Source organism: Macaca mulatta, chromosome 11, assembly GCF_049350105.2.
Source record: "Macaca mulatta isolate MMU2019108-1 chromosome 11, T2T-MMU8v2.0, whole genome shotgun sequence".
NCBI lineage: Eukaryota > Metazoa > Chordata > Mammalia > Primates > Cercopithecidae > Macaca > Macaca mulatta.
The window spans coordinates 8,472,618-8,604,146 of NC_133416.1; the positions used below are offsets into that span (position 1 = coordinate 8,472,618).

The 131,529-nt window shown below is 38.2% G+C and overlaps 1 protein-coding gene and 1 long non-coding RNA gene across 11 annotated transcripts; one reads left to right on the forward strand and one right to left on the reverse strand.

Moving 5' to 3' along the window:
- Positions 1-2,441: 2,441 nt before the first annotated feature.
- CD163 (CD163 molecule) lies at positions 2,442-37,125 on the reverse strand. Of its 10 annotated transcripts, none has more exons than XR_013400845.1 (17): positions 36,952-37,125; positions 35,778-35,864; positions 34,417-34,740; positions 32,172-32,492; positions 30,114-30,434; positions 28,394-28,714; positions 18,968-19,282; positions 18,554-18,868; positions 18,090-18,182; positions 17,695-18,009; positions 16,292-16,612; positions 14,871-15,179; positions 14,467-14,505; positions 14,149-14,265; positions 12,661-12,756; positions 11,016-11,096; positions 2,442-2,746 (listed from the first exon to the last, which is right to left on the reverse strand). XR_013400845.1 is itself a non-coding variant. In XM_077953515.1 (17 exons), the coding sequence occupies exons 1-16, from the start codon at positions 36,995-36,997 to the stop codon at positions 11,074-11,076; spliced, it is 3,360 nt and encodes a 1,119-aa protein (XP_077809641.1). In that variant the 5' UTR covers positions 36,998-37,125; the 3' UTR covers positions 2,442-2,662; positions 11,043-11,073. The 10 variants fall into 10 exon arrangements, 7 of the variants coding, with proteins under 7 accessions (XP_077809641.1, XP_077809640.1, XP_015006461.3 ...); XR_013400846.1 differs by having other exon boundaries at positions 2,442-2,662; positions 11,043-11,096; positions 14,871-15,217; positions 16,272-16,612; XM_077953515.1 differs by having other exon boundaries at positions 2,442-2,662; positions 11,043-11,093.
- Positions 34,729-77,013, forward strand: LOC144332767 (uncharacterized). Its single transcript, XR_013400848.1, has 4 exons — positions 34,729-34,788; positions 59,802-59,880; positions 74,941-75,324; positions 75,696-77,013. It is a non-coding gene; the product is annotated as an uncharacterized LOC144332767 (long non-coding RNA).
- Positions 77,014-131,529: the final 54,516 nt, after the last annotated feature.

The window sequence follows — 131,529 nt, forward strand, 5'->3', positions numbered from 1 at the left end:
GTGGCAGTTCCTCAAGGATCTAGAACTAGAAATACCATTTGACCCAGCAATCTCATTGCTGGGTATATACCCAAAAGATTATAAATCATTCCACTATAAAGACACATGCACACGTATCTTTATTGTGGCATTATTCACAATAGCAAAGACTTGGAACCAACCCAAATGTCCATCAATGATAGAATGGATAAAGACAATGTGGCACATATACACCATGGAACACTATGCAGCCATTAAAAAGAATGAGATCATGTTCTTTGCAGTGACATGGATGAAGCTGGAAACCAACATTATTAGCAAACTAACACAGGAACAGAAAACCAAACACCGCATGTTCTCACTCCTAAGTGGGAGTTGAACAATGAGACCACATGGACACAGGAGAGCAATGTCACACGCAGGGGCCTGTCAGGGAGTTGGGTGCAAGGAGACGGAGAGCATTTGGACAAATACCTTAGAACCTGCAGGGCTTAAAACCTGGATGACAGGTTGATAGGTGCAGCAAACCACCATGGCACATGTATACCTATGTAACAAAACGGCATGTTCTGCACATGTGTCCCAGAACTTAAAGTATAATAATAATAATAATAATAATAATAATAATAAAGGGCGGGGCACGGGGGAAATTTCATGACAATGATTTTTTGGAAATAAAACACAGACAACAAAGATGAACATAAACAAATGAGTTTACATCATACTGATAATGGGTTAATATCCAAAATACAGAGAGAACTCAACTCAATATTGAGAAAACAACCTGATTAAAAATGGGCAAAACAACAGATATTTCTCAAAAGAAAACATACAAATGACCAACAGGTATATGAAAAAAAAAATGCTCAACATCACTAATCATCAGGAAAAGGTAAATTAAAACCACAATGAGATATCACCTCACCTTATACCTATTAGATAGCTATAATAAAAAAGATGAAAGATGAGGATTGATGAGGTTGTGGGGAAAAGGGATCCCTTGTAAACTAGTGGTGAGAATGTAAATTAGGACAACCTTAAAAATTAAAAATAGAATTACCATGTGATTCAGCAATTCCACTTCTGTGTACATTTCCAAAGTAAAGGCAATCAGTATGTTGAAGAGACATCTGCATGCTCATGTTTATTGCAGCACTATTCACAATAACCCACATATGGAATCAACCTAAGTGTCCACTGATGGATGAATGAAGAAAACGTGGTATATATACACAATGGAATACTATTTAGCCTTTAAAAAGAGGGAAATCCTGTGCTCTGCAACAACACAAACGATCCTAGAGGACATTATGTTAAGTGAAATAAGCCAGGCACAGAAAGACAAATGCTATATTATTTCATTTATATGTGGAATGTGAAAAAGTTGAACTTATAGAAACAGAGAGTAGAGTGGTGGTTACCAGTAGCTGGGGGAAGGTGTCGGGAGGTCAAAGGGTACAAAATTTCAGTTGGGTAGGAGGAGAAAGTTCAAGAGATCTACCGCACAACTGTAGTCACAACTGGTGACTACAGTTCATATCCCGGTATTGTATTCTCGAAAATCACTCAGAGGAGTAGGTTTTAAGTGTTCTCCACCAGAAAAAAATAAGTATGTTAAGTAATGCATATGTCAATTAGCTTGATCTAGTCATTCCACAATGTATACATATTTCAAAATATCATATTGAACATGATAAATATGTAAAATTTTGTCACTTAAAAAATAACACGAAGGATATATGCTTGAGGTGATGAATACCTCATTTACCCTGATGTGACAATTACACATTGTGTGCCTTTATCAAAATATCTTATATATCCCATAAATATACACACTTATGGTGGACCCACTGAAATTTTAAAAAAATTAATTGCATAGAAAACTACGATAGTTAGCAAGTTAGTGGACCCTAAGTTTAATGTTGTACTACTTTAAATGCCAACTTTTCTTTATGTGAATATGTATCATAAGTAACTTTTAGTAATATACAAACTTACTTTATGACCATTATATTTATATAGAAAAGACATAGCTTATGTATTTATTTCAGCTTTAGTTATAATGTCCTGAGGAATGAGAAACTACACCACTGAGTCTTTGTGCCCTTACCAGGTGTGGCTATGCATTTCATTCCAGTGAACAGAATTACAGTAACAAAAAGCAGTTAAAGAACTGTTGTGAGTCATGCCTTATAAAATTAACCATATATTATTTACAGACCCTTCAATACCATTAACTTTCCGTTTCTTAGAAAAACTAAAGTAAAAATAAACTTATTTTTATTTGGTAATAGAAAAATTATTCAAACCAAATAAGAAAAAGTATATATAGTACTCTACATGAAAATTGAAACACTGTCAAATAAAACACATTATAATACGCCTAGGAAACTCTACAAAAAATTAGGAAGCTCATTTAGAAATTAATAGAATGAAGGACAAGTAATTAAAGCAAACTCAAATCAGTAATATTCTTATTTATTTACCTATTTAATTCCTTTGAAAGTCTCATATACACTATTAAGTAGTCACATTCACAAACTTAATTTTTATAAAGTCAGCAGCAGTCTTAGGAATACTAGGAGAAGAAGAACTCCATAAAAATGCAACTGTAATAGTCAGTGAGGGAGGTGAATTTCTGCTCCATTCAATAGTCCAGGTCTTCATCAAGGTATCTTCAAGGCTGAACCAAAACCATAAATAGAAAATTGTCATTTTCCTCTTCATATGCATATAAGAATTCATTACATTATAACACAGAGACAAACTGACTTGTGTTAAAAATTATACTACTTTCCCGAGCAGAAATTTTAAATGCTATTTTTTTTTAACTTCAGTGTGTGTAAGAATTACTTTTATTCCATGGAAATACAGTAAAATTAAGAAATGCCATTTTTAGAAGCTGGCAAGATGGCTGAATAGGAACAGCTCCAGTCTGCAGCTCCCAGTGAGACCAACGCAGAAGTTGGGTGGTTTCTGCCTTTCCAACTGAGTGGCACCTGGAACCCCAGGGAGACAGAACCGTTCGCTCCCCTGGAAAGGGGGCTGAAGCAAGAGAACCAAGTGGTCTCACTCAGCGGGTCCCACTCCCACAGAGCGCAGCAAGCCATGAACCACTGGCTTGAAATTCTCAATGCTAGCACTGCAGTCTGAAGTAGACCTCGGACAATCAAGCTTGGTCAGGGGAGGGACATCTGTCATTACTGAGACTTGAGTAGGCGGTTTTCCCCTGACAGTGCTAAGGAGGCCAAAGAGGCCGTGGCCAGAAGGCCTCTCTAGATTCCTCCTCTCTGGGCAGGGCATCTCTGAAAGAAAGGCAGCAAAACTCCCATCTCCCTGGAACAGAGCACCTGGGGGAAGGGGCGACTGTGGGTGCAGCTTCAGCGGACTTAAACGTTCCTGTCTTCTGGCTCTAAAGAGAGCAGCAAATCCTGACATGGAGAATTCTCCCAGCACAGCACACGAGCTCTGCTAAGGGACAGACTGCCTCCTCAAGTGGGTCGCTGACCCCCATGCCTCCTGACTGGGAGAGACCTCTGAGCAGGGGTCAACAGACACCTCATACAGGAGAGCTCTGGCTGGCATGAGGCCAGTACCCCTCTGGGACAAAACTTCCAAAGGAAGGAGAAAGCAGCAATCTTTGCTGTTCTGCAGCTTTCACTGGTAATATCCAGGCAAACAGGGTCTGGAGTGGACCTCCAGCAAACTGCAGTAGAACTACAGAAGGGGGCCTGACTCTGTTATAAGAAAGATTAACAAACAGAAATCAGTAACATCAACATCAACCAAAAGGACCCCCACACAAAAACCCCAACAAAGGTCATCAGCCTCAAGTATCAAAGGTAGATAAATCAATGAAGAAGGAAAAACCAGTGCATAAATGCTGAAAGTTCCAAAAACCAGAATGGCTCTTCTCCTTTAAATGATCACAACTCCTCTCCAGCAAGGGCACAAAACTGGACAGATAATGAGTTTGATGAACTGACAGAAGTAGGCTTCAGAAGGTGGATACTAACAGACTTGTCTGAGCTAAAGGAGCATGTTCTAACCCAATGCAAGGAAGCTAAGAACCTTGATAAAAGGTTACAGGAACTGCTAACTAGAATAACCAGTTTAGAGAACATAAATGACCTGATGGAGGTGAAAAACACAGCATGAGAACTTCATGAAGCATACAGAAGTATCAATAACCAGATCAATCAAGCAGAAGAAAGGATAACAGTAATTGAAGATCAACTTACTGAAAAAAGGAATGAAGACAAGATTGGAGGAAAAAAGAATGAAAAGGAACAACAAGGCCTCCAAGAAATATGGGACTATGCGAAAAGACCAAACCTATGATTGATTGGTGCACCTGAAAGTGATGGGGAGAATGGAACCAAGTTGGAAAACACTCTTCAGGATATTATCCAGGAGAACTTCCCCAACCTAGCAAGACAGGCCAAGATCAGGAAATACAGGGAACACCACTAAAATACTCCTTGAGAGGAGCAACCCCAAGACACATAATCTTCAGTTTCTCCAAGGTTGAAATGAATGAAAAAATGTTAAGGACACCAGAGAGAAAGGTCAGGTTACCTACAAAGGGCAGCCCATCAGACTAAGAGTGGATCTTTCTCCAGACACCATACAAGCCAGAAGAGAGTGGGGGCCAATATTTAACATTCATAAAGGAAATAATTTTACCCAGAATTTCATATTCAGCCAAGCTAAGCTTCATGAGTGAAGGATAAATAAGATCCTTTACAGAAAAGCAAATGCTGAGGGATTTTGTCACCACCAGGCCTGCCTTACAAGAGCTCCTGAAGGAAGCACTAAATATGGAAAGGAAAAACCAGTACTAGCCATTGTAAAAACACACCAAAATATAAAGACCAATGACACTATGAAGAAACCGCATCAATTAATGTGCAAAATAACCAGTTAGCATCATGATGACAGGATCAAATTCACACATAACAATATTAACCTTAAATGTAAGTGGGTGAAATGCCCCCAATTAAAACACACAGACTGACAAATTGGATAAAGAGTCAAGATCCATTGGTTTGCTGTATTCAGGAGACCCATCTCATGTGCAAGACACACATAGGCTCAAAATAAAGGGATGGAGGAAAACATAACAAGCAAATGGAAAGCAAAAAAAAAGGAAAAAAAGAAAAAAGGGTTGCAATTCTAGTCTGTGATAAAACTGATTTTAAGCCAATAAAGATTAAAAAAGACACAGATGGGCATTACATAATAGTAAAGAAATCAATGCAACAAGAAGAGCTAATTATATTAAATATATATGCACCCAATACAGGAGCACCCAGGTTCATAAAACAAGTTCTTAGAGACCTATAAATAGACTTAGACTCCCACACAATAGTAGTGGGAGACTTTAACACCCCATTGTCTAATATTAGACAGATCAATGAGACAGAAAATTAACATGGATATTCAGAACTTGAACACAGCTCTGGACCAAATGGACCTAATAGACATTGACAGAACTCTCCACTCCAAATCAACAGAATATACATTCTTCTCAGCACTGCATAGCACTTGTTCTAAAATTGACCTCATAATTGGAAATAAAACACTCCTCAGCAAGTACAAAAGAATGTAAATCATAACAAACAGTCTCACAAACCACAGTGCAATCAAATTAGAACTCAAGATTAAGAAACTCACTCAAAACTTTACAACTACATGGAAACTGAACAACCTGCTCCTGAATGACTACTGAATAAGTAACGAAATTACAGTAGAAATAATGAAGTTCTTTGAAACCAATGAGAATAAAGACACAACATACAAAAATCTCTGGGACACAGCTAAAGCAGTGTTAAGAGGGAAATATATAGCACTAAATGCCCACATCCGAAAGTGGGAAATATCTAGAATCAACACCCTAACATCACAACTAAAAGAACTAGAGAAGAGCAAACAAATTCAAAAGCTAGCAGAAGACAAGAAATAACTAAGATCAGAACAAAACTGAAGGATAGAGATATGAAAAACCCTTCAAAAATCAATCAATCCAGGAACTGGTTTTTTGAAAAGATCAACAGAATAGACAGATCACTAGCCAGACTAATAAAGAAGAAAAGAGAGAAGAATCAAGTAAATATAATAAAAAATTATAGAGGAGATATCACCGCTGATCCCACAGAAATGCAAACTACCATCAGAGAATGCTATAAACACCTCTAAACAAATAAACTAGAAAATCTAAAAGAAATGGATACATTCCTGGACACATACATCCTCCCAAGACTAAACGAGGAAGAAGTCAAATCTGAATAGACCAATAACAAGTCATGAAATTGAGGCAGTAATTAATAGCTTACCAACCAAAAAAAAAAAAAAAAAAACCATGACCAGATAGAATTCAAAGCCGAATTCTACCAGAGGTACAAAGATGAGCTAAGAACTAACACCATTCCTCCTTCTGAAACTATCCCAAACAATAGAAAAAGAGAAACTCCTCCCTAACTCATTTTATGAGGCCAACATCATCCTAATACCAAAACCTGGCAGAGACACAACATAGAAAAGAAAATACCAGGCCAATATCCCTGATGAACATTGATGCGAAAATCCTCAATCAAATGCTGGCAAACCAAATCCAGTAGTACATTAAAAAGCTTATCCACCACAATCAAGTTGGCTTCATCCCTGGATGTAAGGCTGGTTCAACATATGCAAATCAGTAAATGTAATCCATCATATAAACAGAACCAATCACAAAAACTCAATGATTATCTCAATAGATGTAGAAAAGGCCTTCGATAAAATTCAACATGCTTCATGCTAAAAACTCTCAATACACTGGGTATTGATGAAACGTATCTCAAAATAATAAGCTATTTATGACAAACCCACAGCCAATATCATACTGAATGGGCAAAACCTAGAAGCTTTCCTTTTGAAAACCAGCACAAGACAAGGATGTCTTCTCTCACCACTCCTATTCAACAGAGTATTGGAAGTTCTGGCCAGGGCAATCAGGCAAGAGAAAGAAATAAAGCATATTCAAACAGGAAAAAGAACTCAAATGATCTCTTGTTGCAGACGACACAAGGGTATATTTAGAAAACCGCATCATCTCAGCCGAAAAACTCCTTAAGCAGATAAGCAACTTCAGCAAAGTCTCAGGATACAAAATCAATGTGCAAAAATCACAAGCATTCCTATACACCAATAATAGACCAGCAGAGAGCCAAATCATTAGTGAACTCCCATTTACAATTCCTACAAAGAGAATCAAATACCTAGGAATACAACTTACAAGGGATGTGAAGCACCTCTTCAAGGAGAACTACAAACCAGAGCTCAAGGAAAGAAAAGAGGACACAAACAAATGGAAAAACATTCCATGCTCATAGATAGGAAGAATCAATATTGTGAAAATGGCCATACTGCCCAAAGTTATTTATAGATTCAATGCTATTCCCATCAAGCTACCATCGACTTTCTTTACAGAATTGGAAAAAAACTACTTTAAATTTGATATGGAACCAAAATAGAGCCTGTATAGCCAAGACAATCCTAAGCAAAAAGAACAAAGTTGGAAGCATCAAGCTATCTGACTTCAAACTATACTACAAGGCTACAGTTATCAGAACAGCATAGTACTGGTACCAAAACAGATATATAGACCAATGGAAAAGAGCAGAGGCCTCAGAAGTAACACCACACCTCTACAACCATCTGATCTTCAATAAACCTGCCAAAAACAAGCAATGGGGAAAGGATTCCCTATTTAATAAATGGTGCTGAGAAAATTGGCTAACCATATGCAGAAAACAGAAATTGGACCACTTCCTTACACTTTATACAAAAATTAACTCAAGATGGATTAAAGACTTAAACATAAGACCTAAAAGCATAAAAACCCTAGAAGAAAACCTAGGCAGTAACATTCAGTACATAGGCATGGGCAAAGACTTCATAACTAAAACACCAAAAGCAATTGCAACAAAAGCCAAGAATTGACAAATGGGATCTAATTAAACTAAAGAGCTTCTACACAGCAAAATAAACTATCATTTAGGGTGAACAGGCAACCTACAGAATGGGAGAAAACTTTTGCAATCTATGCATCTGACAAAGAGCTAATATCCAGAATCTACAAGGAACTTTAACAAATCTACAAGAAAAACACAAACAACCCCATCAAAAAGTGGGCAAAGGATATGAACAGACACTTCTCAAAAGAAGACATTTATGTGGCCAATAAACATGACGAAAAGCTCATCATCACTGGTCATTAGAGAAATGCAAACCAAAACCACAATGAGATACCATCTCATGCCAGTTAGAATGGTGATCATTAAAAAGTCAGGAAACAACAGATGCTGGAGAGGATGTGGAGAAATAGAAATGCTTTTACAGTGTTGGTGGGAGTGTAAATTAGTTCAACTATTGTGGAAGACAATGTAGCAATTCCTCAAGGATCTAGAACCAGAAATACCATTTGACCCAGCAATCCCATTACTGGGTATACACCCAAAGGATTATAAATAATTCTACTCTAAAGACACAAGTATACGTATGTTTATTGCAGCACTATTTGCAACAGCAAAGACATGGAACCAACTTAAATGCCCATCAATGATAGACTGGATAAAGAAAACGTGGTACATATACACCATGGAATACTATGCAGCCATAAAAAAAGAATGAGTTCATGTCCTTTGCAGGGATATGGATGAAGCTGGAAACCATCATTCTCAGCAAACTAACACAGGAACAGAAAACCAAAATAGCATGTTCTCACTCATAAGTTGGAGTTGAACAATGAGAACACGTGGACACAGGGAGGGGAACATCACACACCAGGGCCTGCCGGGGGGTAGGGGGCAAAGGGAGGGAGAGCATTAAGACAAATTTAAGCCCCTAATGCATGCAGGGCTTAAAACCTAGATGGCAGGTTGATAGGTGCAACAAACCACCATGACCCATGTATACCTATGTAACAAACCTGCATGTTCAACACATGTATCCCAGAACTTAAAGATTAAAAAAAAAAAAAAAAAAAGAATCGCCATTTTTTAAAAGCACCCTCATGTGATTCTGAAGCAGTTATTCAGCGGTGATTACTCTTTAAGGGAAAAGTAGTTCAATTATTATTTATCATATCAGAAAACATTCATATGCTTCAGATTATAAATCAAATATTATTCATGGTTCTCAGTTTACAACACTAGAATTTTTAGCTTCTTTATGCACATACAAATGCATAATTTTATAGATGTAAACATTATATTTGATTATAGCCCATACATAAATGGAATCATATTATTATATTTTATAGATGATTTTTTTCTTTTTTAGTTGCCTAAACCATAATATTTCCAGCCACTACTCTGTCAACTGGCATTCACTTTGTTTCTAGTTTGTTGCCACTTTCAACAACCTTGCAAAAAGGAATCTTTGTGTATTTCTCATTACACACTGGTGACTTTATTGGTATGGAAGAAATTCTCAGGGAGAGAATTGCTGGGTCAAAGGCTCTATGAATCTTTGAAAATAATTTTTAATAGAAGTTGCCAGATTGCTTTCTCCAAAGGCTACCTACCATATCTCACACTTCCAAGAGCAGTGTTTGAAATGGCCTTTTTCTCTGTATTCCAGCCAGTAATAAATATTGATGGTATTTCAAATTTTTGTTAGTCTGATTTGTATAAAGTGATACCTCATTGTTAATTATAATTTCAATCCTCCAGACATTTAAAAATGTCCGTCATTTGAAATTCATTTTGTCTGAATTGTCTTTTCATAGCTTTGCCCAATTATCTATTGGACGTTACACATACACATACATACACACAATTTACATTCACATATATTAACCCTTTTGTGCTCTGTACAGTTTATAAGAACTCCATGTATCTGTGTGTGTATATATATAGTATGTAAAATCAGCTGTGCATTTTATAGATATTCACAATTTACATTTCGTTTGCTTTAAGAATTCCAACTCTTATCCTTTGTCTCAATCTATATTTCGTATATACAATATATAGTATTTCTATAAAAAAACTTTTTCTACATTTCATTTCTAGATGTAGTCTTCCCCAAATTATTTTAGAAACAGAAAATGTATCTAGTAACTCATTTCACAAACTTTTTCTCTTGATGTGTAGCTTAACTATACATCTTGTTCACATTTGAAATTTTTTTTATGTTTTTCTCATGAAAGCAAATTGTGAAAATGCAATTCTAATCATCTTGTCTCATCTGAAACTTTCAAAGCTCATCATCACCTCTTCAACAGACCCCCAAATGAAAGATGAACATAAAGTATAGCAGGTAAGACCATTCATTACAGGGCTCTCTGCAGCCTTTTCAGCTTAGATTCTAACCACCTCGCTTCTCTCTATATGGCCTCTTCATATTACCACCTATAGACTATGATATCTTTTATTAAACAATCATGTCTTTGCCAATAGTCTCTTTTATCTCTGTATCTTCAGTGCTCGAGGTACTACTTGTTACCATAAATATGTTCAATATATGTTTTTGAATAAAAAATTTCTAATAGTTCCGTAAAGGCATAGTTCTTTTTTCTGCCTCTAGTTTGCACATATTGTGAACTTTCTTTGGAACTGTCTATTTTTCAGTCATTTTTAAAGTTTACCTTCAATATCACATCACCTTACAACAACCCCAAAGTTTCTCAGGCAAACTTTCTGTATTCTTGTAGTGTCTTGTACAGTCTTTACCATAGCATGTATTATACAATGCAGATGTATAATATGTCTTATCTTTTTCCTGAAATGATACCTGTAATGTCTTCAAAAGATTAATTTATATTTGCTTACTCAGTTTCTCCTTAGCTCCATGGATGTGTTATTATTTCTTACTATATATGTATGTGTATAATTAAGAGATGAATCATATTTATAAGCTTTTATATATTCTCAATATAGATATATACATATACAAATATATGCACATAAGCATATAAAATATGTATATTACATTCTTTCTTTCTAATGCCAGAAGAGCTCTCAATCCTCAAAAGGAATGTAGCTGTTTTGAACAATGACTAATAAATTCTCATCACTCACCTCACTGGGTTATAAATTCCCATTTTCCTTTTCAGTGTGTCTCAGAATGGCCTCCTTTTCCATTCCAGAAATAGGAAGAAATTTAGACACAGAAATTAGTTCAGCAGCATTGAAATCAGCTGACTCATTGGAATTTTCTGAAAGGAAGAAAATAATTACTGGGAAATAAACCAGACCTCTCCTCACATAACTGTGAGGCTCTTTGAGCAACTGAAAACACTACCCATAACTAGGAAGGCAAGCATGGGTGAGTCACAGGGCAGAGAAAGTCTTTCCTATTCCTTAAATATGTTTCCTGACACAGTACATGTTTCTTATACCTTAAATATATTCCCTGACACAGTGGCAGATGCATAATTCTTTGGATTGAAGAAGTGAGGCAGGCCCCTCTCAGAAGGTCAGGGACCCTTCATGGATAAAGACAATGGTTTTTGGGATATTTCTTCCAACCCAGTAAAGTTATCCTGCCCCAGAGGCACAATTAGTGCATTGGTGCTAAACAGAAGTTCAAGGACACAACAGCATGATGTGATGAGAAATAAGGCTAGTCCTGTGGATTTTGATGGCTTCTCATGCAATAAAGATATGGAAAGTTTAAGGTTTTCGACTTTTAGGGAAAAATATAATAAATATCAAGCTAGAGAAAAAAAGTGACAGGAAATGGGAATGGAAGAAACTGAGAAAGACATACATAGGTCAGAAGATACAAAGTAGCAGCTATGTAGGATGAACGAGTCTAGAGGTCTAATTTACAACAGTAGGATTACAGGCAATAAAATTGTACCGTATATAGGACTCATGTTAAGTGAGTAGGTTTTAGCTGCTCTTGCCACAAGAACACCACAAAAAAGGGTTACTATGTCAGATGATGTTAATTTGCTTTGCTTTAGTAAGATTTTTACTATCTATTTACATCCCATAAAATCATGTTGTTGGCCGGGCGCAGTGGCTCACGCCTGTAATCCCTGCACTTTGGGAGGCCGAGGCGGGCGGATCACGAGGTCAGTAGATCGAGACCATCCTGGCTAACACGGTAAAACCCCGTCTCTACTAAAATACAAAAAATTAGCCGGGCGCGGTGGCGGGCGCCTGTAGTCCCAGCTACTCCGGAGGCTGAGGCAGGAGAATGGCGCGAACCCGGGAGGCGGAGCTTGCAGTGAGCCGAGATGGTGCCACTGCACTCCAGCCTGGGCGACAGAGTGAAGACTCCGCCTCAAAAAAAAAAAAAAAAAAAAAAAAAATCATGTTGTATGCCTTAAATATACACAACAAAATTTATTTAAAGAAAAAAGTTAAACTGTCACTTATGACAGTCTTTCATAAGATTAATTTCTGTTTTAATAAAACGAGGTCCAAGTCATAATATTCTGCTGCATGGTTCTTTTCCTACCTCTATCAGGAATAATCACAGACCTCTTAAGCTAAAGGCCTCCTTATGATTGCAATTTTGATGTTCTCCAGGAATAATTTTCAGTCATTCTTGTCCATTATATGCATCTAAGCTTCCTATTACATTTTCAGAATTTTTTAGCTGTTTATCAAAGTAAAATGTCTATGCCTCAATTGCAGCCCCTGATCTGAACCCCTGGGCAATAGACCCTCCAAGAACCCCACAGACCTGAGGAATTCATTAGGTCCAGATCATCTGCATTCAGGCAAGAATTCATCTCCCGGTATTGAATTTGGTGGACTAAGTTCTCTCCTCTTGAGGAAACTGAAAACAGAGATCCTAGGTTAGGGATCAGCTATCATAATAAAATTTCCCTTCCTGTATGTGTGCTTTTTCCCAGCGCTGCAAACATACCTCGTCCTTATCCATGCTATTGTTTCTATCCCATTCTACTTCCAAGCTCTTCCTTTATAACGCCCCACACTCAAAGGAAATAGGCATGAGGCTAAATCTTCCCCACTGCCATTGTATTAATGTAAAAACCCACTATTTTTACCCAAGGACCATAATTTGGGTAAGCAGTCTTCCATAACTCACTGGAGCTTTTCTTAAGTATCTTTAAAAGTCTTTCTTCTCCCCTCCATTCTCACTATAGTTATAGTACTTTTCATTTTTTACCTCAACTGTTACAAAATGCCATTCCTGTCAGTCATGTGGTCCTCCTTTAATCTTCATAGATCCTGTTGCCAAAAGATCTTCCTAAAAGATATCTTGACCATTTCACTCCCCTACATAATACTCTAATGACTATGAATCTCATGTGAAACACAAGAACTTCATAATTTGTGCCTTTTCTCTTCTTCAGACTTAGCAGCCTCCCTCCTTGCACTCAACTTTTTCTCCCCCTACCCCTCAGAAAAAAAACAAGAAATGCTTCATCCTTTAGGCTTCTCTACACTTGTATATACTCTTCTCTAGAATGTTCCTCACCCAATTCTCTGAGCCTCTATGTTTGAAATATGTCCCCCAAGCCTCTTTGAAGCCTCCAGTAATCCCCCTCCCCTTTCAGTTAATTACGCCTTTCTCTATGCCACTTTTGTTCCTTTTTTCTATTAATGTACAATGGCTACATTGTAGTATATTTGTTTACATATATATCTCTTCCACTGGACTTGAAGTTCCACCAAGATTTATTGTCCATGTCTGTATCTTCAGAGCCTAATACATTGCCCAACAGAACAGTAAAATTTGTGATAAGGAGATTGATTATAGTAAGAGAAAATAAATGTTTAAGTAAAAAAGTCATCCTAAATAATGTCTAACATATTCATTCTGAACTTTCAATTCTATAATGTTCCAATTAAGCATGTAGATAGAACACAGGAATCATCAATGCAACCTAAAGTCCCTTTTCTCCTCTGAAATCTTATTCTCTCTATTTAAAAAAAGAAAAAATATGTAGAAATTGGAGCTCCCTCTGTTGCCCAGGCTGGTCTTGAAGTCCTGGACTCAAGCGATCCTCCTGCCTCAGCCTCCCAAAGTGCAGGGATTACAGGTGTGAGCCACCATCCTGGCCCTTCCCTCTATTTTGAGAAACTGCTCAAATCTCTTTTAGATTCCGTCTTTCTGGCCATTAGACTTGAGTCTAATTTTTTTTCTTCCCAAGAACCCCCTTATTCTGCAGACATACTAGATAAACCCTAATTTGGCTCAAACCTGTAAGCTGCTGTCTCTGTCTTCGCTTTTGAGTCAAGAATAATGCGACGAAAATGGCCAAGAGAACAACTCCAAGGATTCCGACTGCAATAAGGGATGACTGACGGGATGTGTGACCTAAGTAAAGTAAATATCAAGAGATATGATCATGTCTTATCAAAAAGACCAAGGTCGCTAGTTACTGACTCTCTCTTAGGTCAAATACAGGATCCCTGAGGTAAATATCAAATCCTCAGAACTTCTACCTAAAATTTCTAAACAAGAAAAATTCTATGTATGCAGATAATTGGTCTTATCATCACAAACTCCATGATATACCTGTTGGGGCTTTTTGTGGGGTTTTGTGCGCTGAAATATCTGTAGGAGAAAAGAGAGAGAGAGGCTTAATTCTTTGCGTGATATATAGAACAAACATTTTGATTTCCTTGTCTGATCCCTTAGTACCTCTCAACCAAGTAAATGACTCTTTCCCACCTAAAACTAGAGTCGTCTAGTCTTTCTTCCTCTGCACAGGGGATATAGGTTGTATGTGTCTCCTTGGTGAAGGCCAACATATAACAACTGTTTTCATCATTCGTTTAGTAGAGACATTATGATTCTCTAATGACAATCCCCACCAGATCCCTGTGTTGATAAGTCCGGGTTTTACACAACACACATCACTGCCCAACCCCTCTTTGCTGCCAGAGATTCCAAGCTCAATCCAGGCTTCTGGCACTTACCTGTGCAATTCACTGCAGCGTCTTCCTTGTGTCCACACTCATTGTGGCCCCAGCGTCTGGCAGGACAATCCCACAAGGAAGACTCATTCCCTTTGCACTTCACTTCATTGAGCCATATGGGTCCAGTCCCCTGACCAAACTCTGCTTCTTTGAATGCTTTCAAAGCTGGACCACAGCCAAGTTGTTGACACACCACCTGAGCATCATTCAAGTCCCAGGAGTCATCACACACTGTCCCCCAGGAACCTCCATGCCAGATCTCCACACGTCCAGAACAGGAAGTGGGTCCTTCTTGTAGTCTTATCTTGTCTGAAAAATCAGAGACATGTAGGCTATTTCTAAGACTTCTAAAAGTTTCCAGGAGTTCATAGGTGAAAAAAAAGATTTGAAACTTAAAAAAAAAAACAAAAACCTATTTAAAATTTTACTGAATGTGCATTTTAAAATTTAATTTTTACAAAATTTATCTTTTATAAGAGGACTTGTCATTACAGCCAACTAGGTATATTTCATCCTGCACATAATATACATAATGTGACCCAGTAAATGTTAAATGATTAAAGTTAACGTTATAAATATGTGATGTCAAGTTCTTTCAAATAGGCAAGATCTTGGGAGATGGCAGGTTGACAGAAATCTCACAGTTTAAGAAGATGTAGAGGCCAGGCACAGTGGCTCACGCCTGTAATCCCAGCACTTTGGGAGGCCAAGACAGGCAGATCACCTGAGGTCAAAAGTTTGCGACCAGCCTGACCAACATGGGGAAACCCCGGCTCAACTAAAAATACAAAATTAGCTGGGCGTGGTGGCTCATGCCTGTAATCCCAGCCAGCTACTCGGGAGGCTGAGGCAGGAGAATCGCGTGAACCTGGAAGGCAGAGGTTACAGTGAGCCAAGATCACACCATTGCACTCCAGCCTGGGAAACAAGAGCAAAACTCAGTCTCAAAAAAAAAAAAAAACAAAAAAAAACAAAAAACAAAAAACCTGTAGAATGTGGAAATACCTGAGAATTGATCTTTCTGATTTCTGACTGCTTTTCTCCTTATATTAGTGTAACAAGATAATATTTGAAAGAAAAATGGGAAGGTAAGGTAAACCACTCAACAGTCAAATATTAAATCACATATTCTCTTCTCCTCAGAGAAAGCAACTGAATAAATCTTTCAAGCCAATCATGGGGAGTATGATATTCTTTAGAATAATAAAAGCTGATCCTGAATATCTACAGGCCAAATTAAATAAAACCAATTACACCATCCAGGTAGAACAGATATTACCCACAAGCTACCCATTCTTGCTTAATTCGATCTAACAACTTAAGCCAGTGTGAGAATAGGAAAATAAAATCCAATGTCCCTTATCAGAAGATGACAGTGGGACTGCGGAATGGAATTTTCACATAGGTCAATGGATACTCACTGTCACATGTGATCCAGGTCTCCTCCGAGGGCCTGGCCAGTCTCTTCTCCCATGGAGATGATGGGCACTGCCACAGCGTGTCAGGTCCTTTTGGACACTGAACATTGTCCACCCACATGGGAATGGACATGGCCTTGTCTAAAGATGCAGGGTTGATTTTCCCTTTGTCTGCACAGCCCAGCTGCCTGCACACCACACCCACAGTGGTTTCAGACATGCTACTCCTGCCAACGCTGCCCCAAGCTCCGTTGTAAAAAACTTCTAGACGCCCTGCACAGGCCTCTCTGCTGGCTTCACTGGTCAATCTGAGAGACATGAACTCTGCAGTGAAACACAGAATTAGTAGTTTTGCATCTTTTCTGAAGATTCAGAGACTCCTTCCCTTTACCTTGATGTAAGAATGGCTTTAAAAATAGGTACAATGGTACAATATGTCAGTTACTAATAATTCGTTAGTAGCTTCTAGATGATTTCATAGATATTATTAAAATATTTTATTTATTCTATAAATGCATTATAGGTGTTTTAGTCTTAGGTTTTGGACTCAGAGACCTCTTCAGATTGCCCTCAATGATTCTAACAGACTTTCCAGAACTCAAAGGCTCAGAGCCTTTTTCAATTACATAGTTTGGATTTTTTCCCAAAAATATTCTTTTTTTTTTTTTGCAGCTGTCTTTGATAGTTAAAATTGTTAGACACTCAGGCACTAAAATCAATGTTCTGTGTACATCTCTCACTTCACAGTTTTGCTATGCATGTCTTCTACCAGATTTATGTCATTAAAATAGGAATAAATCACTTCTGGGATACAGAGTTTTTCACTTCCTTGTTACTGAATCATAGTTCTGTTTCCCCCAATATATTATGAAATAGTACATTTTAAAATTTCAGAATGTTTTCTAAAACTCACCGTGTATACAAAGCAAGGGCAGTAACCTCACACTAATTTTTGTTTCTATGACAAGTAAGTCTCATTTATCTGCCATGAAAAATTGCTTGGGCATGATAATTATCTTTTTTTCTGTAGAATGATGCAACATACGTATTTCTTCTTATCCCTTTAAATCTACTTGTTTATTAACACTGTAATTATCAAGGGTTGCCATTGGATCACTATCTAATATCCAGCCCAAAATATATTTATTAAAAACCTTCATTATGAACTTTGTTGTCATTTTCATGATATACAAGACCATTTCTGGTCTTTTCTCTTTACAGTGTTACACTACCTTGCTCATGAAGTACCACCAGCACATCAAACCCAGACTTCTGTTGTCCTGACTCCCACAATAGTTCCTTTTGGACCTACTTTTCAGGAAAATCTTTAAGATTAATACCCCTTACTACCCTCTCTCAGTCCTTTCTCTATGTAATTGTGACCAGAGGTAATATGCATAATTTACCTGAGCAGATAACTCCTGCATCCTCCTTGTGCCTGCAGTTTTGCTGCCCCCAGCCATGTGAATGGCACTGCCAAATGCGGGATTCTTTTCCATTGCATTTCATCTCATCCAGCCAGATGGGCCCTGTTCCTTCTCCAAAATGAGCAGAACCAGTGGCATTAATGGCCTCTCCACAGCCCAGCTGTCTGCACACCACATGGGCATCGCTCAGGTCCCAGCTGTCATCACAGATGGTGCCCCAGGAGCCCTCATGATAAATCTCTACTCTCCCAGCACAGCGACCTCCTCCATTTACCAAGCGAAGTTGACCACTCTCTGCAAAGAGAAATGAAAATATTAATAACGAGCATTCTGCTCGTTATTAATATTTTCATAGATTTGTCACAGAGTCTCACCTATGCAGGCCACAGCACTTTCTTCTGGAATGGTAGGCCTTGTTGGGCCCAGAGATGATGAATTGCATGAGGACAGTGTTTGCGACTGGTTTCCTGCGAACACCAAAGTACTTAGTCATACAAGATACAAAAGGTTAGGGGAGTCAGACGAAATGTTATATGGATGAGTTGAGGACAAACATAGCTTAGAGAGAGAGGGGAAGGTGGATGGTCAACACGTTTGGAATAAATCAGGTGCTTTGAGATGGGCTTGGCACATAGTAAGCACTGGATAACTATAAAGTCCATCAAAATTAGGTTTGCTCACCCTCTGAAAGACAAATGAGGTTAATACTCTGAAGCATGAATTAGTATTCATTCTTTTCATGACCCTTCAAAATGGATCACTGCATTTCACTTTTGTTCTTCAACCCTATGTACACCTTCTCTTAAGACTCATCACTGGCTGCCCCTCATCCTCTTACCTGAGCAAATTACAGAGGCCACTTGCCCTGAAGGACATAGTGAAGCACCCAGAGCAGTTACAGGACAATCTCCCATGTGCTGCTCAGTCCCAGTGCAGTGAAACATATGCCTCCAGACCTGACCATTTCCTTTTCCAAAATGTGCTCCTCCTGGGGTAGAAAGGGCAACTCCACATTTAAGCTGCTGGCAAAGAACGTGGGCATCTTCTATGTCCCAGTGAGAGTTGCAGAGGGATCCCCAGGCATCAAGCGTTTTGAGCTCCACTCTGCCCTCACATGGGGTCTTGCCATTCACCAAGCGAATTTCTGTGTATCCTGGAAGGAGACAAGGCTTTAGAAAAAGACAGCTATGATTCCCTAACCCCGTCCCTTTCACAGTATGAGAACCAATTAAAGATGTTTTCTGGGTCTTACTTGAGCAGACTACTCCAACATCCCTGCTGTGGCTACAAGTTCCTTCTGGGCGGGGTGCTACTGGGCAGAGTGAAAGATGGGACTCATGTCCCTCACACTGGAATTCTTCAGCCCAGATCTGTCCATTTCCCTCTCCAAAGTGAGCTCCCCCCAGGATAGAGACGACTGTGCCACACTGTAATTCCCTACAGAGAACACTGGCAGCTTCCAGAGAGAAGTCCGAATCACAGACGGAGCCCCATGTGTCACCATGCTTCACTTCAACGCGTCCAGAACAGGGAATGTCTCCTCCAACCAGTCTGGGTTCCCTGTGGGCTGAAAAATAAATATTATTTCAGTGAGAGATAATATGATTTCCAGATTTCCATTCATGATGAGGGTGAGGAAGGTGGTGTGGAATGGGAAATGGAGACCAGGGTGCTCAGTGATTTCCTACACTTGTTTGTCTTGGCTTTTCTGCCTTAAGTTGGGTATGGATAATTCTAGTCCTCCCTATTCCTAGCTGAACTCATCCATCTGAGAGAATTCTGGGACTTCACCTTGCACAGCCAACCATCCCCAGAAGCAATGATAACTCTGTTCTTCCAACATTTTGCTTACTTTATTCATAATAACATCAGAGACCACAAACAATGTGTATCTACTATCGCTGTCTCTTAGTCTTGCACTCATTCCTGCATGCACTGCAATCTGGGGTCTGCTCAACCTTTTTGAATTGTTCTATGCAAAGCTTTTCAATATACTTCTCATTTTCAAAATGAACATCAGACTTCTTCCTTTTGATGTCTGTTACATTTGGTATACGTGACCCTTCTTTGCACCATTTTCTCCTCCATTCTTTCTGACACTGCTTTATCAAAACATTTCATGTATTCCTTGAGTCAAGGTTCTGTCCGTAACCTTCTCATCTGCTCAATGGACATGTCTCAACTGCCAATAAATATATTTTCATCCATACTTTTTTCTTTAATTTTAGATCCACAAACATATCTGCTTAGACATGTGGAACTTAAAATATTCAAAGTTGAATGAATTATTGTATGACAAGCCCACTATATGCTTTATTTAATTAATGATATGCAGACCAAATTAGAATCACCTAAAATTGAACCACCACTTTATCTCACCACAAATAATGGTAATAATGATAGCAGTGAATATTACGTGAGCATCTATTATATTATATATATGGCATTCCAATAAGCATTTAACAAACATTATTTCATTTAATCCTTAAGATTGCCTTAGGAGACAATTGTTAATATAATTCTGATTTTACAGACAAGGAATCTGAAACATAGAGAGGTGAGATGTAGTAATTTGCTAAGGTAACACAACAAATTACTACAGAATTAGTAAGAGGACAGAATTTGAAGCCAGACAGCATATTCCAGAGCCTAAAGTGCTGACCCTCATGAAACATTATACATGTAGAAAACCACCATATCTCTTGGTCCTCCAGCATATTTCTTCTTCTGCATATTTATTGCTATTGCCGTAAAGTGATTTGTCATCATCTGTCATGCAGACCTCTACAATAGCTTCCTAAATTGTTTCCTTGCTTCTAAGTCTTTTTTCCAAGAAATTTATGCCATGATTATAAATATATTAATAAATTTCAAATATTTTCATGTGATGTTTTTTCTTTAGCTAACTTAATGTTTCCTTAAAATTTATGCAATGATCCCTTACATACTTTCTTATGATTTCTGTAATAATCATGCACGCAGCAATTAATCCAAAAGTATCAGTGTAACGACCTATGACATAACAACCTATAACGTTGTCTATTTTAGGCATCAGATGATGGGTGGGTTAAAAAGGCTGCCACAGAGTTTAGTCTGTCAGTGAAGATAGATAATACTAAAAATAATAATCATCATCATATTAGCTAACATGTACTTATAGCTCACTGTGTAATTCCTGTGAGGTAGGCCCTATTACCACTCCCATTTTTCTTCTGAGCAAACTGCAGCACAAACAGCTTTTACAGATTCCCTAATTTCATCCAGCTATTAAAATTAAGGAGAGGTGATAAACACTATTTCTTTAGTACACTTTAAAATAGTATGCTGTTACCTTAAAAGCTTTAATATCTATTATTTTATCAACCAAATTTGATGCTCCAGCCTAAAGATGCTTGGGCATGCCATAATTTTCATACTTCTGTGCCTCTGTAGAAACTTTTCTTTCTACTTAAAATGTATTTCCCTACCTTATGTACCTAGGAAAAAGCTACTTCTTTTCAAAGCTATTCAATTTCTCACTAACAGACTTCTCCTCCACAAACACAGTTCACTACAAGATATACATATTTTAATAGTGACGAATCCAAAAATAGAAATATATATAAGACATAAAACTAACAAATAAAGGAGCCATCTACTCTGTTTTAGACTTTGTAGGAGAGAATACCATAGATCTAAACTGGATCTTGAAAAAAGATGAGGAGTTTGCCAAATACACAGTGGGTGAAAAAACCTTTAAGGAATATACTCATTAAATAGCATGGTGTCACTGAAGAATTATAAGTAACTTACTGTAGCTGAAATTTAAAATGTAAAGAAAAGATACACCAGAAATAATAAATGGAATTTATATTATGAAGATGCTCTTTGTCAAGTTAAGGAACACAACCATCAACATAAGTGAGTTTCTTTGAAAATACTCAGACACAATATAAAGTACTTAAGAAATACAAACGATTTCTTTTAACTCATTCTTTAAAAGAAATAAAGGAACTGGAAGCATTCCCCTTGAAAACTGGCACAAGACAGGGATGCCCTCTCTCACCACTCTTATTCAACATAGTTTTGGAAGTTCTGGCCACGGCAATCAAGCAAGAGAAAGAAATAAAGGGTATTCAATTAGGAAAAGAGGAAGTCAAATTGTCCCTGTTTGCAGATGACATCATTGTATATTTAGAAAACCCCATCGTCTCAGCCCAAAATCTCCTTAAGCTCATAAGCAACTTCAGCAAAGTCTCAGGATACAAAATGAATGTGCAAAAATCACAAGCATTCCTATACACCAATAACAGACAAACAGAGAGACAAATCATGAGTGAACTCCCATTCACAATTGCTTCAAAGAGAATAAAATACCTAGGAATCCAACTTACAAGGGATGTGAACGACCTCTTCAAGGAGAACTACAAACCACTGCTCAATGAAATAAAAGAGGACACAAACAAATGGAGGATCATTCCATGCTCATGGATAGGAAGAATCAATATTGTGCAAATGGCCATACTGCCCAAGGTAATTTATAGATTCAATACCATCCCCATCAAGCTACCAAAGACTTTCCTTCACAGAATTGGAAAAAACTACTTTAAACTTCATATGGAACCAAAAAAGAGTCTGCATTGCCAAGACAATCCTAAGCCAAAAGACCAAAGCTGGAGGCAGCACACTACTGACTTCAAACTATACTAGAGGGCTACAGTAACCAAAACAGCATGGTACTGGGACCAAAACAGAGATATACACCAATGGAACAGTGCAGAGCCCTCAGAAACAATACCACACATCTACAAGCATCTAATCTTTGACAAACCTGACAAAAACAAGAAATGGAGAAAGGATTCCCTATTTAATAAATGGTGCTAGGAAAACTGGCTAGCCATAAGTAGAAAGCTGAAACTGGATCCTTTCCTTACACCTTATACAAAAATTAATTCTAGATGGATTAGAGACTTAAATGTTAGACCTAAAACCATAAAAACTCTAAAAGAAAACCTAGGCAATACCATTCAGGACATAGGCATGGGCAAGGACTTGATGTCTAAAACACCAAAAGCAATGGCAATAAAAGCCAAAATTGACAAATGGTATCTAATTAAACTAAAGAGCTTCTGCACAGCAAAAGAAACTATCATCAGATTGAACAGTCAACCTACAGAATGGGAGAAAATTTTTGCAATCTACTCATCTAACAAAGGGCTAATATGCAGAACATACAAAGAACTCAAACAAATTTACAAGAAATAAGCCCATCAAAAAGTGGGCAAATGATATGAACAGACACTTCTCAAAAGAAGATATTTATGCAGCCAACAGACACATGAAAAAATGCTCATCATCACTAGCCATCAGAGAAATGCAAATCAAAACCACAATGAGATACCATCTCACACCAGTTAAAATGGCGATCATTAAAAAGTCAGGAAACAACAGGTGCTGGAGAGGATGTGGAGAAACAGGAACACTTTTACACTCTTGGTGGGACTGTAAACAGTTCAACCATTGTGGAAGACAGTGTGGTGATTCCTCAAGGATCTAGAACTAGAAATACCATTTGACCCAGCCATCCCTTTACTGGGTGTATACCCAAAGGATTATAAATCATGCTGCTATAAAGACACATGCACACGTATGTTTATTGCGGTACTATTCACAATAGCAAAGACTTGGAACCAACCCAAATGTCCATCAATGACAGACTGGATTAAGAAAATGTGACATATACACCATGGAGTACCATGCAGCCATAAAAAAAGGATGAGTTCATGTCCTTTGTAGGGACATGGATTCAGCTGGAAACCATCATTCTCAGCAAACTATTGCAAGAACAGAAAACCAAACACCGCATGTTCTCACTCATAGGTGGGAATTGAACAATGAGAACACTTGGACACAGGGTGGGGAACATCACACACTGGGGCCTATCGTGGGGTCGGGGGAGGGGTGAGGGATAGCATTAGGAGATATACCTAATGTAAATGATGAGTTAATGGGTGTAGCACACCAACATGGCACATGTATACATATGTAACAAACCTGCACATTGTACACATGTACCCTAGAACTTAAAGTATTAAAAAAAAAAAGAAAATTCAGTTGAAAATGAGGCCTTCTAAAGGTCTTAAGTCCTTTATAGATATCTGCTATCGAATATCAACAATTTTTGTAATCTCTTGATGTTACTATCACCATTATATAGATACACCGTCAGCCCATGCCAATCTACATACTCTGATTTACTTTCATCTCTCAAAAACCTTTCACCTGATACTAAAATGTCTTAGAAAATGTTTTGAATATGACCATATTCTGTACTACAGCAATATAGAATACCTCAGCATGTCAAAATTTCACCAATTATCCATTAAATCTGCACAAAGCAAATTCCTATCCAAATTTGAGATGAAAAACATGTTACTTTCTAAACATAGGTCAGAGTTTAAAGCAAACAACACCTCTACAACACAAATAATTTATGACCCTTGAGTGGGATGGTCTTTCATTTCTTCTTTTTGAATCTTTATTCAAGCATGAAATTTCTCTAAGATATCATTAACTAGTATTCATATGATCCCAACCCCTTTTGGACAGCCCTAAATCTTTAAGTAAAAGCAATTTCCTAGATCAAGTCAAATTCTGGTTTGTTGTAACCTCTTACTCTTTTGTTTGGATCCATCTTGAACAAACTAAATCAAAAGAAAACCAGTTAAAAAGAAACAAACAAAAAAACAAATATTTTGTTTTCCATTGTGAAAACTCATTAAGCAATTGAAAAAAAGTCTCTTCTATAAATATCCTCTTGTTTTCTTTGTCCTAACATATTTGAGTCAGGGCAGAGGACAAATTCTCCTACTCAGAAAGTGACTTGGAGACTCCATCCTCAGCCTTTATTTCGTGAATCTGCTAGTAACATGTTAATCTATCCTATGGGTCGCTTTGCTTGTATCATTACTCTTTAGACATGGTTAGAATATTGGAAATGTATCCCTTTAATTGATTTTTTTCTGCTAAATCTCTGACTGTGTTTTTACATAAAAGCCATTAAGTAAATTTTTGCACCTGGATTTAGTGCCATTATCAACAACTTTTCCCCTGGCATAGGTAACTGAATCTGTTTTCCTTTCTTTCTCTAGAAAGATGAAGAGATCTACAAAGAGCTTTAACATAATTAGAGATATAATTAACTAGAATTACTTCCTTTTGTTTAGTGATAAATAAAATATGCAATTATGATTTAAAGAAGCATTAACGTATTTTCAACATCTAATGCTTTTCAGACTCTGAAGAAGTATAGATCATCATAATCTCAGAATTATTTCTCAATCCTAAGTTGAAATACAGCATAGCTCAGATGAACTGTTTCTTAAGGTCAGATGTCCTCTCTAGTACATACACAGACATCACAAACAAAATGTCTGAGATTCAAAGTAATTTTATGACCAAAATTTCCTAGACCTTTTTCTGTCAACAATTTATCTTAAATTGTTTCCAATTCTCCTGCTTAGTTGAATTCTTCTGGTTCTTTTCAGCTATATAGCCCTGTGTTATATAAAAGTTAAAGAATTTAAACAGATTATCAAATTCGTAGCTTGAATTTGGCAGGCACAGAGAAAGCATGTCCATTATTGAAAGAGACAGCATGTCATCATTGACAGAGACAGTATCAGTATGTCATCATTGAAAGTATCAAGTAAATCAAGAAACAAAAGTATAAACTATATTACTAACAAAACATGTAAAAAGCTAAAAACCAAGGCCCCCAACATAAGTAGAAGAACTTCCAAAACCTAAAGAAATATAACAAAGGAGTTTGCAAAAGGAAATGAAAAGTGCACATGGCAAATAGCAAACAAAAATACAGCTCTGTAAAGTATGGAGCCCATCTTAAGTTGCAAATTTATATTATTTATGATTTCTATTATACACATCTGAATAGAATCCTGAATAATTTAGAACATGTTACCGTAAGTAAGGGATTCTAGTAATGCAACCTAAAATATGGGTGTGGTTGAATGGAGTCGATGGGCAGAATGGATTAATGACTCAGGTATGAGAGGCTAAAAAGCTAACGAGTCTTACACATGGTAAAATGTTTGGGCAAACCTCACTTTGAAAAGAAAACCATGTGCTCACTGATACTTAAAAAATGCAGAATTTATTGGGCAAAGTACAAGAAACAAAACTACAAAAAAATCAGAATATTTGCATGACGTGGATTCTTCTTGCCACTTTTAGCATTTACAAGAAAGATGAATTCAGACTACAGTAGTCTGAATGCAAGCAGAAATGGGAGGAGAAATATCAATTTTATAAGGTGGTATGGTCTGCCTGCAGGTGTTGTACATAGTTAATCAAGAGTCCCATAATTTGGAATTGAAAAATTGAAGATAAAACTCTAAGTATCCTGTCCCCCAAATTGAGATGGTGGTAAAACTATAGCCTTATCAGAAGATAAAACTGATGCTCCAGATACAAAGGCAATGAGTCCACTGGCAAAGACAGAATTTAGGTCTTGTCCTTCCTCCCAAACCCACAGTTTCAAATGGCCTTAAGACAGTAGTCAATAATTAAAGAGAAGGGCTGGTCATAGCATAGATCAAAGTATATTTATATGGCCTTGGACTATAGTTCCTTTCAGATGGTATTGGGTTATAAAGCAAGTAGACTGGAAGCTTAGTAACCTTGTAAAGAACTTTTTTGTTGAATTTGAGAGTAGCTGACATCAGCCCTTGATTAGTCAGTCTTGAAAGTAATCCAAAGGTCCCTAAACCAATATTAGCAGAAGGTGGATTGTGAAAGGTGTGCTGTCCTTAGATAGAGATATTCTCCAAACCAAACTTGGAGGTAACTGTGAAGAATAATGTGCCAGGAAGAACTACCCTGAGAGCAACACTGGGGCCCATGAAGGAGAGTGGACAGAAGACACCTTCTCAGAGGCCTGCACGTCGTCTACTAGATTGGCTTTCCAAGGAACTCTCTGAGCTGTGGGGTGGCTCATCCTTCCTGTCCAGTAGCGTTTGATAATCACTTCAGCAAATCTATTCTGAATGTTTCTTGGTGACAACAGAGACACCAAAACAGCCTTAAACTGCTTACCTATTTAACTAATTTTAAATGAGAAAAAGTAAACACTGTCTTTCTTTAGGCACTATTATTTGTTTCTCTTTTACATACAGCAGAACTTAATGCTAATCAATGTAAAATACAATTAATAAGAAAATATACAAACCATTATAAATTTAGAAGAAAAACCTATAAACTAAAATATTTATATTAATAAAACAGAAGAAATAAAACTTAAGACTCAACTCAAGAAGTTAGGGGCCAAAAAGAAATCAAACTTTAGGAAATCTGAAGAGAATTATTAGAAAGAAAAGTAAATTTTAATGAATTCGAAAGCAAATAAAGGTAATATTAATTTTTTTTAATCCAAATAATGATTTTCTAAAAAAATTTAGCTGAGAAAATGGCTAATCTTGTCAGGTAAAATAAATTAAAAGAATAAATGAATACACACGGTAATAAATACTAAGAAATGTCATAGACATGGAAGTAATTTCAGACAGCTCTTTAAATACTGATGTGAAATTTGATCAAGAAATTTTACTAAGTGAATACTTAAGGTACAAAACAATTTATACAACATGTCACCCTTTGGCTAATGAAAGCAAATGATAGCTATATATAGATTTGTTTGTATTTTCTTGTATTTACCTGAAATATCTCAAATAATATATAAATATTCCAACCACATAAGTTGACTGTGAGGAAAAGAATTGGATAGTAGTGGGGGAAGAGTTTACACTTTTTTCTTTTGAAGTTTAAACCATGTGATTATATTGCCAGGTCAAGAATATTTTCTAAAAAGTAATATAGCAATTCAAATTTACATCTTAAATGATTGCCTTTTTTTCAATCGGAGGATAATTTCCACTTAACTAGAGGTAAGCACCATTTGTAACATCAGGGAAATGCCCCTCGCTGCATGCCTAGGTTGGGAGGTATCTGGAGCCATACTGTTGGTTAGAGGACATGCAACACGTACAAGTTTCCATTCTGTGAGGTCTCTACATGTTTAATGGTTTTCTTGTACACTGTGTTTTCTAAAGTCTTTCCGTTGCAGAGTAAAAGTTACATTTACTTTAGAATTATTTTAAAAGCATCACTTTTCAACAAAGTTAGCATTTGTATAAATATAATTAGCATAAAATACTAAAGATTATCCACAAACCCAACCAGTTTACAACTCATTTTTGAGCTTTTTAAAGAGGTTGCAGTGAAATATCCACAGGTTTTCAAAAAAAAGACAATTCTTTCACAGTACAATAGAGGGAGCTGAAGGTTATGTCAGTTTATCCAACATGGTTATTTTTAAATCTTTTGGCGACATCCTGTGAAAGAAATATTGAATTCTCTTTTTTAAATTTTAATCCTCCTTAATCTCTTATACTTCTATTGATTTAAAAATTACTCAAAAACCAAAGTGAGCAAAACCCAAACACTTCTATCTAAAGTGAAATGTGAATTGTAAACTTATCTGTCTCTCCAAGTGGAATTTGTGTAGATATTTTCTGGTTTCTTGAGAATGATCTAGTCATAAGGACCAATGTTTCTTTTCAATGTCAAAGGCAGTACTGGAAATTTACACCCTTCTTCTTAACAAGTTGATTGAAAGTCATACCTGAGCAAGTAATTTTGGCTTCTTCATAGTGATCACAGGTAAGTCCACCCCACTGCCAGTTCTTGCAGTCCCAAAGAGAAGTTTCATTTCCGTTACAGCTACTTAGAAACAGCCACGTGTTTGTTGCCTGGATTTTGGAGTATACTTGATAGGATGTTTTGAGTGCAGATCCACATCCCAGCTGCCTGCAAACCACATCAGCTTCTTTCAGTCCCCAGCCTCTGTCACACACCTTCCCTAACAGTCTCTGAATCTCCACCTCAACTGTCCCAGCACACCGGCTGCCTCCACCTCTAAGTCTTAGCTCCAGATCTGATCCATCTGCAAAAGAAACATAAACTTAAACCATCGATACATATGGAGGTTAGCTTCCAGAGCATTTTTTTGTGTCTTTTTTCTTCTCTGATACTGATACACTGGAAATTATAGCTTACTTATTTCCTGACTTTTTAAGAAACAATAAGATAGACCACAAATTTTTGTTAGAAATGGGATTGTAGTTTCAAGGGTTGATAAAAATTGTCAATGGCAGAAAGATATGAGCAATTCTGCTTTAAAAGAGATTTCTCAAAAAGTGGGTGAAGGATATGAACAGATACTTCTGAAAAGAAGGCATTTATGTGGACAACAAACATATGAAAAATAGCTCATCATCACTGGTCATTAGAGAAATGCAAATCAAAACCACAATGAGATACCATCTCATCACAGTTAGAATTGCGATCATTAAAAAGTCTGGAAACAGATGTTGGCAAGGATGTGGAGAAATAGGAATGCTTTTACACTGTTTGGTGGGAGTGTAAATTAGTTCAACCATTATGGAAGACAGTGTGGTGATTCCTTAAGGATCTAGAACTAGAAATACCATTTGACCCAGCGATCCCATTACTGGGTATACACCCAAAGGATTACAAATCTTTCTACTATAAAAACACATGCACATGTATGTTTATTGCAGCACTATTCACAATAGCAAAGACTTGGAACCAACCCAAATGCCCATCAATAATAGACTGGATAAAGAACATGTGGTACACATACACCATGGAATACTATGCAGCCATAAAAAAGAATGAGTTTATGTCCCTTGAAGGGACACGGATGAAGCTACAAACCATCATCCTCAGCAAACTAACACAAGAACAGAAAACCAAACACCTCATGTTCTCACTCATAACTGGGAATTGAACAATGAGAACACATGGACACAGGAAAAGGAACATCACACACTGGGGCCTATCAGGGGGTGGGGGGAAAGGGGAGGGAGAGCATTAGGACAAGTACCTAATGCATGGGGGGTTAAAACCTAGATGACAGGTTGATACGTGAAGCAGACCACCATGGCACATGTATACCCATGTAACAAACCTGCACATTAAACACATGTATCCCAGAACTTAAAGTTAAAAAAATAAGTAAATTTAAAATTTTACAAAGAGATTCCTATGAAATTTTGTCTCTCTGAGCTCCAGGTAGATTCTGAGTTTGAAGTGTGCTCCATAACAGTAGTCTGAGTAATTATTACAGAGAATGACGTCAGACAACTCTCCAAACTAGTTGAATAAAGAACATGTCAAAGATTACAAGTATAAAGGAATTCCCAGCAAGGAATCTACTAGGCATTTCTACTTCTTACATCTATTCCTACTCCTAAGGAGCACAGGACTTTCTCTTTCTGCTTTTCTTTTTGTTTAGTGCTTTGGTTTTGGTTTTAACGTACCAGAACATGTTACGCCAGCATCTTCATTGTGATTGCAATAATGCTTTCCCCATTCATGGTGTTTACATTGCCAGACCGCAGGTTCATGTCCCTGGCAAGAAACACTGTCAAGCCAGATGTGTCCGAATCCCTCACTGGCGTTAACTCGACCAATGGCGGTGATAGCAGTTGGACATCCCAGTTGCTTGCATGCCACAGCAGCATCATGACTGTCCCAGCCATCATCACATATTGTCCCCCATTCTCCTTGGAATCTCACTTCTAATCTTCCTGAACATTCAGTGACTCCATCTACCAGTCTCAGGCTCAGATCTGCTCCCTCTGTAACAGATACACAACAGGTCTGCGATAAGGAAGTAAGAACATGAGACTATAAATAGCTGTACCTAAGATGAGTTAAGGAAAACGGGAGAGATGTAAGTGGAGACAGAGAAAACTGTGATGTACTGTACTAGCACTGGAAATCATTCAAGATGGAAGGAGGAGTGGATCAGGCAAGAAGATGGACATCTCAGTATAGACAGCATATATTACAGGAAGTGTTTCTAACAGGAGATCCAGGGACTGAATTTCATCTAGAGACCTGCTATTTGACCACCACAGAGTTCTTGTTAGAACTGTTTACTTTTTCTGGTTAATATATATTCGCACGTGTTTAACTGGCACCTGCATCCTTCAGTTTGCCTCCATACTTAGCAATCCCTTTTGCCTCTGACTGCATTCTCCATTGATACTACCTAGCCTGTGTGGTATACCTGAACCTGTTGTGTCCACTTCCTTAGTTTAAAAGCAGAGCAAAGAGAAAGGAGGCTTCAGTACTACAATTTTCACCTTCCCCAAATCAATATTCTTCAAAGAATAGACGTTGATTCTGAAGAATATTCTGTAATAAACTAAACTGGTTTTTTCCTCTGGCAGTTTCCATTTTCATTCTCACAATATTATTTATTGTGATTCCTCAGCATGTGCTAACTGGGGGCCTAGAGAAATTTTGATGGGTAAAAGAGAATGGAAGGTATAGTCTGTGGTTTTTCTACTCCAAATTCTTCACATTCTTCAGCTAACAAAACCTATCTTTCTTATAGGAGTTCCATTCACTGTGGTTCAGGCTATAGCTGATCACATTGTTCAACAAGAAAAAGCCTGTTCAAGACATGCAGAAAGAGATAGAACCCAGATGACATTGTTCAAGAACCTGAATCCAACCATGCATGAGGCTAACTATACCCTCTGAATTTCCCAGTTTTGTGAGCCAGTATTCTCTTTGTTTTAAATGAGTTTGAATGGAAGTTCATTTATTTGCATAGAGAGAGAGAGAAAGAGAAAGAGAGAGAGAGAGAGAGAGAGAGAAAGAGAAAGAAACCTGGTGAAGATAGGGATTTTTTTACTCTTATTTTCCTAAGTGTTCTCTGGGGTTCAAGACACACTCAATCTCCTTTTATACTAAGAATTCAACAGAAAAACGAAGAGTGGTTCTCTGCACACACAAACCATTGTACCTGCCCCCAGTCTGAGTATCAACGTGAAAGTCTCTAGACAGATACAATGCATATCCAGTATAAATAAAATTTTAATGGGAAACCAATATTGATTTTTAAAAAGTGATTTGCTTCTGTGAATTTGAAAAATGATTTGGGAAAGAGTGGGTTAATGAGGCTAATGAGGAGGCTTTTGTAGATTAGATGATAACTGGAGTGGTTTCGTCTTAAAACTTCATAGTGCAAAATTTCCTAGTAAAGCCCTTCCTTCCTTCCTTTTTCCCCTCTTTTTCTTTTCGGTCTCTCCCTTTCTTTATGGGCTTTTCCTAAACACTGTCTTCTTTTCTTATGACCTGGATCTCAGTTTCACTATACACCCTTCTTCCCTAACCTATTTCTCCTAATTTCAGGTAAGGTAAAAAGTCCACAGGTATCAGAACTGAAACCTGAAGTTAGGTTAAAATGTGGTGACAAAAGAAGCAGATTTCATTATGTTCTTAAGAGTTCAGGCTTTTAAGATTTATTACCCCTTTCTTTTGTCCTCTCCTGGAGAATAGAATGAGCCAAGATCAGTCCTTACTTGAGCAAATCACTCCAGCATCCTCAGCATGATCACAGTTATGCTTTCCCCATCCTTGATGTTTGCAGTTCCAGAGAGCTGACTCATTTCCGCTGCATATAAGATCATCAAACCAGATTGGTCCAGAGCCTTCTCCAAAATTAGCTGAACCAGAGAAACTGACAGCACTTCCACATTCAAGTTGTTTACAAACCACAGATGCATGATCGATGTTGAAGTTATCATCACACACTGTTCCCCACTGTCCTTGGAATTTGATCTCTATTCTTCCAGAACACTTATTCCCTCCATTCGTCAGCCTCATTTCCAAATCGGATCCATCTGGAGCAGAGAAAAGACCAGAGTTCAGAAGTTACATTCATTTAGAAGTGATTTTAGAAAATAAGTTTCCTCTGGACACTTAGGATTTGATGTTGTCCTTAAAATGGTGCCTGATTTTGGATGTTGCCCAGCTCCACACAGTGGAGAATTTTAGTATGTTAAAATCTAGGAAGCAATTAGGATTTTTATCTGTATCTACTTACAAAGGAAAATATTTACAGATTAAAGTTTTTAAACTTTCTGTTTTGTTTTGTTTCCTTCCATTACTAGGATAGATGTAAATACTTTTTATATAGAAATAGATAAATTCGACTCAACTTATTTAAATTTGACTCCAGCTAAAGCTTTAGGTGTATAAATTTCAAAAAGCAAATTGATTAACTCCACTGGTAGTTATAAAACAACAGAAAATAAGAGCTAAACGTACTACACTGATGTTTTAGCTAAACAGCCCGTTCTATAGACAGCAATAATTATGATAAGAGCCTGCTAAAATTTATGATAATTTTAAACTTTGCAGTAGATGTTACTTTTGTTATTCTCCATTTCACACCTCCCATAGTGGTTAAAAATAAGAGGAAAGAAGGAGGAGATGAAAGAGGAAGAGGAGAAAGAAGAAAGAGAACTGAGTCACCAAGAGAACCATGAGAATCTTCAGCAACTGTTACTTACCAAACAGTATGCCAGTAGTTTTACATGTATTATATCATTGAGTCCTCAGAGACTGAAGTTTAAAGAGATTTGACAACTTGCACAAAATCATAGGATATTAGCTATGGAAAATTTATTTCAGCATTTTTCTAGATGCTACTGTGTGTTTCTCTTATCACATCACAATACCTGGACAGAGATAAGTCCTTTCTATAGTCGGTCCTCTGGGAGAGAGAGAGGCTGGGAGGTGAGAGGGTTGCATAAAAAATTAATGAAACAGGCCAATCATGGTGGCTCACGCCTGTAATTCCAGCATTTTGGAAGGCCAAGTCAGGCAGATCACCTGAGGTCAGGAGTTGGAGACCAGCCGGGCCAACATGGTGAAACACCGTCTCTACTAAAAATATAAAAATTAGCCAGGTGTGGTGGCAGGTGCCTATAATCCCAGCTACTCGGGAGGCTAAGGCAGGAGAATCACTTGAACCTGGGAGGTGGAGGTTGCAGTGAGCCGAGATTGTACCATCGCACTCCAGGCTGGGGGACAAGAGTGAGACTTCGTTTCCAAAAAAAAAAGAATGAAACAAACAAGGAGAAATGGGGAGCCCAGGAATCTGAATTGGGTCAGAAATGTGCCCTTGGGATTTGCCAGCAGAAAGTCCTGACACATGGCTTTCTCAGTTATTGTGGGGCCAATTGCAATAAAACATATGAAGATGTTTTGTAAATTAAAACCACAACGTAAATGAAATGAATAGCACTGCACACTGGATCAAGCAATTATACTTTCAAAGAATCCTTCCTACAACAAGAAATGATGTATTAAAGCTAGAAATAGTTGATTTTTGTTCACTAAGTTGATTGTCAGTTAATGGACAAAAGGGTAATAATTTGTGGGTCAACACATCAAAACAAGTCACTGGGAAAGAGAAAAAGGAAATAACTTAGATGTCATGATATTTCTATGATATAGGAATAGTAGGTTACATTAAGCTTACTGAATATAAAATTTAAGCTATCACTTTTTGGCTTTTTGGTTAAGATCACGTATAAAATTGAAGCCAGTCACTTCCTCATTAATCACAGTGTTCAGAATTATTTTCATTAAAAAAAAAAATGCCCTTATGTTTTGTGGTTTTCTAGCAATGGATTGAGTACTTTTATGCAGGAACTAGATTGCTTACAGGAAAGTGGCTTATTCTAGGTTTTAACCCATCTGCATATTTCTTCCCCACCAAGGATTTTGTGTTGAGGCTTTGACTAATGCAAGTCTTACCTGAGCAAGTCACTCCAGCATCTTGTTGGTGAGTACAGTTACTATGCTTTCCCCATCCATCATGTTTGCAGTCCCAAAGAGCTGACTCATTCCCACGACAAGAAACATGATCCATCCAAATGCGTCCAGAACCTGCACTGGAATTAGCCCATCCAGTGGCTTTGATAGCAGTTGGACATCCCAGCTGGTTACAAATCACAGAGACCGCTTCCATGCTCCAGCCATTATTACACACCGTTCCCCACTCCTCCTGGACTTTCACTTCCACTCTCCCACTACACTTGTTTTCACCATCCACTAGCCTCAGCTCCTTGGTTGTTCCTCCTGCAACAGTGGATTAAGACAGTCACTGGCCAAGGTCGCAAAAAGCAGGTAAAAAATTATTTTTTACATAAATTATTTATCCTTCAAACTCAGATTTGAGAACCATCCCAGTTCTATACATGGTAAAATAGAAGAACGTTATTTCACAGTCATTCAAATATAAGTATCAGTATTAATGGTTTCAAATTAAGCAGTGCTATATAACCAGTAAAGGCAAGTAACTCAATAATGTTTAATAGCTTTATTTTATGGTTGAAGAGTCTTAATAGTGGCAATTTATATAATTTCCATGAAGCGTTTTCAAGTTAAATAAGATTCTACAAAACGTTATGGGGATGAACTTTTTACATTTCTCCAAAATCGTAAGGTCGATAGAAAGAAGGCTAATAGAGAATTCATGAAGATGAAAAGACTAGTTGTAAGAAATTTAACCCTTATTTCATACAAATATGTAAAATAGCATAAATCTTAAAAACACTAGACTGAAACTTATCTACTTAAATAAAAATTAAGATGGATATATTTTCCTGCTATTTTCTACCATAAAATAAACCTGTTTGTACTCTCTTCCCACCCCCAGATGATAGATGATCTCAGTTGCCTCCTTGGCATTATTTTAGCTTTATTTAGGAATCCAGTGGTCCCACCAACCAGGCATCTCTCAATACATTTTTAGATAAATTTTGGCATTTGAATTTACTAATGTGTTTCCCAAATTCACTTTTGTTCTAATGATTCTGAAGTTTCTCCTCCTTTGTATTCTTTCCTATTTTTTAGCTCAACATTATTTCTAATCTTTAAGTAAAATTCATCTTTCTGCTGTGAGTTTATTTTATTTGGTGAGGAACCATGCTAATATTTTGGTGTCGCATGGTTAGATTTTTATTGTGTGCTTTTAATAATATCTGATCCTTTGAATACATGGAGCATGTCACCTAGTTTTTAGATGCTACTCAGCCTTCAGAAAAATTGTTTGCTTTTTAACTGTTCTTGTCAGAGTGGGTGAAGGCTGTAAGTAAATTTGACAGAGTACTCACCAAGAGAACTGGTGACAAAACAGGCACTGAGAAGTAAGACCACAGCAATAGTGAAGGGACTCAAGTTGACAAAATGTCTTCTGACGTCTGTGAAAAAAAAAAGAGGGCAAAAGTAGCATCTTCCCAAAAAAAGACTTTGGAGAAGATAGACAGTTTCAGAGGTTAATTAACAAAGAAGGTCAAACCAAGACAGAAAACCCTTCCTTTTAAATTGCAAGGTGGGCAGGAAACATTCATACCCAGGCTCATATAGTTTAAGTGAAATAGCTTTGAAAATGTTCATGTTTATAGGCAACCTAGAGGTGAGGGACTAGAAGAAGGTTGGTGGTGGAAATGAGAATTGCAAGGGCAACCCTTAAAACTTGGAAAATGAGAACAACATCAATGAAACTTATAGTAGACAATTCTCCCAGCAGGCACAGGGAAGGTATCCTGAGATTTCTCTATTCCCTAACCATCTCGATATTCAATTACGGATGCCCCCATCTTCAAGACTACCTGAGCCGCACTGATAGAGGATAAGTTCCATGAGTAAATGAATTATATCTATCATGTTCACCATAATTTCACCAGTACCTGGCTTGATGCTTGCCAAATGGTAGCTAGCTGAACAATACCTTGATGGAATAAAGTGACGATATTCATATCTGAAAAGCTCAAATATTAAATCTTGTCATCTTTACCTGTATCATTATCACATAATACACTCTTTAATGCTGTTATTACTCTCATATCTTCTTATTACTCTAACCCAACACTAATTTAAAACTAAAACTGCTAAATGATTTTAACATGTCCAAATAACTCTTGAAATAGATAACTCACTTATCAGAGTAGATAATCTTCTTTATGTAATTAACTCTCTATCCATATTCATTTCTGCGTATTCCATCTTTTCTAACAACGATTTTTTCATACTCAATACATTTCAGTTAACTTTAGTTCCTGACTTAATTTCACCTCAGCAGTTTTACAAAATTAATGCCAACTCTGATTCCTATATCACATCTTCAATTTTGAATCTATGGCAAATCAAAGATGCTGCCATATAAGCCTATGTCCTTTTTCCACTCCTTACTCTCCTCATGCCAATCACTTTTAAATCACATCCATTGACTGTCATAATAATATACCCCATTAAAGGGGAAATGTAGAATAAATGAGAAGCTTTTACCAGCAGATCCAGAGTCTTCAAGTAGCACCATTCTGAGTTTGTTCATTCCAAAGTTTTATAACTTCAATGATTCTTAAATCTTCTTGTATTATTCCGTAGAAATGTTCTTCTAAAGAAAAGGACTAAGAATTCTAAAAATCACTTCACTCTCATGAAAATGAAAAGGCTACATACGGAGGCGGAGTCAACCCAAAAAGGGAAGTCATTGAAAGAGCTGAGGTTCCATTTCGTACTCATGTTTTCTTCAATATGGGACATGAAACAACCAAAGGAAATTGGGAAACACTTCCCACAGATTTCGAAAAATTAGAGGAAATACTAACTCATATGCTGCTGTTGCTTAATTAAATATTTTACATTTTTGAACTTCATTTTGGACAAATATATGAGATACAAAAAGGTACTGTCATGTAGAAAAATTATGTAAAAAAACTAAAGCAAAACAGGTAAAACATAATTAAATAATTAATGTTTTATTATATCCACTTTTAATTTTATTTCCATAATCAAATGTGTCTAATGAGTAATTTTGTGTAAGTTGTTGAGACACAGCATTTGTCATTTCTTTTCTAATGGGATGAAGTACACCAAGAGAATTAGCCATGACTATTACTGATATTACAAATGGTGAAACAAAAATTAGCAAAACATGGTTTTAGCTCTATATAACTCAGATTCAAGTAAGAGAAACACATATGATAACAACAATGAACATAAAGTTAAAGTGTGGGGGTAAAAATAATGGATGAAGTAGTCCTATCTATTGAGAGAAAGGAATGAACAGTCAGAAAACTCTTTTCTCTGAGGAAAGGCTTAAATTGTGTCCTAAAAGATGAGAAAAACATTGCCAAAGGGACAAATGATAAAGGAGTTTAAGGCATAAGAAATAGCACATACAAATGAATATTTATATATAAAAACACATCAGCTCGAAATAACTACTAATAGTTCATCATGGCATACAAATTGTCAGGTGTTAGTGATGGGCCTGAAATGGGGAATTAAAGTAGCACCTCCAGCCTTCCAAAGAAACATTCACTAGAACCCAGTCAACAAAGGCACCCTGCTTTCTTCCATTTCTTGGGCATGCCAAATCTCTCCCTGCCTCATGGTATGTCATACATATTGTTCCTTCTGTGTTTACTGCCTCCCTACCAGTACCTTTCTCTAAGATAATTCTTACTCACGTATACTTTATTTCTCAGTTAATCATCCCTTCATTAGGAGAAATAACTCCAACCCTGAATGACCCCAGAAAATAAACACTCAAGATACCCTGTACTTATGAGGACTGTCGATTATGTTTTTATATTTATTGTTTATCTTACTTGCTAGTCTTAAGATACCAGGATAGGAACTGCCTTTTTTTAAAAAAGACATCTACCAGTCCCTCCCAGATGGTAGGCTCGATATTACCTTTTTGTTGTTGTTGATAATGTTGTTATCATCGCTGAGGTAAACAAGGACTACATGAAGAGGAGTTTTATATACCAAGGTAAAGAATTATAATTTTACACTGCAGGCAAGTAATGACATTAAATAGTTTGAAACATGAATATTAAAGTGCTTTGTCTTTTACATATTTCATCTTGCTAGCAACTTTGAGGATGATTGGTGGCCAGGGTAAAAATGGAAATAAGAGCAAGACTAAATGCAGTGAAAGTGAATATTATAGCAAAAACCTAGTAGAATAAGAGCCTACTTGAAAAGATATAGTAGAAAAATGGAAGAAATAGACTGGTGCAAAATTAAAAAGCTAGGTGAACAAGACATTTTTGCTTTCATTCAAAATGAAGAAACAGGAAGTGTGTTTACCATCCCACCTGAAACAACTAAAAGCCAAACCAAATATGTGTAGCAGTGATTTTCAAGACACTGAAAATGAGGCAACAAGAATAGTTGTTGCCTGGATCTCAAGGATTGTGATCCATGAGTGATGAGCAGCTAAGCTGAGTTTACTGCCTTTAGATAGTTTCCAGGCTACCATGGAGTAGGAAACCCAGAGAATGATCAGAGGAGTACCAGAGTTGGGGAGAAGCAGCTGAGAATCTGGGAGACTAAGGTGGCTAGGATTCACAGGAAATAGTCTCATAGAGGAGAAAGTTGCAGGGAGAGAGAGAGAGAGAGAGAGAGAGAGAGAGCGGGAGTAGGGAGGAGGCAAGGAGAGAGAGCTGAATATCTGTAGAGTCCCCTTTGAGTATTCAGCTGAGTATTGTTAAGTGCATGCATGTGAGCAAATTACCTGAGTTTGGGGAAAGAATAATGAAAGGATTAGAGTTACACACAGGGCCAGGAAAAGTGACCGTTCACATGGAAAACTCACAATTCATGGGGTATTTGGTAGAGTTCACAGATGAGTCTTACTACAGTGGTGGGAAATAATTAGCCCTAGCTACTTGCTGTTTGGATCCCACCTAACAAATTTTAAAGACAAGATCCAAAGAATCAAATTGTTTCCAAGAACATAACAGTGTTCTAGACTAAACCTTGAAATATCTAAAGCAATAAAAATAATTTAAAACTCAGCAAAGTTTAGTTTACGACGTCTGGAATTAAACAAAATATTACTTAGTGCTATGGTCTAAATGTTTGTGTCTCCTCAAAATTCATATGTTGAGATCCTAACCTCCAAGGTATTAGTAGATAGGGCCTTTGGGAGATAACTAGGTCATGAGGGCTCCGCCTTCATGAATGGGGTTACTGCCCTCATGAAAGAGATCCCTGAGAGACGACTGATCCCTTTTGCCATGTGAAGTACAGCTTAAAAATGGTAATCTATAACCCTGGAAGTGGACTCTCACCAGACACTGAATCTGACAGGATCTTGATCTTGGACTTCCCAGCCTCCAAAACAAAGAAATAAATTGCTGTTTACAAACCTCTGAGTCCATGTTGTGTAGTTTCTTTTTTGGGGAGTCGGGAGGAGTACTGATTATAATCTCAAAACATGCAATTAGAAATGCCATAATCCTAAATGTTAAAATCCCAAAGTTCAACATCCCTAAAGATCAACATCTCTGAAATCTAAAAATTCCTAACATCAAAAACTGCAGAAATTACAATTCAGAATGTTGAAATTCTGAAAGTTGAATTCTGGGGAAGACATCGGTACATTTTTGGTTGCATACAGGATAGTGCATTCTGTTAATTACAACATGTTAGACAGAACTATTCCTTTGGTATCGCCTTTATTTGGAAATTAAGTATAGTTTAAGGAGATGCAATTAAGTATGGGTGCCAAGTTGACAAGGGGTGCATTTATAGACATAATTTTAGGTGTCAACTTGATTGGATTAAGGACGATCTAGACACTTGATAAAGCATTATTTTCCATGGGTCTGTAAGAGTGCTTCCAGACACATCCAAAATAATGGATAAGATTAGTGTGTGAGTCTGAGTGGACTAGGTGGGGAAGATCTTCCCTCAGTGCTGGCCTGCGTCAGGGAACCAGAGAGAACAAATGCAGAAGGAAAATTGATCTCTCTCTGAGAGCTGGGACAGACTTTTCTTGTGCTACTTTGGACAGCAGAACTGCAGGCTCACTGGCCTTTCAACTACAGCAATTATATCTGGAGTGGCTCCAGAATGCTAAGACTTTTAGCCTCAGACTGAGAGTTGCACCATGGGCTTCCCTGGTGCTGAGGCCTTTGGACTTGGGCTGAGTCATGCTACAGTCATCCCATGGTCTTCAGCTTACAGACCGCCTATCATGGGACTTCTCAGCCACCAAAATTATGCAAGCCAATTCCCCTAATAAATTCACTCTCAATGTCTATATATATATCCTACTGGATCCGCCTCTCTGAAAGACCCTGACTAATACAGATTTGGTATTGGGTAAACTAAATTGATTCCTTCTTACTGTATTTTATGACACAGTGAAAGAGATCTGTGAAATTTTACTCTTGTAAAATGTGATTAACTGTGCAAGGCTAGTTAATGGCAAAAGATAAAGTTTAAAAGCTAATTGTTATTGGTGCTGTAAAAGCAGAAAATAGGTTAATTTCAATAGCGGTGTTGGACAGTATATTCTTACAAATCTTATACTGCATGATTCTATTTATATAGAATTCTGGAAAGTGAAAATTAATCAGTTGTGACTAGAAGCAGTGGCTGCTTAGAGAGGGATGGGAAGGAGTTCAAGGGAAGAATCACAATAAGGGATAATCATGATGAAGTTTTTAGAGTAATTGATATGTTCATTGTCTTGATTGTGTTGGTAATTTCACAGGTATACACATACATCAAAACTAAACAAATTGAACACTTTAAATATGGGCAACTTAGTGTATATTAACTATGCTCCAATAAAGCTGTTTTTAAAAATCTTTGTGAGCTATCACTGGTGGAGGACAAAAGAAAGAGAGAAGTCCACCAGCAGCTCAATCTTTAAGGTTTACAACAATAATGGTACAGGTCAAACCCTCCAAAAAGGGCCAGGCTTGGGGGTAGCTGAAGATACCAAAATGTTGAGTGGACCTGGAAGTTAGCAGATGATTTACTCAGAAATCTGTGACATTTTTGTGTGGGCATATTTATGCAGAATTAGAAAAAGAAGAGGAATAAATAAAGGGAGTGGTATCAGATTTTGAAACTTGTTCTGAATTTTGGAATAGATTTGAGGCTTGTTAGTAATCTCATTGTGTCCCTTTTTGGCATAAAGTAATTTTGTCAGTCAGATAGGTTTTTAACAGTGAAATAAGTTTCTGTATTGCTGCATTGAAAAGCTCTACATATAAATTGCAGGTGTATGGTATTATTATGTAAATTCTAGAACAAGCCTATGCCTTTTTCTTACTCAGTTTTCTACCACCCAACAAGACAGAATCTGTGCTCTCTTCTTAATTTGTCCAATATATAGCCTCTTTAGAATGCTGAGCAAACTCAAGTTCAACTTCTTCTTTTTCTTAGGTTCAATCACTGAATAGTGTTATTTTCTTTTTTTCTTATATACTATCAACTCTAGAGACTTTACCCGCTCCCCCCCCAAAAAAAAGCTGTTAGAACTAATAAATGAACTCAGTAAATTTGCAGGATACAAAAAATATTTTTTAAGGCTGCATTTCTTTATGTATTTTATTTTTATTATTATTATTTGAGACGGAGTCTCGCTCTGTCGCCCAGGCTGGAGTGCAGTGGCATGATCTTGGCTCACTGCAACCTCTGCTTCCCGGGTTCAAGTGATTCTCCTGCCTCAGCCTCTGAGTAGCTGGGACTACAGGCATGTGCCACCACACCCACCTAACTTTTGTATTTTTAGTAGAGAGGAGGTTTCACCATGCTGGCCAGGCTGGTCTCAAACTCCTGACCTCAAGTGATCCACTTGCCTCGGCCTCCCAAAGTGCTGGGATTATAGGCCTGAGCCACTGTGCCCAGCCTAATCACTGAATAAAATTAATTGTCCAGCCATCTGTTGCAGTTCAGGTAGAATGGCCATCTAGACTTAATTACCCTCTCTGCTAGAGTGTTAGAACTATGGTTTCAATTTCTTCAGCTATCCTTTTCAGCCATTTTTGAAAGTTCTTAATTGCTCATATCAGATTTTTTCCCCATCAAAACCCCATAGCACAGTGTCTTCTGACTCCTCTTACTTTTTTTTTTTTTTTTTTTTTTGAGACGGAGTCTCACTCTGTTGCCCAGGCTGGAGTGCAGTGGCCGGATCTCAGCTCACTGCAAGCTCCGCCTCCCGGGTTCACGTCATTCTCCTGCCTCAGCCTCCCGAGTAGCTGGGACTACAGGCGCCCGCCACCATGCCCGGCTATTTTTTGTATTTTTGGTAGAGACAGGGTTTCACCATGTTAGTCAGGATGGTCTCGATCTCCTGACCTCGTGATCTGCCCGCCTCAGCCTCCCAAAGTGCTGGGATTACAGGCGTGAGCCACCGCGCCCAGCCCTGACTCCTCTTACTCTTTAATTAACTGAATTTTGTTCTTTATCTCAGATTATTTCCCCCTTACTATTCCTGTATGTTGAATACAAATTTAAGCTATGCATTTGGAAACTCAGTCTAAATGAGTCTTGCTTTCCAAAAAATATTTATGGAAATAGAACATAGGGTAATAAGGAAGACCCTGAAGTTTGGCAAGCAGAATAGTGATATGATCAAATTTCTGTTTTCAACAATGACTCTGACTACAGTATAAAAGAGAGCTTGCAAAAGGGCAAAAGTAGATGTAAGAATGCCTTATAGAAGGGTCATATAGTGTGGTAGAAATGATGGGATGTAGAGGTGGGCTCACCAGTGTTTAATTACTACTGGAGTAAATGACTGCCAAATAAAGTATATACATGTACTAAATAAAGTATATACCAAATAAAGTATATACATGTACCAATAACAATATTCCATTTCCCAAGGATTATCATTGATTCAATTATGTCCGCTTGAAATCCAAAAGTAGAAGAAACAGAAAATAAATGGATATGTGTGTCAACCTAAATAACAAACAGAGGCTTTCTAGAAGAAAAGGATATTTATTCAGGAATATGGCATTGCAATGAGAAAACACATGCCATCGTAAACTATGTGCATGTTCAGAGAAGAAAGACAAAGTTTTTTAAAGAAAAAATGAAGAGGATTACCTGATATTTTGATATAATTATTCTTGGCTACAAAGATCAATAACAGGGGTGATACCAATTCAAGGTTAGACAGGAAATTGCTGGACAGATGTCCTTGCAGAAGCATTTTTGTGTGTGTATGGATGCGATGGCCTTGTATTTTTTGCAGTTTTTTGTGATAATTTTTGTTATCAGGCATTTGTGTATGAGAACCCTCTCGTCACAGCCTTCCCCAGCTCTATTTGTCAGAGTTTGTTCTGTTTTGGTTTGGTTTTTGCTTTTTTTTTAAAAAAAAAAAAAAAAAAAGAAAAAGAAAAAAAAAGAAACAAAACACTAGTGACTCCATCTTGATTCTGAGAACTTTCTCATTTTCCCCTTTTGATCAAGATCTTTCTCCAAAATCATAATTGATCAATCAACTTGTAGTTAGGTTTTGACATCCCTCAGTGCTGGGATGAACCTGTTCTAGGTTGCTGGTCTAATCTCACACTGGAAGGAGTAAAAGGAGGCTAACAGTCAGTGTCAAAACCCTTTTAGTAACATTTGAGCAAGAAGGGAGTTTTGAAGGAAGTGACTGTCAGGCTGTCTACCTGGATGGTGCCCATTATAAAGTTTAATTTTGTCTATTCCATAGCTTTTTGTTAACATCCCAAAGTGTTAGGCCAGTATTATTTTGCCAGGAATTGTACTTCTGAAAAAAAATTAACAAGTGACAGATAAGAAGTTTTAAAAGGGAAAGTACAAAGTGAAATTCACACTAATATGACAATCCGAGTTTGCATGATGGTTTTGAGCCGTGAACTCAAGCAAAAAACAACGAATTGAATAAATCAAGTAACCATTATCTTCTCAAGTAAAAAAGTGGGCATTAAGAGGGATAGGAGTCTCATTATGACATAAAGTCTTATTGTGAAACCTTCAGAAAAGCTCTCTACAGCATGGAAACATCAACTTCTCATCATGGTTTATAGATGGAATTATGGAATTGGGTGGTTTGGTAACTTTCTTGTGACCAAAGGATCAAGCATGAGACTTACTCCTTAAAATTCATCTAGTTTCAGCTTATAGGAGTTCAGGAACAGAGCAATTCTTGTTTTTAATAATACCATGGAAGAAAGCTGGACTGGGCTGGAAATGGTGGCTCACACCTGTGATCCTAGCACTTTGGGAGGCAGAAGCGGGGATCACTTGAGGTCAGGAGTTCAAGACCAGTCTGACCAACATGGTGGAACTCTGCCTCTACTGAAAACACAAAATTAGCTGGGTGGTGGCACACGCCTGTAATCCCAGCTATTTGGGATGCAGAGGCAGGAGAATGACTTTCCTTTTTTTACCTCAAATTTTTATTTTTAGTTCTGGGGTATATGTGCAGGATGTGCAGGTTTGTTACATAGGTAGACATGTGCCATAGTGGTTTGTGCACCTAACAACTCATCACCTAGATATTAAGCCCAGCATGCATTAGCTCTTTTCCCTAATACTCTTCCTGCCCCCACCCCACCACCTGACAGGCCCCAGTGTATGTTACTCCCTTCACTGTGTCCATGTGATCTCGTTGTTCAGCTCCCACTTATAAGTGAGAACATGTGATGTTTGGTTTTCTGTTCTTGCATTAGTTTGCTGAAGATAATGGCTTCCAGCTTCATCCATGTCCCTGCAAAGGACATGACCTCATTCCTTTTTATGGCCACATAGTATTCCATGGTGTATATGTACTACATTTTCTTTATCCAGTCTATCGTTAATGGGCATTTGGGTTGAGTCCATTGTTCTTATTATTGTGAATAGTGCTGCAATGAACATACATGTGCATGTATCTTTGTAATAGAATAATTTATATTCCTTTGGGTATATACTCAATAATGGGATTGCTGGGTCAAATGGTATTTCTGGTTCTAGATCTTTGAGGAATCATCACACCATCTTCCACAATGGTTGAACTAATTTACATTCCCACCAACAGTGTAAAAGTGTTCCTTTTACTCCACAACCTCACCAGCATCTGTTGTTTCTTGACTTTCTAATAATGGCCATTCTGACTGGCATGAGACAGTATCTCATTGTGGTTTTGATTTGCATTTGTCTAATGATCAGTGATGTTGAGCTTTTTTTCATATGTTTGTTGGCTGCATAAATGTCTTCTTTTGAGAAGGGTCTATTAATATCCTTTGCCCACTTTTTAATGGAGTTTTTTTTTTTTTTCTTGTAAATTTGTTTGAGTTCCTTGTAGATTCTGGATATTAGACCTTTGTCAGATGGCTAAATTGCAGATTTCCCCCACTCTGCAGGTTGCCTGTTCACTCTGATGATAATCTGTTTTGCTCTACAGAAGCTCTTTAGTTTAGTGAGATCCCATTTGTCAATTTTTGCTTTTGTTGCAGTTGCTTTTGACGATTTCATCATGAAATCTTTGCTTATGCCTATGTCCTTAACTATATTGCCTAGATTTTCTTCTATGGTTTTTATAGTTTTGGGTTTTACATTTAAGTCTTTAATCCATCTTAAGTTAATTTTTGTATAAGGTGTGAAGAAGGGGTCCGTTTCAATTTTCTGCAAATGGATAGCCAGTTTTCCCAGCACCATTTGTTAAATAGGGAATCCTTTCTCCATTGCTTGTTTTGGTCAGGTTTGTCAAACATTAGATGGTTGTAGATGTGTGATCTTATTTCTGAGTTCTCTATTCTGTTCCATTGGTCTATATGTCTGTTTTTGTACCAGTACCATGCTGTTTTGGTTATTGTAGCCTTATAGTATTGTTTGAAGTCCTGTATGGTGATGCCTCCAGCTTTGTTCTTTTTGCTTAGAATTATCTTGGCTATACGGGCTCTTTTTCAGTTCCATATGAAATTTAAAGTAGTTTTTTCTAATTCTGTGAAGAGTATCAGTGGTACTTTAATGGGAATAGCATTGAATTGATTAATTACTTTGGGCAGTATGGCCATTTTCACAATATTGATTCTTCCTATCCATAAGCATGGAATATTTTTCCATTTGTTTGTGTTCTCTCTGGTTTCCTTGAGCAGAGATTTGTAGTTCTCCTTGAAGAGGTCCTTCATTTCCCTTGTTACCTGTGTTCCTAGGTATTTTGTTATCTTTGTAGCAACTGTGAATGGGAGTTCACTCATAATTTGGCTTTCTGCTTGCCTGTTGTTGGTGTATAGGAATGCTTGTGACTTCTGCACAATGATTTTGTATCCTGAGATTTTGCTGAAGTTGTTTATCAGCTTAAAAAGCTTTCGGGTTGAGACAATGAGGTTTTCTAGATATACGATCATGTCATCTGCAAACAAAGAAATTTTGACTTCCTCCCTTCCTATCTGAATACTCTTTATTTCTTTCTCTTGCCTGATTGCCCTGGCCAGAACTTCCGAAACTACGTTGAACAGGAGTGGTGAGAGAGGGCATCCTTGTCTGCGATGGTTTTCAAGGGGAATGCTTCCAGCTTTTGCCCATTCAGTATGATATTGGCTGTGGGTTTGCCATAAGTGGCTCTTATTATTTGGAGGTATGTTCCTTCAATATCTAGTTTGTTGAGAATTTTTAACATGAAAGTATGTTGAATTTTATCAAAGGTTTATTCTGTGTCTATTGAGATAATCATGTGTTTTTTGTCTTTAGGTCTGTTTATGTGACAAATCACATTTATTGATTTATGTATGTTGAACCAGCCTTTCATCCTGGAAATGCAGCCTACTTGATTGTGGTGGATAAGCTTTTTGATGTGCTGCTGGATTCAGTTTGCAGTATTTTATTGAAAATTTTTGCATCTACCTTCGTCAGGGATATTGGCCTGAAGTTTTCCTTTTTGTTGTATCTCTGCCTGGTTTTGCTATCAGGATGATTCCGGCCTCATAGAATGACTTATGGAGGAATTCCTCGTTTCCAATTGTTTGGAATAGTTTCAGAAGGAATGGTATCAGCTCCTTTTTGTATTTCTGGTAGAATTCAGCTGTAAATCCATCTGGTCCTGGGCTTTTTTTTTTTTTTTTTTTTTTTGGTTGGTAGGCTGTTTGTTACTGCCTCAGTTTGGGAACTTGTTATTGGTCTATCCAGGGATTCAAATTCTTCCTGGTTCAGTCTCGGGAGGGTGTATATGTCCAGGAATATATCCATTTCTTCTAGATTTTCTAGTTTATTTGCATAGAGCTGTTTAAAGTATTCTCTGATGATGGTTGTATTTCTGTGGGGTGAGTGGCAATATCCCTTTTATCATTTTTTATTGTGTCTATTTGATTCTTCTCTCTTTTCTTCTTAGTCTAGCTAGCAGTCTATTTTATTAATTTTTTCAAAAAAATCAGCTTCTGGATTCATTGATTTTTTTGAAAGGTTTTTTTTTTTTTTTTTTTTTTGTTCTGCCTCCTTCAGCTCCTCTCTAATCTTGATTATTTCTTGTCTTCTGCTAGCTTTGAGGTTTGCTTGTGCTTGGTTTCTAGTTCTTTTAATTGTGATGCTAGGGTATCAATTTGAGATCTTTCTAGCTTTTTGATGTGAGCATTTAGTGCTATAAATTTCTCTTTTAACACTGCTTTAGTTGCATCCCAGAGATACTGGTACATTGTCTCTTTGTTTTCATTGGTTTTCTCTTAATTTCTGCATTAATTTCATTATTTACCCAGGAGTCATTCAGGAGCAGGTTGTTCAATTTCCATGTAGTTGTATAATTTTGAATGAGTTTCTTACTCTTGAGTTTTAATTTGATTGCACTCTGGTCTGAGAGACTGTTTGTTATGATTTCAGTTATTTTCCATTTGCTGAGGAGTGATTTACTTCCAATTATGTGTTTAATTTTAGAGTAAGTGACACCAAGAAGAATATGTATTCTGTTGTTTTGGCAAGGAAAGATCTATAGATGTCTATCAGGTCAACTTGGTCCAGAGCTGAATTCAAGTTCTGAATATCTTTGTTAATTTTCTGTCTCAAAGATCTGTCTAATATTGACAGTGTGGTGTTAAAGTCTTCCACCACTATTGTGTAGGAGTCTAAGTCTCTTTGTAGGTCACTAAGAACTTGCTTTATGAATCTGGGTGCTCCTGTATTGGGTGCATATACATTTAGGATAGTTAGATTTTCTTGTTGAGCTGAACCCTTTACCAATACATAATGCCCTTTTTTGTCTTTTTTGATCTCTGTTGGCTTAAAGTCTATTCTGTCAGAAACTAGGATTGCAACCCCTGCTTTTCTATGTTTTCCATTGCTTGGTAAATTTTCTTCCATCCTTTTATTTTGGGTCTATGTGTGTCCTTGCATTTGCAATGGGTCTCTTGAATACAGCACACTGATGGATTTTGACTCTATTTAGCTTTCTACTCTATGTCTTTTAATTGGGGCTTTTAGCCATTTTACATTTAAGGCTAATATTGTTATGCGTAAATTTGATTCTGACATCATGATGCTAGTTGGTTATTTTGCAGACTTGTTTACATGTTTGCTTCGTAGTGTCACTGATCTGTGTATTTCAGTGTGTTTTTGTAGTGGCTGGTAATGGTGTTTCTTTTCCATATTTAATGCTTCCTTCAGGAGTGCTTGCAAAGCAGGCCTGGTGGTGAAAAATTCCCTCAGCATTTGCTTGTCTGAAATATATTTTATTTTTCTTTAATTTATGAAGCTTAGTTTGGCAGGGTATTGAGTTCTAGGTTGAAAATTCTTTCTTTAAGAATGTTGAAAACTGGCCCCCAATCTCCTCTGGCTTGTAGGTTGTCTGTTGAGAGGTCTGCTGTTAGTCTGATGAGCTTCCCTTTATAGGTGACCTGGCCATTCTCTCTGGCTAGCATTAACATTTTTTCCTTCATTTCAATCTTGGAGAATCTGATGATTATGTGTCTTGGGGTTGATCTCATAGAGTATTTTACTGAGGTTCTCTGGATTTCCTGAATTTGATTGATAGCCTGGGTTGCTAGGTTAGGGAATTTCACCTGGATTATATCCTGAAGTGTGTTTTCCAACTTGGTTCCGTTATCCCCATCTCTTTCATGTACACCTATCATTTGTAGGTTCAGTCTTTTAACATAGTTCCATAGTTCTCAGAGGTTTTGCTCATTCCTTTTCCTTCTTTTTTCACTAATCTTGTCTGTCTGCCTTATTTCAGCAAGACAGTATTCAAGCTCTTATATCTTTCTTTCACTTGGTCTATTCAGCTATTGATACTTGTGTTTGCATTATGAAGTGCTCGTAGTGTGTTTTTCAGCTCCATCGGGTGATTTATGTTCCTCTCCAAACTGATTATTCTGGTTAACAGCTCCTGTAATGTTTATCATGGTTCTTAGCTTTTTTGCAGTGCATTAAAACATAATCCTTTAGCTCAGCAAAGTTCATTATTACCCATCTTCTGAGTCCTACTTCTGTCAATTCATCCGTCTCAGCCTTAGCCCAGTTCTGTACTCTTGCTGGAGACATGTTACTACCTTTTGGAGGAGAAGAGGCACTCTGGCTTTTTGAGTTCTCATCATTTTTGCAATGATCCTTTTTCATCATCATGGGTTTACCTACCTTTGATCTTTGAGGCTGCTGATTTTTGGAAGGGTTTTTGTGGCATCTTTTTGTTGATGTTGTTACATTTTGTTTGTTTTTCTTTTAGCAGTCAGGCGTCTCTTCTTTAGGGCTGCTGCAGTTTTCTTGGGGTCTACTCCAGCCCCTATTCACTTGGGTCCTTCCTGTCCCTGGAGATATTGTCAGTGAAGGCTGTAGACCAGCGAAGATGTCAGCCTGCTCCTTCCTGTGGGAGCTCTGTCCCAGAGGGGCACTGGCCTGATGCCAGCCAGAATGCTCCTGTACGAGGTGTTCTGGAGACTCCTGTTGGGAAGTCTCACTCAGAGAGGAGGAGCAGGGTCAGAGACCCACTTAAATAAGCAGTGTGTCTGACCCTTGACAGGGTGGGTGTAATGAACTTGGAGAAATTACCTTCATCTGGGCTGCCCTGCCTCTCCAGACCCAGCAAACAGAAAAGACTAAGATCATTGATCCATGATACTGCAGCTGCCACTCTTCCTAGGGGCTCCCTTCAGAGTTGCCAGTGTTCTGTCCATAAATCACTGGCTGGGGATGCTGAGATTCCCACAAGGAGGCCCCACCCAGTGAGGAGGAGTGGATCTTCCCCATCTCACTTGTGCCAGTGGTGAGGGAAAGCAGCTGCCTGGAGCCACATGGTGGCAGCTGCCCCTCTCCCTGGGGAACTCAGTCTTCTTAGGCAGTTTCTAGCTGGCAGTGCTGGCTGAGGGAGGATTCCAAGCTAGCGGGTTTTGGCTTGCTTCTATGGAAGCAAGGCCACTTGGCTCCCTGGCTTCGGTCCCCTCCTTATGAGAGTGGACAGATATCTTCCTCATGGGATTTCTGAGAGCTGGAGTATGCTAACACTACTGTGTCTCAGTGCCTGTTCAAAGTGGCCACGTACCCGAGCAGCTGCCATGATTCTGCATAGCTTTGTGCTTGGGATCCAAGGCTTTGGTAGCATGTGCTCAGAAGAGGACTTCCTCATCTGCAGGTTGCAAGGATCTATAGGAAAAACCTCGTTTTCAGTGAGGGAAAGCACAGTTCCTCACTGTCTCCCTTGGCAGTGGGAGGGAACTCCTTTTGCATGTGCAGCTCCTGGGTGGGATCTTGCTTCACCCTGTTGTTGCTTGCTCTCCACCTAGCCAGTCCCAATAAGAGAACTTTAATACCTCAATTAAAGATGCAGAGTTCACTCACAGTTTCCATCTTATATGGTTTGGCTGTGTCCCCACTCAAATCTTAACTTGAATTGTATCTCCCAGAATTCCCACGAGTTGTGGGAGGGACCCAGGGGGAGGTAATTGAATCATGGGGACCAGTCATTCCCATGCTATTCTCATGATAGTGAATAAGTTTTACGAGATCTGATGGGTTTATCAGGGGGTTCTGCTTTTGCTTTTTCCCATTTTTCTCTTGCCACTGCCATGTAAGAAGTGCCTTTTGCTTCCCACCATGATTCTGAGGCCTCCCTAGCCATGTGGAACTGTAAGTCCAATTAAACCTCTTTTTTCTTGACAGTCTCAGGTATATCTTTAACAGTAGCATGAAAACAGACGAATGCAATAAATTTCTGCTGGTGGAGTAGGGCATTGCTGAGAAGATACCAAAAAGCGTGGAAGTGAGTTTGGAACTGGGTAACAGCAGAGGCTAGAACTGTTTAGAGGGCTCAGAAGAAGACAGAAAAATATGGGAAAGTTTGGAACCTCCTAGAGACTTTTTGAATGGCTCTTCCCAAAATGCCAATAGCAATATGGACAATAAGGTCCAGGCCGAGGTCTCAGATGGAGATGAGGAACTTGTTGGAAACTAGAGTAAAGGTGATTCTTGTTATGTTTTAGCAAAGAAACTGGAGGCATTTTGCCCCTGTCCTAGAGATTTGTGGGACTTTGAACTTAAGAGATGATTTAGGGTATATTGTGAAAGAAATTTCTAAGCAGCAGGGTTGCAGTTCCAAGATGGCTGAATAGGAACAGCTCCAGTCTACAGCTCCCAGCGTAAGTGATGCAGAAGATGGGTGAATTCTCCATTTCCAACTGAGGTAGTGGGTTCATCTCACTGGCGCTTGTCGGACAGTGGATGCAGCCCATGGATTGTGAGCCAAAGCAGGGTGGGGCATCACCTCTCCTGGGAAGTGCAAGGGGTCGGGGAATTCCCTTTCCTAGCCAAGGGAAGCCAAGACAGATGGTACCTGGAAAATAGGGACACTCCCCCCTTAATACTGCACTTTTCCAATGGTCTTAGCAAATGGCACACCAGGAGATAACATCCTGCACCTGGCTCGGAGGGTCCAATGCCCACAGAGCCTCACTCACTGATAGCACAGCACTCTGAGATCAAACTGCAAGGTGGCAGTGAGGATGGGGGAGGGGCACCACCATTGCTGAGGCTTGAGTAGGTAAACAAAGCAGCCAGGAAGCTTGAACTGGGTGGAGCCCACTGCAGTTCAAGGAGGCCTGCCTGCCTCTGTAGACTCCACCTCTAGGGGCAGGGCATAGCTGAACGAAAGGCAGCAGAAACTTCTACAGACTTTTTTTTTTTTTTTTTTTTTTGAGACAGAGTCTTGCTCTGTCGCCCAGGCTAGAGTGCAGTGGCGGGATCTCAGCTCACTGCAAGCTCCGCCTCCCGGGTTTACGCCATTCTCCTGCCTCAGCCTCCCGAGTAGCTGGGACTACAGGCGCCCGCCACCTCGCCCGGCTAGTTCTTTTGTATTTTTTAGTAGAGACGGGGTTTCACCGTGTTAGCCAGGATGGTCTTGATCTCCTGACCTCGTGATCCGCCCGTCTCGGCCTCCCAAAGTGCTGGGATTACAGGCTTGAGCCACCACGCCCGGCTCTTCTACAGACTTAAACATCCCTGTCTGACAGCTTTGAAAAGAGTAGTGGCTCTCCCAGCATGGAGTTTGAGATCTGAGAACGGACAGACTGCCTCCTCAAGTGGGTCTCTGACTCCCGAGTAGCCTAACTGGGAGACACCTCCCAGTAGGGGCCGAATGGCACCTCATACAGCTGGGTGTGCCTCTGAGATGAAGCTCCCAGAAGAAGGTTGAGGCAGCAACATCTGCAATATTTGCTGTTCTGCAGCCTCCACTGGTGATACCCAGGCAAACAGAGTCTGGAGTGGACCTCAGCAAACTCCAACAGATCTGCAGCTGAGGGTGCTGATGGTAAGGAGGAAAATTAACAAACAGCAAGGACATCCACAACAAAACCCCATCTGTATGTCACCATCATCAAAGACCAAAGGTAGATAAAACCACAAAGATGGGGAGAAACCAAGGAGAAAAGCTGAAAATTCTAAAAATCAGAGCACCTCTTCTCCTCCAAAGGAACACAGCTCCTCACCAGCAATGGAACAAAGCTGGATGGAGAATGACTTTGACAAGTTGAGAGAAGAAGGCTTCAGATGATCGGTAATAAGAAACTTCTCTGAGCTAAAGGAGGATGTTTGAAACCATCGCAAAGAAGCTAAAAACTTTGAAAAAAGATTAGTCAAATGGCTACCTAGAATAAACAGTGTAGAGAAGATAAATGAACTGACAGAGCCAAAAACTATGGCATGAGGACTATGTGATACATGCACAAGTTTTAGTAGCCAATTCAATCAAATTGAAGAAAGACTATCAGTAATTGAAGATCAAATGAATGAAATGAAGTGATAAGAGAAGTTTAGAGAATGAAGAGTAAAAAGAAATGAACAAAGCCTCCAGGAAACATGGGACTATGTGAAAAGACCAAATCAACATCTGATTGGTGTACCTGAAAGTGATGGGCAGAATGGAACCAAGTTGGAAAACACTCTTCAGGATTTTATCCAGGAGAACATACCCAACCTAGCAAGGCAGGCCAACATTCAAATTCAGGAAATACAGAGAATGCCACAAAGAAACTCCTCAAGAAGAGCAACTCCAAGACACATAATTGTCAGATTCACCAAAGTTGAAATGAAGGGAAAAATGTTAAGGGCAGCCAGAAAGAAAGCTCGGATTACCAACAAAGAGAGGCCCATCAGACTAAAAGCGGATCTCTCAGCCAAAACTGTACAAGTCAGAAGAGAGTGGGGGACAATATTCAACATTCTTAAAGAAAAGAATTTTCAACCCAGAATTTCATATCCAGCCAAATTAAGCTTCATAAGTGAAGGAGAAATAAAATCCTTTACAGACAAGCAAATGCAGAGAGATTTTGTCACCACCAAGCCTGCTTTACAAGTGCTCCTGAAAGAAACACTAAACAAGGAAAGGAACAACCAGTACCAGCACTGCAAAAACATGCCAAATTGTAAAGACCATCAATGCTAGGAAGAAACTGAATCAACTAATGAGCAAAATAACCAGCTAACATCATAATAACAGGATCAAACTCACACATAACAATATTAACCTTAAATGTAAATGGGCTAAATGCTCCAATTAAAAGACACAGATTGGAAACTTGGACAAAGAGTCAAGACCCATCAGTGTGCTGTATTCAGGTGACACATCTCATGTGCAGAGACACACATAGGCTCAAAATAAAGGGATGGAGGAAGATCTACCAAGCAAATCAAAAGCAAAAAACAAAACAAAACAAAAAACAGGGTGTTGCAATCCTAGTCTCTGATTAAACAGATATTAAACCAACAAACATCAAAAGAGAAAAAGAAGGTCATTGATAATGGTAAAGGGATCAATTCAATAAGAAGCGCTAACTATCCTAAATATATGTACCCAATACAAGAGTACCCAGATTCATAAAACAAGTCCTTAGAGACCTACAAAGAGACTTAGACTGCCACACAATAATAATGGGAGACTTTAATGTTACTGTCAACATTAGACAGATCAATGAGACAGAAAGTTAACAAGGATATCCAGGAATTGAACTCAGCTCTGCACCAAGCACACCTAATAGACACCTACAGAACTCTCCACCCCAAATCAACAGAATATACATTCTTCTCAGCACTACATCGCACTTATTCCAAAATTGACCACATACTTGGAAGTAAAGCACTCCTCAGCAAATGTAAAAGAATAGAAATTATAACACACTGTCTCTCAGACCACAGTGCAATCAAATTAGAACTCAGCATTAAGAAACTCACTCAAAACCACTCAACTACATGGAAACTGAACAACCTGCTCCTGAATGACTACTGGGTACATAACAAAATGAAGGCAGAAATAAAGATATTCTTTGAAACCAATGAGAACAAAGACACAACATACCAGAATTTCTGGGACACATTTAAAGCAGTGTGTAGAGGGAAATTTATAGCACCAAATGCCCACAAGAGAAAGCAGGAAAGTCTAAAATTGACACCCTAACATCACAATCAAAAGAACTAGAGAAGCAAGAGCAAACACATTCAAAAGCTAGGAGAAGGCAAAAAATAACTAAGATCAGAGCAGAACTGAAGGAGATAGAGACACAAAAAACCCTTCAAAAAAGCAATGAATTCAGGAGCTGGTTTTTTTGAAAAGATCAACAAAGTGATAGACCGCTAGCAAATACTTATAAAGAAGAAAAGAGAGAAGAAACAAATAGATGCAATAAAAAATGATAAAGGGGCTATCACCACAGATCCCATAGAAATACAAACTACCATCAGAGAATACTATAAACACCTCTACGCAAATAAACTAGAAAATCTAGAAGAAATAGATAAATTCCTGGACACATACACCCTCCCAAAACTAAACCAGGAAGAAGGCGAATCCCTGAATAGACCAATAACAGACTCTGAAATAGAGGCAATAATTAATACCCTACCAACCAAAAAAAGTCCAGGACTAGACGGATTCACAGTGGAATTCTACCAGAGGTACAAAGAGGAGCTGGTACCATTCCTTCTGAAACTATTTCAATCAATAGAGAAAGAGGGAATTCTTCCTAACTCATATTATGAGGCCAGCATCATCCTGATACAAACGCCTGACAGAGACCCACACAAAAAGAGAGAATTTTAAACCAACATCGCTGATGAACATCGATGCAAAAATCCTCAATAAAATACTGGCAAACTGAATCCAGCAGCCCATCAAAAAGTTTATACACCACCATCAAGTTGGCTTCATTCCTGGGATGCAAGACTGGTTCAACATATGCAAATCAATAAACGTAATCCATCATATAAACAGAACCAAAGACAAAAACCACATGATTATCTCAATAGATGCAGGAAAGGCCTTTGACAAAATTCAACAGCGCTTCATGCTAAAAACTCTCAACAAACTAGGTATTGATGGAACATATCTCAAAATAATAAGAGCTATTTATGACAGACCCACAGACAATATCACACTGAATGGGCGAAAACAGGAAGCATTCCCTTTGAAAACCAGCACAAGAAAAGGGTGGCCGCTCTCACCACTCCTATTTAACATAGTGTTGGAAGTTCTGGTCAGGGCAGGACAATCATGCAGGAGAAAGAAATAAAAGACATTCAATTAGGAAAAGAGGAAGTCAAATTGTCCCTGTTTGCAGATGACATGATTTTATATTTAGAAAAATCCCATTGTTTCAGCCCAAAATCTCCTTAAGCTCATAGCCAACTTCAGCAAAGTCTCAGAATACAAAATCAACGTGCAAAAATCACAAGCATTCTTAAACACCAATAACAGACAAGCAGAGAGCCAAATCATGAGTGAACTCCCATTCACAATTGCTTCAAAGAGAATAAAATACCTAGGAATCCAACTTACAAGGGATGTGAGGACCTCTTCAAGGAGAACTACAAAACACTGCTCAATGAAATAAAAGAGGACAAAAACAAATGGAAGAACATTCCATGCTCATGGATTGGAAGAATCAATATCGTGAAAATGGCCATACTGCCCAAGGTAATTTATAGATTCAATGCCACTTCCATCAAGCTACCAATGACTTTCTTCACAGAACTGGAAAAAACTACTTTGAAGTTCATATGGAACCAAAAACAGCCCTCATTGCCAAGAAAATCCTAAGCCAAAAGAACAAAGCTGGAGGCATCACACTACCTGACTTCAAACTATACTACAAGACTACAGTAACCAAAATAGCATGGTACTGGGACCAAAACAGAGATATAGACAAATGGAACAGAGCAGAGCCCTCAGAAATAATACCACACATCTACAACCATGTGGTCTTTGACAAACCTGACAAAAACAAGAAATGGGGAAAGAATCCCGTATTTAATAAATTGTGCTGGGAAAACTGGCTAGCCATAAGTAGAAAGCTGAAACTGGATCCCTTCCTTATACCTTATACAAAAATTAATTCAAGATGGATTAGAGACTTAAATGTTAGACCTAAAACCATAAAAACCCTAGAAGAAAGCCTAGGCAATACCATTCAGGACATAGGCATGGGCAAGGACTTCATGACTAAAACACCAAAAGCAATGGCAACAAAAGCCAAAATTGACAAATGGGATCTAATTAAACTAAAGAGCTTCTGCACAGCAAAAGAAACTACTATCAGAGTGAACAGGCAACCTATAGAATGGCAGAAAATTTTTACAATCTACCCATCTGACAAAGGACTAATATTCAGAATCTATAAAGAACTTAAACAAATTTACAAGAAAAAATCAAACAACCCCATCAAAAAGTGGGCAAAGGATATGAACAGACACTTCTCAAAAGAAGACATTTATGCAGCCAAGAGACACATGAAAAAATGCTCATCATCACTGGCCATCAGAGAAATGCAAATCAAAACCACAATGAGGTACCATCTCACACCAGTTAGAATGACGATCATTGAAAAGTCAGGAAACAACAGGTGCTGGACAGGATGTGGAGAAATAGGAACATTTTTACACTGTTGATGGTACTGTAAACTAGTTCAACCATTGTGGAAAACAGTGTGGTGATTCCTCAAGGATCTAGAACTAGCAATACCATTTGAACTAGCCATCCCATTACTGTATATATACCCAAAGGATTATAAATCATGCTGCTATAAAGACACATGCACAGATACATTTATTGTGGCACTATTTACAATAGCAAAGACTTGGAACCAACCCAAACATCCATCAATGATAGACTGGAGTAAGAAAATGTGACATATACACCATGGAGTACCATGCAGCCATAAAAAAGGATGAGTTCCTGTCCTTTGTAGGGACATGGATTCAGCTGGAAACTATCATTCTGAGCAAACTATTGCAATGACAGAAAACCAAACACTGCATGTTCTCACTCATAGGTGAGAAATGAACAATGAGAACACTTGGACATGGGATGGAGAACATCACACACTGGGGCCTGTCAGTTGGGGGGATGGGGATGGATAGCATTAGGAGATATACTTAATGTAAATGACAAGTTAATGGGTGCAGCACACCTTCATGGCACATGCATACATATGTAACAAATCTGTATTTTGTGCACATGTACCCTAGAACTTAAAGTATAATAATAATAAAAAAAAAAATTCCAAGCAGCAAAGCATTCAAGAGGTGACCTGGGTACTGTTAAAGGCATTCAGTTTTATAAAGAAAGCAGAGCATAAAAGTTTGAAAAATTTGCAGAAAAAAAACAATTTTTTGAGAAGATATTCAAGCCAGCTGCAGAAATTTGCATTAAGTAGCATGGAGCCTAATATTAATACTGAAGACCTTGGGGAAAATGTCTCAAGGCCATGTCAAGGCCTTCATGACAGACCCTCCATCACAGGCCTGGAAGCCCAGGAGGAAAAAGTGGTTTTGTGGGCCAGGCACAGGGTCTCCATGCTGTGTGCAGCCTAGGGACTTGGTGTCCTGTGTCCCAGCCACTCTAGCCATGGCTGAAAGGGGCCAACGTAGAGCCCAGGCTGTGGCTTCGGAAGATGCAAGCCCCAAGCTTTGGCATTTTCCATGTGGTGTTGAGCCAGTGGGTGCAGAGAAGTCAAGAATTGAGGTTTGGGAAGCTCTGCCTAGATTTCAGAAGACGTGTGTAAATGCCTGGATGCCCAGGTAAAAGTTTGCTGTGGGGGGGGGGCCCTCATGGAGAACGTCTGCTAGGACAGTGTGGAAGCGAAATGTGGGGTTGGAACCCCCACACATAGTCCTATAGTACCATCCTACAGGGTACCACCTGGTAAAATGGTGAGAAGAGAGCCACCATCCTCCAGACCCCAGAATGGTAGATCCACTGACAGCTTGCACCGTACACCTGAAAAATCCACAGACATTCAATGCCAGCCCATGAAAGCAGCCAGGAGGGAGGCTATACCCTGCAAAGCCAAAGGAGCAGGGCTGCCCAAGCCCAAGGGAATCCACCTCTCGCATCAGCATGACCTGGATATGAGACCCAGAGTCAACAGAGATTATTTTGGAGCTTTAAAATTTGACTGCCCCACTGGATTTTGGACTTGCGTGGGCCCTGTAATCCCTTTGTTTTGGCCAATTTCCCCCATTTGGAATTGCTGTATTTACCCAATACCTGTACCCGCATGGTGTCTAGGAAGTAACTAGCTTCCTTTTGATTTTGCAGGCTTATCAGCAAAAGGGACTTGCCTTGTCTCAGATGAGACTTTGGACTGTGTGGACTTTTGGGTTAATGCTGAAATGAGTTAAGACTTTGGGGGACTGTTGGGAAGACATAATTGGTTTTTAAACATGAAGACATGAGATTTGGAAGGGTCAGGGGTGGGAAGATATGATTTGGCTGTGTCCCCACATAAACCTCAACTTGAATTGTATCTCCCAGAATTCCCACATGTTGTGGGAAGAACCCAGGGAGAGGTAATTGTATCATGGAGGCCAGTCTTTCTTGTGCTATTCTCATGATAGTGAATAAGTTTCATTAGATCTGAAGGGTTTATTAGGGGTTTCTGCTTTTGCTTTTTCCTCAGTTTTCTCTTGACACTGCTGTGTAAGAAGTACATTTTCCCTCCTGCCACGATTCTGAGGTCTCCCCAGTCATGTGGAACTGTAAGTCCAATTAAACCTCTTTTTCTTCCCAGTCTTGGGTATGTCTTTATCAGCAGCATGAAAACAGACTAATACACCATCCTTCTCAGTGGGAGCTTTAGAGCAGATATGTCTTTATTTGGCCATCTTTGCTCCATCCCCTTTCATTACCTTTTTTCTACTAATTTTGACGTTGGTTTGCCCTTGCTTTTCTAGTTCTTTATGGTGCACCATTAGATTGTCTATCTAAAGTTTCCTCTCTTTTTTTAATGTAGGCACTTATAAACTTCCCTCATAGTACTTCTTTTGCTGTATCCCATAGGTTTTGGTGTGTTGTGTTTCCGTTATCTTATGTTTCAAGAAAATTTTACATTTTCTTAATTTTTCCATTGACCCACTAGTCATTAAGGAACACGTGGCTTAATTTCCATGTATTTATATAATTTTCAAAATTCTTCATTATTGATTTCTGGTTTTATTCCTTTGTTGTCAGTGAAGATGCTTAGTATTATTTCAATTTTTAAAAAATTTTTAAATTCTTATGTTGGAAGAAATGTTCTGTAAATATATTTTAGATCCATTTGGTCTATGGTGCAGATTAAGTCTGATATTTCTTTGCTGATTTTCTGTCTGGATGATCTGTCAAATGCTGAAAGTGAGATTTTGGTCTCCAGCTATGATTGCATTGGAGCTTATCTCTCCTTTTAGTGCTAATAATATTTGCTTTATATATCTGACTACTCCCATGTTGGATGCATATATATTTAAAATTTTTACATCCTCTTGCTGAATTGACCACTTTGTCATCATATAGTGACTTTCTTTTTCTCTTCATACAGTTTTTGCCTTAAAATCTATTTTTTCTGGTGTAAGTATAGCTACTCCTGCTCCTTTCCGGTTTCCAGTGGCATGAAATATCATTTTCCATTTCTTTATTTTCAGTCCTCTGGTGTCTTTACAGGTGAAGTGCGTTTCTTGTAGACAACAGATCAATAGGTCTTGTTTTTTCATCTATTCAGCCAGTCTATGTCTTTCAATTGGAGAGTTTAGTCTATTTACATTCAATGGTATTATTAAGTGAGAACTTACTCCTGCCATTTTGTTGTTTTCTGGTTATTTGTGGCCTTTTCTTTCTTCTTTCTTTCCTTTAGTGAAGATAATTTTCTCTGGTGATAGGATTTAGTCTCTTGCTTCTCTTTTTCTTTTACTTTTTCTTTTTTTTTTTTTTTTTTTTTTGGTATTGCTTGTGTGTTTTCTTGTTTGAAGTTACCATGAGGCTTGCAAATATTCTCTTATAACCCATTATTTTAACCTGATAATAACTTACCACTGTTTGCATAAACAAACAAGCAAAAAGAAAAAAAATTCTATGCCTTAACTTCATCCCCCAACTTAACTTTTTCTTGTTTCTATTAACATCTTTTTGTCTTGACTATGTCTTGAAAAGTTGTCATAGTTATTATTTTTGATTGGTTCATTGCTTCATCTTTCTAATTAGGATAAGAGTAGTTTACAAAATACAATTGCAGTGGTACAATATTCTGTGTTTTTCTGTGTATTTACTATTACCAGTGAGTTTTATACCTTCATATGATTACTTATTTCTCATTATGTTTTTTTTCTTTCTGATTTAAGTACTGTCTTTAGCATTTCTTATAAGACAGGTATATCGTTGATAAAGTCTCTCAAGTTTTGTTTGTTTGGGAAAGTGTTTATTCCTCCTTTGTGTTTGAAGGATATTTTCACCAGATATACTATTCTTGAGTAAAAGTTGTTGTTGTTGTTGTTGTTGTTTCCTTCAGCACTTTAAATATGTAATGCCACTCTCTCTTGGCCTGCAAGGTTTCCCGAAAAGTCTGCTGCCAGATGTATTGAGCTCCCTTGTTTGTTACTTGCTTCTTTTCTCTTGCTGCTTTTAAGATCCTTTCTTTATTCTTGAACTTTGGAAGTTTGATTATTAAATGCCTGAGGTAGTCTTCTTTGGGTTAAATCTGTTTGTTGTATAACCTTCTTGAACTCAAATATTGATATCTTCCTCTAGGTTCTGAAGAGAAGTTCTCTGTTCTTAACCCTTCCAATAAGGAAGTTCTCTGTTATTAGCCCTTAAATAAACTTTCTATTCCTATGTTTTTCTCTCCTTCCTCTTTAAGGTCAATAACTCTTAGAATTACCCTTTTGAGTCTATTTTCTAGATTCTGTAGGTGTGCTTCACTGTTTTTGTTTGTTTGTTTCTTTTTTTAGATGGAGTTTCACTCTTGTTGCCCAAGCTGGAGTGCAATGGCATGATCTTGGCTCACTGCAACCTCTGCCTCTTGGGTTCAAGCAATTCTCCTGCCTCAGCCTCCTGAGTAGCTGGAATTACAGGCATGCACCACTGTGTCCAGCTAATTTTGTATTTTTAGTAGAGACAGGGTTTCTCCATGTTAGTCAGTCTGGTCTCGAACTCCTGACCTCAGGTGACCCACCCACCTCAGCCTCCCAAAGTGCTGGGATTACAGGCATGAGCCACCGTGTCTGGCCAACACTAATTCTTTCTTCTGTTTGATCAATTATGCTATTAAAAGATTATGTTGTGTTCTTCAGTATGACAACTGCAATTTTTTCCTCCAGAATTTCTGCTTGATTCTTTTTAATCATTTCGATTTCTTTGTTAAATTTATCTGACAGAAATCTGAATTCCTTCTCAGTGTTATTTTGAATTTCTTCGAGTTTTCTCAACACAAGTATTTTGAATTCTCCATATGAAAGGTCATATATCTCTGTTTCTCCAGGATTGGTCCCTGGTGTCTTATTTAGTTCACTTTGTGAGGTCATGTTTTAATGGATGGTGTTGATACTCATAGACATTCTTTGGTCTGTGGGCATGGGAGAGTTAGGCATTTACTGTAGTCTTCACTGTCTTGGCTTCTTTGTACCCATCCTTCTTGAGAAGGCTTTCCAGATATTCCACAGGGCTTGGGTGTTTTGATCTAAGCTGTATTTGCTTTAGGGGGCACCTCAAGCCCAGTAATACTGTGGTTCTTGCAAACCTGTAGGTGTGTCACACTGATGGTCTTGGACCAGATCTGTGAGAATTATCTAAATTACTAGGCAGAGACTCTTGTTCTCTTCCTTTGCTTTCTCCGTCTCATAATGTTTTACATAAAAGTTATAAAAGTAATATTTTCATCAATTGTTAAATCTCATGTAATTAAAATTTTGTTTGCTTGACCTTGATTAGCAGTTTCCTGAGCCCATCAGTTTCTTCATCAGAATTCTGGAAAATTTTATTTAGTCTATTAATTTTAAAATTGTTAGAAATATGAGTTTAAGAGTACTTTTTAGAGTCTTTTTTATGAAAAGCAATTTTGGACCATAGCCAATTATAAATAATTATAGAGAAAAATAATAATAACTATGAATGACAAAGACTTAGAATAGCTATGATTAAAATATGATGAAAGTTCACAGTTGAAAAGAAAATTTAGTATTCTTGTCATTTCTTTACCACATTTTAAGATAACAACCAGAATCATGACTGTGAGCTCATAACAGGTCCACCAGACTTTCATAAATTTCACTTAATCTTTAGAATACTTAGACCAATAACATATCCATAAAAATATAACTTAAAAGAAGATTTAACCTAATAACTAAAATTATGACTAACATATTAGATTTTTATAAATTTATATAATTTTTGAAATATTCATCTCAATAATTTATCCATAAGTACAACTAAAAGATCTAGTATCACTTATCATTTGACTATGCTTTTTATATCATTTATCAAATAAGCCTAATCATTTAAAATCTGCAGGATGAGAGATGTGTTCTTTCAGTCTCTCTAGGGGTTCAACTTGAAAATTTCAAAGTTAATTTTAGTTCAAAAAAATTTCATTTAGAATTCTGGTCCTTGAAAAGCCTGCCAAAGATATCAAAAGTTTCAAAACACTTGATCAAAACAGAATAATAGGTCACTATGAAATAGTAGTCATTTATTGAACCATAGTGACAATAAAGACTACAAAAGCATTAAAGAAAGTTATATGCATTTAAAAAACCTTAAACCTCTCAAAGTTCTGTTTTTCTAATTTAAAAAACTGATAAAGATGACATTGGAAAATTATCCTGATAAAATGTAAATTTTTTTTATTAGGCTGGTTACCAAAAAAGTTTAAAAAAAATAAAAAAGAATTTGAAAAACTAAAACAAAAACTCCTTCACTGTGATTGCTTCTCCTTATGGGAAGGCCATTTAGATATCCTTGAGGTTGAATCTGACGAAGAAGGCACTTGATTTTAATCAGATGTGGGAATAATGATGCCCAAAGCTATGAGTGTACCACGTATTATAGAGGAATGCAAACAAGGAAACTATTCTCTTGAGCAGGGGAATACATGGATTTTCAGAACAGTATGGGAAGTATCCTGGATACATGGAACAATTTAAACATTTTTTAAAAAAACCACTAGTACTGAATCAAATTGAGGAAAAGCTTTTTTATACAATTCAGCCAGTTCTAGCTAAAATGTAAACATTAAAAATGTAACCCTACAGTTATTTAAAATTGAAAAAAAGCATAAAAATAGGCTGCTAAAAATCAAACAGCTATGGAATCTGCTTTACCCCAAATTTTGGCCCATTAACTTAATTAGGAAAACTGATGTTTTCCATGTGAACAGGCCCCATTTTGTCAAAAATATAATTTGGATCCAACTGCTTTTCTTTTCTTTCTTTCTTTCTTTTCTTTTTTTTTTTTTTTTTTTAGAAAGGATCTCACTATGTTGGCCAGACTGAACTCAAACTACTGGGCTCAAGGGAGACGCTCATCTCAGCTTCCTCAGAAGCTGAGACTACAAGCATGAGCCACTATATCCTATATCTAGTTTTTTTATCCAACTGCCTTTTGTAAACCAGTAAGTTTGTTTTACTGTCTTGTGGCTAAAATTCTAAAATAAAAGCTGTAATATATTTGTGTGAATGTATGTGTGTTTAGGTGTGTTTATCCATGTGTACATGTATTATGTCATATATTGTGTTTACATGGTAAAATCTGATATAGTCAGCCAGAAATATCTTAAGAAATTTTACTCAGATTGTCTTAGGTAAATGAGTACTCATATAAAGGCAAACATTTTAGCATCAGTCCATAATAGCAGACTTAGAACTGGAGAAAAATAGTTGCGGGAGCTGACAAAAAAGTTGAAGGGGAGATTTATCACCCCAGCTAATTAAAACAAACACCTTTTTAAGGGGAGAAAGAGAAAGAGCAAAAGGCAGTGAGGCATCCTGCAAATCATATGCAAGGAGGTACTTTATGTTTGGTTGACTAGTCAATGCAGATGGAGAAGCACTTTAAAAGTTACGTTTGTCTGTTTGTTTGTTTTGCTTTGTCTGTTGGTCCCTGTGTGGCAGACAAAGCAATTTTTGTGGCAGACAGATACAGTTTACATTATTTCTCTGAGCTCAAGATTTTGATCTGTTTAATCTGAGAGCCTAACTTTTTGTAAATGTTTGTCTGGTTGTTTTTTTTTTTTTAAGTATTAATTATTCAACTAACTGTTCCATCACCCTGTCATACATTGGTCATACAAGCCTAACTAAATATTTACATTTTCAAAAGGTGCTTAGATTGTTGGTTATAATGAAGCTGTTGTAATTTGTAGAGCCATTAAGTTGAAAGCTTTTTAAGACTTTTTAAAAAGTCTTGGCTGGAGCACCATAAGCCATCCATTTTATCTCAACACCAATAGAAGAGTTATCAGATTCAAAGTAGGCAGGAAAAAAAGTAGAGATAGACACAAAACTTAGAAAGTTTTACATGTTTGCTCCATAGTTGTAGAGTTTGCTTGTCGTCTGTTTTGTTTTGTTTCTTGAGAGAGTTCAAATAATGAACATTTGACCTCAGAATTTTTCTTGCTGCTCTCTTCTCTCTGGGATCTGTAAGTAATACACTGCTTCTGTTATTTCACGTGTTTTGTTGTGTCGGCTCCTCTGTTTCTTACCTGAGCAATACACCTGAACTGAACACTCCTCCCAGGCAGGGCTCTCTTAGAGAGTGGCTATCTTGGTAGGAATAAACGGGACACAGGTGAGAGAAGTGTGCAAGAACATCTGCTAGCTTAAAAAAGTTTCCTGTGAGAGGAACACATGGTGAAGGGGCAGACATTTAGGCAATGAGTTGCCTTCCAGGATAAAAAAGTGTCCCATGGAAGACACACTGTAAACACCCACTGCAACCTCTTCTGGAACAAAAATTCGAGGAAAATCACAACAGCTGGTCTTCAATGGCAGTTGAAAATCAAAGATGTCAAAGAGATCACCTACCAGGATCTTTCTTTTCAAAAGAAACATAGAAGGAATGGCCAGATCTATGTAAGAAAATCCAGGAGGAGGCCGGGCGCGGTGGCTCAAGCCTGTAATCCCAGCACTTTGGGAGGCCGAGATGGGCGGATCACGAGGTCAGGAGATCGAGAGACGATCCCGGCTAACACGGTGAAACCCCGTCTCTACTAAAAAAAAAAATACAAAAAAATAGCCAGGCGAGGTGGTGGGCACCTGTAGTCCCAGCTACTCGGGAGGCTGAGGCAGGAGAATGGCGTAAACCCGGGAGGCGGAGCTTGCAGTGAGCTGAGATCCGGCCACTGCACTCCAGCCTGGGTGACAGAGCAAGACTCCGTCTCAAAAAAAAAAAAAAAAAAAAAAAGAAAATCCAGGAGGAGGTGAGACCCCATAGCCAAAAAAAAGAAATATTCAAAACAGAGACAATTGTCTATGTATCAAATCATATTAACACATCAGATAAAATAAAGATTGAAAAGACTCTTTTGGATTTGTAGAGTGCAGGTCAATAACGAACTTGGTGAGAAGAGTTTCAGTGAAGCTATTTTTCCTTTTTGTGAAATATGAATAAATGATGTAGTACAGATTGTGATAGAGTGAGCTGAATGACAGAACTGAGGGCCCAGGTGAGGATAGGGAGAGTAATTTAAAGTGTGTTCTATCTGCTCAGCTGCATTGTTTTATCCAGCAGTGGTCACAGCCAAAGGAGGAAAGCAGAATGAGAAACAGGATCCAAGTGAAATTTAGCTATGATGTCTCTCTGGGTCACCCACTCACAACTTCCCCATCATTGTGTAACAGTTCATCATTCTTATTAATTCCAGAAAACAGTATACTGCAACCCTGCCAAGAAAGAGCTACTTCCCATTCTTTCTGTTCCACTTTACTGTCTGAAAAGATTTCTAGTCCTTGTGAAATATTCTAACAGAAATGCTATAGATGACAAGTTCTTCTGGTACTCTTAACCATTCACTGCAGTTCCCAAAAGCAGAGACAGTAAAAGTTTTCCTAAAATGAAAGTCAAATGTCAGTGTTTTCAGAAAGAGGAATAGTATGTTTCTTAAAGGAATATCAGATTGTTTACTTTGTGTCAACTCAGAAATTAAAGACAAGAAAGATAACTTTAACATAACCTACCATCAGAAAAGCAAACAGAGAAAAACAGCAGTGCAGACCAACAAGAGTTCCTACATCCTGTGCTGATTCCAGTCCACCATAATCACAGCACACCTGTATATAGTTCCAAGGAGCAATGAAAAACAAGAAAGAATGTATTGATTTACCCAATGCTCTTTGCTGAAAATTAAATGAAATCTCTATGAACATGAGTTTGAATTCTGGCCCTGCTAGGTTGAACTGATAAAGTGGAAGAAGGAGAAGTGTGGGCCTTGCTGTTCTGTCATAGTATTTGAAAGAGCATTCAAATTATTTGCATCTCAACAAAATATCTTGGAGAACACTTCCAAGATGGCCGAATAGGAACAGCTCTGGTCTGCAGCTCCCAGCGAGATCAATGTAAATGACGGATGATTTCTGCATTTCCAACTGAGGTTCCTGGTTCACTTCACTGGGACTGGTTGGACAGTGGGTGCAGCTCATGGAGGGTGAGCTGAAGCAGGGCGGGACATTGCCTCATCTGGGAACGGCAAGGGGTTGAGGGATTTCCCTTTCCTAGCCAAGGGAAGCTGTGACAGACTGTACCTGGAGAAACGGTACACTCCTGATGAAATACTGCATTTTTCCTACAGTCTTAGCAACCAGCAGACCAGGAGATACCCTCCTGTGCCTGACTCGGTGGGTGCCACGCCCATCGACTCTTGCTCCCTGCTAGCGCAGCAGTCTGAGATTCACCTGCGATGCAGCAGCTTGATGTGGGGAGGGGCATCTGCCATTGCTGAGGCTTGAGTAGCTTACAGTGTAAACAAAGAGGCCAGGAAGCACGAACTGGGTGGAGACCACCGCAGCTCAACAAGGCCTACTGCCTCTATAGATTCCACCTCTCGGGACAGGACATAGTAGAACAAAAGGCAGCAGACAGTTTCTGCAGACTGAAACGTCCCCGTCTGACAGCTCTAAAGAGAGCAGTGGTTCTCTCAGCACAGTGTTCGACCTCCGAAAATGGACAGACTACCTCCTCAAGTGGGTCCCTGAACCCTGTGTAGCCTGACTAGCAAGCACATCCCAATAGGGACCAACAGACACTGCAAACAGGTGGGTGCCCCTCTGGGATGAAGCTTCCAGAGGAAGGATCAGGCGACAATATTTGCTGCTCTGAAGCCTCCGCTGGTGATACCCAGGAAACAGGGTCTAGAGTGGACCTCCAGCAAACTCCAACAGACCTGCAGCTGAGGGATCTGACTGTTAGAAGGAAAATTAACAAACAGAAAGGATTAGCATCATCAACAAAAAGGACACCTACACTAAAACCCCATCTCTAGGTCACCAACATCAAAGACCAAAGGTAGATAAAACCACAAAGATGGGGAGAAACCAGGGCAGAAAAGCTGAAATTTCAAAAAAAAAATAGAGTGCCTCTTCTTCTCCAAAGTATTGTAGCTCCTCGCCAGCAAAGGAACAAAACTGGACAGAGAATGAGTTTGACAAGTTAACAGAAGTAGGCTTCAGAAGGTTGGTAATAACAACTTCTCTGAGCTAAAGGAGCATATTCTAACCCATTGCAAAAAAAAAAAACAAAAACCTTGAAAAAAAGGTTAGACAAATGGCTAACTAGAATAAACAGTGTAGGGAAGATTTTAAATGACCTGACGGAGCTGAAAACCATGGCACAAGAACTTCGTGATGCACGCACAAGCTTCAATAGCCGATTTGATGAAGTGGAAGAAAGGATATCAGTGATCGAAGATGAAATTAATAAAATAAAGTAAGAAGACAAGATTAGAGAAAAAAGAGTAAAAAGAAATGAACAAAGTCTCCAAGAACTATGAGACTATGTGAAAAGACCAAATCTATGTTTGATTGGAGTACCGAAAAATGACAGTGAGAATGGAACCAAGTTAGTTAATATCCAACTCTTCAGGAGAATATCCAACTCTTCCAGGAGAACTTCCCCAACCTAGCAAGGCAGGCCAACATTCAAATTCAGGAAATACAGAGAACACCACAGAGATACTCCTCGAGAAGAGCAACCCCCAAGACACATAATTGTCAGATTCACCAAGGTTGAAATGAAGGAAAAAATTGTAAGGGCAGCCAGAGATAAAGGTCAGGTTACCCACAAAGGGAAGCCCATCAGACTAACAGTGGATCTCTCTACAGAAACTCTACAAGCCAGAAGAGAGTGGAGGCCAATATTCAACATTCTTAAAGAAAAGAAACTGCAACCCAGAATATCGTACCTAGCCAAACTAAGCTTCATAAGTGAAGGAGAAGTAAAATCCTTTACAGACAAGCAAATGCTGAGAGATTTCGTCATCACCAGATGTCGAGAGAACCCGCTCCTGATGTTTAATGTGGGTTCCTTTCTATTTCCTAAGTGTCTTGGCTGGTTTGAGAAATAAAGGGAAAGATGTGCACAGGAGAGAGAAATTTAAAGCTGGGTGTTCGGGGGAGACATCACATGTTGGCAGGATCCATGATGTTCCCCGAGCCGTAAAACCAGCAAGTTTTTATTAGCGATTTTCAAAAGGGGAGGGAGAGCATGAATAGGGTGTGGGTCACAGAGATCACATACTTCACAAGGTAATAAAATATCACAAAGCAAGTGGAGGCAGGGCGAGATCACAGGACCACCAGATGGGGTGAAATTAAAATTGGTAATAAAGTTTCGGGTACGCATTGTCATTGATAACATCTTATCAGGAAACAGGGTTTGAGGGCAGACAACCTGTCTGACCAAAATTTATTAGGCGGGAAATTTCCTCCTCCTAACAAGCCTGGGAGTGCTACAGGAGACCGGGGCTTATTTCATCCCTTTGGCTTTGACCATAAAAGGCAGCATGCCTTACAGGGGCCATCTATGAGCCTACCTTCAGGACACATTCTCTTTCTGAGGGATGTTCCTTGCTGAGAAAAAGAATTCAACAATATTTCTCCTATTTGCTTTTGAAAGAGGAGAAATATGGCTCTGTTCCATCTGGCTTACCGGTGGCCAGAAGTCTTATCTCTTTTGTTTCCTGAACATTGCTGTTATCCTTTTCTTTTTTCAAGATGCCCAGCTTTCATATTGTTCAAACACATGTGCTCTACAAACAATTTGTGCAGTTAACACAATCATCACAGGGTCCTGAGGCGACATTCATCCTCCTCAGTTTATGAAGAAGATGACGGGATTAAGAGATTAAAGACAGGCATAGGAAATCACAAGGGTATTGATTAGGGAAGTGATAAGTGTCCATGAAATCTTCACAATTTATGTTTAGAGATTGCAGTAAAGACAGGCATAAGAAATTATAAAAGTATTAATTTGGGGAACTAATAAATGTCCATGAAATCTTCACAACTTATGTTATTCTGCCACGGCTTCAGCCGGTCCCTCCGTTCGGGGTCCCTGACTTCCTGCAACAACCAGGCCTCCCTTACAAGAGCTCCTGAAGGAAGCACTAAACATGCAAAGGAACAACTGGTACCAGCCACTGCAAAAACCTGCCAAATGGTAAAGACCATCAATGCTATGAAGAAACTGCATCAATTAACAGGCAAAATAACCAGCTAACATCAAAATGACAAGATCAAATTCAAATATAACAATATTAACCTTAAATGTAAGTGGGCTAAATGTCCCAATTAAAAGACACAGACTGGCAAATTAGAAAGAGTCAAGACCCATCTGTGTGCTGTATTCAGGAGACCCATCTCACGTGCAGACACACATAGGCTCAAAATAAAGGGATGGAGGAATATTTACCAAGCAAATGGAAAGAAAAAAAAAAAAAAAAAAGCAGGGGGGATGGTTGCAATCCTAGTCTCTGGTACTCTGGTAAAACAGATTATAAATCAACAAAGATCAAAAGAGACAAAGAAGGCCACTAGATAATGGTAAAGGGATCAATGCAACAAGAGCTAACTATCCTAAATATATCTGCACCCAATACAGGAGAACCCAGATTCATACAGCAAGTCCTTAGAGACCTACAAAGGGACTTAGATTCCCACACAATAATAATGAGGGACTTTAACACCCCACTATGAATAGTAGACAGATCAACAAGACAGAAAGTTAATGAAGATATCCAGGACTTAAACTCAGCCCTGCACCAAGTGGAACTAGCAGACATCTACAGAACTCTCCACCACAAATCAAAAGAATATGCATTCTTCTCAGCACCTTATCACACTTATTCCAAAATTGACCACATAATTAGTAGTAAAACACTCCTCAGCAAATGTAAAAGAACAGAAATCACAACAAACTGTCTCTCAGACCACAGTGCAATCAGATTAGAACTCAGGATTAAGAAACTCACTCAAAATTGCACAACTACATGGAAACTGAACAACCTGTTCCTGAATGACTACTTGGTAAATAGCGAAATGAAGGCAGAAATAAAAATGTTCTTAGAAACCAATGAGAACAAAGACACAACATACCAGAATCTCGGAAACATTTAAAGCAGTGTGTAAATGGAAATTTATAGCACTAAATGCATACGAGAGAAAGCAGGAAAGATCTAAAATGACACCCTAACATTACAATTAAAAGAACTAGAGAGGCTGGGCACGGTGGCTCACATCTGTAATCTCAGCACTTAGGGAGGCCGAGGTGGGCAGATCATGAGGTCAGGAGTTCACGAGCAGCCTGGCCAACATGGTGAAACCTCGTCTCTACTAAAAATACGAAAATTAGCCAGGTGTGGTGGTGGGCACATGTAATCCCAGCTACTCGGGAGGCTGAGGCAGGAGAATCACTTGAAATGGAAGGTGAGTGTCGCAGTTAGCCCAGATCACACTACTGCACTCCAGCCTGGGTGAAAGAGCAAAACTCCGTCTCAAAAAAAAAAAAAAAAGTAGAGAAACAAGAGCAAACAAATTCCAAAATTAGCAGAAGGAAAGAAATAACTAAGATCAGAGCAGAACTGAAGGAGATAGAGACACGAAAAATCCTTCAAAAAATCAATGATTCCAGGAGTTGGTTTGAAAGGATCAACAAAATAGACCACTAGCAAGACTAATAAAGAAGAAAAAGAAGAATCACATAGATGTAATAAAAAATGATAAAGTAGATATCACCACCAATCCCACAGAAATACAAACTACCATCGGGAAATACTATATATACCTCTACTCAAATAAATTAGAAAATCTAAAAGAAATGGATAAATTCCTGGGCATATACCCCCCCAGAAAAAGCCTGCGTAGCCAAGACAATTCTAAGCAAAAGGAACAAAGCTGGAGGCATCATGCTACTTGACTTCAAACTACACTACAAGGCTACAGTAATGAAAAGAGCATTGTATTGGTACCAAAACAGATATATAGACCAATGGAACAGAACAGACGCCTCAGAAATAACACCACACATTTACAACAAATCTGACCAAAACAAGCAATGAGGAAAGCATTCCCTATTTGATAAACGATGCTTGGAAAACTGGCTAGCCATATGTAGAAAGCTGAAACTGGATCCTTTCCTTACACCATACAAAAAAATTAACTCAACATGGATTAAAGACTTAAATGTAAGACCTAATACCATAAAAACCCTCGAAGAAAACCTAGGCAATACCATTCAGGACATAGGCATGGACAAAGACTTCATGACTAAAACACCAAAAGCAATGACAACAAAAGCCAAAATAGACAAATGGCATCTAATTAAGCTAAAGAGCTTCTGCACAGCAAAATAAACTATCATCAGAGTGAACAGGCAATGTACAGAATGAGAGAAAATCTTTGCAATCTATCCATCTGACAAAGGGCTAATATCCAGAATCTACAAGAAACTTAAACAAATGTACAAGAAAAAAAACAACAACCCCATCAAAAAGTGGGCAAAGGATATGAACAGACACTTCTCAAAAGAAGATATTTATGCAGTCAACAGACACTTGAAAAAATGCTTATCATTACTGGTCATCAGAGAAATGCAAATCAAAACCACTATGAGATACCATCTCATGCCAGTTAGAATGGCAATCTGTAAAAAGTCAGGAAACAACAGCTGCGGGAGAGGATGTGGAGAAATACGAACGCTTTTCCACTATTGGTGGGATTGTAAATTAGTTCAACCATTGTAGAAGACAGTGTGGTGATTCCTCAAGGATCTAGAACTAGAAATACCATTTGACCAGGTGATACCATTACTGGGTACATACTCAAAGAATTATAAATCATAATACTATAAAGACACATGCACACATATGTTTATTGCAGCACTATTCACAATAGCAAAGACTTGGAACCAACCCAAATGTTCATCAATAATAGACTGGATTAAGAAAACGTGGCATATATATGCCATGGAATACTATGCAGCCATCAAAAAGGATGGCTTCATGTCCTTTGCAGGGACATGGATGAAGCTGGAAACCATCATTCTCAGCAAACTATCACAAGGACAGAAAACCAAACACCGCATGTTCGCACTCATAGGTAGGAGTTGAACAATGAGATCACTTGGACACAGGGCAGGGAACATCACACACCAGGGCCTGTTGGGGGTTGGGGAACTGGGGGAGGGATAGTATTAGGAGAAATATCTAATATAAATGATGAGTTGATGGATGCAGCAAACCAACATGGCACATGTATACCTATGTAACAAACCTGCATGTTGTGCACATGTACCCTAGAACTTAAAATATTAAAAAAGAAAAAAATAGAAAATTTAATTCTACACAAAACCTGCACATGGATGTTTATAGCAGCTCTATTCATCATTGTCAAAATTTAGAGGCATCCAAAATGGGATGAATGTATAAATGAACTTGGGTACATTCAATCAATGGAATTTTAGTAATAGGTGAACGAATAAAGGGACTTGGATATATTCAATTATTGGAATTTTATCAGCACTTGAAAGAAATGTGCTATCAAGTTATAAAACACATAGAGAAACCTTAAGTGCATATTACTAAGTAAAAAAGTTCATATAAAAAGTAAAAAAAAAAAAAAAGAAAGAAACGATAAATGCTTGAGGTGATGGATATTCCATATATCCTGTTATGATTATTATGCATTGTATCGCTGTATCAAAATATCTCATGCACCCCATAAATATATACACCTACTATGTACCCACAAAAATTAAAATTTTTTTTTAAAAAGAGGTTGGAACCTGCCCGTCTGTTTTCTTCTTCTCTCACCATGTGATCTCCTCACACTGTGCTCCTTAGCCTTCCCCCATGAGTGGAAGTAGTTTGAGGCTCTTATCAGAAGCAGATGCCCAATGTTTCTGGCCATGAGAATTATGAGCCAAATAAACTCTTTTTCTTTAAAAAAAAAAAAAAAAAGAAAAGAAAAGAAAAAGAAAAAGAAAAATAGACAACATCTTTTAAATCTCCGATTGTATTTGAGGCTTATATTATCGTTAAGTCCCCAAAACACTAAATCTTAGTCCTCAGAATGTAGGAAACCTTATAATTTAGAATATATGGTTGTTTACTTTTATCTTTAATTTATAAAAATAGTTCTACAGATTTTTTATTTGCATTTTTCTTTATTCCATCTTTTCAAAAGTTGACAAATCAAACATGACTTCTACTTTCTAGTCATTTGTTACCAAAGTATTCCCTATAACTTACGTTATTTCTTTTTTCTTTCCTTTTATTTATTTAATTTATTTATTTATTTATTTTTCAGATGGAGTCTTGCTCTGTCACCCAGCGTGGAGTGCAGTGGTGTGATCTCAGCTCACTGCAACTTCTGCCTCCGAGTTTCAAGCGGTTCTCCTGCCTCGGCCTCCCAAGTAGCTGGAGCTATAGGCATGAGCCACCACACCTGGCTAATTTTTGTATTTTTAGTAGAGACGGGGTTTCACCATGTTGGCCAGGCTGGTCCCAAACTCCTGACCTCAAGTGGTCCACCTGCTTTGACCTATCAAAGTGCTGGGATTACGGGTGTGGCCACCACCCCTGGCCAACCCATTTTCAAGGGTTGCTGGCAAGATGGTCAAATAGGAACAGGAACTGGCTGCTCCCAGCAAGATCAACACAGATGTGGGTGATTTCTGCATTTCCAACTGAGGTACCCAGCTCATCTCATTGGGACTGGTTAGACAGTGGGTGCAGCCCACAGAGGGTGAGTTGTAGCAGGGTGGGTTGTTGCCTCACCCAGGAAGCACAAGGGGTCAGGGAACTCCCTCCCCTAGCCAAGGGAAGCCATGAGGGACTGGGCTGTGAGGAAGGGTGCTCTCTGGCCCAGATACTATGCTTTTCCCATGTCGCAACCCACAGACCAGGAGATTCCCTCAAGTGCCTATGCCACCAGGGCCCTGGGCTTCAAGCACAAAAGTGGGCAGCCATTTGGGCAGACACCGAGCCAGCTGTAGGAGGTTTTTTGTTTTTTTTTTTGTTTTTTGTTTTCCATACCCTGGTGGCGCCTGGAATGCCAGCAAGACAGGAACATTTACTCCCCTGGAAAGCGGGCTGAAGTCAAAGAGACAAGTGGTCTACCTCAGCAGATCCCACCCCCATGGAGACCAGGAAGCTAAGATCCACAGGCTGGAAATTCTTGCTGCCAGCACAGCAGTCTGAAGTCAACCCGGGATGCTCAAGCTTGGTAAGGGAAGGGGCATCCACCATTACTGAGGCTCGAGTAGGCCGTTTTCCCCTCACAGTGTAAACAAAGCCACAGGGAAGTTTGAACTGGGTGGAGTCCACTGGAGCTCAGCAAAGCTGCTGTAGTCAGACTGCCTCTCTAGATTTCTCCTCTCTGGGCAGAGCATCTCTGAAAAAAAGGCAGCAGCCCCAGTAAGGGTTTATAGTTAAAACTCCCATCTCCCTGGGACAGAGCACCTAGGGGAAGGGGTGGCTGAGAGAACAGCTTCAGGAGACTTAAACATTCCTACCTGCCACCTCTGAAGAAAGCAGCCAACAGTGCTCAAGCTCTGCTAAGGGACAGACTGCCTCCTCAAGTGGGTACCTGACCTCCGTGCCTCCTAAGAGCCACCTCCCAGCAGGGGTCGACAGATACCTCATATAGCAGAGCTCTGCCTGGCATCTGGCAGGTGCCCCTCTGGGACAAAGCTTCCAGAGGAAGTAACAGGCAGCAATCTTTACTGTTCTGCAGCCTCCACTGGTGATACCCAGGCAAACAGGGTCTGGAGCAGAACTCCAGCAAACTCCAGTAGACCTGCAGCAGAGAGGCCAGACTGTTACAAGGAAAGTGAACAAACAGAAAGGAATAGCACCCACATCAACAAAAAAGACATCCACATAGAAACCCCATCCAAAGGTCACCAACATCAAAGACCAAAGGTAGATAAATCCATGAAGATGAAGAAAAACCAGCACAAAATGGCTAAAAACTCCAAAAACCAGAACTCCTCTTCTCCTCCAAAGAATTACAACTCCTTGCCAGCAAGGAAACAAAACTGGATGAAGTATGAGTTTGATGAATTGACAAAAGTAGGATTCAGAAGGTGGGTAATAACAAACTCCTCCGAGTTAAAGGAGCATGTTCTATACCAATGCAAGGAAGCTAAGAACCTTGAAAAATATAGAATTTGCTAACTAGAATAACCAGTTTAGAGAAGAACATAAATGACCTGATGGAGCTGAAAAACACAGCATGAGAACTTCATGAAGCATACATAAGTATCAATAGCCAAATTGATCAAGGAGAAAAAAAGCGTATCAGAGATTAAAGCTCAATTTAATGAAATAAAGCACGAAGACAAGATTAGAGAAAGAAAGAATAAAAAGAAACAAATACAGCCTTCAAGAAATATGGGACTACGTGGAAAGACCAAACCTATGTATGATTGGTGTACTAAAAGTGACAGGAAGAATGGAACAAAGTTAAAAAAACAGTCTTCAGGATATTATCCAGGAGAAGTTCCCCAACCTAGCAAGACAGGTCAACATTCAAATTCAGGAAATACAGAGAACACCACAAAGACACTCTCTGAGAAGAGCAACCCCAAGACACATAATTGTCAGATCCACCAAGGTTGAAATGAAGGAAGAAAAGGGCAGTAAGAGAGAAATGTCAGCTTACCTACAAAGGGAAGCCCATCAGACCAACAGCAGATCCCTCTGCAGAAACCCTACAAGCCAGAAGAGAGTGGGGACCAATATACAACATTCTTAAAGAAAATAATTTTTAACCCAGAATTTCATATCCAACCAAACTAAACTTCATAAGTGAAGGAGAAATAAAATCCTTTCCAGACAAGCAAATGCTGAGGGATTTTGTCACCACCGGGCCTGCTTTGCAAGAGCTCCTGAAGGAAGCACCAAACATAGAGAAAAAACGGGTACCAGTCATGGCAAAAATATACCAAATTGTAAAGACCATAGACACTATGAAGAAACTGCATCAACTAACAGGCAAAATAACCAGCTAGCATCATAATGACAGGATCAAATTCACACATAACAACATTAACCTTAAATACAAATGGGCTAATAGCCCCAATTAAAAGACATAGACTGGCAAATTGGATAAAGAGTCAAGACCCATCAGTATGCTGTATTCAGGAGACCCCTCTCATGTGCAAAGACACACATAGGCTCAAAAAAAGGGATGGAGGAATATTTACTGAGCATATGGAAAGCAAAAAAACACAAACAAACAAACAAAAAAAAAACAAAAAAAAAAAAACAGGGTTGCAATCCTAGTCTCTGATAAAACAGACTTTAAACCAACAAAGATCAAAAGAGACAAAGAAGGCCATTACATAATGTTAAAGGGATCAATTCAACAAGAAGAGCTAGAAGAGCTAACTATCCTAAATATATATGCACCCAATACAGGAGCACCCAGATTCATAAACGAAGTTCTTAGGGACCTACAAAGAGACTTAGTCTTCCACACAATAATAGTGAAAGACTTTAACACCCCCCTGTCAATATTAGACAGATCAACAAGACAGAAAATTAACAAGAATATTCAGGACCTAGACTCAGCTCTGGAACAAGAGGACCTAATACACATCTACAGAATTCCCCATCCCAAATAAACAGAAGATACATTATTCTCAGCACCACATCACACTTATTCTAAAATTGGCCACATACTTGGAAGTAAAACACTCCTCAGCAAATGCAAAAGAACAGAAATCATAACTAACAGTCTCTCAGATGACAATACAATTAAATTAGAACTCGGGATTAAGAAACACACTCAAAACCACACAACTACATGGAAACTGAACAACCTGCTCCTGAATGACTACTGGGTAAATAACAAAATTAAAGCAGAAATGAATAAGTGATCTGAAACAAATGACATGTACCAGAAACTCTGGGATACAGCTAAAGCAGTGTTTAGAGGGAAATTTACAGAACTAAATGCCCCTAAGAGTAAGCAGGAAAGATCCAAAATCAACAACCTAACATCACAATTAAAAGAACTAGAGAAGCAAGAGAAAACAAATTCAAAAGCTAGCAGAAGATAAGAAATAACTAACATCAGAGCGAAACTGAAAGAGATAGAGACAGAAAAAAAACCTTCAAAAAATCAAATCAATCCAGGAGCTGGTTTTTTGGAAAGATTAATAAAATAGATAGACCACTAACCTGACTAATAAAGAAGAAAAGAGAGAAGAATCAAATAGATGCAACAAAAAATTATAAAGAAGATATCACCACTGATCCCACAGAAATACAAACTATCATTAGAGAATATTATAAACACCTCTACACAAATAAACTAGAAAATCTAGAAAAAGTGGATAAATTCCTGGAGACATATACCCTCCCAAAACTAAACCAGAAAGTAGTTGAATCCCTGAATAGACCAAAAACAAGTTCCGTAATTGAGGCAGTAATGAATAGCCTACCAACCAAAAAAGCCCATGATAAGACAGATTCACAACCAAATTCTACCAGAGGTACAAAGAGGAGCTGGTACCATTCCTTTTGAAACTATTTCAAACAATAGAAAAGAAGAGACTCCTCCATAACTTTTTTTTATGAGGCCAGTATCATCCTAATACCAAAACCTGGCATAGACACAACAAAAAACAAAATTTCAGGCCAATATCTCTGATGAAGATCGATGCAAAAATCCTCAATAAAATACTGGCAAACAGAATCTAGCAGCACATGAAAAAGCTCATCCAGCACAATCAAGTCGTCTGCATCCCTGGAATGCAAGGCTGGTTGAACATACACAAATAAATAAACATAATCTATCACATAAACAGAACCAATGACAAACACCATGTGATTATCTCAATAGATGCAGAAAAGGCCTTCAATATAAGTCAACACCCTTTCATGCTAAAAACTCTCAATACACTAGGTATTGATGGAACATATCTCAAAATAATAAGAACTATTTATGACAAGCCCATAGTCAATATCATACTGAATGAGCAAAAGTGGAAAACATTCCCTTTGAAAACCAGCACAAGACAAGGATACCCTCTCTCACCACTCCTATTCAGCACAGTGTTGGAAGTTTTGGCCCGGACAACTAGGCAAGAGAAAGAAATAAAGAGTATTCGATTAGGAAAACAGGAAGTCAAATTGCCTCTGTTTGCAGATGACATGACTGTGTATTGAGAAAACCCCATCATCTTACCCCAAAATCTCCTTCAGCTGATAAGCAACTTCAGCAAAGTCTCAGAATACAAAATCAATATGCAAAAATCACAAGCATCCTTATACATCAATAACAGACAGAGAGCCAAATCGTGAGTGAACTCCCATTCACAATTACTACAAAGAGAATAAAATACCTAGGAATCCAACTTACAGGGGATGTGAATGACCTCTTCGAGGATAATTACAAACTACTGCTCAAGGAAATAAGAGAGGACACAAATAAATGGAAAAATATTCCATGCTCATTGATAGGAACAATTAATATCATGAAAATGCCCATACTGTCCAACGTAATTTATAGATTCAATGCTATCCCCACCAAGCTACCAATGACTTTCTTCACAGAATTAGAAAAAAATTACTTAATTTCATATGGAACCAAAAAAAAGCCTGTATAGCCAAGACAGTCCTAACCAAAAAGAACAAAGCTGGAGGCATAATACTACCTGACTTCAAACTATACTGCAAGACTACAGTAACCAAAACAGCATGGTACTGTTACCAAAACAGATATATAGACCAATGGAACAGAACAGAGGCCTCTGAAATAATGCCACACGTCTACAACCATCTGATCTTTGACTAACCTGACAAAAACAAGCAATGGGGAAAGGATTCCCTAATTAATAATGGTGTTGCAATAACTGGCTAGCCATATGCAGAAAACTGAAACTGGACCAATTCCTTACACCTTATACAAAAATTAGCTCAAGATGGATTAAAGACTTAAATGTTAGACCTAAAACCATGAAAACCTAGGTAATACCATTCGGGACACAGGAATGGGCAAAGACTTCATGACTAAAACACCAAAAGCAATAGCAACAAAAGCTAAAATAGACAAATGGGATCTAATGAAACTAAAGAGCTTCTGCACAGCAAAAGAAACTATCATCAGAATCAACAGGCAACTTACAGAATGGGAGAAAATGTTTGCAACCTATCCATCTGACAAAGGGCTAATATCCAGAGTCTACAAGAAACTTAAACAAATTTACAAGAAAAAAAAAAAAACAACCCCATTAAAAAGTGGGTGAAAGACACTTCTCAAAAGAAGACATTTATGTGGCCAAAAAAACCAAAAAATCTCATCATCAGAGGTCATTAGAGAAATGCAAACCAAAACCACAATGAGATACTATCTCATGCCAGTTAGATGGCAATCATTAAAAAGTCAGGAAACAACAGATGCTGGAGAGGATGTGGAGAAATAGGAATGCTTTTACACTGTTGGTAGGAGTGTAAATTAGTTCAACCATTGTGGAAGACAGTGTGGCCTAAAACCAGAAATGCCATTTGACCCAGCAATCCCATTACTGGGCATATACCCAAAGGATTATAAATCATTCTACTATAAAGACACATACACATGTACGTTTATTGCAGCACTGTTAAGAATAGCAAAAACTTGGAACCAACCCAAATGCCCATCAATGATAGACTAGATAAAGAAAATGTGGCACATATACACCATGGAATACTATGCAGCCATAAAAAAGGATGAGCTCATGTCCTTTGCAGGGACATGGATGAAGCTGGAAACCATCATTCTGAGCAAACTATCACAGGAACAGAAAACGAAACATCTCATGTTCTCACTCAAAAGTGGAGTTTAACAATGAGAACACATGGACACTGGGAGAGAAACATCATACATGGGGGCCTGTCAGGGGGCAGGGAGCTAGGGGAGGGATAGCATTAGGAGAAATACCTAATGTAGATGAGGGGTTGATGGGTGCAGTAAACCACCATGGCACGTGTATACCTATGTAACAAACCTGCACATTCTGCACACATATCCCACAACTTAAAGCATAATTTTAAAAAGCTATTATAAATAATAATTCAGTTTAGTAAAGTTGCAGGTAAAAGATAAACACACAAAATTGTATTTCATGTTGTAACTCCAGCAATAAAAAATAAATAAAAATTTAAAAAAAAAAATACGTTTTCAAAAGTTTAGACAATTACTTTTAGGTATTGAAAACCTCACCTCTGCATGAGAAGGTATTTCTAAAATTTAACCATCTGGATGAAATTATTTTTAAAATATGCACAGATTTTACCCTTTCATACACAAAAGTAAAATATATATGCTCAGAAAGCAACTCTGCCTGGGGAAAATGATATCTGAATTAGAAAATATTACTGGGGAAAAAACCTAATGAGCTGTTTCTGAGATAACACAAATATTATATCACAGAATAACGACATATGAACCCATTAATACATATTAATAATCTAACAGAGATTTCTTTACCAAATAAGTTGTTAAAAGCTTATGAAACTCACAGGGAGGGCAAAGGAAAGCACAGTTTTAAAAAGTCAAGAATTTAGAAATGAAATATAGAGGAAGATAGGACTCTGTCATGAAAGTCCCTAAGGAGAAATGCAAGGGATATAAAATACCAACAGACATCTAGAATGTGAACCCTAGAATGAAGTTACCAAAAAGAAAATTTAAATTTATAAAATAATTCAAAGGATAAAACTACCTACCATTCCATATGCCACATAATATTAACCCTGCCACATAATATTAACCCTGGCAGATAATATTAAGCACTGAATGAAAGCTTGTTTATGGAATAAATGAATGAATCTACTTTAGTTTTAGAATATTTTGTTCAAAAGGTATTTTATACACATCCCCTCATCTGAGTCTTGCTCTAAAATAATGTCTGGGTGTACCACGGAGAAAATTTTTATTTAAAGGATCTATTTGTCCATTCTTTAACTTAGTTCATGTAGCTTAGATAATGCATGCTAGAAACTGTGATAAGTGCAAGGAATAAAATAAGCATGATCCCTGCCCTCAAAGAATTTACCATGTTATTATCTGGGGACTAGACAATTACAAATGATGTTATAAGATTTACACAAAGAATGATATTATGAATATATATAAAAAAGAACCTATTAACTCTGCTCTTAGTACTCTAATTGAAGGTTCAAAACAAATTCCAGTTCAATAATGTCAGATAATCCTATTTTAAATACTTATATAAGTAAATAAGTGATACAGAATAAAAACCTGTAAGTATTTAAGCAGAGGATAGTATTATAAGTATTATATTATAAGCCCTCAGAGACCTTCTCAAATGGTGGTTTGACTGCATTTCCACAAATGTCTTCTAAACCATGGTGGGTTTTTTTGTTTTGTTTTGTTTTGTTTTTGTTTTTGTTTTGGCTTTAGCAACTGAATTATTTCATGGTTCAAGTGGCACATAATAAGAAGTTCAATTTTCAATGCACTTTAAATCCAATAATTTAAAGTTAAAAGAACAAAAAAGCAGGATATAAAAGACTATTTAAAAGTAGGTCCAGTAAATAGTGACGAAATTAGAATGACTGAAGTCGGGGGAAAGCACAGACTGATCAGATTACAGAGACTGCTTAGGACATGAGAATGTTTCCTTTAGTGTTAAAAATAGAAACAGGATATGAGGCAGGAGTGGAGCCCAGTTGTAGTGACCAGGCAAAAATGTAGGACAAAATGGCACACCTCTGGTTCATCAAAATGCTGATGCTATGCTTGTATAAGAAAGCAGGATTGCCACCATAAGTTTGTAACTTCAATAATGGCCAACGTCAAAGAATATTCAGGAGAGAAAATGGGCATTGCAGAAGTCTTTTTACTTCTTCAAAATCATAAAGTCTAGAAAGTATGTATCAAAGCTGTAAAAAATTAGACCTTTAAAAATTAAGAAGTCACTTTAAAAATCAGATATTAGGGCTGGGCGTGGTGGCTCATGCCTATAATTCCAGCACCTTGGGAGGCCAAGGCAGGCGGATCACCTGAGGTCAGGCGATTGAGACCTGCCCGGCCAACATGGTGAAACCCCATCTCTACTAAAAATACAAAAATTAGCCGAGTGTGATGGTGCATGCCTGTAAATCCCAGCTACTCTGGAGGTTGAGGCAGGAGAACTGCTTGAACCTGGAAGGCGGAGGTTGCAATGAGCCGAGATAAAGCCACTGCACTCCAGCCTGGGTGACAGAGTGAGACTCTGTCAAAATAATAATAATAATAAGATATTCAACATGAAAAAGGAAAATATAGCTTCAGGAGCAAAGAAGCACAAATACCAGATTCTAACATATAAAAGAACAAAAGAAAGAAAACTAAGGCCTTTGCAGAAGTCAAGCCAATCCTGTCTACTAACAATGGCAGAGGACCCATTCTTTACCCAGGGGATGTGCTGTGCATTTTCAGGCACATGGCCTCCTTTCATCTTGCCAGGCACTTTGTAAAATCATTAATAATTTCTGCATCTTGCAGATAAGAAAACTGAGGCTTAAATAAGTTAAATGCTTTACTCAACATTGTATTATGTAGAAGAACAAGGATTGAAACAGTGACACATGGACTCCATGCCCTTTTCCTTTCCATTTAACATATTCTATGTTTGGATTAGAAGACTTTTTATAAAAAGATCCCAGAAAACTTTGAGGCAAAGGAAAGCAAATTGCACAATGAATTTTCATCATAAAAAACACAATCCCAGAGACCAGAAACTTTCATTTAGGCTAAAGAAGTTGGAAAAATGAAAAAAAAAATGTAAACTCTAAGGAAAACTTAAATCCATAGTGAAAGTGCCAGTACAAATGGGCAAAGATAACATAGTGGGCCTGAGAAATATTTGTATCATTTCTTTATTGTCAATGCTCCAGGTGGAAGAATGTTACCACGTATTTATAGTATGGAATCATTTCTCTTATTCTCTACAGAAAAAAAAAAGGAGTAATAAGTCAGATAACAACCAAATTTATTCTTTCTCTTAAATTCCAAAAGTGGTATGTGGGATTTATGGTCATCCTTGTTAAGCTTCTTTAAAGCTTACGAGCATAGAGATGAATGTTTTCATAAACGGAGTTTTAAAGGAAGAGCGTAATGTGCTTCCCTTTTTTAAAAGTAGCTGCTTGCAAAACCCAGAAACAGTACATCCAGTTACTTGCTGAAAACCTCAGCCTTTTACATCCACAATAAAAACTGAGTACAAAATGTACGAAGCATAGATTTTCCCCATGTGCTTATTATTAAATCCTTAAGTCAAAAATATTTAAGAATTTATTAATAGGTATCGATCCTAAGGAAACAAGTGAACAAGATACATATGCAGAGTTATTTAGAGTAGTGAAAATTTTGAAATAAATGTGTATCCAATAAGAGGATAAAATTTTCAATAAAATTTAGGACATCGATTCAACAGACTATTATGCAGCTATTAAAGATAATAATGTCACTCTAGGTGCTGATATAGAAAATCAGTATTATTTTATAAGTTAGGAAGGTTGCAGAACATTAAAATATATAATTACATTTTACAAATACACATATTTACATTTTTATACATATATATGTATATATTAAAAGGTCTGAAATGATAAAAATTAAACTATACTTTACTTATTTCTGACTGACCTGTACTATATATTTTATTTTATATTAAAGGAAATAACTTTTTAAAATAGCATGGGGTTCCCTAAGTGTAATTTATCAGTGGAATATGATTATGTTTGAAACACAGAAAGATAACTGAGAAGGAGCATAAAAAATAAAATGAAAAGCAAAGTGTGTATTCAAAGTGAATATGAAATCTCCTGATATCTAAAGTTAATCTTTAGTTTAGCTGGGCCCAGTGGCTCACTGTAATCCCAGCGTTTCGGGAGGCCAAGGCAGGAGGATTGCTGAGGCCAGAAGTTTGAGATCAGCCTGGCCAATACAGTGAGACCCCATCTCTACAAAAAATAGAAAAATTAGCCAGGTATGGTGCTGTGTGCCTGTAGTCCTAGCTATTTAGGCAGCTGAGAAGGGAAGACTGCTTGAATCCAGGAGTTCAAGGTTTCAGTTAATCATAATTGTGCCACTGCACTCCAACCTGAGTGACAGAGCAAGATCCTGTCTCAAAAAAAAAAAAAAAAAAACACCACCACCAACAAAACTCTTCAGTTTAATAGTAAATTATCTGTAATTTGAGTCCTTATCCTGTGGTCCTGCAGAGAACTCAGTCCTTGTGCCTAGAATCTCCAAAACTCTCCCATGGATGTTTACATGATTTGGTCACTTCTCAAAGTATCTCTTCTCCCTTCTCTAGGATCACCTCTGTTCTCTTATACATTTTCTTCCTAATATTGCTGCTAATAACCTTTCATGAAGATTTAAAGAATTCATGAGGAAAACAAGACAAAACAGAAAACTTAAAAGTGAATATCAGATAATCCTTGCCCCGTGACCATTAACACTGCCCTGTCACAGAGGTTCTTTAGTGGCGAACCAACAACTCCCTTTTTAGCCCCAACCTTCTCATGTTTCTGGGACTTGCTTCTACTCAAAGCAGAGGCCTCTCTTTGTTATTACATCTTTACCACGGCCCCTACAAGTAAAAATATAATAATCTGTCATTATTTAATATATAGTAACCTTGACACCGATAAAAATAATCATTTTGCTTTATTTTGCAGAACTTTCCCTCCTAGTTTTGGCTAAGTGCTTTCAACTGGCATAATCGAGGATAATTGAGTTCTCCCAAACAAAAGAGCCCCTAAACATGACTTCTGCAATTCCTAAATGTTGAAGTAACTAGGAACAGCTTATAAATCAGTAATTTTTTGCTGTTTGTGGTGCAGGAGTAATTCAAGAAAGAATTGATAAGGCCCTGAATTAATGCAAGGGCACATTAAGAGAAGATATTTAATAGATATTAGAATAAAGAAGTAAATAAACTTGGTTAATGGATGCAGGCACTAATGGAGTGGTGTAGATGACTTCCAGATTTTTTGCCAAGCAACTAGGTTGGAGAAGATCAGAGGGATCTTCAATGTGGTTACAAATATTGGTACACAAGTTTTTGGGTACACGAGTGTTTTAACGTTCAATATGAATTTGAGATTATTCTGAAAAAGTTAATCCTCAGGTGTCTGGCATTATGGGGAGGCACTGAAAAAAGAAAGTGAAAATCTTCAGAGAGTGAATAAGAAAAGAGAAAAATATTCATCTATTTCATGACTTCCCAAAAAATTCAATGTACAAGTAGGCAGAAAAACAAGTGCCCAACAGTAATGACCAAGGGTCAGTTGATAAAAAGGAAAAGTATGGCAGGTAGGTTAAAAAGACATTTGTTATTTAAGAAAAGTGGTTTATTATTCTGTGACAGTTTTTATGAACAAGATAAATGACATCTATCATTTTGAACACCAAATCAAGAATGTGACTTAGATGCTAAGAGAAAAATTGTTAGAGAGCCAGTATGAGCAACGATTCAAGAAATATGCCAAGATGGATAGCTATGTAAGTCTGAATGGGGTGTTTCTGGGGACTGATTCCAATTCAGATTGGAGCTCAGCTTTAATCCTTTCTCCACTCCATAAAGAAAATTAAAAAGGCAACCTGAAACAGGCAGCAAAATCTCTGGGAACAACTTTGTTAATCTAAGTATAATTAGACATTACAAGATATAAATGGGGAAAATCCATGTATTACCAATATAGATCCTAGGTTTTCACTGTCACATACATGAAAAGGATATTGATGGCAACACCACCAATTTTCAGTGTTCAGAGCAAAATTCCTGGGGTCATCCTTGATCCCTCTCTTACTTCCATGTTCCATATCCAGTTCTTCAGGAAATCCCATTTGCACCACTTCCGAAATACATCTACATCCATTACTGTCATTCTGATCAGGGTCACCATTGTTCCCTGCCTGGAATCCTGCTCCAGCCTCCTAACTACCTTTGCCTTTCCCAAGTATCAATTCTCATCAAGAAAACTAGGGTAAACTTTTAAAATTTTGTGTCAGATCATGTTACTGGTTAATTCAAAACCCTTCAAAGGGTCCCTATCTCATTCAGAATAAAAGCTAAGTTACTTAAAATGGTCAGTCTATAGGGAAGTAACCAGCTTACCCCACCACTACACCACTCTCCTTACCTCTCTGAGTCTTCTTAGACTATTTCCCTACTCATTAATTTCTACCCACACTGGCAATCTTGCTGTTCTCAAGCACCCCAATTCTAGTCCTGCTTCAGGGCCTTTGCACTGGCTGTTCCCTTTTCCTTGAATATTGTTTCCCCAAACAGCCACTGGGGCTAATGCCCTCACTCCCTTCAAATCTTAACTCAGCTTCTCAGCTAGTCTTTTCCATAATTATTTTTAAAAACATTTCCCCCATCCTTATAACTCCATTACTGTATTCACTTTTCTTTTTGTTTGTGGAATTTTTATTTTCTAACATACTATATAATTTATTTATTGATTTGGTCTATTTTTACCTGGGGGTACATCTCTCCCCTTCTCCACATCCCACATCTAAAAATTGGCTCCATAATGGGTGGGGATTTTGTTCTCTGATATGTTCTAAGCACTTAGAAAAATACTTTATACATATTTTTTAGTAGACTAATGAGAATCAGTTATGACTGTTTCTAAATCAGTTAGTGCCATGTATCCCAGTCACTGTAGTTCATAAACAAGTTTTCCCCCACACTGAACAACTGATTATGTTCATTGGTACTAACACTCGGTGGGAGGTGATGAAGAGACCCACATATCATGGCACCTTACTCTTATTTTTGGAACTTTTTTTTTTTTTGAGAAAGAGTCTCACTCTGTCCCCCAGGCTGGAGTACAATGGCACGATTTTGGCTCACTGCACCCTCAGCCACCAGGTTCAAGCGATTCTCTTGCCTCAACCTTCCAAGTAGCTGGGATTACAGGCACATATCACCACGCCCAGCTAATTTTTGTATTTTTAGTAGAGACAGGGTTTCATCATGTTGGTCAGGCTGGTCTTGAACTTCTGACCTCGTGATCTGCCCACCTTGGCCTCCCAAAGTGCTGGGATTACAGTCATGAGCCACCGTGCCTGGCCCAGAACATTATTACAATTTAATATTTTAAATACTACAATTAATAATATCTCATTGGACCTCCTTTCAAATGTATTTATTTAGAGAAACCAACACAAGTTGAGATATTCCAGATCATGTACCCTTTAGGAATTGTCTTATGCATAGTTAAATAAATAAAATTTCACTAATAGATCAAATATGAATTAAATTAAGAGTTGTTTCTATAAAGATCAAGTGAGCATTTCAGGAAAATGAGTCACTAAAAAGTAATTAGATTAAATATAAGAAAATTTTAAAATATCAAAAAATTCTAAAAATCTAGAAAGATCCTACACAGGGATTACTTGAAAAAAATGTCTTTAAGTTCTGACTCTAAAGAATCGGAAACTAGTTATTTTATATAATGCTTTATATATAAGATTATTCAAGAATAAGGAGGCAGAACTACAGGTGGTTAAACCAATCAAAAATGAATAATTCATTTTTGCCTTATATAAAAGGATAGGGGAAAGAATGTATGTTTATATGTTTCCAGTTATGTTTCAATAATGGCACTTACATAACATCTGAAATGATTCTCTCACACCCATTTTCTTCTCTCAACCCAAAAGTTGACATGATGTCCATTTTATCCTAAATACTTTATTAAAACAGGCAAATATTTTCTTGTTTCCTCGTGTTTTTCTAAAAATAAGGACATTTTCTTTTATAACCATAGTGGGAATATCAAAATCAGGAGAAATTTCTAAAATCAAGAGATTAGCATGGATGCTAACTCTTATGTATTTAATTCATAGATCTTAATCAGATTTTGCTAATTTTTTCAGTGATGTCCCCTATAGCAAAAGTAAATCCTAGACCATCTGTTTTTTTGATTATTTGGCTAAGTGGTATCTATCAGTTTTCTTCATTGTGTCACTATACTATGTTTCCTTCTACATAAGTAATTTGTGGAAATATACTTTAAGGATATGTAAATAACTTCTTCTCCCACCACAACTACCAAGCCCAATCTACTTAAGTTAGAGAGGCTTTTCAAAAAAAAAATACATTTTTTATCTAACAATTATTTACAAAGATTTTATTATGATTATGTTATTTTGATTATGCACTAATAAACATTAAAATTGTATTAAATCCAGAAGATTCAGGTTAGGCATTTTTAAATCCTTCATAGTCACTATATCAGGGACAAAGGATGTTTGTTTTTCTACTAGTGAGGTTCAATTTGATCCTTTGATTAAGGCTTCTGTGTATTCCAGGATTGAATAAATATACTGGGAGACATTTGTCACTATGGAAGAAGAGAGTTACAAATATGGAATGAGAGAAGTTAGAATGAATCCTGTGATACTGGATTGGATTTTGGAGATGTCAACATGATTTCGTGGTTTTTGATTGATAGATAGATAGATAGATAGATAGATAGATAGATAGATGCATAGATATACATTGTGTGTGTGTGTATGTTAAGTAGTTCTGACTGCTTAAACGACCAGCAATGACATCCCAAAATCAAGTATCTCACTTAGTGTTTGTATGTTGGTTTCTAAATGCCATTCTCCACAAAATGAATCAGAGTTCCTTTGAGAAATGGCTAATTCCAAGACTAGGAAAGTACAAGCTAACTTTGCTATTTTTTACTTCATTTAAAATTTTTGCTTCACTTTAATTTTTAATTCCAGATGACAAATTTTGTTCTAGGTTTAGTTATGATTACAGTTATTGGCACATACTCAAAACAACATAATTATATTGAAATGTTGGTAAATAGTTCCTAAACATAAAAAGTACAGTTTTGGAGGTTTCAAGATGGTGGAGGCTGAGGGATGAACAGAGAGGCTGAGTTGAAGACCTTTACAAAGTAAAAGAAGCCGGGATACTGTGGATAAAGGCAGTCGGGAGGCAGGACTAGATTGCAGCTCCAGACAGAGCAGCGTGTGGGTGCTCTCATTGTGAATTTCAGCTCCAGATCGACTGCAAGAACAAACCAGCAATCCCAAGAGGACCCACAGACACTCTGAAGGAAGCGGACTGCTCCTGCAGGAACTGGGAGACCACCCCCAAAACTGTGAGTCCCTCAACTGTGGAACTGGGCTGGGAGACCCTCCTCTTCTGAAAACACACCCTCAATGGAGAAACTGAAGGTCTTTTTGCAGGAGAAACTTCCAACTTTACCTGGAGCCGAATCAATTTGGAGAGCCAAGTGAACTACAGGGGTAGAGGAAGCAGCAGAAAGGCCCTGTACGCTGAGTCCCCAAGCAGGCCATTCCTGCCTGGCACCACAGGGATCCAACGGGAGAGGAGCAGGAAGTAAAACTACACAGGAAGAAGGAAATCTCTAGCTAAAACTTTGTAACAATTTGAATGCAATGAGAAGCCTCCTTGCCAGTACCTGGGGGAGGGTGCAAATCCAGTGCGCAGACTTTGCAGGTCGGGGAAGAACCAAGTCCTTTTCTTTCCCAGCTGGGAGGTGAATAGCCTGGGACAGGTTTTCAAGCCCATACAGCACTCTGCCTGGAAACAGACTGGGGGTTGTTGGCAGGGGCACTGTGGGAGAGAGATGGTCCCTTTGGTTTGCATAGGAGCTGGGTGAGGTCTGTGACTGCCAGCTTTCCCCCACTTCCCTGGCAACCTGCATGACTCAGCAGAGGCAGCCATAATCCTCCTAGGTACCCAACTCCAATGACCTAGGACTCTCTCCCCCATCCCCCACAGCAGTGGCAGCAAGACCTGCCCAAGGAGAGTCTGAGCTCAGACACACCTAGCCCTGCCCCCACATGATGGTCCTTTCCTACTGACTCTGGTAGAAGAAGACAAAGGACGTATAATCTTGGCAGTTCTAGGGCCCCACCCACTGCGAGTTTTTCCCCCATACTACCACAGCTGATGCTATCTGGAAAGCGCCACCTCCTGGCAGGAGACCAACCGGCACAAAAATAGAGCATTAAACCACCAAAGCTAAGGACCCTCACAGAGTCCATTGCACTCCCCTGCCACCTCAACCAGAAAAAGCACTGTTATCCATGGCTCCATAGATAGTTCACATCACAGAACTCTGTGCAGATAATCCCCAGTACCAACCTGGAGGGGTAGACTTTCTGGGTGGCTAGATCCAGAAGAGAGAAAACAATCACTGCAGTTCAGCTCATAGGAAGCCACATCCATAGGAAAAGGGAGAGAGTAGTACATCAAGGGAGCATCCCATGAGACAAAAGAATCTGAACAACAGCCTTCAGCCCCAGACCTTCCCTCTGATAGAGCCTACCCAAATGAGAAGAAACCAGAAAACCAACCCTGGTAATATGACAAAAGAAGGCTCTTCAACACCATTTGAAAAATCACACTAGTTCACCAGCAATGGATCCAACTCAAGAAGAAATCCCTGATTTATCTGAAAAAGAATACAGGAGGTTAGTTATTAAGCTGATCAGGGAGGGACCCGAGAAAGGCAAAGCCCAATGCAAGGAAATCCAAAAGGTGATACAAGAAGTGAAAAGAGAAATATTCAAGGAAATAAACAGTTTTTTAAAAATAAAAATTTCAGAAAACTTTGGACACACTTTTAGAAACGTGAAATGCTCTGGAAAGTCTCAGAAATAGAATTGAACAAGTAGAAGAAAGAAATTCAGAGCTAGAAGATAAGGTCTTTGAATTAACCTAATCCAACAAAGACAAAAAAAAAAAAAAAAAAAGAATAAGAAAATATGAACAAAGCCTCCAAGAAGTCTGGAATTATGTTAAATGACCTAACTTAAGAATAGTTGGTGTTCTTGAGAAATAAGAGAATTCTAAAAGCTTGGAAAACATATTTGGGGGAATAATCAAGGAAAATATCCCCAGCCTTGCTAGAAACCTAGACATCCAAATACAAGAAGCACAAAGAACACCCGGTATATTCATTGCAAAAGACCTTTGCCTAGGCACATTGTCATTACATTATCCAAAGTTAAAATGAAGGAAAGAATCTTAAGAGCTGTGGGACAGAAGCACCAGGTAACCTATAAAGGAAAACCTATCAGATTAACAGCAGATTTCTCAGCAGAAACCCTACAAGCTAGAAGGGATTGCAGCCCTATCTTCCGCCTTCTCAAATGAAACAATTATTAGCCAAGAATTTTGTATCCAGTGAAACTAAGCATCATATATGAAGGAAAGATACAGTCTTTTTCAGATAAACAAATGTAGAGAGAATTCACCATTACCAAGCCACCACTACAAGAACTGCTAAAAGGAACTCTATATCTTGAAACAAATCCTGGAAACCATTGAAACAGAGCCTCTTAAAAGCATAAATCACACAGGATCTATAAAACAAAAATACAAATTAAAAAGCAAAAACAAAAAACAACAACAACAAAAAACAAAGTACACAGGCAACAAAGAGCATGATGAATGCAACAGTACCTCACATTTCAATACTAACATTGAATGTAAATGGCCTAAATGCTCCACTTAAAAGATACAGAACTGCAGAATGGATAAGAACTCACCAACCAACTATCTGCTGCCTTCAGAAGGTTCACCTAGCATGTAAGGACTCACATAAATTTAAAGTAAAGGGGTGGAAAGAGGCATTTTATGCAAATAGACACCAAAAGGAAGCAGGGGTAGCTATTCTTATATCAGACAAGACAAACTTTAAAGCAACAGCAGTTAGAAGAGACAAAGAGAGACATTATATAATGGGTAACAGGCCTTGTCCAAAAGGAAAATATCACAATCCTAAACATATGTGCATCTAACACTGGAGCTCCCAAATTTATAAAACAATTACTAATAGACCTAAGAAATGAGATAGACAGCAACATAATAATAGTGGGGGACTCCATTAGACAGGTCTTCAAGACAGAAGGTTAACAAAGAAACAATAGATTTAAACTAAACTTTGAAACAAATGAACTTAACAGATATATGTGGAACATGTCATCCAAAAATTGAAGTATGGACATTGTACTCAACAGCACATGAAACTTTTTTCAAGATAGACCATATAATAGGCCATAAAATGAGCCTCAATAAATTTAAGAAAATTTAAATTATATCAAGTACTCTCTCAGACCACAGTGAAACAAAACTGGAAATCAACTTCAAAAGGAACCTTCAAAACCATGCATATACATTGAAATTAAATAACCTACTCCTGAATGACCATTGGGTCAAAAATGAAATCAAGATGGAAATTTAAAAATTCTTCAAACTCAACAACAATCATGACACAACTTATCAAAACCTCTGGGATACAACAAAGGCAGTGCTAAGAGGAAAGTTCATACCCCTAAATGCCAACATCGAAAATACTGAAAGAGTGCAAACTGACACTCTGAGGTCACAACTCAAGGAACTAGAGAGAGAAAAAAAGCCCAAACCCAGTAAAGAAAAAGAAATAATCAAGATTAGAGCAGAATTAAATGAAATTGAAACAAAAAAATACAAAAGATAAATGAAACAAAAAGCTTGTTCTTTGAAAATATAAAATTGATAGACCAGTGGCAAGATTAACCAAGAAAAGAAGAGAGAAAAATCCAAATACCCTCACTAAGAAGCAAAACAGGAGATATTACAACTGACACCACTGAAATACAAAACATCATTCAAGGCTACTATGAATACCTAAAACCTAGAGGAGATGGATAAACTCCTGGAAAAATGCAACTCTCCTCTCCTAGCTTAAATCAGGAAGAATTAGATACCCTAAACAAACCAATAACAAGCAGTGGGATTGAAATGGCATTTCAAAAATTAGCAACAAAAAAAGTCCAGGACCAGACGGATTCACAGCAGAATTCTGCCAGACATTCAAAGAAGAATTGGTACCAATCCTTTTGACACTGTTCTACAAACAGAGAAAGAATGAACCCTCCCTAATTCATTCTATGAAACCAGTATCACCCTAATACAAAAATCAGGAAAGGACATAACCAAAAAAGAAAACTACAGACCGATATCCTTGATGAACACAGACTCTAAAATCCTTAACAAAATACTAGCTAACCAAATCGAACAACATATCAAAAAGATAATCCACCCATGATCAAGTGGGTTTCATACCAGGATGCAGGGGTGGTTTAACATATGCAAGTCAATAAATGTGATACATTTGGTGGTGGCTCATACCTGTGATTCCAGCACTTTGGGAGGTCAAGAAGGTCAAGGTGGGTGGATCACTTGAGACCAGAAGTTCAAGACCAACCTGGCCAACATGGGGAAACATGGCCAACATGGCAAAACCCCATCTCTACTAAAAATCCAAAACTTAGCCAGGCATGGTGATGCCCACCTGTAATCCCAGCTACTCAGGAGACTGAGGCACGAGAATCACTTGAACCTGGGAGGCAGAATTTGCAGAGAGATCAGCCTGGGCAACAGAGCGAGACTCTGTCTCAATAAATACATAATAAATAAATAAATAAGTGATACATCACACAAATAGAATTAAAAACAAAACCACATAATCATTTCAATAGATGCAGAAAAAGCATTCAACAGAATCCAGTATTGCTTTATAATTATAACTCTTGGCAAAATCAGCATGCAAGGGACATACCTTAATGCAATAAAAGCCATCTATGACAAACCCACAGCCAACATAATATTGAATGGAGAAAAGTTGGAAATATTCCCTCTAAGAACTGCAACAAGACAAGGATGCTCACTCTCATCACTCCTCTTCAGCATAGTACTGGAAGTCCTAGTCAGAGAAATCAGACAAGAGAAAGAAATAAAGGGTATCCAAATCATTAATGAGGAAGTCAAACTGTCACTGTTTGCTGATGATATGATTGTTGACCTTGAAAACTCTAAAGACTCCTCCAGAAAACTCCTAGAACTGATAAAAGAATTCAGCAAAGTTTCCGGATACAAGATTTATGTGCACAAATCAGTAGCTCTTCTATACACCAACAGTTACCAACTGGAGAATCAAATCAAGAACTCAACCCCTTTCACAATAGCTGCAAAAAAACAAAATAAAAATAAAATACTTAGAAACATACCTAACAAGGCCGGGCGCGGTGGCTCAAGCCTGTAATCCCAGCACTTTGGGAGGCCGAGACGGGCGGATCACGAGGTCAGGAGATCGAGACCATCCTGGGTAACACAGTGAAACCCTGTCTCTACTAAAAATACAAAAACTTAGCCGGGCGAGGTGGCAGGCGCCTGTAGTCCCAGCTACTCGGGAGGCTGAGGCAGGAGAATGGCGTGAACCCGGGAGGCGGAGCTTGCAGTGAGCTGAGATCCGGCCACTGCACTCCAGCCTGGGTGACAGAGCGAGACTCCGTCTCAAAAAAAAAAAAAAAAAGAAAAAAAAAAGAAACATACCTAACCAAGGAGGCAAAAGACCTCTACAAGGAAAACTACAAAACATTGCTGAAAGAAATCATAGACAACACAAACAAATGGAAACACATCCCATGCTCGTGGATGGGTAGAATCAATATTGTGAAAATGACCTTACTGCCAAAAGCAATCCACAAATTCAGTGCAATCTCCATCAAAATACCACTATCATTCTTCACAAAATTAGAAAAAAAACAATTCCAACATTCATATGGAACTAAAAAAGAGCTCCCATAGTCAAAGCAAGACTAAGCAAAAAGAACAAATCTGGAGGGATCACATTACCTGATTTCAAACTATACTGTAAGACCATAGTCACCAACACAGCATGGTCCTGGTACAAAAGTAGGCATGTTGACCAATGGAACAGAATAGAGAACTCAGAAATAAACAGAAATACTTACAGCCAACTGATCTTTGACAAAGCAAACAAAAATATAAAGTGGGGAAAGGACACTCTTTTCAACAAATGGTGCTGGGATAATTGGCTAGCCACATGTAGGAGAATAAAACTGGATCCTCATCTCTCACCATATACAAAAATCAACCTAAGAAGGATTAAGGACTTAAACCTAAGACCTGAAACTGTGGCCAAGTATGGTGGCTCATGCCTCTAATCCCAGCACTTCGGGAGGTCAAGGTGGGTGGACCACCAGAGGTCAGGAGTCGAGACCAGCTTGGTTAACATGGTGAATTCCTGTCTCTACTTAACAAAAAAAAATACAAAAATTAGCTGGGCATGGTGGTGAGTGCCTGTAATCCCAGCTACTTGGGAGGCTGAGACAAGAGAATCACTTGAACCTGGGAGGCGGTAGTTGCAGTAAGCCGAGATCACACGATTGCACCCCAGCCTGTGTGACAAGCATGAAAATTCACACACACAAAAAAATAATAAAATAAATAAATAATTTTTTAAAAACCTGAAACTATAAAAGTTCTAGAAGATAATATTGGGGAAACTCTTCTAGACAATGGTTTAAGCAAGGATTTCATGACCAAGAACCCAAAAGCAAACGCAATAAAAACAAAGACAAATAGCTGGGACCTAATTAAACTAAAGAGCTTTTGCACATCAAAAGTAACAGTCATTAGAGTAAACAGATAACCCACAGAGTGGGAGAAAATCTTCACAATCTACACATCTGACAAAGGAATAATACGCGTAATCCACGACGAACTCAAACAAATCAGTTAAAAAAAAAAAAAAATCCCATCAAATAATGGGCTAAGCACATAAATGGACAATTCTCAAAAGAAGATATACAAATGACCAACAAACACATGAAAAAATGCTCAACATCACTAATGATCAGGGAAATGCAAATCAAAACCACAAGGAGATATTACCTCACTCCTGCAAGAATGGCCATAATCAAAACATCAAAAAACAGACATTGGTGTGGATGTGGTGAACAGGGAACACTTCTACACTGCTGGTGGGAATGTAAACTAGTACAGTTACTATGGAAAACAATGTGGAGATTTCTTAAAGAACTAAAAGAACTAGCATTTGACCCAGCAATCCCACTACTGGGTATCTACCCAGAGGAAAAGAAGTCATTATTTGAAAAAGATACTTGCACACGCATGTTTATAACAGCACAATTCACAATTGCAAAATCATGGAACCAAGCCAAATGTCCATCAATCAATGAGTAGATAAATAAACTATGGTGTGCATATATATATATGTAATGATGCAATGGACTTTGGGGATTTGGGGAGAAGAGTTGGGGGAAGGGATAAAAGACTACAAATATGGTGCAGTGTATACTGCTTGGGTGATGGGTGCACCAAAATCTCAGAAATCACCACTAAAGAACTTCCTCATGTAACCAAATACCACCTATACCTCAATAACTTATGGAGAAAACAAAACAATAATCTTCAAGTGGGGGAAAATCAGTTAAAAGCAAATAAATACATTAAATAAATAAAATGAACAAAGTAAAAGAAGTCAGGAATTATCCATTCTCCCAGTCTTGGCACCACAATAGACGTGTTTTGTTTTCATTTTTGTTTTTGTTTTTTAATAAACAAGTAAACTATACAAATTATCAACATGGGACAGAAATCTACATCATCCACCAAGTGGAAAATTTATTTTTTTATTTTTTATTTTTTTGTAGAGATAGAGTCTTGCTATGTTTCTCAGGCTGAACTCAAACTCCTGACCTCAAGCGACCCCACCTGAGCCTCCCAAAATGCTGAGATTGCAGGTATGAGTCACTGCACCCAGTTAAGAGTGGAAAATTTATGAACCCCACAGACTAAGCCTGAAAGAAAGCTAGAAAGAAAGAATTAAAGAACAAAAAACAGTGCGTGATGGTATGAGTTGCAGTTTTATTTTTTATTTATTTATTTTTTTGAGACGGAGTCTCACGCTCTTGCCCAGGCTGGAGTGCAGTGGCGCGATCTCGGCTCACTGCAAGCTCCGCCTCCCGGGTTCCCGCCATTCTCCTGCCTCAGCCTCCTGAGTAGCTGGGACTACAGGCGCCCGCCACCGCGCCCGGCTAATTTTTTGTATTTTTAGTAGAGACGGGGTTTCACTGTGGTCTCGATCTCCTGACCTTGTGATCCGCCCGCCTCGGCCTCCCAAAGTGCTGGGATTACAGGCTTGAGCCACCACGCCCGGCCAAGTTGCAGTTTTAAAAATGAGGGATCCCAAACAGATTATCTGGAATATGGAGAAATTAGATGTAAGAAATTTAATGCAGTGCAACAGCCACAATTAAATGAGAAAGTAGAAAGCTGCATGAAAACTTTGAATATACTCTATGACTCTATGAAAAAGAGAATCTAAATATTTACAAAGAATCAAGAAAGCTAGAAGTAGACTATGAACAGAAGAGGGCTCAACTTAGCCAATATTTTGTTGCTGTCAAGAATGCTCAGCATGTGGAAGTGGAGAGTATTCCTTTGGGAAGTGGAGAGTATTCTTTTGCCAGATATGTCACATGCTACTTCCATTTTGATCCAGGACATTCCACTTCCTGGTGGAAGGCCCAGACACCCTTTAACCTTAAGAAAACCTCAGCCTGTGGACCTCCAACTCAGGCAGTTTATATACTTCCTCTTCTTGGTCATGGTGTTCCACATTTATGTCCTGGCCTTCCTCCTGGTCCACCTCCTCCTCAAGTCTTGCAGATTTATGGCTCGAAAGTGGGCTTTGCCCCAGATTTTCCTCCTTGTAGGTGAGATGAAGACATGTTATATAGTCCTGAACTTGCCCAGCAGGGTCACAATGATGATGTTTCCAGCATCAGTGAAAATGATGGCTCTCCTGAGGACATGGATCAAGATAAGCATGATGACAGTACTGATGATACTGACACTGACAGATCAGATGGAGAATGTGAGGGGTGAATTTGTGCACCATGATGATGACGACGAGAGAGACAAGACTGAAGAAAAGAAGTCAGGTCTGAATGCATGTTCTAACCCAATGCAAGGAAGCTAAGAAAATCTTGAAAAAAGGTTTTCTAGGTTCATCTAACCTTGAAAACAGGTTAGATAAATTGCTAACTAGAATAACCAGTTTAGACAAGAACATAAACAACCTAATGGAGCTGAAAAACACAGCATGAGAACTTTGTGAAGCATACACAAGTATCAATAGCTGAATTGATCAAGCAGAAGAAAGGATATAAAAGACTGAAGATCAGCTTAATGAAATAAAGCATGAAGACAAGATTAGAGAAAAAGAATGAAAAGTAATGAGACAAAGCCTTCAAGAAACATGGGACTATGTGAAAAGACCAAATATACATTTGATTGGTGTACCTGAAAGTCACAGGGAGAATGGAACCAAGTTGGACTATCTTTAGGATATTATCCAGGAGAATTTCCCCAACCTAGAAAAAGAGACCAACATTTCAACTCAGGAAGTACAGAGAACACCACAAAGATACTCCTCAAGAGGCGTAACCCCAGGACATATAATCATCAGATTCACCAAGGCTGAAATGAAGGAAAAAATGTTAAGGGCAGCCAGAGAGAAAGGTCAGGTTACCTACAAAGCCAAGCCCATCAGACTAAGAGCAGATCTTTCTGCAGAAACCCTACAAGCCAGAAGAGAGTGGGGACCAATATTCAATGTTCTTAAGGAAAATAATTTTCAACCCAGAATTTCATACCTGGCCAAACTAAGTTTCATAAGCAAAGGAGAAATAAAATTCTTTACAGATGAGCAAATGCTAAGAGATTTTGTCACCATCAGGCCTACCTTACAAGAGCTCCTGGAGAAAGCACTACAAATGGAAAGGAACAACCAGTACCAGTCACTGCAAAAGCATGCCAAATTGCAAAGACCATCAATGCTAGGAAGAAACAGCATCAGCTAACGAGCAAAATAACCAGCTAACATCATAATGACAGGATTAAATTCACACAAAACAATATTAACCATAAATATAAATAGGCTAAACCCCAATGAAAAGACACAGACTGGCAAATTGGATAAAGAGTCAAGACCCATCAGCGTGCTGTATTCAGGTGACACATCTCACGTACAAAGAAACGCATAGGCCCAAAATAAAGGGATGGAGGAAGATCTACCAAGCAAATGGAAAACAAACCAAAAAAAAAGCAGGGGTTGCAATCCTAGTCTCTGATAAAACAGACTATATACTAACAAAGATCAAAAGAGACAAAGAAGGCCATTACATAATGGTAAAGGGATCAATTCAACAAGAAGAGCTAACTATCCTAAATATATCTGCACCCAATACAGGAGCACCCAGATTCATAAAGCCAGTCCTTAGAGATCTACAAAGAGACTTAGACTCCCACACAATAATAATGGGAGATTTTAACACCCCACTGTAAACATTAAACAGATCAATGAGAAAAAGTTAAGAAGGATATCCAGGTCTTGAAGTCAGCTCTGCACCAAGAAGACCTAATAGACATCTACAGAACTCTCCACCCCAAATAAACAGAATATACATTCTTCTCAGCACCACATTGCACTTATTCCAAAATTGACCACATAGTTGGAAGTAAAGCACTCCTCAGCAAATGTAAAAGAACAGAAATCATAACAAACTGTCTCTCAGACCACAGTGCAATCAGATTAGAACTCAGGATTAAGAAACTCACTCAAAACTGCACAACTACATGGAAGGTGGATAACCTGCTCCTGAATGACTACCGGGTAAATAACGAAAGGAAGACAGATATAAAGATGTTCTTTGAAACCAATGAGAACAAAGACACAACATACCACAATCTCTGGGACACACTTAAAGCAGTGTGTAGAGGGAAATTTATAGCACTAAATGCCCACAAGAGAAAGCAGGAAAGAAAGATAGAAAATTGACAGCCTAACATCACAATTAAAAGAACTAGAGAAGCAAGAGCAAACACATTCAAAAGCTAGGAGAAGGCAAGAAATGACTAAGATCAGAGCAGAACTAAAGGAGACAGAGACACAAAAAACCCTTAAAAAAAAAATCAATGAATCCTGGAGCTGGTTTTTTGAAAAGATCAACAAAATTCATAGACCACTAGCAAGACTAATAAAGAAGAAAAGAGAGAAGAATAAAACAGATGCAATAAAAAATGATGAAGGGGATATCACCACCGATCCCACAGAAATACAAACTACCATCAGAGAATACTATAAACACCTTTCTACAGATAAACTAGAAAATCCAGAAGAAATGGATAAATTCCTGGACACACACACCCTCCTAAGACTAAACCAAGAAGAAGTTGAACCCCTGAATAGACCAATAACAGGCTCTGAAATTGAAGCAATGATTAATAGACTACCAACCAAAAAACGTCCAGGACCACACACATTCACAGTTGAATTCTACCAGAGGTAAAAAGAGGAGCTGGTAACATTCCTTCTGAAACTATTACAATCAATAGAAAAAGAGGGAATTCTCCCTAACTCATTTTATGAGGCCAGCATCATCCCAATACCAAAGCCTGGCAGAGAGACAACAACAACAAAAAAAGAGAATTTTAGACCAATATCCCTGATGAACATCAATGCAAAAATCCTCAATAAAATACTGGCAAACCAAATTCAACAGCACTTCAAAAAGCTTATCCACCATGATCAATTTGGCTTCATCCCTGGGATGCAAGGCTTGTTCAACACAGAGAAATCAATAAATGTAATCCATCATATAAACAGAACCAAAGACAAAAGCCACATGATTATCTCAATAGATGCAGAAAAGGCCTTTGACAAAATTCAACAGCCCTTCATGCTAAAAACTCTTAATAAACTAGGTATTGACGGGACGTATCTCAAAACAGTAAGAGCTATTTATGACAAATCACATTCAATATAATATGAATGGGCAAAAGCTAGAAGCATTCCCTTTGAAAACTGGCACAAGACAGGAATGCCCTCTCTCACCACTCCTATTCAACATAGTGTTGGAAGTTCTGGCCAGGGCAATCAGGCAGGAAAAAGAAACCAAGGGTATTCAATTAGGAAAAGAGGAAGTCAAATTGTCCCTGTTTGCAGATGACATGATTGTATATTTAGAAAACTCCATTGTCTCAGCCCAAAATCTCCTTAAGCTGATAAGCAACTTCAGCAAAGTCTCAGGATAAAAAATCAATGTGCAAAAATCACAAGCATTCCTAAACACCAATAACAAACTGAGAGCCAAATCATGAGTGAATTCCCATTCACAATTGCTTCAAAGAGAGTAAACTACTTAGGAATCCAACTTACAAGGGATATGAATGACCTCTTCAAAGAGAACTACAAACCATTGCTCAATGAAATAAAAGAGGACACAAACAAATAGAAGAAAATTCCATGCTCATGGACAGGAAGAATCAATATCGTGAAAATGGCCATACTGCCCAAGGTAATTTATAGATCCAATGCCATTCCCATCAAGCTACCAATGACTTTCTTCACAGAATTGGAAAAAACTACTTTGAAGTTCATATGGAACCAAAAAACAGCCCGCATTGCCAAGAAAAATCCCAAGCCAAAAGAACAAAGCTGGAGGCAACATGCTACCTGACTTCAAACTATACTACAAGGCTACAGTAACCAAAACAGCATGGTACTGGGACCAAAACAGAGATATAGACCAATGGAACAGAACAGGGCCCTCAGAAATAATACTACACATCTACAACCATCTGATCTTTGACAAACCTGACAAAAACAAGAAAAGCGGAAAGCATCCCTTATTTAATAAATGGTGCTGGAAAACTGGCTAGCCATAAGTAGAAAGCTGAAACTGGATCCTTCCTTACACCTTATACAAAAATTAATTCAAGAAGGATTAAAGACTTAAATGTTAGACCTAAAGCCATAAAAACCCTAGAAGAAAACCTAGGCAATACCATTCAGGACATAGGCATGGGCAAGGACTTCATAACTAAAACACCAAAAGCAATGACAACAAAAGCCAAAATTGACAAATGGGATCTAATCAAACTAAACAGCTTCTGCACAGCAAAACAAACTACCACCAGAGTGAACAGGCAACCTACACAATGGGAGAAATATTTTGCAATCTACCCATCTGACAAAGGGCTAATATCCAGAATCTACAAAGAACTTAAATTTACAAGAAAAAATCAAACAACCCCATCAAATAGTGAGCAAAGGATATGAACAGACACTTCTCAATAAAAGACATTTATGCAGCCAATAGATACATGAAAAAATGCTCATCATCACTGGCCGTCAGAGAAATGCAAATCAAAACCACAATGAGATACCATCTCACACCCATTAGAATGGTGATCATTAAAAAGTCAGGAAACAACAGATGCTGGAGAGGATGTGGAGAAATAACACTTTCACACTGTTAGTAGGCGTGTAAACTAGTTCAAGCATTGTGGAGAACAGTATGGCGATTTCTTAAGGATCTAGGACTAGAAATACCATTTGACCCAGCCATCCCATTACTGGGTATATATCCAACGGATTATAAATCATGCTGCTATAAAGACACATACACACATATGTTTGTTGTGGCACTATTTACAGTGGCAAAGACTTGGAACCAACCCAAATGTCCATCAATGATAGACTAGAGTAAGAAAATGTGGCACATATACACCATGGAATACTATACAGCCATAAAAAAGGATGAGTTCATGTCATTTGTAGGGACACGGATGCGGCTGGAAACCATCATTCTGAGCAAACTATCACAAGAACAGAAAACCAAACACCACATATTCTCACTCATAGGTGGGAATTGAACAACGAGAACACCTGGACACAGAATGGGGAGCATCACACACCAGGGCCTGTTGTGGGGTCGGGGGACAGGGGAGTGATAGCATTAGGAGATATACCTAATGTAAATGATGAGTTAATGGGTACAGCACAGCAACATGGCACTTGTATACATATGTAACAAACCTGCACATTGTGCACATGTACCCTAGAATTTAAAGTATAATTTTTTTTTTTTTTTTTGAGATGGAGTCTCGCTGTGTCTCCCAGGCTGGAGTGCAGTGGCATGATCTGGGCTCACTGCAAGCTCCGCCTCCCGGGTTCATGCCATTCTCCCGCCTCAGCCTCCCAAGTAGCTGGGACTACAGGCGCCCGCCACCACGCCCAGCTAGTTTTTTTTGTATTTTTAGTAGAGACGGGGTTTCACCATGTTAGCCAGGATAGTCTCGATCTCCTGACCTCGTGATCCACCCGCCTCGGCCTCCCAAAGTGCTGGGATTACAGGCTAGAGCCACCGCGCCCGGCCTAAAGTATAATTTAAAAAAAAAGAAAAAAAAAGAAGTATGTCTCTTTATTAGGAAAATGTAACTTTTATCCAAGCTTATTTTTCTTGGTTTAAAAAAAAGGAAACATAACTTTTGTTGGAATCAATTTAAAAAGGATATATGCATCAATGGTAGAATGGAAAAGAAAATGTGGTACATCTACACCATGGAATACTATGCAGCCATAAAAAAGGAATGAGATCATGTCCTTTCCAGGGACATGGATGAAGCTGGAAACTATCCTCCTCAGCAAACTAGCACAGGAACAGAAAACCAAAACACCGCATGTTCTCACTCATAAGTGGGAGCTGAATAATGAGAACACATGGACATAGGGAGAGAAACAACACATGCCAGGGCCTGTCGCGGGGTTGGTGGGTGAGGGGAGGGAAAATAGAGCATGGGTCAACAGGTGCAGAAAACCACCATGGCACACATATACCTAAGTAACAAACCTGCACATTCTGCACATGTATTTGGGAACTTAAAGTAAAATAATAATTTAAAAAAAGAGGTTGGGGGATGGGATTTATGAGCTAAGAGTAGCAGTATATTAAGTTGGGCTCCTATCTCAAGCGATAGCATTATAACCCCAGCAATAATTTGTTTCCAGGTTAAATACTTTAAGTGTGTGTCAACAGTAGGTATGTTGTATCTCTGAACAGAATTATCACTGGCTTTTTAACAATTGTAATTGTAACACTAGCATTTTATACTTTCCTTATTTCATATACAAGACATGCACGTTTTTTAGTTGTTTTGGCTGAGGGTATCTAGAAGGAACTGGAAAGAACAGGTATAAATACCTGACATCTTTGGTCTCAAGATATTAGGACTGTTTATACCACCAAAAGTGATAAGCATTTTCAGTGCAATCCCATCAAAATTCCAGTGACCTCTCTGCTTCTCCCATTCGACAAATATCCAATTTTCTCATGCAGCACCAGCCTTCTTCCTGAGACACCAGAGTGAAAGTGAAGGCTGGAGTAAATGGATTTGGCCATATTAGATGCCTGGTCATCAGGGCTGCTTTTAATTCTGGCAAAGTGGATATCGTCACCACCAATGGCCCTTTCATTGACCCCAACTATATGCTCTACATGTTCCGTTATGATCTCACCCATGGCAAGTTCCATGGTACCATCAAGGTTAGGAATGGGAAGCTTGTCATCAATGGAAACCCTGTCACTATTTTCCAGCAGTGAGAGCTCACCAAAACCAAATGAGATAATGCTGGTGCTAATTATGTCATGGAGTCCACTGGCATCTTCACTACCTTGGTGAAGACTAGGGCTCACCTGGAGAAGGGAGCCAAAAGGTTCATCATCTGCATCTTTTCTGCAGATGTCCCCATGTTTGTGATGGGCATGAACCATAAGCATGAAAACAACCTCACAATCATCAGCAACGCCTCCTGCACCACCAACTGCTTAGATCCCCTGGCCAAGGTCATTCATGACAACTTCAGCATCAGGGAGGGACTCATGACCACAGTCTACACCATCACTGCTACCCAGAAGGCAGTGGATGGCCCCTCCAGGAAACTCTGGCATGGCAGCCATGGGGCTTTCCAGAACACCATTCCTGCATCTACTGGTGCTGTCAAGTTAATGGGCCATGAGAGGGCAAGGTCATTCCTGAGCTTAACGGGAAGCTCACTGGCATGGTCTTCCGTGTTCCCAACACCAGTGTTGGTTGTGGAACTGACCTCCTGTCTGGAAAAACCTGCCAGACAGGTTTCTTCAGACATCAAAAAGGTGGTGAGGCAGGCACACAAGGACCCCTCAAGGGCATTCTGGGCTACAGTGAGCACCAGGTTGTCTCTTCGGAATTGAACAGCAATACCTGCCTTTCCACCTTTGAGGCTGGGGCTGGCATTGCCATCAATGACCACTTTGTCAAGCTCATTTCCTGTTATGACAATGAATTTTGCCTACAGTAACAAGGTAATGGACCTCATGGTACACATGGCCTCTAAGGAGTAAAATCCCCCAATCACTAACCCCAGGGAGAGCACGGGAAGAAGAGAGGGACCCTCAGCTGCTGGGGATTCCCTGCTGCACTCAGTCCCCCACCACACAGAATCTCCTCTCCTCACAGTTTCCAGACCCTCTGAAGAAGGAAAGACCTAGGGAGCCCCACCTTGTCATTTAACATCAATAAAGTCCCCTGTACTCAGCAAAAAAAAAAAAGATATTTTTCGTAGAAATAGAAAAACAATTCTAAAATTTGTGTGAAACCACAAAATGCTTCAAGTAACCAAAACAATGTTGAGGAAAACAAACTTGAAGGCATCACACTTCCTAATCTCACATTATATCACAAAAGAAGCATAGTGAAGCAGTATGAAAACAGACACAACAGACATATAGCTGGGCACGATGGCTCATGCCGGTAACCTCAGCACTTTGGGAGGCCGAGTTGGGTGGATCACCTGAAGTCAGGAGCTCAAGACCAGCCTGGCCAGCTGGTGAAACCCCATCTCTATCTATTAAAAATACAAAAATTAGCCGGGCACGGTGGCAGGCACCTGTAATACCAGCTACTCAGGAGGCTGAGGCAGGAGAATCTCTTAAACCTGGGAGGCGGAGGTTGCAGTGAGCCAAGATTGCACCACTGCACTCCAGCCTGGGCGACAGAGTGAGACATCATCTCAAAAAAAAAAAAAAAAAGGCCGGGCGCGGTGGCTCAAGCCTGTAATCCCAGCACTTTGGGAGGCCGAGACGGGCGGATCACGAGGTCAGGAGTTCGAGACCATCCTGACTAACATGGTGAAACCCCGTCTCTACTAAAAAAATACAAAAAACTAGCCGGGCGAGGTGGTGGGCGCCTGTAGTCCCAGCTACTCGGGAGGCTGAGGCAGGAGAATGGCGTAAAAACCCGGGAGGCGGAGCTTGCAGTAAGCTGAGATCCGGCCACTGCACTCCACTCTGGGCGACATAGCGAGACTCCGTCTCAAAAAAAAAAAAAAAAAAAAAAGAACAGGCATATGGACCAATGGAACAGAATAGAACAATAGAGAGCCTGTAAATAAATCTAAGCATATACGGTCAATTAATTTTTGACAGAGCTACCAAGAAGACACAATGAGGAACGGATAGTCTCTTCAATACATGGTGTTTGGAAAACCAGATATCCACATGCAAAAAGGATGAAACTGGACCCTCGTCTTACACTGCACACAAAAATAAACTAGAAGGATATTAAAGACCTGAAACCATTAAATTCCTAGAGGAAAACAGGCAAATCTCAATATTGGCCTTGACAAGGGTTTTCTTTGATATCTCACCAAAAAGAACAGGTAATAAGAATGAAAGAAACAGGTGGAACTATATCAAACTAAAACACTACACAGCAAAGAAAATGATCAAAATGAAAAGATAGCCAATGGATTGGGAGAAAATATCTATGAAGAATGTATAAGAAAAAGGGTTAAGATCAAAAATATATAAGGAACTCGGCCGGGCGCGGTGGCTCAAGCCTGTAATCCCAGCATTTGGGAGGCCGAGACGGGCGGATCACGAGGTCAGGAGATCGAGACCATCCTGGTTAACACGGTGAAACCCCGTCTCTACTAAAAAATACAAAACAAAACTAGCCGGGCGAGGTGGCGGGCGCCTGTAGTCCCAGCTACTCGGGAGGCTGAGGCAGGAGAATGGCGTGAACCCAGGAGGCGGAGCTTGCAGTGAGCTGAGATCCGGCCACTGCACTCCAGCCTGGGTGACAGAGCGAGACTCCGTCTCAAAAAAAAATATATATATATATATAAGGAACTCAAACAATTCTATAGCAAAAGAAACAAATAATCCTATTACAATGTAGGCAAATAACCTGACCAGATATTTCTCCAAAGAAGAAGTAAAAATGGCCAACAGGTGTAGCGAAAGGTGCTCAACATCATCAAACATCAGGGAAATGGAAATGGCTACTATCAAAAAGACAAGAGATAAAACAATGTTGGTGAGGATGTGGAGAAAAGGGAACCCTTGTACACTGTTGGTGGAAATGTAGATTGGTGCAGCCATTATGGGAAAAAAATATGGAGGTTTCTAATGGAATTTTTTAAAAAAGCCACCATGTATCCTAACAATCCCTCTTCTGGGCATATACTCAAGGGAAATGCAATCACCACCTTGTAAAGACACTGTGCTCTTGTGTTCATCACAGCATGATTCACAATAGCCAAGAGGTAGAAACAACCTGTCGATGGAAGAATGGATAAAAAAATTGTGGGACACACACACACACACACACACACAAAGAGAGAGGAATATTCTTCAGTTTTAAAAAAGAAAAAGACCCTGCCACTTGCAAGAATATAGGTGAACCTAGAGGACATCATGCTAAGTGAAATAAGCCAAACACAGGGAAAATATACCATGTGAACTCACATGTGGAAGATTATTTTTTAATTACAAAACTCAAATACATAAAAACAGAGTAGAAAGATGGTTACCAGGGCACAGGTAATGGTGGGGAAAATGAGGAGATGGAAGTCAAAGGATACAATGTTTCGGTTATGTAGGATAAATAAACCTAGAGCTCTAGTGTGAGGCATGTAGACTGTAGTTAATAATATGGTATTGAATACTGGAAATTTGCTAAGAGATAGATTTTAGGTACTTTAGCCACAAAAAAATGAAATATGAGATGATGGGTATATTAATTTGCTTGACTATACTAATCACTGCACTTGTATATGTATGTCAATACTTCATGTTGTAATACTTTAAATATATACAATTTAAAAATTACGACTGTCCAGATCTATCCAGTGTTTGAAATTACATTTTCTGTCCCACAAGTTATCAGAAAACTACTAGAATAAAATAATATATCTAACAGCAAATGTCTTAGTCGTGAAAGGGCGACATAATTAGTTTCCTCCTTTTTCTCTGAATAATATTTCTGTTATTTTTCCTGGTAATTGGAGGTAACATTAACTGAGAATTTGGAGGAGATTGTGAAAATTTTGGATAGTACACCAAAGGATCAAGATCCACTGCTCAGACCTGTGCTTCAGCTCAAATAATGTTAGTTGCTATCAAGAGAACAATTAAATTACCTAAAATGCTGTTATGTGGACTCTAGCTAATTATGCGTTCTGGTATTGGGTGGGTGAAATCATGTTTTACACAACAATAATCTTCTATTTTATGATTATGTTTACAATTGTCTCACTAATCGCTCATCCTTTTCCTACTTTCTATTTCTGCCTCAATAATACAAAGTCTGTAACCTATATTTACCTGAGAAAACTGGGAAGCCACCATTCTATTCTATTTTCTCTGATTTTGAAGAAAACCAATGTGATATCCTTTTGAAAACTATGATACCAAAATTACTGATAGGTGGTAGAAAATGAATTGAAATGTGTCCACATCTTGTATGAATAATGGGAATTAGTTATAATTTTCAAAATATTCCACACATTGAAAGTGTGAAAACCAGACAGTAAGCATTGAATGGCAATTTGCTTAAGTCCAGCTGGGCTAAAGTAAAGTAATAAACTCCAGAAATTGGAACTGCATAGGAAGCAGTGCCCATCAAACTGTCCTCCCACTGTAGATATGAGGAAGTAAACACGAGCAAAACCTATATGAGTATACTTTACCTACTGAAGGAATAAAAACAAAATCAGCAATATATTTACTAAAAATTAATAGGTGAGACAAGGACTGTCAACATGAAGGGCAAGCAACACTTGAGGAAAGGAAGGAGGCAGAAAAATCGTTAGATGTTTTGTCATCTTCAATAGGTTTACACATGTTGTGACCTTTATGAGACATAAACAAACACACATGGGAAGAGAGCAAGATAATATAAACATAGGAAGAGTTGGAATGGGCGCTTGGTGAAGTTGAAAAGCCTTGTGGAACATTAAAAATGTAATAGTATAATTAAAATCTGTATTAGAACAAGTAAAGATAACCGACAGTCCAGAAAAATAAATGTATAAAAGGAAGATGAAACTGAGAAACTCCATTAGACCATTGAGGAGTAAGACAAAAATAATCTATAGGGGGCAGATATGAATAATACAACCAGAGGAATAGAGCTCTTCCCTAAGTATGACTCACAGTAAATGGAATAAAACAAATAATCAAGAATTTGATTGGAATAACGAAAGTTTTCTAAATGGAGAAAGATAAATTAAACATGTAGATTTAAAAGGATCATTGTGTTTTGGGAAATAAATAATGAAAAGAGACTTATTCATATTATTTGGCAACATGTTAAGTATATGAGAAAAAATATGAGAAAAAATCATAAATTTTAAAAATAGGTAAACTATAACATAAAGGAACAAAATTATACTGGCCTAAGACTTATTTTCTGCAACAGGTGACAATGAACATAGAATAATGGATTATTGTAAGAAAATGTTTATGACCCAGTAGTTCTCAACCAACCATCTGTCATGTGTGAGGATGGTAGGACATTTTAGATTTGCAATGTTTTAGAAAATGTGCACCTGCACACAGTGTCCAAAATTACTTCAGGAAGACAAAAACATAATGACTAAGAAAGATATGGGAAAGCAGAAGAGGGAGGAAAGCAAGGGGAGTGAGAAGAAAATGTGTGTCAGCAGGACGTACTAGGCAAGTCCCTTTGGAATCAGCAAAACAGCCTGAGAGGAAATGCTGAGTTTATTATTTAGGAGAATCTGAGGTTGCATTTTTTCCCTCTTGCCATGTTCTTCCTTCCCCAGTCCTCCTTCCCTGGCTACTGTCTCTAGGGCTAGCAAAGGAAGGAGAAAGTAAGCATGAAGAGGAAGTAAGTTTAGAAGGAGTGAAGAAATGTAGTCAATGTGAGGCCTATGACCTTTTCCTAAACAGAGCAAGGAAGTAAATTCTGAAGTACAGCAATGAAAATGAGGATTTCAGTGTGTTCAGGAAAGTTCATATGATTCAGAAGGCTATGACTTTGGGTTGAAGGACCATTAATTTTCTGTGTCAGTTTTTGCCCTTGTGACCATGGTATACAATATTTGTTTGATCTTACTTGAATGCTAGTGATTCTTACACAGACATGGGGGATAAAAAAGAAATAGTAGCTAGAGTTGTATGAGAGACAGATTAAAACTTTCAGGGTCTTTTAAACCCTGAACACCTTATGGTGCTCTTCCATATAACTGATTAAAAACAATTAAGCACTCCAATATGAATAAGGAAGTTCAACAAGATTCTAGATTTAAAATCTGGTACCTATACACAATGGAGTACTATATAGCCATAAAAAGGGAATGAATGAAATCCTGTCATTTGCAATAACATGGATGAAACTGGAGATCATTATGTTAAGTGAAATAAGTCAGGCACAGAAAGAAAAACATCATATGTTCTCACTTATTTGTGGGATCTAAAAATGAAAACGATCAAACTGATGAACATACACTGTAGAAGGATGGTTACCAGAAGCTGGGAAGGGTAGTGGGGGACTGGGGTGGAGGTGGGGATGGTCAATGGGTAAAAAAAAAAATACTTAGAATGAATAAGACATACTATTTGATAGCAAAACAGGGTGACTATAGTCAATAATAACAATTGTACTTTTAAAATAACTAAAAGCATGGAATTGATTTGTTTGTAACACAAAAGATAAATGCTTGAGGGGGTGGATACCGCATTTTCCATGGTGTGCTTATTTCACATTGCATGCCTGTATCAAAACACCTCATGTAACCCATAAACATATACACCTACTATGTACTCATACAAATTAAAAATAAAAACATTTTGAAAGATTCTAGATTATGTCCCAACAATTATGTCCCTTCAATGCTTTACTGTTATTTAAAATATGAAAGGTTTCCCTGATCGACTTTGAATGCCATAATTAGACATTCTTTGTCTATCTGTTAGATAAGCTTTCACTGATGTTGTAGCTCCTGGGTCTCATCTTGTCAAATACGTGTGTGTGTGTGTGTGTGTGTGTATCCATGTGTCCATCTCTTCCTTGATTCCTACTGGTGTAGCTTCCTATTGGTGTAGCTCCCAACAACTAAGGCTGCTTCATAACTTTTCTCTTTCCAGAATTTCCTTATTCTTTACCCACACTCTCTTATGTTTCCCAGCTGATGTATTCTGTCCTCTTTTGCACCTTTCACATTCTTCACTTCTCAAACAGGTCATACTCCTTTTATTTTCTTGTGCATCTTGGATTTATTCTATACAGGCTTGTTTACCCCTTACTTCACTCTCTTAGACCTACAATTTGACTTACCAGTGAAGGTAACTTGTTTTCTGCCTCCTTTTCCATATCTATATCTAAATGAGAGAGAGATTAATAAATTGACCTTGTCCTATACTGGTGCTTCTCTGTATCATTCCTGCTTTATTGAAAGTCTCTTAAGATTAAATGAGGCAATATTTATAAAATGCTTACTACGTTCTCTAAGACATATTAGACAAGCATTAAACTGTAATCTTAATTACATTTTAAGAGTGATATTGGAGATGTTGAGGGAAATATAAGTGTTATATGCCACTAATACTCTCCCAGTTTTGTTTTATATACTCTTTATACATTGTATATAAAACAGGGTTTATGGTCAAACTATAAAAAAGAATAATGCTGAATTCACAGAGAAGCGATTCAAAATTAACTTTTGCAACATCAATAATTAAAAAGTATACATCCTGAAAATGTAAGAAATGTACCTATTTTACTTCCTTTCTTACCTCCTCACCCTGTTGCATTTTTGGTTTCTAAAATAAAGATCTCTGAATCACACTGTTATTATTATTGCTGTTATAATCACTAATTTCTCTAGGTTTTCAATTCTCTTTTAAGGATTAGTTATTACATTCATGCTGTTTTGTAACTCTGTTAGGTTAATTAATTTAGATTTAATGCCCATGCTTAACTGGATTTATTGTGCACCATCAAACCTTGGATAATTTTTTTCTAGATTTATATGCGTCTTTTTTACTTTAGTATCTGGTTGACCCAAGTGTACCTTTCAGTTCAGTTTTTAATTATCCAGCTTTTACACAACCATACTTATACTTTATATAAAGTCATCATGTTCTCTTACTCATATATCAAATAGGTTTTTATATATAAATCAATAATTGAAAGTGTTTCATGATTATACATCCCAGTAAGTATCACAGTCAATGCCACTAGCTTCAGATAGAAGCCTTTGTTGGTACACTTATTTAAATATTTTTCAGCAATTTTCTTTTATTGCATTTATATGAGTCAAAACAGAAAAAAAATTGATGACACTGTCAATGTGTTTATGTCTCATAAAATTAGAGTTAAGACAACACACACATTAACTGTGCTGAAAATGATAAATCTGTAGCTTCGACTGGATATTCATTGCTATTAAATCACTTGGATCTGTGTTTAAGAGTGAAGGAAAACAATTAATGTAAAAGTATTGCTTCACCCACTTCACTCTTCCTTCTTTGGGATCTCTCCTTGACTAGGAGCACTGGCAACCTTCTTGCAACCATGAGGACTTGGCAGAGACACAAGTAAAGTGCCATGACATCACTGAGTCACTGCATAATTCTTGACCTTCTTACTTCTAAAGTTCCTCCTGTTATATGTAAAAGTTAAATCTCCTCATTACTTAAAAAAAGAGAGAGAGAGGGAGAGAGGGCCGGGTATGGTGGCTCATGCCTGTAATCTTAGCACTTTGGGAGGTCGAGGCAGACAGATCACAAAGTCAGGAGATGGAGACCATCCTGGCTAACACAGTGAAACCCCATCTCTACTAAAAATACAAAAATTAGCAGTGCATGGTAGAACACGCCTGTAGTCCTAGCTACTCGGGAGGCTGAGGCAGGACAATTGCTTGAACCTGGGAGGCTGAGGTTGCAGTGAGCTGAGATCACACCTTTGCGACAGAGCTGGGGCGAGACTCCATCTCAAAAAAAGAAAAAGAAAAAAAAGAGAGAAAGAGAGAGAGACCATAACTATAGAGGATCCACAAAAATATAGACCATATTGCTTCCATTTCCTCATTATCATATCCTCAGTATCTAGCAATAGTAAGTAGCAAACAATTATAGAATGAATCATACAAAATGTTTAATGTAAGTTATAAAAACTATGTCAAACAGGTAAGATATAATTATGAATTTATGAATTATTTCATGACCTATAACATGTAAATTGTACATCAGAATTTCATATTTATTTTTCAAAAATACATTGTGTGAGACTTCCACTTACTGGTCTAATATGTAAACAGTTGAGAAGTCATGACCCTGGTCCTCAGAACAAGAAAAAAATCCAACAATCAACATCTCTTTTTAGAGTCATCAGAGAATTGAGGTCACAGGAAAAATTGCTGCCCTGAAACTAGAGGCTGGAGGGCAAATACTGACAATCACAACTTATCAGGAGCAGAAAAGTTCAGAGCAAAGCCAACGCCTGGAGCCAGCATTGGTAGAAATACTTTAAACTGTAATTGATGAAATTCTGGAAGCTCAGTGTAGCTTCACTTGAGAGTTAAGATGTCTGAGGAAGTCATTGTTGACAGTGGAGGTGGGGGGTAAGTGGGGATTGGCACAGGGTGGGGGGATGCTTTCTTGAATTTTGGGTTCTCATGCTAAGGACCAGAGAAAAACCCTGTCATGCATCCAGCAGGGGGAGGAGAACAGTAAGCATTTTGAAATAGGCACTGAGGTCTCTGTTTTCCTTAGTATCTGCTCTTCAAGGGAAACTATTTTACCACAGCCTAACCTATTGGAGTTTTACCAAAGCCTAACTGACCCGGGGAAAGGTAAATATACAACTCCAGCCCCATCTAACCCTGGATGTGTGAGAAGGCAAATACCAATTCAAGCTCATTAAAAGACTAAGACAATCTATAAAAGTATTTCCCTCCCCTGACACTTTCCCATCACGTCAACAGGGCTCCACTATAAACACTGTGAATTACAGCTACAAAATGCTACAAGGCTCACATCCTATTTAGAGAGTCTCTAAGAAAATCGAAAGAAAATAAGGAGTCAATAACATGGCCATAAAGGGGAAAATCTTAGCCTCTGACATTACAACACATAGTAAACAGGCTAACTCCTAGCCAGAAAAATGTGAGCCTTCACATTTAAGGCGTATTTACTTCAGTTCCTTTTACTTGCTGCATTATGTCCAGTTTTCAACAGCAACAAGAAAATTATAAGGCATGCTGAAAGGCAAAAGCACTCTAAGAGACAAAGCAAGCATCAAACCAGACTTAGCTATGGTACAAACTTTGGAATTATTTGACTGAGAATTTAAAATAATGATAAATAATATGCTGAGGGCTATAATGAAACAGTAAATAACATGCAAGAAAAGATGGGTAATGTAAGAATAGAGATGGAGACTTTAAGAAAAAATTTAAAAGAACAAAATTCAAAAATACTGTAACTGAAATGAAGAATGCCTTTGATGAATTCATTGGTAGACTAGACATGGCCAAGGAAAGAATCATTGAGCTTGAAGATATGTCTGTAGAAACTTTGAAAACAGAAATGCAAAGTGATAAAATAATAAAAAGGATAAAACAAAAATCAATTATAAATTTAATCCAATCCCAAATGTCATCCTAGTAAGTTGTTTTGTGGATATTGACTAACTGACTGTAAAGTTTATATGAAAAGGCAGAAAAAGCAGAGTAGCAAACACAATATCAAAGAAGGACAAAGTTGGAGGACAGACATTACTCAACTTCCAGACCTATTACAAAGCTACAGTAAATAATACTATGTGATATTAATTATTTAGAGCGAATTTTTGAGTATGTGATATATAGAGATGTAATATGCACAAAAATAATAAACCCCAAAATGGTGGAAAGACTGAATCTCTATAGAAGTAAATTGCCTGTATTTCATTGAAATTAAGTTAGGATAAATCAGAAGTAGTTTTTGATAAATTAATGAACACATCATAAGTCATAGAATAATTATTTTTAAAATAACTCAAATTATTTTCAAAATATTAAGGGAATTATACTAGAAAATATCCAGTAATACAAAAAAGCAGTAAAGAAGAAGCAAAGAAACAAAAAATAAAATAGGATATATATGTAAAACAAAATGCAAAAAGGCAGATGGAAATTAACCTCATTAATAACAACATTAATGTAGAGATGGTCAGTTAAAATTTTAAAAAGCAAGACCCAAGTATATGGTGTCTACAGGAGACCTACTTTAAAGTCAAAGATATAAAGAGATTGAAAGTAAAATGATAGAAAAGGAGATTCCAGGAAGACCTCAACTGTAAAATAGCTCACATGTCTACATTGAGACAAAATAGATTTTCAAACAAAAAACAATTTTTACATAGAAAAACATATATCTCATAGTGAGACAAGAGTCAACTGTTTAAGAAAATATAGCAATTCAAGCATGTATACACCTAACAACGTTTCAAAATATAGCAAAAATTGACAAATACAAAGACAGAAATAGACATTCAATAATTTCATTATCCTGTATGCAATAATAAATAGAAGAACTAAACAGAAAAGTAAAGAAAAATGGAAGACTTAGCCAAGTGAATCAAGTAGTCTTAACAGGTATCTATGTAACATGCCATTCAACAACAGTAAAATGCACATTCTGCTCAACAAAAACTTATATATATGTTCATAGTAGCATTATTCAGAAAATCGAACAAGTGAAAACCTATATGTTCAATAACTAGTAAATGAATGAATAAAATGATGTATATGTAATATTCAGCTAAATAAATGAAATATGGACAATTGTTACATTCTATGATTGCATTCATATGAATGCACAGAGTTGGCAAGTCTATGGAAAATAAAAGTAAACTTGAGTTTTCATAGGTCTGTGGTAGAGGAGGTAATTCAAAATGATTGCAAAAGGAAATAGAATTTTTTACAGGATGAAGAAAATTTCTAAAATTATTTTTAGGTTATCATCAAATGACTGTGAATATAGTAAAAATATTGAATTGTATACTTTAAATGAGTAAATAAATTGAATACACCATTTGCCAACTGACCTTCTGCCTCTTGCTTTTAAAGTTTTGTTACCCACCACCCCCAAAAGGCTTCTGTAATTCTCACTTTGAATAATTGTTTATTTCTTGTCTAGTATACCACATTGAATTTCGTATATCAAATTTTTAAGTTACCATACCTGGATGCTATGATTCATAATGAAAGAGGAAATTTTCACATTTATTTTATATACTTATTCAATGTAAATACTTTATGATACATTTTAATTATATTTGTAGAAATCTGACTGCTCAAAAAGACAAAAGAGGATCAGACATAAAATAAATAATTGATGTCATCCACCAATAAAGAATAAGTAACACTGGGTCATGATGCATGTTGTTCTTAATGTGTCGTTGGATTCAATTTATTAGTATTTTGTTCAGAATTTTTGCATTCATGTTCATCAGGAGTATTGAGTTGTAGTTCTCTTCTCTTGCAGTGTCTTTGGCTTTGGTATCAGGGTTAAATGGGTAAAGTTTGTGTTATATGAATTACATCTCAATAAAACTGTTTAAAAACAAAATGAATAAAAAATGAAAATATGAAAGGGACCACCACCCTTTTATTTTTAAAACCTTTATTGGTCATACTAATATCTGCAATTCTCCCCAGAAAGGTGAAATTATGTCTGATTAGCTATCTCTGAGAGTGGGGTGCTGAGGGACAGATGTAGATTAATGGTTTTCACTTAACTTTTTCTTCCATAACTGCTCTTATTCCGCAGGTCATTAAACCTATGTAAGAATTCTGACAGCAGCTAAGTCCATTTGAAGAAATATTAGAAGAATATTTACTACATATACTTACATTTTATTTTTTAAAAGCTGTCAGAAATTTAGGATTACATGTGGCCTTTTATTACGTGAATGAATTGTACAGTGGTGAACTCTAGGATTTTTATGAAGTCTAGGATTTTAGTGCACCAATCACCTGAGTAGTGTACATTGCTCCCAACAGGTAGTTTTCCATCCCTCACCCCCTTCCCAACCTACCCTGTTCTGTGTCTCCAATGTTTATTATACCACTGTGTATGCCTTTGCATATCCATAGCTTAGCTCCCACATGTAAGCAAGAAAATGTGGTATGTGGTTTTTGATTCCCAAGTTACTTCAATTACAGTAATGGTCTCCAGTTGCATCCAAATTGCTGCAAAATACATCATTTCATTCTTTCTTATGGTTGAGCAGTATTCCACTGTATTAGTTTGTTTTCACACTGCTGATAAAGACATACCTAAGACTGGGTAATTTATAAAGAAAAAGAGGTTTAATTGACTCTCGGTTTCACATGGCTGGGGAGGCCTCACAATCATGGCAGAAAGCGAAAGGCACATCTTACTTACATGGTGGCAAGCAAGAGACAATAAGAGCCAAGCAAAAGGGGAAACCCCTTATAAAATCATCAGGTCTTGTGAGACTTATTTACTACCATGAGAACAGTATGGGGAAACCACCCCCATGATTCAATTATCTCCCACCAGGTCTCCCTACAACACATAGGAAATATGGGAGCTACAATTCAAGATAAATTCGGGTGGGGACATAGCTAAACCATATCATCTATAGCATATGTATACCAGACTATTTAATGTCTACATATTTGTATAGTTTTGAGGGTTTCTTCTGGAATTGATTTCTAGGTTTATTTTCCACCATGATCTAAGAAGATACTTAATATGACTTTGATTTTTAAAAACGTATTAAGACTTGTTTTATGGCCTATTACATGGTCTATCTCGGAGAATGTTCCATGTGCTGATGAGAAGAACGTATATTCTGCAGTTGTTGAGTAGAATGTTTTGTAAATATCTGTTAGGCCCATTTGTTCTAGAGTGCAGCTTAAGACCAGTGTTTCCATCTACACTTTCAGCCTTGATGATCAGTCTAGTGCTGTCAATGGAGTGTTGAATTCCCTCACTAGTATTTTGTTGTTTTCTATCTCTTTTCTTAGTTCTAGTAGTGATTGCTTTATGAATCTTAAAGCTCTAGAGTTAAGTGCATATATATTTATAATTGTTACATATTTTTATTGAATTAATCATTTTATCATTATATAATGATCTTCTTTTTCTTTTTTACTGTTGTTTCTTTAAAGTCTGTTTTATGTTATATCGTTATTCCATCTGATATAAATAGCTATTCTTGCTCACTTTTGGTTTCCCTTTGCATGAAATATCTTTTCCACATTTTTGACCTTCACCAAATTGCCAAATCTCTCTTTAATAAATTGGCTCTATGTCTGTCAACTGGTTTAGGTCCAAAAACAGGATTCAAGGGATTGCAACTACCATCATAGTCTCTGATGTTATAGGCTTTTTTCTGCTTTTATAATAAAAAAGTCTTGTTGGCTACCCAGCTATCTCAACTTAGGAACTATTCCATCTATTAACCATTCACCATAGTCTCTTGCTTCTAAAATATTTGTTACCAATTATCATAACTGCATCCATCTTTCCTCAGAATGTTTAGCATTGTTCTTGTGTAACTCCATCTCCTAAGTGTTGACTGGGCTTAGTAACTGTTTCTAATGAATTACATTTACCAAAAGTGATGGGATGTCACTTTCAAGATTAAGTACAAAAAGGTTCTAACTTTTACCTTGCTCAGTCCCTCTTGCTCTCTTACATTTTCACTGCTGCAAACCAGCTGCTATATTTTAAGCAGTCATATGTAGAAGCTCACATGGAAGAGAACTGAGGGAGGCAAGTGGCCAACAGCCCCCCAAAACTAAAGCCTTCAGTCAAAAAGCCCACATATAGCTGAATCCCAACAGTATCCATGTGAGAGAGTGTGGAAGAGATTTTTTTTCACCAGTCAAATCTTCAGATGAGACAATAACCCCTTTAGACACCTTCATTGAAGACCTTCAGCATATCCTGAGCTAGAAGACCCATCAAAGCTTGCTCCTATGCCTTACCCATAGAACAGTGAGCTAATAAAAATTTGTTTTAACAGTTAAATTTAAAGGCAATTTGTTAAGAGTTATATATAATTAATACAGCTTATAGAAACTATAAAGTTCTTAATTTATGGATGCTCTTAACCTAGTTATTATATTAAAACACATTTCTGCTAAAAATGATGTTTCTTACTTTAAAAGAACTGTATCTCTTTTGACTAGCGATATTTATGTTACACTCAATTCTCTTGAGCTAAATTTAAAATTTAATTTAAATTCTACTTTGGAATATTAGCTGTTTCCAGGCTAACACAGACACACAGACACAAACACACACACACAAAATGTTCATACATATATGGCATTCTAGGTGATTCAATGTGCAAAAGGCATAAGCTTTAACCATTATAGTTTTTTTCTAAATACTATTACTTTTTTTTCTTCTGGATAATCAGGATAATTTCTCTATACCTGCAATGTCTAATGTGGTAATTAAAAATCACTTGTAGGTGGTTCCAAGATGGCTGAATAGGAACAGCTCCAGTCTACAGCCCCCAGCATGAGTGACACAGAATGCGGGTGATTTCTGCATTTCCAACTGAGGTACCAGGTTCATCTCAGTGGGGCTTGTTGGACAGTGGGTGCAGGCCGGTGGGTGCCGCCCACTGAGTGTGAGTCAAAGCAGGGTAAGGCATTGCCTCACCCGGGAAGTGCAAGAGGTCAGAGAATTCCCTTTGCTAGCCAAGGGAAGCTGTGACAGATGGCACCTGGAAATCGGGTCCCTCCCACCCAAATACTGCACTTTTCCAATGGTCTTAGAAAATGGCACACCAGGAGATTATATCCTGCACCTGGATCAGAGGGTCCCACACCCACGGAGCCTCACTCATTGCTAGCACAGCAGTCTGAGATCGAACTGCAAGATGGCAGTGAGGCTGGGGGAGGGGTGCCCACCATTGCTGAGGCTTCAGTAGGTAAAAAAAGCAGCCAGGAAGCTTGAACCGGGTGAAGCCCACTGCAGCTCAAGGAGGCCTGCCTGCCTCTGTAGACTCCACCTCCGGGGACAGGGCATAGCCGAACAAAAGGCAGAAGAAACCCCTGCAGACTTAAATGTCCCTGTCTGACAGCTTTGAAGAGAGTAGTGGTTCTCCCAGCACAGAGTTTGAGATCTGAGAACAGACAGACTGCTTCCTCAAGTGGGTCCCTGATCCCCGAGTAGCCTAACTGGGAGGCACCCCCAGAAGGAGCAGACTGACACCTCACATGGCTGGGTACCCCTCTGAGACGAAGCTTCCAGAGGAATGATCAGGCAGCAACATTTGCTGGTCAGCAATATTCGCTGTTCTGCAGCCTCCACTACTGACACCCAGGGAAATAGGGTCTGGAGTGGACCTCCAGCAAACTCCAACAGACCAGCAGCTAAGGGTCCTGACTGTTAGAAGGAAAACTAACAAACAGAAAGGACATCCACACCAAAACCCCATCTGTACATTACCATCATCAAAGACCAAAGGTAGATAAAACCACAAAGATGGGGAAAAAACAGAGCAGAAAAGCTGAAAATTCTAAAAATCAGAGCGCCGCTCCCCCTCCAAAGGAACACAGCTCCTCACCAGCAATACAACAAAGGTGGATGGAGAATGACTTTGACAAGTTGAGAGAAGAAGGCTTCAGATTATCAAACTTCTCCGAGCTAAAGGAGGAAGTTCAAACCCATCACAAAGAAATTAAAAACCTTGAAAAAAGATTAGATGAATGGCTAACTAGAATAACCAATGTAGAGAAGTCCTTAAATGACCTGATGGAGCTGAAAACCATGGCACAAGAACTACGTGATGAATGCACAAGCTTCAGTAGCCGACTCAATCAACTGGAAGAAAGGGTATCAGTGATTGAAGATCAAATGAATGAAATGAAGTGAGAAGAGAAGTTTAGAGAAAAAAGAGTAAAAAGAAATGAACAAAGCCTCCAAGAAATATGAGACTATGTGAAAAGACCAAATCGACATCTGATTGATGTACCTGAAAGTAACGGGGAGAATGGAACCAAGGTGGAAAACACTCTTCAGGATTTTATCCAGGAGAACTTCCCCAACCTAGCAAGCCAAGCCAACATTCAAAATCAGGAAATGCAGAGAACACCACAAAGATACTCCTCGAGAAGAGCAACTGCAAAACACATAATTGTCACATTCACCAAAGCTGAAATGAAGGAAAAAATGTTAAGGGCAGCCAGAGAGAAAGCTCAGGTTACCCACAAAGGGAAGCCCATCAGACTAACAGCAGATCTCTTGGCCGAAACTCTACAAGCCAGAAGAGAGTGGGGGCCAATATTCAACATTCATAAAGAAAACAATTTTCATATCCAGCCAAATTAAGCTTCGTAAGTGAAGGAGAAATAAAATCCTTTACAGTCAAGCAAATGCTCAGAGATTTTTGTTACCACCAGGCCTGCCCTAAAAGAGCTCCTGAAGGAAGCACTAAACATGGAAAGGAACAACCAGTACCAGCCACTGCCAAAACATGCCAAATTGTAAAGACCATCAATACTAGGAAGAAACTATATCAACTAACAAGCAAAACAACCAGCTAACATCATAATGACAGAATCAAATTCACACAACAATATTAACCTTAAATGTAAATCGGCTAAATGCCCAAATTAAAAGACACAGACTGGCAAATTGGATAAAGAGTCGAGACCCCTCAGTGTGCTGTATTCAGGAGACCCATCCCACGTGCAAAGACACACATAGGCTCAAAATAAAGGGATGGAGGAAGATCTACCAAGCAAATCGAAAACAAACAAACAAAAAAGCAGGAGTTGCAATCCTAGTCTCTGATAAAACAGACTATAAACCAACAAAGATCAAAAGAGACGAAGGCCATTACATAATGGTAAAGGGATCAATTCAATAAGAAGAGCTAACTATCCTAAATATATATGCACCCAATACAGGAGCACCCAGAGTCATAAAACAAGTCCTTAGAGACCTACAAAGAGACTTAGACTCCCATACAATAATAATGGGAGACTTTAACACCCCACTGTCAACATTAGACAGCTCAATGAGACAGAAAGTTAACAAGGATATCCAGATCTTGAACTCAGCTCTGCACCAAGCAGACCTAATAGACATCTACAGAACTCTCCATCCCAAATCAACAGAATATACATTCTCCTCAGCACATCACACTTATTCCAAAGTTGACCACATAGTTGGAAGTAAAGCACTCCTCAGAAAACGTAAAAGAACAGAAATTATAACAAACTGTCTCTCAGACCACAGTGCAATCAAACTAGAACTCAGGATTAAGAAACTCACTCAAAACTGCTCAACTACATGGAAACTGAACAACCTGCTCCTGAGTGACTACTGGGTACGTAATGAAATAAAGGCAGAAATAAAGATGTTCTTTGAAACGAATGGGAACAAAGACACAACATACCAGAATTTCTGGGACACATTTAAAGCAGTGTGTAGAGGGAAATTTATAGCACTAAATGCTCACAAGATAAAGCAGGAAAGATCTAAAATTGACACCCTAACATCACAATTAAAAGAACTAGAGAAGCAAGAGCAAACACATTCAAAAGCTAGAAGGCAAGAAATAACTAAGATCAGAGCAGAACTGAAGGAGACAGAGACGAAAAAACCCTTCAAAAAGTCAATGAATTCAGGAGCTGGTTTTTTGAAAAGATCAACAAATTAATAGACTGCTAGCAAATACTTATACAGAAGAAAAGAGAGAAGAATCAAAAAGATGCAATAAAAAATGATAAAGAGGCAATCACCACTGATCCCACAGAAATTCAAACTACCATCAGAGAATACTATAACACCTCTACACAAATAAACTAGAAAATCTAGAAGAAATGGATAAATTCCTGGACACATATACCCTCCCAAGACTAAACCAGGAAGAAGTTGAATCCCTGAATAGAACAATAACAGGCTCTGAAATTGAGGCAATAATCAATAGCCTACCAACCAAAAAAAAGTCCAGGACCAGACAGATTCACAGTTGAATTCTACGAGAGGTACAAAGAGGAGCTGGTACCATTCCTTCTGAACTACCTCAATCAATAGAAAAAGACAGAATTCTCCCTAACTCATTTTATGAGGCCAGCATCATCCTGATACCAAAACCTGGCAGAGACATAACAAAAAAAAAAGAGAATTTTAGACCAATATCCCTGATGAACATCGATGCAAAAATCCTCAATAAAATGCTGGCAAACGGAATCCAGCAGCACATCAAAAAACTTATAAACCATGATCAAGTGGGCTTCATCCCTGGGATGCAAGGCTGTTTCAACCTAAGCAAATCAATAAATGTAACTCCAGCATATAAATAGAGCCAAAGACAAAAATCACATGATTATCTAAATAGATAACAGAAAAAGCCTTTGACAAAATTCAACAGCCCTTCATGCTAAAAATTCTCAATAAATTAGGTGTTGATGGAACATATCTCAAAATAATAAGAGCTATTTATGACAAACCCACAGCCAAAATCATACTGAATGGGCAAAAACTACAAGCGCTCCCTTTGAAGACTGGCACAAGACAGGGATGCCATCTCTCACCACTCCTATTCAACATAGTGTTGGAAGTTCTGGCCAGGCAATCAGGCAGGAGAAAGAAATAAAGGATATTCAGTTAGGAAAAGAGGAAATCAAAGTATCCCTGTTTGCAGATGACATGATTGTATATTTAAAAAACCCCATCATCTCAGCCCAAAATCACCTTAGGCTGATAAGTAACTTCAGCAAAGTCTCAGGATACAAAATCAATGTGCAAAAATCACAAGCATTCTTATACACCAATAACAGACAAACAGAGAGACAAATCATGAGTGAACTCCCATTCACAATTGCTTCCAAGAGAATAAAATACATAGGAATCCAACTTACAAGGGATGTGAAGGACCTCTTCAAGGAGAACTACAAACCACTGCTCAAAGAAATAAAAGATGACACAAACAAATGGAAGAACATTCCATTCTCATGGATAGGAAAAATCAATATCGTGAAAATGGTCATACTGCCCAAGGTAATTTATAGATTCAATGCCATCCCCATCAAGCTGCCAGTGACTTTCTTAACAGAATTGGAAAAAACTACTTTAAAGTTCATATGGAACCAAAAAATGGCCTGCGTTTTCAAGTCAATCCTAAGCCAAAAGAACAAAGCTGGAGGCATCATGCTACCTGACTTCAAACTATACAACAAGGCTACGGTAACCAAAACAGCATGGTACTGGTACCAAAACAGAGATATAGACCAATGGAACAGAATAGAGTCCTCAGAAATAATACCACACATCTACAACCATCTGATCTTTGACAAACCTGACAAAAACAAGAAATGGAGAAAGGATTCCCTATTTAATAAATGGTGCTGGAAAAACTGGCCAGCCATATGTAGAAAGCTGAAACTGGATCCCTTCCTTACACCTTATACAAAAATTAATTCAAGATGGATTAAAGACTTAAATGTTAGACCTACAACCATAAAAACCCTAGAAGAAAATGTAGGCAATACCATTCAGGACATAGGCATGGGCAAGGACTTCATGTCTAAAACACCAAAAGCAATGGCAATAAAAGCCAAAATTGACAAATGGGATCTAATTAAACTAAAGAGCTTCTGCACAGCAGAAGAAACTACCATCAGAGTGAACAGGCAACCTACAGAATGGGAGAAAATCTTTGCAATCTACTCATCTGACAAAGGGCTTATATCCATAATCTACAAAGAACTCAAACAAATTAACAAGAAAAAATCAAACAACCCCATCAAAAAGTGGGCAAAGGATATGAACAGACACTTCTCAAATGAAGACATTTTTGCAGCCAACAGACCCATGAAAAAATGCTCAGCATCACTGCTCATCAGAGAAATGCAAATCAAAACCACATTGAGATACCATTTCACACGAGTTAGAATGGCGATTATTAAAAAGTCAGGAAACAACAGATGCTGGAGAGGATGTGGAGAAATAGGAACACTTTCACACTGTTGGTGAGACTCTAAACTAGTTCAACCATTGTGGAAGACAGTGTGGCGATTCCTCAAGGATATAGATCTAGAAATACCATTTGACTTGGCAATCCCATTAATGGGTACATACCCAAAGGATTATAAATCATGCTGCTATAAAAACACATGCACACGTATGTTTATGGCGGCACTATTCACAATAGCAAAGACTTGGAACCAACCAAAATGTCCATCAATGATAGACTGGATTAAGAAAATGTGACACATATATGCCATGGAATACTATGCAGCCATAAAAAAAGGATGAGTTCTTGTCCTTTGTAGGAATATGGATGAAGCTGGAAACTATCATTCTCAGCAAACTATCACAAGGACAAAAAAAACAAACACTGCATGTTCTCACTCATAGGTGGGAACTGAACAATGAGAACACTTGGACACAGTGTGGGGAACATCACACACATGGGGCCTGTTGTGGGGTGGGGGGAGGGGCAGAGGGATAGCATTAGGAGATATACCTAATGTAAATGATGAGTTAACGGGTGCCGCACACCAACGTGGTACATGTATACATATGTAACAAATCTGCACGTTGTGCACATGTACCCTAGAACTTAAAATGTAAAAAAAACAAAAAAACAAAAAAAACCACTTGTGGTTATGAGTTCCTCAAATGTGGCTAGTTTAAACTGAGATGTGTTATAAGTATAAAATATACTACAGAATTCAGACAAATTATAGAAAAAGAATGTAGAGTATCTCATTAATCATTTTTATATTGATTGCATCTTGATATAATAATATGTTGGATATGATGGTTAAATAAACTACGTTAGTAAAATAAATTTCACTTGTTGCTTTTTACATTTTGAAAATGTTCACAGTGAAAAATTTTTAACGACACATGGACTAGCATTACATTTATATTATATTAGACAGCCATTAATGCTCTATAATACAAATATTATTAATGTTCTATAATATAAATATTTTAACTGAGCTAATAATATATGTTGGTAAGATAAGCAAGATGGCAGATAGAAAACTACAAGCTTTCTTTCCCCCATGAGCATTGAGTTAATACATTGATCAGTATACATCTGTGAGAACTCTAAAGACCAGTTGAGAAGCTACAGCAACCATACCACTGTAAAGTCAAGAAGGAATTTAAGCAAAAATGATAGAAAAATGTATGGCATTTGGCATGTCCATTCATGATTCCCCTGTTACACAGCAATCCATGGAGTAATAAAGAGAAAATCTCTGCCTCTCAATAATGGGGCTCATCTCTGGGATTAGAGCAAGAGTGGACTGTGTGTCAAACATTCTGGCTTATCTAGGGGTTTCCCAGGGATTAGTTCCTATTTCACCTAAGAGCACAGACAGGAACAGCAGCAGAGTTTGGAAGCTGCTTTACACAGGACAGCAACATATTAGAACTGCAGTTCTATAAGCAGACACCAAGGTGAACAGAGATCAGAAAAGATTTGAGAGGTCCTAGAACTTCCAGCTGAGGTGATTGGTGAAGACTGTCCTTTGCACAAATTTAGTACACAAAGACTGAAAGATATAGTTGTTTTTACAAATACCCAAATCCTAGAAAAAAATTTATAACCAACACAGAGAAGAGAGAAATATGGCCCTGTGATATCATAAAACATGTTTGGTCTTTGACCTTATTTCCTGACATACAATTTTTTAAATCCTTACAGTTTCCAAAGTGATGTATTTTTGTGTGCTAATGATTGACTGATGGCTGGCAGCCCCTAGGTAGCTGCAGGATGGGACTAGTTAACAGTAAGATCAAGGCAGGATTAGAATGTTGTGTCTTTTAGTCCTACCCCCAACCTCTGGGGATAGGAGAGAGGCTGAAGGTTAAGTTCATCACTACTGGCCAAGGTTTAACCAGTCATGTTTACATAACAAAGCCTAGATAGAAACCTCGAAAGACAGAGTTTGGAGAGCTTTCAAAAAGCTAAACATGTGGAGGCTTATAGGAAGATGAACAAAAACTCATCCATGTGTCAGGAGGTAGAGCACTCCAATTCCACAGGGGCAGAAGCTCTTCCACTAAGGATCCTTCCAGACTTCACCCAATGTATCTTTTAATCTGGACATTTATTCATCTCTTTAAAAATATCCTTTGTAAAAAAAAAAAAAAAAAAAAAAAAACTGGTAAATGTAAGTAAGTGTTTCCCCTGAGTTCTGTGAGCAGCTCTATCAAATTAACTGAACTCAAGGGTTGGGGGGGCGGTCTTGAGAATGTCGATTTATCACTGGTTGATCAGATGTTCTGGCAGCCCAAACTTGCAACTCATGTCTGAAATTGGAAGGAGCAGTCGTGGACACTTAGCCTTCAACATATGGAATCTGACACTAGTTTTAGGTAGATAACATCAGAATTAAATTGGAGGACACCCAGTGGGTATCTGCTGCACAATTGATTGCTTCCTTGTTGGTGGGGAAAGCCCCTCCCACATTTGGTCATGGAAGTCTTCTGTGTTGATCACTGTGGTGTGAAAGCAGAAGAAAAACACAGTTTGAGGTTTTATTTTTATTTTTATTTTTTCTACACACAATTGGTGTTAGAAGTGGGATTTGCTAGAATGGCCCTGGCTCATGGAAAGAATGGGAGGGTAGAAGACGACTAAAGGCAAAACTTGCCAGTGGAATTTGGAGATGAATCCAACTCACAGGGAGTTGGTTCACTAGACACATAAAGAAATGCAAACTAATAAGAAAAAACAAAATATCCAATCATTTGGTTATTGTTATCTGTAACAGCTAACATGAAATGAAATGAGTGTGCTGGGTTTCACCTTGATGCTACATCAAGCTTAGATTTCAGTGAGTTTGAGCTTCATCACTAGCCTCAAAGCTGCCCCATAAGGGCAAAATTATTCAGGGACAACACAATTTGAGACCTGTGGTTACTATAAAGGTTATCAATGTGGGAGAAGGAAACAACCAAGAAACTATTAAAACTATTGGTCTTATCAGCTCCCTGAGGAACCTTTACTAAAATGCATTATAAGAGTAACTTGTATAGGAGAAGTGTCTTTTATTTTAAATGCAGAGTGGGAGAATATGTTTGGATTGATGCAGGACCCAGAGCTCACTATTGAACAATCACAGATGGCTATATGTGATTTTGACATACAAGAGGTTATTCCCAAGGGAACAGCCAACCTGGTGGATGAGATAAAAAAGCCACTGTAAGGTCTGCTTACCCTGAGAAGGCAGACTGTTCAACTCCATCTATAAATGTCAAGTGGAACACCACAGAAGAAGCAACTTCGTATGCAATCCATGTGGGACTGGCTTTATGAAAACTGGAACTGAGACATTCACATTCTACATGCCCATTACCCAGGTCATGTTTAAAAAAGGGATGGGGGAATGCCCTTTTTGCATGGGCATTCATGTAAATGTACCACTGCAAAATCAAGTTATAGTCAGAGAGACCTTATCAAATTTGCTATCTCAGCTTCTTCTCATGAGTCTTACAAATGCTAATAAAAATAATAGGTTAAGAAAGGAATGGTGAAGAGTAGAGATTAAGGACTCATCCCAGGAAAGTGGAAATGTTTAAATAGTTATTAAGAAATAGGGCGAATTTTAGAAACCTTGATGAGGTGAAACTGAGAGGAAAATGAAAAGCAAAACTGATGGGACTCATCTCGGCAGAGTGGGAATCTTTAGATGCCTATTCAGAAATAAAATGAGGGACTTTATCAAAGATGGCTGACTAAATGCAGCTGGGAAGTGCTGCTCTCACAGAGAGAAACCAAAATTTTGACTACACTAACATAATTTGAACAGATCTTTGGCGAGAAAATACCAAATGTGGATAGAGAAAAGACACAGTTGCTGAGTCTGAAGAGGGGGAAAGCTGGGAATCCCATGTAGAGTGCCCAAATGCTGTGGCTGGTTCCAGGCCCTAAACAGCACCTATCAAAGGGGTGAGTGAGTAAAGGGGCTGGAGAACTGCTCACTCTGCTGTGGACCTCTGGGATCCTAGTTTCAGAGGACTTCACTTTACCATGGACATGTGAGCTGGCAGGAGAATCTCCCCAGAGATTAGACAGAGAGAGATGAAGCAGGCACAGATCCTAGGACCTTTGACCATGCATCAGCTCCAAGGGAGATTGGCCATAAGCACACACCCCATAGGGCTGCCTGTCTCCCTCCCTTTGAGAGGCCCTGGCACCAGCTAACTGCTGGAGGAGAAGTGGGGACTGCTTCTCTGCGGAAATGGGGCACATCTATCCTGCAGGCCTACTTGCCCACTCGCCTGGCTGTCCTGTAGGAGTGTGTACACAGTGCAGCCTCTGCTGCCCAGCCTAGGTGCTTTGCTCCACCTAAGTGCTTTTGTTCAGACTAGGAGCCCTTCAGCTCCCACACTGCAGCCAGAACCCAACCCCCAGCATCTGGAGAGAGAGCACCATCAGGTCCTAGTACCCCGGGACAGCAGCCTGCAGCTCAGGAATACCAAGCTGGGGTCTGTGCTCAGCACTTAAACAGGGGAGGAGCCCATACTCTCAGAAAATGGCTAAGGCTGAGTTGAACAGGTTTGTGGACTGGCATGGGACCTAGTTGTGTCTCCCTCCACAGGGCTGGTCTAGTAAACATGTGGCCTATTTCCTGATCAGACATCTCCCCAATGGAGCCTCATGGCCAGAACGACCTAACAACTGTAGGATATAATAAATTCCTCTTCAAATGTTTTAGTCTGTCAATTGTTAAGTACAATTAGTTCTGAGATCCTCTCCAAAGAACTAATGTATCAGTATGTTCAGCTCCCCTGTTCTTTGATCTGCATTTTAAAGTTTAACTTCCTCATTCTCTTCATCTCCTTGCCTCTAGTTTCAGTAAAAAA

What these genes read in the sequence shown, in the direction of transcription:
- CD163 (XM_028829234.2), bottom strand. Translation starts at nt 36,997, where the DNA reads ATGAACAAACTCAGAATGGTGCTACTTGAAGACTCTGGATCTGCTG. An exon ending in TGAAGACTCTGGATCTGCTG is followed by an intron (nt 35,865 to 36,951) that starts GTAAAAGCTTCT and finishes TTTTTTTCACAG; the next exon opens with ACGTCAGAAGACATTTTGTC. An exon ending in GACCTGGATCACATGTGACA is followed by an intron (nt 15,180 to 16,291) that starts GTGAGTATCCAT and finishes CTGATTTTTCAG; the next exon opens with ACAAGATAAGACTACAAGAA.